Genomic DNA, 114,848 nt, shown 5'->3' with positions numbered 1-114,848 from the left:
TTTCTTGAGATGATGTGCTTAGCGCAGATTGCAGAATAGAGGACTCCACTATGAAATTCTTGAGGAAATTAAACGCAAGTCTGAGCATCATCACCGGGTCGAAAAAAACACCCTGAATCTTGGATGGATGCCAGTAGTTCAGCATAGTAAGTTGGGAACTGAGTCTCCTCCTGAAAGTGAGAATGGAAGATTCCTTGTACCGGAGCTTGTTTCCGTACTAGTGATATCGTTTATCACCTTGTTCATTTCGCTGATAAACCATGACAGAAAATATTGTTGGCTTTATGTCATTGATAAATAGTTAAAATGAAAATATGGTGAATTTCCGAGTAACTGTGAATCGTTTTCACATAGTAAATATCATGACTAACCATTTTCGAACGTTTTCATCCTTGCTCTCAGCAGTCTTGGGCAGTTACTTCCCTCCACTCCATTTTTTTTTTGCCATTCCCAATTCTTGAAGAAGTATTTGAGGAATTGAATTTTGTCATTTGATATTCAGAGCTCACTGCATGCTTTTCATCCCATGGCTTGTGTGCAGTCCCTTGCATCGGTCGCATCTTCCCCTTTTCCACAATTGACTGCCCATCCCATGCAAATTAGAACGCGCACACAAAAAGTGAATAATTTCGAAATTAAAAAGCGTCACCCACACTCACACTCACACTCACACTAGAATATATAGCAGCAGCAAAGTCATCTCGGCATGCATCAAACGGCTGTCGGTTGTCGAGGTCTCAATCCAAACCGAAAAAGATGACGAAAGAGAGGGAACAATATATACTTTGGAGAAATTGGAAGGATCGGAGAAGACACGTCCAGGTAGTAGAGAATAACAGTGAATTAATTGTCGGCTATGGCAATGCATGTCTCTACTACTACTACTACTACTACTACTACTACTACTCTAAAAGCTAGTGCATTTCAAAGCCTAACAAACTCTGATGTTGCAAGGGTCGAAAATGAAGGATGGATCGCGGCCGGTGGATGGTCGTTGGATTATTACATGTCAAGTGTGTGATGGCATGCATGTCCACTATTATTCCCTAGCTGCATCCTTACGAAAACCCAGCAGAGACCACAGCTGAGACAGAATCATGACACTAGTACACTAGCTAGTACTGCAAATGCGGCTAGAGAATAAAATTAAAGGTCACAAGCTAAGTCTCATTATCTGGCAGCCTCTCTGCAATGCACTGCGAAATACTTCCCCGATCCCTAAATAACTATCCACTTTGGGTTCTCATGTGTTGTAAGTTTGACTGAATTTATAGAAAAAAATCCATGCAACATTTGTATCTCGAAATAAAAATAGATTCAACGATCTATCTAATGATATTAATTATATACTATAGATATTAATATTTATATATATAGTCAAAGTTATTTCTTGGAAACAAAAATAGCAGTAACTTAGTGATAGAGGAAGTACATATTAATATTGATTCATGCTGAATTGAACTGATGAAAGAATAAGTGAGCACACTTTATCCATGGAAGCAACTGCTGAAGAGTATTTAATTTATATATGTGTGTATGTGTATGTGAAGGAAACTAATAATAGTATTTATGTATATAATATATAAATATATATAAAACGAATGAGAAAGGGTACTTTAATCCGTCGGTCCACAGTGACATGCGATGGATCGTATCGATCAGCTGCATGTGACGCTCCAGCTAATTGCTTGCTTTGCAGAAGTCCAACTCCACCTAATGACCCACGCAGCTAGCTGATGCAAAAGTTCTTGTTTCACCGACGAAAACTTTAGTTATTTTAATTACTTTACCTCATGGATGCATGTGTGTTGGGTCAAATGAAACATTGCTCATTTTCACATATATTTTCTTCAGCATGTTATTTGGTTTTAATTTTCTAGATACATAACATTTTCATATATACATAGATATACATATGTCTAGCTATATATGTATCTAGAAAAGTCATCAAAACGTCTTATAATTTCAAATAGATGTAGATAGTAAATTAGTAATCCATGCGACCATGCAGTGAACGGTAAATGATTTAGAAGGTACTCATCACACAGCATTTTTATCTATTGGAATATATATATAGCTATCCTATCCCGGGCTCATTTAATTTCACGCTATCATGCACTTGTCATTAACTAAGGAAGCTCGTTAGTGTGAAGTTTTGGTGCCATATATATAAATTTAGACACATACGTGCATGATGTATCACATCTTGCATTGGTACTATATATGTAAGCTATATATGGAAATAAAGGTGATATGGAACCTCCGTTGATGAATACTTTAATCTCTGCAGTAAACCAGCACTGCTTGGAATAATCTAATGAAAAATTACGTATACTACTTGATAATATAAGATATACATATGAAGGACTTCTAATTTTTATCATGCATGTTGCAGGAATTAGACGAGAAACGGACAAAAAACGATGATCGATATTCTTGTTTTTCATCAGGTTAACTAAAAACTAAAGCCATACGTACGGACACCCATATATATGCATGTAAACTAATATATATCGAGAAGAATGCGACATTGAACGACGATGCTTTTGTGCATATATATATATATATATATATATATATATATATATATATATATATATATATATATATATATATATATATATATATATATATATATATATATATATAAGCTGCTAGCGCTAGCAGCACCACTGCATGGGTTCCTTTCATGTCGTTATCTGTCTTGGACGAACATAGCTGTCAACATGGGCCTATGCCTGGCTATCTTAGCTTGTTTCAGGATCAAGCTGCCGTCCATTATTCATATTCAAACTTCTTGTTCCTCTCATTGTCCATAGTAGCTGCTAGGATTTGCACTGATGATATGATCGAGCTAGCAGCAAGCTACTAGAAACATATTGTACTATTAAACCTAGCTCATTGTACTGTGCCCTGCTGGCTAACGTTACACCTAACAACATTCAATTCATTGGAGAATGAAGCCCAAATTACTACTACATCAAAAGAAATGTGTGCCAAAATTAATAAAAGGAATTATTCTTCATTCATTGAACAAGAAATTAAACAGGGTGATCTCTGCACATGTACACACAAACACATATGCGCATAGCATTGTGTGTGTTGGCGATGTGACATGCAGGGGAACATTCTTGGGTGGTGGGTGATGCAACAAGCAAGGCTGGCCACTTGGTTGATCTCCACCATGGATTGACAAATTAATTTCATGCTTGGGTTCTAAGCTATTCAAATGCATGGATAGATGCATAGATGCATGTTGTACTTGTAGCACAGTACCAGCTCATGCATGTGTAACAGTAACAGTTGGAGCGAGAGGTTCGGTTTGGGGGCATCATGGGTCAAAGTGTTGTGCATTGATTAATAATATCGGTGCAGTACTCTTGATTAATATTTAAGGAAGAGTTATCGGTCTAAGCAAGCCAGATACCACCACTATATGTGTTGCCATTTTGCGAAGCCATCTCGTTTAGCGTTAATCAAAGTGTACATATATAGTATCTTCTCTAAGCAAGGTCCCAAACTTCCAATAATGCACCAAAGGTGGATGGGTGTGATAGATGTTAATTAGTTATGTGTTCGTACGTGCACATAATGGTACACGACCGACAGTTACTAGGAGGCAAAGTCACACATATATTACTGTTGGTGGGCTTGGTCACCACCACTGAATGAATAATTTGCCAAAAAAACAAAATACGAGCACACATACCGAGTCGGAAGCTCAAACCAAGTTCCATCAAATCAATAAGATCTTAACTTGAGTTCTTGTGAGTGTTCGTACTTGCATCTTTATATATTCTTCGCAAAATTACATGGGCGACCGTCATATATTTGATATAATGCTCGGACACGAGATCGAGAAGTACAAGGATCAAAATTCACATGGTAACTTTATTTTAGACCCCCTCCTCTATGGCTCTATGTATGAGAGATAGAGAAACACGCCACATGTGCCTCTTCTCAACTCTTACATACACATCTTCACCAGATTGAGAAAACAATCCTCGCTCTTTCCCTAAAACCTACTGTATAGGAGAATGAAGTGAACAAAATAAAACATGTTCCCCATAATCTTTTTTTTCTATTTTTTCCCAGTCTCTCAAGATCTCCACCGATTCCTCAAACAGAGTGTACTCTACTTCACCCCTTTCCCTTTCCCACATCAGTTATTTCCCGCACCACCTCATGTCGTGTTCGCATCCACCACCAGGATCGAGCCATCAGAGCCCTGACAGTGTCTTCCCCGAGCTCATAGGGGTCAGAACTTTTTTCCACTACCCGGACTGCCATCGCACCCGACCACACCCTACCAAAATTAGCCCAAGATGCCCTAATCTGTGGCTGCACCGGGTGCCAGGCCAATGAAGAAGAAGCTGGCCGCTAGTCGAAGCAGCCGTCACACACAGTTGTGTTGAGAAGCCACCACACTAGGTGCCGATGCTGATGAAGAAGAAGCCCGCCACCGTGTGGATCTCGGCCCAAGCTCCCTTTTCCATGTAACCGTGGCCGTGCAAGAACCTCTTCCCTTCTGATGGAGGCCAGCGGTGGTACTAAGAGAAGAGGGAATGGGGGAAAGTGAGATGAGAGTCAAGATGGCAATGGATACATACCCGACGGGTAGCGGCCACCCATACCCGCACCCGTGAGGTCTAAATTTTATCCATCGGGATACCCGTACCCGCACACGGGTATAGAAAATGGTCTCGTATGCATTCCTGCACCCGTGCGAGTAAATTCTACCCGACAGATAACTCGCGCTGACAGCATACCCAAGAATTACATATAAATATCAGACATTCCCATGCAAAAGTAAAATATTTCAAGCCTTACAAACTAACATTCATATAATGGCATTAAATTCATATATATACTAGAAGGGTGTAGTTGGATTTGGGCCAAATTCATAGGCTGTATGGGCTAAAATGTCAAGGGTGGCTGGTTATTTTGGTGGTGTTTTTTACCTACGGGTAGGCGGTATGGGTAGTATACGCCCACACCCGTACCTGCCATATCCGATGGCTATAGGATTTCGCCCAATAACATACCCATTGGTATAAGATTTCGTCCAATAATGTACCCATGGATAGAAACTCATCCCTACCTCTTTATTTGGTAAAACTCGTCGAGTACTCGGGTTTCGGGTACCCGTTGCCATCTTGAGATAAGAGATTGAGATTGGATAGAGGGATCTTTTTTTTACCCATTGGCATGTCAATCTCACATATAAAGAGATGGAGTGTTTTCACAATCTACTATTGCATGCCTCTCCTATAATCTATAATTATGTTTTCCGAATCCCTTTAACCAAACATAGGGAGATTGAGTTTTCTCAATCCGGTGAAGATGCTCTTCCATGCACGTGTGTTTTTCCCAGTTGTAACTATGAACATGCTAATTTCAATATGGACAATATACATACGTGTGACACCATTTTGTTACTATTGATCGATGTTTAAAGCTTGCTGGATTTTCAATATAAATATTTTCGGGAATTAATTTTTATTAATTGTTCTTACATGAAGAAATAAAACAACTAAAAAAAATAAGATAAACATAAATAATTAGACAAGAAAAAAATATAGTTGATTATTTTAGAAAATGGAAAAATATAGCTTCGGTCTTGCATGCATCCTGCATACATCATTGGATGCTTACGGCCAAGAAAGTTGTTGATAACTAGATACATCCATCCACATCGACATCCACATATGCATGCGCAATCTATAGAGCAAACAAACACAAGCACCCAAAGCGGAAAAGGCCATGGCTCCTTTTCTTTACTTCTCTTTTGTGTCATCTTGCTTATTTTAAATTCACTTAGATACATCAATCAAATTACACTCCAAGCGCAAGGCCATGCAACACATGCATGCATGAACATATGCATGGATGATGCATGCAAATCCTCTTTACAAAAACCCAATTAACACACTCATCTCTTTTTAGTCTTCACTCCAAAGTCCAAACCAAAAACAAAAAAAAAGGTTAAATCAAAATGGGAAAAAAAAATGAAATATCCAACAGAATAAATTATGCGCCTTGGAAAACCTCATTATTTCATGTATGGACAGATCAGCAGATTGGGTGAGATCGAGCTAGAAGGTAGATCAGATCAAGAAGCAAGCTAAGAGAGAGATGCATGCATGCACACCAAGCTAGCTTTTCATCATGCATGGTCATTTGGTCCCATAAAAAGGAGGGAGTGAGCTGTACTTTCCATGGCTTCCAGGTTGGACGGTGTTAGTTCTTGGTCATCATCGTCCCACATCAGCAGGTGCTGCGCCGACTCGTCGTCCCACTGGTCCTGCCCTAGCGCCGGCGGCTCCTGCTCCTTGATCTGCCCGTAGCAGCAGCCACCGCCGCCGTTCGCCATGCCGGCCGCCGCTTGGCCATTGTTGTTGCCGGCGGCCTCACGATAATGGCCTCTGCTTTCCTCGCCTAGACCACCGCAGTCCATGGCTGCCATGGCCATTCCCATGCTGTCCACCAAGGGAGGCAGATGGTAGCTTATCGGCGAGTCGTCCATCGCCGCCGCAGTGAAGGTGAGGAACGGGTGGTGCGGCAGCTGGTGTGTCGCCGCCGCCGGCGACGTCAGCGACGATGGTGGGCTGACGCTGACGCTCGTGTCGAACATGAAGAAGGGGCAGTGCGGAGGCAACGGCGCCGCCGGCGGGGACTCTTGGCCGCCGCCGGAGCCGACCTGCATCTTCGGCGGTGGCAAGGCTAGGCTCTGGCTGAGGAAGGCGTCGAGCTGGTGCTCGGCCGCCGCGCTGAACGGCGTCTGCAGGTGACCAACAAGCGCCGCGTCCGACGCCACCGTGCTGCACGGAGGGCTCGCCGTTGTCACCGACGAGCTCGTCGTGCTCATCGCTGGCTTCCGGATCTTCTTCTTGATCCATGAATTCCAGTAGTTCTTGATCTCGTTGTCCGTCCGGCCCGGCAAGTGGCTGGCAATGTGGGCCCACCTGCAGAGAATCGGGACACATATGGCTGTGGTCATGTACACATCTCAAGTAGCTAAGCTAGCTAGCTAGGTGTTGCATTCCTTGGGATTTAGCCTTCATTTTCAAGTAATGCTGCAATCGTCGTCCCTGTCCCTGACATCTAGCTATTACATACGCCTTGCATGATTTGTTATATAGTCGTGTTCAAGTTTAACTAGTAGAAAGCGACACTTCAGAAAATCAAGCACGAGGAGGTTGCCATACATGTATGATGTCAAGATGATGTATCTACACATCATTAGGAACATAATGTTGCATTATTTACTTTCAGACAACAAATTGAAAACCTATTGGGAGAAAACTAAAGTGTGATCGATATATATGTGGTACTTAGCTAAGTACCATCTTAAGACGACACTTCAAATCACAATTAATTTCCTAGACATTTCTGATCAGTTTTGCTGCTGTCTGATGTTACCTACACACATGAATGACAAGTCCATGTCACAAAGAGATCGATGGAAACGAATCAAGGAGAAAATTCTGGAGAAGATGAGGCTATGCATGCAGCATAGTGGCTATTTGCGGCCATGCCAGCATTGCCAGATTAAGAACACAATAATGGAGCATGGGATTTCATCGGATTAATTAACTGCAATGGAACACATCAATGTGGGAGGGTGCAAAATTTCTTGTTGGTAATTGAAAAACTGAATCATGATTCATGATCAGTAATGTATAACCATGTAAGTAGTACCTATAGAAATTAGTTAAGTAGTAGCTTGGGGGGAAATTAAGAAGAGAAGAATTTAATAGACCGATCGAATTAATTCTCCATTTGGTACTAATGGCTGAAAGAACTTGTGCCACCTACCTGTTGCCAACAATGGCGTGGAGGCTGATGATCAGCTTCTCCTCCTCCGCCGTGAACCGCCCTCGCCTGATGTCCGGTCTGAGGTAGTTGATCCACCGCAGCCGGCAGCTCTTCCCACACCGTTGTAGACCTGCAGAACCCTCACATTATTGCACAGACTTAATCAATCGGAAATGAACCAATGCTCATTCATCCAAGAACAAGGATCCAAATTAAATGACCATCAACAACAAACTAATTGATCTATATGTATAGATAGTGGTCATCATCAAGAGAGAATAATAAACCTACCAGCTTTCTCGGGGACCTCGCTCCAGCAGCCATAGCCATGGGTGGTGATGTATCTGATGAGCTTTTCATCTTCCTCAGGGGACCAGAGCCCCCTCTTCACCTTCTGCTGGTTGCAGCAGGAGTGATGCCCCATGCTAGATATGATTCACTAGTTATAGCTATAGTACTAGCTTAATAACGCTATAGCTAGCTATGCACACGCACCAACGCAACGCGGAGGTTATGTGGTTGATGCAAGTTGTATGTGGTTATAACATATGACATATCAAGCTAGCAATCTATGCATATGACATATCATGCTGCGCAGCTGGGTGTGCAAATGGTTGGTTGGTGTTTAGTAGGGCTTTTAACATGAGCTCTCTCCTCCCTCTTCTAGCTCTAGCTTGTGCCTCCTTCACTCTTCTTTGGCGATTATTTAATCGAATCATCATCGATAAATTTTCTCTAATTGCTTAGCTTCTTGAGGGATCCCCCTGATTATTAAGCAAGCAGCATGCAAGGCCTCACCAAGACACTTCCTTTCATTGGGTTTCCATGGTGAGGGCCCCACACCCCGGTTCCACTTTAATTGGTGCTTTCTATCTAACACTACAGCGACATGGCATCAAACATGTAACTAGCTACATACAAGCCAGGAAGGAGGAATGGTTGCTTTGCTTCACTTTTATACGCATAACAACCTGCTGCTAGCTACATATATACACCTCTGCATGCATGGGTACACATCAGTACAAGGCATCAGTATGATAGAGTCATAACTAACCTGAAGATTATATATCTAAATGACGAGATACTGTCGTTGAGTATTTTTGTGTATACTATACAAGCATGTGTGGCATGGCATGCATCAAAGGCGATGTGTATGTGTGTGTGTTTTGTTTTTTTGCGTGAAATGCAGTGTTATTGTCACGGGAAAAGTGCATATCACAGATATGTACCTTTGGGTGCTCCTGTTGGTAGTTAGCAAGCAAATGTGGAGTTTGGTATGTAATCGACGCAATATTATGCGTGACCTTGATGTCAACCTACTAAGCGATGTCCTTTGAAATCAACATCGAGGTATACGTACGTCCAGCTGATTGGGATTCGATGTATGTATGTTTGCTTGGTCCTCAACAGCCATCATTGCTATTAAATTTGTTTTGTTATTTCTAAATATAATGACATATGCACCTTCATCCGTTATAGCCAAATAGTCGCAGCTCTTTTAGGGCAAAGGTGCCTCTAGAAATATTTCTAGAGGTGGCTGGGAACTCTGGGCCGTCTCTGAAAGAAATGGAGGTTATTTTAGAAGCGGCTAGAAATACATTTCCAGATGTGGTTGTTATTACAACTATCTCTACTAATGTGTCTAGTATAAATTACAGCCTCCCCTCTCCTCTTCTTCCTTGAGACAAATACATAGCCTAAGTAGGATGAAAGGAAAGCTTGGCCAACTTTCTAAAAGGTACAAATCTAAGGCATTATGGTAGACAAATACATAGCCTAAGTAGGAAGAAAAAAAAGCGTGGCCAACTTTCTAAAAGGTACAAATCTAAGGCATTATGTTAGTCAACCATGGGCGAGATGGTTTCCTCAGTCCCGGCTCTGGCGGCAATAGGATCCACGCTCTGGCAGGTCCTTGTTGTATAGTGTTATCAAAATGTCACCGAACCAGGGCAGGGACCGCTATCTAAATGGCCACTTGAGGGAGTGGAGAAGGAGATGAGAGAGAAGGACAAGATGTGGTTGAGTTGGTTTTAATAGAAAAATAGGTTAGAACTTAAGGGTTGGATTAGGTTCTTTTTTGAATTCGAATAGATTGAAAATATGAGTTGGTGTTAGGTTTTCTATATATTGTATAAGAAGTATACATGTCTATTGTTTAAAATGGGTCGAATTATCTGATGTGGTATCCACATGTCCAACTAGATGTGCTAATTGACATGATGTAGCTTCTTATTACCTCCAATCATTTACAATAAATTTTAGTTAATTTTGCTAAAACTTTCACGTGGTAATGCGAGTTTTTAGTTTCAAGGTCTGTCTTTTAATGTGGGGCCCATATGTTTTAGCTTACCCCGCAAATTGGCACATAATAGTTTCATATCATTTTGAATCATTTTCAATATACTTTAGTCAGTTTTACTAAAATCTTAAGGTGTGAACATGAGCCATTAGTTCCACGGTTTGACTTTTGATGTGAGACCCAGACATAGATCTTGTTATGCTAAGTGGCACAAAGTAGTCCTAAACATTTATCAAGCTAGACCAAAAGAAAAGCCTAGGGTTTTCAAGCTAGAAAACTGTGTCCACAGAGATCGTGCGGGCTACATCGGGCCATTCTTTTTAGGCTGGGCTCGGGACCGAGCCCAGGCCTATCCACCTACTTATTTTTAGTGTGAAAATAGTTTAATTAAATAAATTAGGTCAAGCTTCACACAATAATTTTTCTAGATTTGTATGTCATTGTCCGGTCCATGTCCACCACTATAGTGACGGGTTGAGCCAAGACTAATGGGCTCGGGCTAGGCTAAAAATGCTCATGCTAGCACAGAGTAGCTTCATGCAATTGAATCATATCCAATCAATTTCAGTCATTTTAATCTAAAAAATCAGTCATTTACGCCAAAAATTTTTAAGGTGCACATGTGATAGGGTCCCACATGTTGATCACGCAATGCCAATTGGCACGAAGAAAGTCCTTGATGTATTAAATCATTTCTAACAAATTTTAGTCAATCTTAGTAAAAATTATACCATGTGAACATGAGGTTTTAGTTCTAGGGTTTGGCTTTTGACATGGTTCCCCATGTTTTATTCAAACTCATATATGCTTTTAGGATAGGTTGAAACACTAAAATTTTAGGATAGATTGAAGTATGCAAAAGAGTTAATTTTTTATGGGTTGGGTTGTGTAAGTAGTGGATAGTAACCCATTACAAACACTAGTGGCTATTTTCGCAAAAAAAAAGAAACACTAGTGGCTGCGTGACTTTTCGTGAGTCAAATTCCTATCTCTTCATATATGAGTTGAGGCTTTTAAGTAGTTTGAGACTAATATATAGATGTAACCATCTCTATGCGAACAACATCTGAGGGAGGAAAGAAATGTTTGTTGATCTATAAGAATATTATTTATCTCCAAGATCACGCAATTTACAAAAACAGAGTAGCTGTGCATTTCGTAGAGATCTAGATTCTCGTAGAAACGTTTTAGATCTAGATTCTCTCAAGAAACATTCTAGATAACGAATCAGAATCACTAAACTTCTTGGTCATACGCTTAATTCAAAAAACTTTTTTTCATAAAAAAACTATAAATGAGACAGTAGAAAAAATGAACTTTTGTAGGCAAAGAACAACATAAATACAACTCATTTTAACTTCTTGAGAATAACTTAAAAATAGATCATGTCCATTTTTTGGTCCCTCAACTATTGTCTTTGTCTAATGTTAACCCTCAACTATAAAACCATCTAACTTTGGCACCTCAACTATTAAAACTATTTCATTTTGACCCTAAAACCATGTGAAAACCAGTCAAAACTGCCTTGGGGTCAAAATTGAATTGTTTTGATAGTTGAGGTGCAAGAGTTAGATAAAAGAAAGAGTTGATAAACCAAAAATAGCTTAATCAAGGGCTTTAGTTTTTTAGATATTTATGATAAGATTTATATATTTATATTTATGTATTGATTAATATTTATATACACATTGTTGGATATTTTATATATTGGATCTTTTGTTTTGAATATGAATTTGAAATTTTCAAAATATAATCTATATGCTTGAATTTCTCATATTTTGAAATTCAAGTTTTTTTAAATATTCAAATGAACTCACATGGTGAAATGATCAAAACCAAATTGTACCGATGACTTCTTCATTTCAAACCATGTATAGTCCTAAAATTTTGTTTGAAGTTCTTATACTTTAAAATTCTAATTATTTGAATTGTTGGAACAAATTCAGGTGAAGAAATTACCAACACTATCAATATCTACAACATTATAGTTGCCAACTATTTTATTTGAAATCATTTATGGTCACAAAATTCTGTTTAAAGTTCTAATATTTTAAAATTCAAAATTTTTGAATTGTTTGAATGAACTAGGATGGATAAATAACCAAAATCAAAAGTTATTGATATTGATGAGATAGATTGTACTTTTAGAAAAAAAATAAGTACCAAAGTTTATTTTATGATTATTTCTAAATTTATTTTTCAGATGAAAATCCAATAATGTGTAGTTAAATATTTTAATACATATAAATATTTATCAATAAGTAAATCTAAGTACATCTAAGAAAATAAAGTACTTGATTAAGTCACTTTTTTGCCCCTTAACTTTTGCTTTGTCTAACTTTGGCACCTCAACTAACAAAATCATTCAATTTTGACTCTTGAGTGGTTTTAAGATGGCTCGACTAAATTGTTTGTTTATTTCCCGATTTAGATGGAGAACCATTGCTTGTTCTGCTATAAAATATATAACAATGGTATTCAACTATACCATCTTGTACAAACTGACTATTGCTAGGCCCTGTTTGATGCAAAGTATTTTGGGGTTTTATACAATACTATGGTTTTGTAAAATACTTTGTTTTAGAGCATGATGAATTAGTGTTTGGATGGAATGAACTTTATAGTTTTGAAAACCATAGCATTACTAAAATTGGTTGTCTTTTTGGAGATTAAGGGTGTGTTTGGCACTGCTCCACGAACTCTGCTCCACAAACTCCACTATGGAGCAGCTCCACAAAAAACTGGAGTTTCGTGGAGTATCTGTTTAGGTGCTTTTACAACTCCACCCTTTTTTCTCGAACTGAGTGCGTGGAGCTGAAACCGTTTGGCTAAAAAACGTGGAGCGGAGCTGAAAAACGTGGAGCAGAGCAGTCCCAAACACCCCCTAAAAAATTTTACTCTAGACCTCTTTTTCTAAACGATGGTTTTACTTGCCTCTTGCTTCTAAAACCAAAGTTTATTGATACGGTAGTTTCTCAAAGATGCAACATCCAAATAGGGCCTAAACTATTTTGTTTTATCATCACATCGCCCTCATACCACCATGTCAAAATGATGTCAAACATTGGTTCCTCAAATTAGAACATCACCAATGAAATATGGGCAGACAAAGCTTGATAACAAACAAATATATACTATTATAAAAAATGTTAGAATGAATTTTCTCTCTCCCATGTAATGCATGGGCAGATATTGTTAGTAGAACTCAAAAAACATATCTATAGACAAAGAAGTAAGTCTTTCTTGTAAAGGTGAGGGCAAATAGCTAGTCCTTTGTCATGCCATATACATGAAAGGAAGAAATCTATCTTTATCCATCGATGGCCAAGTCCGATTTTGGCCATCAAACTAGAAACTGGATATAGTTTGTAGCCATCAAACTACCAAAACACATAATTGTGGCCCATGATTAGTTTCACACGTGGGGACCTACAATCACCTTTGAAACCAATCAAGAGCCAAGCTTGTTCGGTTTTGATAGTTCGATGGCCAAAGAGACATCTGGGTTTTTTTCTCAAATATTAAAAGATTTATGTATTATTGTATTTAAGGTAGAATACATTTTACTATTAGTATGACACGCTTATTCCCAAATGCCCTTGGATGACCAAAGAGAGCAAGATTACAAAGTATGAGCCGCCTAAGGTAAAACGATAGGACAAAGAGAGCAAGATTATAAAACACGGAGCCACCTAAGGTAAAACGACCGGACCAAGAGTCCAAGAGAGCAAGATTGCAAGATATCTGGTTTTTAAGTCCGATGGGCAAAATCAACTTGGAAGATAGCTTAAATGGCCGGAAGACAGATAATTTTTCCTACATAAGAACACATGATAGTAGGTCCCCACGTGTTAGCCCTTGAAGATTTTAGTCATCGGACACAGTGCCCCTAAGCCCCTTTTTGGTAGGCCCAGAGTGGTAGCTGCGTGGAAAATGGCATTGCCGTCGACGACAGATGAAGGACGCAGATAGAGCTTGAGAGTGAAATCTCCCACATATAAACCAATGAAGCAGACCGCGAAATGTGTACGTGAAATCTAAAAAAAAAAGTACGCAGGAGACGTCCCCTTCACATCTCGGCAAACCATAAGCTAGTAAGCTTCAATTGGCAGCATCTCATCATGCAGTACGGCGGATTGGGATTTGAGCAGGAAGCAACAGTGGAGTGGCCCTCCGATCCAAGTCGCAGCGTAAGCTAGCTATAGCTAGACAAAAAGCGAGATTCTCCGGTAACCTCACTGATGTCACAGTGATCTTACAATCTCATCCAATCATCGGTGTGTGTGTCCATGGATTTTCTATCTTTTCTGATGCTGCTAGATCATAGTATATCAGAGTATGTACCTGCAGGCTGCAGCATGTGCAGTGCAGTAGCGTGTTACTATTGAGATTTGCAGATGATAGAGCAGATCATGTGTCATGCTTAGCTTACTGTGTATAATCCTCATCCTGTAGCAAGTACAAAGCAGCACATAAGGTTGTTAAGCATACATGCTCATTGTGTTTAATACAAACAGTAGTATATATAGTATTAGCAGAGTTTTTTTTTCCCCCTAAGAAAACAATAACTATGATGCTTCACAATAGAGGGGGGGAAAACACAGGTGGAGCACCAATTGGGTGCAAGGCTTGAGGCAGAATTTGGCGGAAACAGCTTTGTTCAAATCAGAAATCTATCTACGAGCTAACCAAAAGGGAGAAAACTGCACCCAGTTCTAAGCAACTCCGATTAACTTGTCTATCTCTGTCTGACAAGAAGCATAAGAGACATCTCTAATTGCCATTGCTCAAAGCAAAACAACCATGACACATTAATTCCTTTGAATATAAACTCAAATGCTTATGCAAATTACACTGATCGATTCCAACTTTCTAGACAACACTGGTCACCTTCCAACATTAATCTTCAAACTAAGTAGCAACATTGGTCACTAGTTCTTCAGTTAACAAACACTGAACCCAGTTGCCGGATAGATTATTCATGCAGCACAAGAAGTGCATGCTGTCTGGCCAAGAAATTAAATCCAGGCAATAATTCCAGCATATAAATCTGCAAGATAGCTTGGCATGAAATGAAATTGATCTTGATCGATCGTCTTATTAACAGCGTGCGATCGTTGATCACCAACCACAACGTGATATGTAGGGGCCAGGAGGCCAGAGCAAAGGCAACACATCACATCGTTCCCCTTCGCCTTCGCTCTTTCCTCCTCATCAATCATGTACCCCGGCCTGGCCGCCCCCGAGACGACGTCGCCACCGTCGGCCTGACGCAGATGCACCTCGATCGCCTCCGATCGCCGTCTCGCCTGTCGGCGCTACTGGTCGATCGATCGATCAGTTAGCGCACGCGCCACGCCTCTCGCCACACGATGCATCCATCGACCGGCTGGTTAGCTAGCTTGTTAATTCCTTGCTCGTCACTGTGCATGTTAGTTCAGCAGTGACACTGACGGGATGGAGTGTGGAGACAGACCAGTGTACGCACGCACGTACCACGTTACATTACGTACTGATGACTGAATGGATTGAATCTTCAGTCTTCTTGCTGTCTTCTGCAACTTGCAGCACACACGCGTACACTTTGGGAGAAAGAGATGGTAGTATTAATAGTCCTCAGCGTGTTCATGCAATGCTAGCTAGCTGCATGATGATGCCCAACCCCAACAACGTACGTAGATTGATGCAGATATGTGCATAACTAATTAATCAGGAGCCAATGAGACAAAGAGAGAGAGACATTCAGCAAATTAATGGCACTGAAGAAAATATGCAGGGACATACATCATGGATACATGCACGGTCTATAGGCTTTTTCCTTAACTGAACGATAAGTGCAGGAGCCTTTACATCTTCTTGACTTGCTGTACCTGTACCCATGGCGTGGTGTGTCTTTGAATCCATGTAAGCTTGTACTACTGTGTCTTGTTAAAATTAAAGAAAGATGTTTATTAATTATTAGCTCCAATATGGCTCTGCTTCTCCTGTAAAATCAAGAGGTGAAAAAGTGTCTGAAAAGTTACGTTTACTTACCTCTTGATGGGCTCCCTGATTAACTTTGGTGATCGTAAGAGAAGTTTATTGTACGACTGATTTGGCTGCTGGCTGATATGTCTTGATGAATGAATGTGGTGAGGTGAGCAGAGCTGCTATTTTCTTATGGAGTAAGAGTGAAACAAAAATGTTGTTTTCTGCATCGTTATTTTGGCAATTAAATTAGTTAACCTATGACGGAATCAGACCATCTTTACAGACATTTTGTTTCTAAAAAACAACGCATTTTCCTATAGGTTTGGTGAAGCATCGGAGCCAACGATTGTGTTAGTTTACTAGGTTGGTCTCTAACAAATCAAAGAGTGAGAGATGCAGTAGAAACAAAGCAATTTTCCATAGCAAAACGGTTGTTTTCATCATTGTTATTCCACCAAATAAGTTAGTTAATCGTGAGTAGTAGATTTGAAAAAAAAATAAAAGGACCATGCAACTTTCTGAAATTTCTTCCAATAACCGACAATGAGTTTCTCCGTTTGGTGAAGCATCGGTGCCAAGAATCGTGTTGGTTTACTAGGTTGTTCACTAACAAATTGAAAATAAAATTGAGAGATGAAGTACAAACAAAGCGATTCGTCTTGTCCATATGTAAATCATGGATCACAAGCAACAGTGATTAAAAGTGATGGTCTGGGCAATTTGGGATGCCAGGAATTTGTGAGAAGGGCCTTTGAACAGCCAAAGCCCAGACATGTGGTCCAAAACATTTTTCAAACTGCATGTGTGTTTGCAGTTTGCACGCATCACAGGTAGGCTACACAAGTTGTTGCTTAATAGTGATCAGTTGATTGAGGTGGTCTGGACCTTGGGAGCAGCCTGAAAAAGCTGGCACAAACATGTAGCCCTCTTGATTTCAATTATTTCTAGGGTGGTCTTGCATCAGCAATGTAAGAATTATTTCTTATTTTGCTAGCTAGCTAGATTCAGTTAACAATTAGGTGTTGTGTTCCCAATGTATTTTCAGATGTTCAGCTATTGAAGAACTACTAGCTCACTATAGCAATTCCTTTTGTCTGCCTAGTGGTTCAGAGTCTCTGCTCTATTAAATATATATAAAGCGAGGAAAATTAAAGATGCAATGGCATTAGGAGCACAAATGCTCATGGAAATGTGTGTTAATAGGTCACTATCAAAAAGTACTGGCGTACGTTTGATTGTAATTGCTTAGTGTTAGTTATGGTTGTGGTGTGCCAATAACGTTTTTCTATGGGACACAGCATCAGGACCAGCAGCAGCAGCGGAGTGATGCGTGATTGATTGATTGATTGATTGATTGAGGCATATAACTCACCATCTGCGAGGTGAGCATGTCAAGCTATATAGCTTCCATATCCCATTTCTCTTCTTGTTCTATTTTTGCTTACATGGGTAGCAAGTAATCCCTGGCCATGGGTGAATAAACAAAGTATTCAGAGGAACAGCGTGGAGACTTTTTTGATCCAAAATTCCTATCTCTGCTGTTTTTTAAACTGTAGGGTGCTGTAGTAGTCTCATCTGAAAAAATCACATTTTTGTTCAGTGCCTGCTATACATGATCTTGAGTGCAATAATGCCTGCATCATTATATGAAAAGGTAATAACCATATATCCACCACACATATACTTAAAATGGAATCTCGTGTGAGTTAACCAATGACTGCTTGGAACCTCATGCTTCATGTTGCATGAGTCCATTTTCGGTTGAGGAGGACTTTTGAACTGTAGGAGGAATTAGAATTGATACTTTATGTGGTAGATAGATTTATTGATTGAGTTCTCTTGTAGGCTATTTGTATAGGCGTATGGCTTTGAGGATAAGGAACTCCTCCTAAAGATAAGGAAGGTTATCACATGGTTGTAAATCTAAACTAACCATATCCGGATATACTTAACATACTATGATTTACTTGCAATCACAGATGGGGAGACTAGAGAACAAGCCGATCTAAGGTTGTAAGTCGTTAGGTGAGACTAGAGAACAAGTCAATCTAAGGTTATAGGTCATCGGGCTAACATGCATCATGGATGTTGTGGCCAGAGTGAAGCTAATGAGGTTGCTCAAGTGGGTGTGGTAGCCTTGGTGCCGATATCAAGATACACAAGGGTGTGCTAGCCATGGTTTAGGATGTTGTGCATAGGGTAGTCATGGTCAATGTAGCTTTTGAGGTTGTGAAAGCTAAGGTGCACACATGAGTACCATGGAGATGTGTCAAGGCAATCATCAAATAATATTTTTTGAATGATTCAACAGGGGAGGCTCCTACCTATTTTTAATATAAAATTTTACACAAAGTTACAACAAAGCATAGTTTTCAAGGTGATTAAGCCTAAAAAAGAAAAGGGAAATATACCAACAGTAACTCGCTCACCCACAAACTGATAGGCCCCTCCAAACCTTGCTTGGCTTTGATACAGACCAAACCAAGCTCCTCTTTGAATCTTAGTGTTCCTGCGGTTACCACTACCATTATCAAACATCATACGGTTTCTAGTTGCCAGATGATCCAACAAGAAGTAATAATTATTTCTCTGAAGATAGGGCTGCCAAAAGTTGTTCTAGCCTCGATCATCATATTCAGAGGCTGAAGACTGAAGTCCCAGTGTATGTATAGTGAGTTCCAACATGATTGATTGAAAAGGGAAATCAAAGAAGAGATGGAAACTAGTTTCCTCACAACCACTATTACATAGGACATAGTTATAGGCATCAAGGATTTTGTTCTTCCTCCTTAAAAGATTTCTAGTGTTGAGATGATCTCTAAGTAGAAGCCAAAAGAAGAACCTATGCTTACCAAGATTGCTTGAAGACCATAACCAAGGGATAAGAAGGGTAGCCTCTACGGTTCCTTGCATCTATGAATAAGCTTTCTTGGTGTAATGGGCTGATCCTTAAATATAACTCTAATTGTCTATAGTCTCCACATCCTAAAGTCTCTCCTAAAGAATCAACTGTAACTATATTAATTGATTTAAAGTTTGAGAGGAGATTGGGAGGATGAAATTCCTATTTACTTCATTGTCTAAGAAATGTCTAATCGAGCATTGTAGTTTGTTGTGAAAGAGTAGAGCGGAGGGAAACTACTTTGAATGTGGTTGTCATACAAAGGGTACTCTCAAAACATAGTAGTGTTGCCTTTGCTTGGGTTACAATGCGCCAAAAGTCTAAAATTTCTAGAAAGTTTTAAAATTCCTTTCAATGGAACACTGCATCAGGTGGAATGTGATTATTTCTACAAAGCTTTGTCCAAGTCAAATTTAGCCAGGAGATATCGACATGATTAGAAAACTTATCCATAAACTTAAGGAGGAGTGTTGAATTTTGGGTCGTTAGGTCTATAATTCCTAGACCACCTTCATTCTTTGGGTTGTATGCTAATTCCCAAGCTGCAAGACATGTGCCCTTTGTTGACGTTTGTTAAGTGACACTTTTAACTGCCAACTAAACATGAATAAATACTCATAATGAAATATATGCATAGGATAGGGGTTAAGCTGATAGAGTTCCATGAGTTTTGGTATACCTATGTTTTTCAGGGATTAAACAGGAAAATAGGAGAAGATATAGTGGATGTCGATGTAAAAGGCATATTCCAACCCTGAGAGAAGAACATTCTAGAGAATACCAGGCGAGACCCTGCAAGGTAGGGCCCACCTGGCATAGGGCGAGGTCAGCCGACCCAGAGGCTAGGGCGGCCGACCTAGCCTGACCCCACCTGGCAGCGGCCTTCTCTTACATTCCTCCACCGACCTCAAGAATTGATCTCCACCGTTGTTTAAGTCGGTTTGATCCAGTAGCCCACATTCATTCCATAGGGCTATAAATATAGAGCCCCCCTTAAATGAAAGCATTCTCCTCTAGGCTGAAACCCTAATTCCACTTGTACATCAAGAGTTCCTAGAGAGAATCAAGAGAAGCATCGAGAGAAGATTAGAGATAGAGTGTCGAGAAAGAGTTAGGGGGAAGCTCTGGTCTGTCGGTGGCTCCTCTTTGGCTTGTACCTACGGGATCAAGTTCCACTAACCCTGGAGCTTGCTTCTGACTTTTTGAGAGTCTTTTGGTATTCAACTTTTAATTCAAGTTCATTGTAAGTATTATTCATCCGGTTTACGACTCTCTTCCATGTGCTCTAGTCTTGGTAGCTCCTAGATTAGGGTAGTATACGTGGTGTAAGCGTGGTGCTTAGACTACCGTTGCTCGTAGATGCACCCTATATTCCGGATCGGTGGTAGTTTGCAAGCTAGGGTGACTTTATAGCCTTGTTGATTTTTATATAGTCCACCTCCCGTCTGTAGTGGCACGTAGGATGCGGTTGACAAGTTAAAGTTATCTTATATGGTGCTTTCTCTTGAGTAATGTCCCTAGCCTGAGTAGTAATATACATAGCTTATAATGTTAGAACTAGATAACCTTAGTGACCTCCTTTATTATCCCTATCGTCTTCATCCTTTTTTGCTATCTCAGGGGTTAAGTATAGATTTAGTTAGTACCACACGTCTTCCTTGTGGTAAAACATAAACAATGATACTCTAGAATACTCTCGTGTGAAGTGCTACATTGGTATACTATTTGCGCACTTGTGAATACTTTATTTTCTTGTGTGCATTTAATTTATACCAACAACCTTAGCATTGATATTTCCCCTACTCCATTGGCAATGTATTTTTCATAGGCAACCCATATAAGACGCTCCTCTAAAAATAAATTTGAGAGGTGGACATATTTTTCTAATGTTTGCTAAAATCTAGTCTCTCTTAAAATCATTACAGACGGTTGGATAAAAAGTGTTGTCTCTGAAAATAAAAGCATGCGTCTTCTAAAACTATTTCCATAGTAATGAGGGGCACATGCTAGGGTTTGTAAACAAAGGTCATCATGGGATTATAATTAATCCTAATAATCATTCCGAAGATGTCTATCTAATATACTCCAACATGAACCAATACTCTATGTCTGCATTCCAGAATAAGATCGAGAACCAATCGATGGTGCCTTAGTCATCTAGCTCAAATCAAGCTACCATGACCTCAAAGGCAAAACAAATTAACAAAGGGCACGCATGCAGGTAGATACCAATACCATGAAGAGGCGTGCAGCATGAGGCTAGCTAGCTTGAAAAGCACAGTTAGTGGAGAAATCCAGAGTGGGTTACAATTATGGTTAATGAGGCCCATCTCAGTAGCCTAGTTGTTTGAATTAGAGAGCCACTGTAGCAATCAGGGAGGGGCCTTTTTGTCAATACAGGGATGGTGACGTGTATGATTAGCTGCACATCACAGTATCACATAGCTTGAGGAAGGAGCATCTCAGGCAGCACAAGGGCCTACACGGCTAGCCAGTACTGCTCACATGTCTCCCTAACACTGTAGCAGACCAATTCTCTCATATGGAGCCTAATTTGTGCTCCTCGATCTGAATGCAACACATTCTGCTTACTCTCTGTCACACACACTCTCTAGCAAAGATTCGATATGATCGATCGAGTTGGTTAAGCTAAACCAGTCCGAGATGGTTAAGACGTCGTCCTTTCTTGTAGTGCAGTCCTCTACTCTCTCTCTCTCTCTCCTCTAGAGCTTTCTATGCTGTGCTGTGCGATGAGCATTCATTAGGGGCATGATCTCTCCTATTCATTAGGGGCTCTCTCCTATGGGCACCCCCTTATCAGGGCAATGTGTTGTTCCTCTACAGCATGCTAATAAGCTAACCAGAAACCCTAATCATTCAGATAATTCCTTTCTCGTTTGGAGGACACAAACATCATCATGAAATCAATGATCGATGGATGGACCAATAATCCATCTGTGCCCCAAATTCTAGCTCGTGATGCATGCATGGGCTAGCTACAGCTAGCTTCATCTCCCACGCAAGCAGAGAGAGTGAGGAAGGACACACTCTCGTACAGCGAGGCCCTGTAGGTGAACAGCTTACTGATAATTCCCTGTTTTTGCAAGCAAGAATATCGCTTATTAGTGGGGCTTAATACCGCGACCAGTCGACCACACCATATTCACACTTTTCAGTGGCTACCATGGACCCCGGCAGCTAGCAAGAATCTAATAAGGTCTTTGATGCGCATCATGCATTGGTGATGATATCATGTACTAGTTGTATCACCTTCTAGGCGTATTACGTAGGAGTACATCTCAATCTCTGTCGGAGTTTCAATGCAGTCCAAGAACACGACACAGAGAGAGGGCAGCCAGCGTCTACGCGTATATATAGTCCTTTTCGATTCCATAATAACTCGGTCCTCCGAAAGCAAGTGTCAGTATGGTTTTCTTGCCGGTCAAACTTTCTTAAATTTAATTAAGTTTATAAAAATACTCTAAATAAATTTAAGAAAGTTTGACCGGCAAGAAAACCATACTGACACTTGCTTTGGGAGGACCTTAGAAAGCTTTGTCTGTGGAGAGGATCTGATATAAATGCAAGGCAAAAACCGAAAGCTGCTTGGAAACTAGCATGCAAAGAAAAGGACCAGGGAGGATTGGGAATCCTAAACATTAAAACCCAAAATGAAGCTCTGCTAATCAAGCACCTCCACAAGTTTTTCAATAAAGAAAATATTCCATGGGTGCATCTGGTCTGGGAGAGGTATTACAGTGATGGGAAACTACCTAGCACTCAAAAGAAAGGATCCTTTTGGTGGAGAGGAATTCTAAAGCTGCTGACTAAATTTAAAGGGATGGCAAGAGTGCGTCCAAACTCGGGCAACACTTGCCTACTTTGGGAGGACCTATGGGGAGAAGAAATTATGTCTAACAAATTTCCTGAATTGGCTTCATTTGCAAATAACAAACATCTTACACTGGCAGAGGGGCATGCTTCAGAACCATTTCATTCTTTATTTCAGTTACCTCTATCACAACAAGCACATCAACAGATGATTCAGTTATGGCAAGAGGTTCAGCAGCTACGTTTAAATGGAGAGCCAGACTCTTGGTCATACTTATGGAACAGTAGCAAATTTTCAGTACAACGGGCCTACAGACACCTTAATGGCCATCAGGTGACACATCAGGTATACAAATGGGTTTGGGCTTCTTCATGTCAAAGTAAACATAAAGTTTTCTTCTGGCTGGTGCTTAAGGACAGAATTAGCACAAGAGAGCTTTTGAAAAGAAAGAGAATGCAACTTCCAGATTTCACTTGTGTTCTCTGCAATACCTCAACTGAAGAATCCCTATCACATTTACTGCTAGAATGCCAGTTTGCTCGTCAGTGTTGGGCGACAGTGAACGTGGATGTGGACCTGGAGCTTGATCCGTTTCAAATTCTTCAAAGTTTCAAATCACAACTCGGAGTGCCTTTTTTCATGGAGGTTATCATTCTAATGTCTTGGACAATTTGGAAATCCAGAAATGACTTTATCTTCAGGCAAATCCAACCTTCTATAGCCTTGGCAAAGCTCAACTTCAGGGAGGAGTTTCGTCTTTTGCTTCTAAGGGCGAAACGGGCCTACTCACCTTTGATTGATCAATGGACTACAAACCTTACTTAGCTTCGTTTTGGGCAGTTTCTATACTGCTCTTCTTTGTTTCCTTTTTCGTTTCCTAATTAAGCGCAATACTTGGTGCTTGGTGCTGTCTTGTAAATCTTTCTGTAACCCCTGAACTTTGTCTTGTCTTTCTTTAATAAAGCCTTCCTGCAGGGGTGCAAACCCCTCCAGTCTATTCAAAAAAAATTATATACTATAATTTTTCCTTGTGCATATTTGGTCAAAGTTAACAATATTTGATTCCTCGGGAAACAAGAACGACACTTATTTTAGAACGAAGGAAATACTGCCTAGCTACAGGTGCAGTTGCAGATTTCTAAGAAAGAGAATTGAAAATCGCCAAGCTTTTATATGCGTGATGGAGAGAAAAGGGCGACATTATATAAAGACAATCAAATTACTTAATTGTCTTGTTTAGCTTAGCTTGTGTGCTATATATGTGCCTTCAAGCCTTTGTTCGATTGGGCTATGGCTTTTGAAAAAGTAGCTGTGGGATGTGGCTTTTAGAAAGATAGCTATGGAAAAGTGATTTTGGGCGAAGTAGAAGGCCATTTGGTTAGAGCAGTCGTGGCTTTTCAAAAGGTATTGAGTGGACCCATGGGTCATCACAACCCTCCCTACTCAACTCTCTCCCTCTCTCATTGACAAGCGGACCCGCTCATCAGCCACCTCTTCTTCCTTCTCATGAAGGAGCAGGACCTCCATGCAACCAGACAAGGAGAACGCCCGCTGGAGCCAAACGGGGAGCTCACGCGGTGGTTGGTCGGGAGGGGAGCAATGTCCATGCGAGATGTGACCATGGGGCTCCGCCGATGCCACGCCCGCGCATCCAATGCCGCCAGTTGGCTAGAGGAGGGAGGGGATGGTTCACCTGTGTTGGGGGTCAAGTAGGCAAGAGTGCAACCGGATCTAGGAGATGCAGGCCATCAGGGGTCGCGCTCGCGCGCCACCAATGAAGAGCGCCTTCACTGGACTTGAGGAAGATAGTCGCGCTCGGGAGTCAGCCATCGGGGGTCATGTTTGATGAGTGCGTGTGTAGAGCATCGGCTGGGAGAGGATGAGCCAAACCTCATGCAGCCCACCAAGGCTAGCCATGCCCCCCAACAGGGTTGGCCTAGGTCGCTAGGCGACACGACATCGACAAGGCTGCTGGGAGTCAGTGAGGTCGCTGGGCGCGGCACCGGTGAGGTCATGGAGAGCCAGCAAGGTTACTAGGCACAACATCGGCAAGGTCGCTAGGCGCGTCCCGGATGGTTGGAAATCGTGATTGCAAAGAAGAAGAAGTCACGGACTCGAAAGAATAGGGGAAGAACTAGCCGGTACGTATGTAATCAGTGGAAGATATGTAAACTTTTTGCCCAAAAACAACTGAAAACAGGGTGAGAGGTGCTTTTGGACTTGTATCGTAGTGAAAGCTGTATTTTGACAAAAAGCAATACGACTTTTGGGTCCTTTGGTTGGCTTTTGGCTTTTGCAAAAACAAAAGAGGTTGGAAAAGCCCAACTAAGGGGGGCCTCAGTCTTTCACCTAATGTTTACCTTAGACATACAAACTTCCCTATATTGAGGCAAATTGGAGGGGGTGACGAGAGGTGTGTTTTTGTAAGACAACAAAACCATCTAATAACATTTGTTTTTGAGTGTCATGTAGCACATTTTATTTGGAGATTTTTTAGGTACCATTTGTTAGCTTATTACCACCTCCAAATGAATATGACTAATGTTTTCCACGTGGGGTTACAACAAGTTGAACTAAAATTGTGGTCCCAAATTCTAGTAGGTGCAAGTGCAATATTTTGGTCTATATGATTGACCAAGAAATGGTGTAGTTTTTGAGAAAAAAAAAGTTATTGTTATTTCCGGTGGTAATCTTTTGGACATAGCTCTAGCCCATTCTTCAGAAGGAGGCCGCCAATCCAATTTGAAGTGGGTATGTCGACTGTTGGCTACTGCTAAAATTAAAAGTTACTAGTACAGAAATCATTCTACTAGCGGTAGATTTTTTATCTTTACTGGCGGCTGTTTGATGGAGTGTAACATTTCTTTGCAAAAGTCAAGAATTACCATGCAAACATCTCATGATATCGCTATATAAAAATTTAAGATACTCTCGAAGCTGAGATTTCCATGTGGTAATTGGTAAGGTTCCTTCTTATTTTTTATCGATCATCACATTGAATGTTTGGACATATGCATGGAGTACTAAATATAGGCTATTTATGAAACTAAAAATACAGCTAGAGAATAATTTGTGAGACGAATCTTTTGAGCCCAATTAATTTATGATTGGACACTAATTATCAAATAAAGCAAAAATACTATAATACCTATTAAATTTTAATACCCCAACCAACTGTGTGAATAAGTTACCGCGGAAGGGATAGATGTTTCTTATCTGATGATTCTCCATTTTATCAAGGTCGCAGCAACAACTAGCTAGCTATAAGATCATTTGTTGACTATGTGCACGGTAGCATCTGCCTCCCCCGCAGGTGCGTGCACTGTGGTGTCCTCCTAGGCAACATTGCAAAGGTTTTTAATTAATTCATTAGTTCGTGTTGCATTGGTTGCATGGTGGTTATGGAAGCATCATATCCCCTGGTATTATTATCAGGACATATTCTTCTGTTGACATGAAGCCAGGCTTTCAATCGGGCCAAAGGACTAGAAACAGCGAAGAATGTGTCACACCAACTCACCGGTGACCTATCACGTTCTGCCATGGAATGCCCTAGCTAGGGCGTCAACTATCACACTACTAGAATCCAGCTCTTTGCCGAGTGTTTTTTTGGCACTCGACAAACAAGCTCTTTGCCGAGAGCAAAAAAAACACTCGGCAGAAAAAACACTCGGTGAAGAGGGTTTTTTGTTGAGTGTCAAAAAAAATTCGGCAAAGAAGGTTTTTCACAAATTTTTGCACCAGCTGCATGAGAGGGAGGTCATGGGCTCGAATTTCACCTGCTGCATAATTGCAAATTTTGCGCGAAAAATGCTGCAAAAAAGAAAGGTGGGCGGGCGCTGGCCGATGGTAGCCCTCCTCCCAAAAAAATTTCCCTATTTTTTTGGTTTTTTATTTTTATCTTTGCCGAGTGTCAGGCACTCGGCAAAGCCTTTGCCGAGTCTCTGATAAAAAACACTCAGCAAAGACCCCTTTATCGACTAAAAAATTGTTGTGTGCTCTTTGCCGAGTGTGGCACTTAGCAAAGGTTTTGCCGAGTGTGGCACTGAGCAAAGGTTTTGTCAAGTGTATTTGGACCTTTGCCGAGTGCCAGAGACACTCGGCAAAGCCCCTGTATCCAGTAGTCTTGTAGTAGAGACACTAGATCATGAACAATAATAGAGGTTGCAGAAGTTAGAGCATGGCATAAATAAAAAGTGTACAAGTATTTACTCGGTCGTGATGGACTTCTCCGGTAATATTAGGACTTTATTGTTCCCTTAAAACATATTAGGACTTTATATTGTCATTAACAATACTACAATAATATTTATCAAGGTGGGCAAAAGCTATTAACTGAGACGGTTTTTGCAACTGCCTTGGATCAAAAGTCATGGTAAATGGTATACTTGTCGACGTGGTTTGCTGCCCGCCTCGATTAATCAAATAAAAAATAATAAAAAAGAAAAAAGCCCATGGCCTAGCCCTAACCAGGTCTAGATCTGGGCCTCACGCCGCCACCACCGCCCCGCGTGCTCCCCGACAACCAGGATGTGCCCACATGTAACCAGTTCTGGTTGTGCCCACGCCAGATTTGCTTCATCGGCACCGGAGATGGCCGAATCGACTATGTCCTCACCGGAGATGCAGGTCGGATATCCGATCCGCCAGGGCACACCACCTCCGGTGGAGAGGGAAGAGGGGACCAAGGGCAGCACCACCGTCGAGATCCACTGGAGAGGGACAAGTGCAAGAGCCATGACTACTGCTGCTCCTACTCACCATGACTACTGCTGGAGCACGCTGGAATAGGGGGCCGCTGGTGCTCTTGGTCGCTAGGGGTCGCCGCCTCTTGCTCGCCGAGGGTTGCGGCCTCCGATGTTGCGGCTTTCGGAGCCACCGCTGCCTGCTCCTAGAAGCCATGGTCACGGCCTCCTGCTCGCCGGGGAGTGAGAGAGGCTGGTGAGTGTGAGATAGAGGGGTCGCACGACTCGTGACGTCGCGAGTGGTGCTACCAAGTTTAGTGGTGAGAGAGGAGTTGAGTGGATGGGAGTCCGTCTCCGAAAATGGATATATTTTTTGAGGCGAACCTCCTATATGGCCCACCTTAGTTAATAGATTTAAGGATGTGGTTGCTTTTTAACTACCTCCATAAATCGATTTTGCGAGACGGTTTTTTTTTACCGTGAGTTGAAATTTTTGCCCGCCTTCGAGACCCAATTCAAAATGCCTCAGAAAAGATCTTTTGCAGTAGTGTAAGACCTATAATTATTTCATAATATAGGTCGGTAAAAAAATATTCAAACATGTCAAGTGATTGCATACCATGCATGCCTTAGCAAACGACAAATTTTGGCTGAAATAATCAAATGGTTGTCCGAACAGAACACAACTAAGCGAATCCAGATTAAATTTTACACAGAGGATAATCCAGTGTTTCAACGAAAAGAATTTCATGCAAAACAGCAAAAAAGATTTTTTTTAAGACTAGATTGTACTCCCTTGTACGTACAAATTACTAGAAAGTTGTAAAATCATCTCGCAGTGGGGAGTTCCCGGCCCATTCGTCTCCTCGTCCGGGGCCCATCTAAATTCTTACGGCCCATCCCAGCTTGCAGCCTATTCAGGCCCTTCAATCTCAGCCGTTGGCTCGATCCGACGGCGGCGAAGGCAAAGCATGGCTCCCGCCGGCCGCCGCCGCCGCCGCCGCTGCAGCCATGGCGTCCGCCGCCAAGGTCCAGCGTGTCATGACCCAGCCCATCGTATGCTACCTCTCCGCCGCCTTCCGCTCCGCGCTCGTCTGCTCTTCTGATTTTCGTATCGTCGTGCTGTTCCTAATCGTCGGCGGCAGAACCTCATCTTCAGGTTCCTCCAGAGCGTAAGTGGATTGCAAAATTTCGTTTCTGTTTCTGGGTTATGTGCTCATATCTGCGTATTTTTTGCGGTGCGTCGGTCAGGGTTTGTAAATTGTTTTGGTTTTTGAAATTTGGTTTCTGGCAGAAAGCGTGCATCTAGATTTGGCTGTTCGAGCAGAAGGATCTCCGGATTGAGGCCGCATCGTCGTGTGTTTCTTGGCCTGATTCTTGTTCAAATGGCAAAATTTAAAACGATGAAATGCAAAAATGCCAAAATTTCCAGGCTTGTGTTCAATTCGCAGCATTATGGTCTCTTGAGGCTCTTTTTCTTTTCTTTTTTGCAGACCGAAATCTAAAATGCAGAATACTCACATTTTTACCAAAAAAATTGTATAATGTTTAATTTCATTATGTAAAAATGACAGACCAAAACCTAATTTTTTTTGGATGAAAGGGGACTAAACACCCCCTGACACTCTGCTAGCGACTAGTAACTCTCAGGGTTTACAATTGGCCTTGTTTATCGGTTTGGCTACCGTAGCACTTTCGTTTTTATTTGGCAATTATTGTCCAATCATGGACTAACTAGGCTCAAAAAATTATCTCGCGATTTACAAGTAAACTGTATAATTAGTTTTTGTTTTTGTCTATTAAGGTTTTTGGTTTTTTGGGTGAACTGAACAAGGCCCTGTAGATTAAAATCACATGACATGTGACCTTACTCATTAACCAAATGCTTTGCCACAAGCATCTACTAATATGTTCTGAGGGTGATGCACACTCTTTGTAAGATCGCAATTCTTAAGCTAAGGCACTTGCAATTGTTGGTTTCAAGTAAGTGTCTTCAAAGGGTTACTACCTATTTAGAACAGAATGTTAGAGAGTGATTTTGTTCCAACAAAAGCATGGGTAGGCAACATTGGTTGGTGCCATGTGAATGCTTAGCCGCAATATTTTGCCGATAATCAAGTGCTTATTAACAGTGTTCCAATATTGAGTATTCCTTTTCATGAAGTTGCAATCCTCTAAATGGAATCAATCCTAACCCTTGTTGTGGGAACTGAAGAACTAGCCTATATGAATTATGAAATAGTGTTGAGCTGTGTTGCTTTCTTATGAAGATGGTACCCTTTTGCCCAATCAGTATGCTTATAAACAAATAGTGAGAGGGCTTCAAGAAGATGCTATTTAGAATGTTTTCGTTTAGGGATCCTTGGCTTCACTTTCTGGCTATAGAGCGTTGCACTGCATATGTGTTGTATCTTGTTTTGCCTCATGAACACTAGGAGACAAATGATTGGTGATAAGTGACAATCAGGAATCACTTATGGACATGTTTAGTGCTCCTGGGGTTTCTTAGAGAAATATTTGTATTGTCCTAGGTGATAGGTGTATGGTATGCTAGCATGCGTTTCTTTGTTTATCTCTGTTTCAATAGTCATTTATGTTGTCCTATATGTGTTCGTTGTGTGATTTATTTGGTCTTCTATGTTACTGTCTGGTCTGATTAATGTATGGGTGGCCCCATACAGCTGGGCATGCATATCTTTTTTGCAGGGTTGCACAGATTTCCTTTTTTCATTTGCTATTGCTAACTAGGTCGTGTTATGCCATAAGTAGTGTCTTAAAAACTAAATAGAGTTATAGCACAAATTTAATTCATTTTCTACTGTCGCCCGAAATTCTACGTTTCTGCAATTGCTTAGGCTTAGCCTCTTGTTCATATATTTTCCTTTGGAGTATAATGCTTGATCTTTGAGAGAGCTTGAATTCTAGGCTATAATCTTTGCAGTTATATTGTCTGTTAGGAAAAGGGGTAATCACATACTGTTCGGTAGGGCAACTCATACCTCGATATGATTTTGCTCTCATTAAACCCTGCAGATTGTACTACGTTGAGTGAAACTTAGCTCATAGTTTGTTACTTGCAGGATTCGATGAGTACATGACCTTGGTCCTCGATGATGCTGAGGAAATCAACGTCAAGAACACTAGGAAATCACTGGGCTAGTAAAACATGCATACCTGGAAAATTGTTCCCCCATCACATGCACCAAAGTCCAAAGAACACGTGAGTTGAACAAATCCTACCTTTTATATTCTAGCTAAGAAATCTGAACCTTGTAATTTCAAGTGAGTGGACTTCTAAATCAGCTGTTTTCAACTTTTGCAGTGGCAAGCGAAGATAGTTATGGCAGGAATGATGGTTGGCCCTTGCCTTGAGTATCTGTGACACATTGTACTCCATCCATCCAGACTGAGGCCTTGTTTAGTTCCCCATCCAAAAAGTTTTCACCCATCACATCGAATGTTTGGACACATGCATAGAGTATTAAATATAGATAAAAAAATAAACTAATTACACAGTTTTGTTAGAAATCACGAGACGAATCTTTTAAACCTAGTTAGTTCATGATTAGCCTTAAGTTTACAGTAACCTACATGTGCTAATGATGAATTAATTAGGCTTAATAAATTTGTCTCGCAGTTTTCAGGCGAGTTATGTAATTAGTTTTTTTTATTAGTACATGTAATTAATTAGGCATGTCATTGTGGTTTATTTAGAGTTGTATTGGCATTAACTACCTGAGTGAACTCATGTGTTGGCAATATGCCAGATCCCAGATACTGTGATAATGAGATGCTCACTTGTGCTCCAAATATTAGCCAGACTTGTATGTTGACATCTTTTCCTGTTTTCATACTCAGGTTTACCTAAAGTTTTGCTCTACTTACCCTCTTGGAACACGGGATTGAAAAAAATGCACTAGTAGGAAAAACACAAGAATAACCGAATAGGATATGAATGCATATGCAAGTCTAAAAAATGAAAAAACACGGCTCATTGAGGTTTGAGTGGATTCTTTTTCTTGTGGAATAGAATGCAAGGAAAATTTTCTGTTTTTCTTGTATATGTAAGCAATTCATCCGAACACTAGCAGTAACCAACTACATAAGAATGGGGATACTTTGTTTAACGAATCCTTAATAAAATCCATAAGATCATCCGCAATGGTTATCAAATAGCTAGCTAGGAAGAATTCTATTGGCTCTCAATAACACTTTACAAATAGCTAGCGAGATGACGTATAAAAATAATGAAAAAGTAGCACTCTCATTGGCTATCGAGGAGAGAGATCAAATAGCTAGCGACTCATAAATAGCTAATCGAGCACGATCTTCTAGAAATAACTCTTTCACAATACTCTCCACAATAGCTAGCGACTTTCTAATAGCTAGCGACTTTCTAAGTTAGCTATTTGCAAATTGCCATTAAGAGCCAATAACATTCTTCCTAGAGATCGAATGAGATCGAATAGCTAGCGATTTGAACACCATTGTAGACGCTCTAAGAATAGGGTGTGTTGGGTTCGAGAACAAAGTTGGATGGGATATAGCGATTCATGGATATTGGGACAAGGATGGAATCCTATGTTTACCCAATTCTTAAGACTGGATTTACCTGATCCTTAAATTTTGGGAATCCTATGTTTTCCCCACTATCCAAAGTGGACATATCACATAGGAATGTTTGAATCCTATGTACTTTTCCCCCACGATCCAAAGTGGGCATAGGAATTGGTATGCATTTTTCATCAATATAGAAAAAAGAAAATAAACACGGCTTTCATCGATTCTTCATTTGTAGTACATTGCATTCTATCCTTCATTTGCATATTGCTTTCTCGATCCTTGATTTGCATGTTGCATTCTTGGAAGTGTCGTGTACACATCCAGTTCAGACGAAATATTAGATAGTTGTCTGCTGGGGGAACCGCATATGATAAATCTTTAAATTGAAATAGATATGAAGTTTACAAATGACGATGAGTAGTAGGAAAAATCACAAGAAGAACCACTTGTTCTTGGATTTGGTTTTGGCCATCTCCTTCTTCCTCGCCATCTCCAACCGCAATCTCTCCTCCTCGTCCTCCTCCTCGTCCTCGCTACTCACGCTGCTCTTCTCATCCTTCTCTTCCTCCTCATCGTCAGCGCGCTTCTTCGCCTTGCCGCCGGCGGTGCCCGCCGCAGCGACGTCAAGCCGCGCGGCGTCCATCGCCCAGCGCATCACCTTGTCCACCTCGTCCGCCTCATCCTCCGACGACTCCCCTCCCAGATCCTCCAGCCTCACCCTCGTTTCCTTCTCCGGCCCCGCCGCCGCCCCCTTCAGCGCAGCGAACCGCGCCTCCAGCTCATCCATCCCGCCAACAGCAGCTCCCGCTCCGGCTCCGGCCGGCGTCGGCTTCGGCGCCGCGGCGCGGGACTTGAGCGCGTCGAAGCGCCGGGCGAGATCGCTGTCCAGCGGATCGAGCGCCGCCGCGTCGAGCGAAGGAGGAGTGCTGGAGGCCGACGCGGCGGGGGTCGAGGAGACGAGGTGGGAGTTCGCCTGGAGCTTCAGCAGCACCGCGTCCTGCGCCGCCCGGATCAGCGCCTCCACCTCCGCCTCCTCGCCGCCGGGGGTCGCCGCCTTCCGTCCGCCGCCGCTCATCGTGGTGGATTTTGGACTCCGTGCTGCTGCTCGCTTTGCTCTCTCCTCCCTTCAACTCGGGCCATTTGGCCCATTTCCTACGCTTATTACGTTCCCATTAAAAGGGCCCAGTTATGGCCCATTAAAGCGCAGCCCACGACTAAGGCCTCGTTCAGTTCGCGAAATTTTTTGGTTTTGGCTACCGTAGCACTTTCGTTTTTATTTGACAAACATTATCCAATTATAGAGTAATTAGGCTTAAAAGATTCATCTCGTGATTTACAGACAAACTGTGTAATTAGTTTTTGTTTTCATTTATGGCCCCGTTTGGTTCCTCTTGCTAAATTTTAGCTAGCTAAAATTATTTTAGCTACTCTTGGGTGACTAATGAAACTAAACTATTTTAGCTCCTTTTAGTCAATGTGTTTGGAACTTTAGCTACTAAAGTGACTAAAGTTTAGCTAGCTAAAATTTAGCAAGGGGAACCAAACAGGGCCTATATTTAATACTTCATGCATGTACCGCAAGATTTGATGTGACGGGGAATCTTGAAAAATTTTGGAAACTAAACAAGGCCTAAGCCCATTAAAGCCCAGCCACGACTAAGCCCATTATTTTCTATTAGGGAGCGTGTCGGTGCGTTACTATGTAAAGATATAGATGATGCTGTGCTCCAAACGGGTACCCGCAGTTCTTTTTAGTATGACTTAATAAATTAAATAAAAAATGAGAGAAGAAATTATATATTTAGTTTATTTTGTAGAACCGCGTATATCTATTTGAAGGGCTATCCCCATCCTTAATACTACGGAATAACTAAACTTTTTATATAACAATACATGGAACACACAATAAAATAATAATACTATGAAGGCCTTGTTTAGTTCACCAAAAAACAAAAAACTTTTCAAGATTCTCCATCATATCGAATCTTGCGACAAAAACTAATTGTATATTTTGTCTGTAAATCGCGAGATGAATCTTTTAATTCTAGTTATTTCATAATTAGACAATGTTTGTTAAATGAAAATAAAAGTGCTACAATGTTAAAATTCAAAAAAAAAAATCAAATCTAAACAAGGCCGAAATCAAATATCAAGGTTAAAGTAGTAAAGTTCGTAAAATTAACGTAGTCACAGAGCACGACGTCGCAAGATCACAGATAGATCTTTTCCACTAATCCTCTCAAAAAAAACTTTTATCACTAATCGCTTCCATTCCACTTTGGTTAACCACGCGACTTCCACCAAATAGTCTTCCTTCCATGGCCGCGCAACCCTAACAAGGCCACCTCGCGCCGCGCGGATGGCGGACCCCGGCGGCTGCCTCGAGGTCCGGCTCTTCTACGTGCGCGTCTCCCCACCCGGCGGCGCGACCCCACCCCCGCGCCTCGCGCTCGAGCTCCGCCCCGCGGGCGGCGAGGCCCAGCCCCCCGCCATCCCGCTCCCGCTGCGGCTCGACCGCCACGACGCCGTCTCGGGCGAGGCCACCTACGTCTCCACAGCGGCCGCGCGGCTGCCCCCTCCAGCCGCGGCCTTCGATGTGGCCGACCACCGCGGCGCCGCGCTGCTCCGGGGCTCGCTTCGGCGGTGCCCCGGCGCCGAGGGTGGTTCTCCCGCTTGGGAAATCGATTGCGTACCCGCCGCTGGGGCGGCCGCGTCGGCCTCGGCCTTCGAGGTGTATGTCGCCGGGTGCTGCGCTGGCGAACCTGCGGTGCTCACGCACGCCCTGCGGCTAGCCACCCCTGAGGAAGCTGCCGGTGCGATGGTTCGCCGCCGATCGGGGGCATTGGCGGTGAGTGTTAATTACTTAATTATTATTATTTTCCTCAGCAACATTAGTCCGCTTCATTTTACTGGGTGGTCCGATGTTAAATGGAAACTTTAGTAGCTTTGATATATATAGAAGCAAACACAAGCAACAAAGTGGCTGGCTACCGTTGTAATTTAATAAAACCTGTCCTTAGGTTAGTGTAAGCCTGTAAGGTGGCAACTGGACATATTGGTGTTGCAGAAATGGATAAACCTTTTGTTAATGCCGTGTTACAAGGTACAACTCATGTAGTACCGTCTTCTGATTGTGATTGCTTTGTTTTTGCATAGCGTTTGTGGTTCAAGTTCAATTGGCAGGGCATGTTGTTGTCAATCGCAGTCACTGAGGTAGAAACATATTTGTGCAGTTGTAATCCTTTAAATGGAACAACGTTACTCAGATGCCATGTTTTCGATTTTTTTTCTGTGATAGTGATGGATTTGCTGGTTATAGTGTATTTGTCCCCAGTCTTGGTCTCCTGGATTGATATGCTTGTAAGTGTGTCCAAAAGTAATGTTTGAACTGAAGGGTAATGCACCTCCAGGCTCTGCTTTTTAGTAAATGAAGTACATATATTTCAACTAGTCAGAATTACCATGCTAAATCTTATTGTTAACATCCCTGCAAAGTACAAGCTATATGCATGCTACACCATTAGAAAGGAACAGTGGTTCTGAATTTTGAACTATTTATCATATCTATTTAATTGGAATATATCATGCTAAACAGTCTGCATTGCTAGAAACATTGTACCACATATATTGTCTCATTGATTCCCACATTGGCTTTGTTTCGCCTGGATATCTTGAACTTGTAACGGAATTTTCTATTCACAATCATCTGGTATTCAAAGTCATGCTTTAGGCAACTAAACCTTGAGATAACTATTTCAATTGACATATGTATGGCATCAGACTATTAGTTATATCCTGATGGTATGAGGCTGATACAGTTGTGCAAAATGTGTGGTGCCCTTGTAAATGCTTTGCTCAGTCCAAATTATATTAAGTAGGTTTGTTCTTATATGATGAGATTAACTAATAATCCAAGTGAGATTACCATAGGCTTGAAAGCATCAGGTAATACTGCCTCCATTTGCAGTATAAATATATTTTTCTTGGAAATTATCATTTTGCAATGTTACCCCTTCACTATAGCTGAATAAGGGGATAAGTGTTCATAATGTGTTGTAGAGCTGTGTATGGTCCAATGTATCTTCTCTGATGTTAGTGCTTTGAGAATACATGTTAGTTTTGGTCTAGTTCCTGTTGTCACTTCATGAGTCCTTTCTAGAACTTGAAATTTATGATTTGTATTAAGAATGGACAAATGTAGCGAAAAAGATATTAGTCATAGGCATTAGGTATCAGCTTCTCACGAGATATAACTGTTAGAGCAGTGTGCTCAGAGCGGTCTCCCTCTGCTGGTTGCGTTCGAATCCTGGTACAGCTTCTTAAGGCAAAGCCCAGGGAGCGTCTCCCCCCTTTCTGCGAGTTCTCTTTTAGTCATAGGCATTAGGTATGGGAGTTTGGTTCTGATCTTCCTCTGTACACAATATAGTTTTGCATTTAAAGTGGCTATGTTTGGTTTATCCGTCCACGTGCCTCTGCCTTCAACTGAACTGAATGCTTGGTGAACTAAGTCCTTTTGCATTAATCAACAGATTGTGACCATCTGAAACTCAAGTTTCTGTTGATCAATATCAACTTCTTTGGCAGGCTGCTAGCAATGAAGGTGACAATGATATGAACACTGGTAACATGCAATACCCTGAAGGTTGGTACTCTGACGATGATGACGGGCAACTATCATGGTTCAACGCTGGCGTCAGAGTTGGTGTAGGCATTGGCCTGGGAGTCTGTGTCGGTGTAGGCATAGGCGTCGGGCTCCTAATGCGCTCCTACTAAGCAACAACCAGAAGCTTGAAGAGGCGATTCTTCTGACAATGTTGCAGCTGATGCAGCAACCTATGATGACCAGAGCAGAGTTCTGCCCCACATACTTGTATAGTTCATGTGTTTCTTGTGCAGGAGGGGATTTTTGTTTTCCTAGATTTTTTGTGAATGTGGTACATGGCTCTTGCCGTTTCTTGTATGGTATGCAAACTGTGAAGTTGATCCTCGGACATGTGAAGAAAATGGTTTCTAATTTTAAGAACGGAGCAGCTGCATGGGTTGCAACTTGCAACTTTGTGCTGTGGGTAATTTGTTGATTCCGTCATCAACTTACAACTAATGCTAACTTCGAGCAAACGTTGTCAAAGCTACAGTTATTTTGCTTTATGTTAAGGACTTTTTGGAGATATATGTATGGATTATGATCTGCAATGTAAATATTCTTAAAATATTCTTTGTAATGTGTCTTTTAAAATATTTGTTTTATTTCGTTCTTGCGTGAAACTTCCATTTGTAACTGTTGAGGTCCTAATATTGACATGAGAGAATCAGACAACTACCTTTTTTTTTACCTTTTGGTTATGAGGGCTCACGAAGGAGGCAGAAAATTTTCAACAAAATTCATGCATTTTAAGTGGTTTCTCGTTGAAATCTACTCTTTCCATTTTAAATTTTAGCTGCTCTGGTTTTTAGTTTTTATGTATGTATCTTGTTTTAATAAAGAAAGCTTTTGTTAAATTTTAAGAACTTCACATCAAGATGATACAAAAATTTAAAAGCACTTCCGCCCTTTTGTCCAAGGCCTTGTTTAGTTCCGAATTTTTTTGGAAAATCGACACTGTAGCATTTTTGTTTGTATTTGACAAATATTATCCAATTATGGACTAATTAAGTTCAAAAAATTTGTCTCGTTAATTCTGACCAAACTGTACAATTAGTTTTTATTTTTGTCTATATTTAATACTTCATGCATGCGTCTAAAGTTTCGATGTGATAGAAAATGTGAAAATTTTTGCAAAATTTTCTGGAAACTAAACAAGGCCTAAACAAGCATACAACCAACAAAAAAGAGTAACACAACACATTCTAGACATAGTATATTTTAGGCATAGTATAGATTTAAATACATGTCTTTTTTTTACTATGTATTTTCCAAATTCAAATTATAACTCATCTTAGTTTTTTTATAAAAAAATTACTATATATTCAGACCTGATATAAATTTAAATGCATGTTTTATTATATGTTTACACATGGTGTAAATTTAAAATGTATAATGAAATTTTATATTAAAAAAAATAGAATGACTTGTAATTTGAAACGACCCAAGTAACATTGTAGCAAAGTTTCCTAGTTTCGAATTGATTGATGGGCATCCGGGTTAATTTCTTTTCAAAATCAGAATTTATATATGAACACAAATCTTCCCACCTGCGCGGAAAGGGCACGAAATCCGCCCCATGCCCGCCACGAAATCTCCACTGTATTTTGAAAATTCGTGAAATCGCGCGAAACCAAAGCGGGATTAGCTCTCGTCTTATCTTTTCCCCCCAAATCCAACCACATTTGAGGAGAGGCCAGCCCAGCCACTCCCCGTCGGATGCCGCCGCCGCTGCCATGACCGTCGCCGCCGCCGCCGCATGGCCGGTCTGCACCATCTGCTACGAGGATCTCCGCCCGCTCTCCGACCAGCACCTCCACTGCCTCCCCGCCTGCGGCCACGTCTTCCACGCCCTCTGGTCCGTCTCCTCTCCCCCTCTCCCTCTCCGTTCCATTTCTCTTCAATCTCGCCTGGATCCAGCAATGGCCGGCTAACTCGGGCGCCTTCTTGGTCGGTTGGTCCTTGATGTCCGCAGCCTGGAGCAATGGCTGGAGTACTGCCCCGGCGGCAAGAAGAAGCGCACCTGCCCCATCTGCAAGCAGGCCTGCGGCGCCGCGCACCCGCCGACTCGCCTCTACTTCAGTTCCACCGGCACGTGTCCGACCCAGGCCTGCCCCTCGTCCCCGGGAAACGCCTCCGGGGGCGCCGACCCGGCGGCGCTCGCAGCCGAGGTCGCCCGGCTGGAGCACAAGGCGGCGTCCCTCGGCAAGGTGGTCGAGGAGCAGCGCGAGACCATCGACGATCTCAAGTCCCAGGCTAGCACATCCTCATCTCCTTTCCCGATCTGTGAACTGCATTGAGTGGCGCGCTGATTTCATTTGCTGATGGTTTGTTGGTGGTGGTTTCGGGCCAGGCTGCCTTGTTTAGGGAGCAGATGGAGAGGGGAGGCTTTTTGCTGCAAGCCGCGAAGAAGGAAAAAGAGTCTCTCCAGATGCTGCTCAGTGTGAAAACAGAGGTAATTGGTGCATCTGTGGGTGATTTGGTGCCTCTGGTTGTTTGTCCAGCCATGGATTAGTGGATTACTAGTCTCTTCGTTGTAGGAGTTGTCGAGGAAGACATCAGAGTGTGGGAGGTTGCAGGAGAAGAGCCTTGCATTAGCCAAAGAGCTTGCGGCGCTGAAGCTGTATGGAACTTTTTTTTACCTGAAACTGAAAGATGCAATGACTTGTGTGAGAAATTGCTTCGCTGTTGTTTCTTGTTTATGGGAATTGACTTTTGTTTTGATGTCTTCTTCGGTAGGTCGGCAGACATGAACCTTCAGGAGGAAGAAATCCTTAAGTTGGCTTCACTTGGTAACCATGGAAACCTGCAGAATGCTGTTGATGTTTTAAAGAGATCGCTTGCTATGCGGAACAAGTATGCTAATCTTCTTCATATCCTTATCAGGAAACAATTTGCTCATGTTTAGTCAGCGGTGAGCGTTAGTGAACTGCATTATACTACTTGTTACAGTAGACCCAGCTATAACTGAAAGACACACTTAACTAGGACTCTTAAATAGGTTTACCTGCAAATGTTCACTTGTAAATTGCAAAGTGTAGCCAATTGGATGCATAGTTTCTATCTTTTATGGTGCCATGAGGTTCTCAAACTAGATCATAGTAGTTTCAACTGTCAAATTGAAATGTCTAAGGTACTTAGAAGAATTCTTGTGCAGTTCTGGTCCTGGATAAAATTTCATATCCAATGGTCCAGCTCTATCATTTTTAAATATTGTGAAGAAGCAAAGAACATACTGAACTTCGCTATTTGTTGAGACCACATTTTTAACAGCTGGAAGATGAACCACATTGTTTACTACATGAAGTGGATTCATTGGTCATTGGTACAGCTGAAATATTGCTCAAGATGATGCTAGATAAAGAAAAAAAGAGAACTACCCTTGAACATATTGTAGTAGGCAGTAGCGCAACCTTGGATTGCTTCAGTGACGTATTCTTTCTTTAGGAGCTACAAGGAATTGATGGTCCAATGTAATGTTTTGGGAAGATCGGAGTCTCGCATGCAGCAGAAGCTTGAGAAGGCCAAAGAGCTTATAAAGAAGTTAAGGGTAAGCTCAGCCTCATATATAAACTTATGGTTCAATGTACAAATTCATGTGAGTGATCTTTGTCAGTGTGAACAAATACAGGCAAGGGTACTGGAACTTGAGAAGGAATTAGAAGATAAAGAAAATAGTTTGTTAAGGGACTTGAGATCTTCAAAGAAATTTAAAGCAGACCATATAAAATCTGGGAATGTCACAGCTAATAATGCTTTCACTAGTTCAAGTCCTGGATATGAAAATCAAACAAACAACCTCGATGAAGTGATGCAGGATCCGTGCAACGACAAGACTCTTGACCGGTTAAATCCTGAAGCTAAGAGGGATCTGAATGCCAAAGACAACCTGGTCAACAAGAATGCAGATGTGATAGACCTAGAAGCCAATGCTTCTGTTTTTGGAGGTGAACAGAAGGCTCAATATTCTGCTAAGCCATTTGGGACTGATGATAGAACATTGAATTCTGAAAACAAGTCTAATCTTTGTCAAAATGATGACCAACAGTCCATGGCGTTTGAATGCACAACCACACATGTAGCAGAAGGAGGGCGCTTCCTCAAACACCAAGAAGCAACTGTAAAATCAACCTTTATGGCGAACATTAGGGCCAAACTGCATATTCCTCAGGAGAGTCCTTCCGTGAGAACTAACTTGACAAGTTCAACATGGGAGAGTGAAACACTGACAATTGATGGAATCTCCAAACAAGCAACTAGGCTGGCATCTGGCACTGGACCTCAGCAGATTCACAACATCAATTCTCTTTCTGGTGAGTTATTTTGCTGTTCTGGCAAATATTTTTTGCATTCAAGTTGCATAAAGTGGACCTAGGATTTTACGTACTGTCCCTCCATTCTAATTGCAAAAAAATAACAAACACAAGTTTCTCTAAATCCAACTAAAAACTGACATTGTAATTGGATCCTGATTGTCCACGTGTTTTAGAGTTTAGGGATTACTAAGAAATTGCGGATATCTTCTAAATGCCATCTCTACCTGCTCCTGCCCACTAAAATTATACTACTTACAAAGCAACTGTATTTCATCTATGATCAGATGATTTCCAAGCACCAGGGATTCCTGGCATGGATGGAGCAAGAAAAGGCATTGGCAAATGGTGCAAGGGCTCAACAGCTCCTGGTTCTGCAAGTGGAAACAGAGGCAGTCTGATAGCTGTGGGACCAGATGGTCGAGGAGGGAAGGTCAAAATCCTGAGGGACCTTGGCCGATCTCAGGTTAGTTGAGTGAGGTCTTCCCACGTGTTTTCCTTGTTAGATAAAATCAATTTGATCTCTAACAACTAACCCCTATGCGTGTTATTTTTCTGCAGGATAGCAAGTCTCAAGCGTTGTGGCCCAAGGCACCGAAGGTTGGAAACAAAGGTGGCCAGTCTCAGATCCATCACTTCTTTGGCAAGAGATGATCCTACTACTGAAGTATACATGCCTCTGGTGTGGAAGAGTATCTGTTGTTATGCATGGAGCCTCGGTAGCTGATCCCAAATCTTGCAGGGGTATATAGGCTGACAGCTCTGGGCCTGAGATCATAGAACCTTCCCACAATCTTTCTTGCCAGAAACCTGAATCTATCTTGATCCCATGTGCACTGTGTCGGTATGTAATGCATGCTGTTGAACAACTGAACATGTATCTGTATGTCATGCTTGAGCTGGTCTGCGGCAGCAGAAGAGGAAAACCAGTGTTGGTCACTGAATGAAGGCTAGAAGAGTTTGATGGTAGGTACTGGAAGGTGGTGTGAACTTGGGATCTCTGGAGAACCTACACAGCAGCTGTGTTGGATCTAATTCTCCAATCATAATAGGACACGGAACATCTATGACTCTTCTAGTTTATTTTATATCCGAAACTAGTACAAGTGTTATGCTTCTGGAGTCCCTGAAAATGATGTTTAATGGACAGCTACACCAGCTGCGGTCTTTTTCCTCAAAGATGTGCACTTTCTTTGAGCCATGTTGTACTAGTCAGCTCCTCAAAAATTAATTGAACCCCATGATGGCAGGTGAACCTTGCATAATGCCTATATACACACATGCACTAGGTCTCTTAAACCAGGTGTTAAGCACTGCTAATTTGGTGTTCAGGACCTGATTGGAACACATGGAAATTCATTCAATATTCTGAACAGAGGGGGTTTAAGGTGTAAATTTGTAATTTCTACTTTCTAAGAGGCCTTAAATCGAAAAGAGAAGAAATTGCAAGTGCAGTGCCTCTGCCTCCTTCCTCCCCCCCCCCTCTTCTCTGTTCATCCCCACCTCGCCGCCGGGCCGGGGTGGTCGGTCGTCTTGTCACGTCCGTCCCTTGGCCTCTCGCAGCGGCCAGCGGCCAGCGGCCCTCCGCCCCCTCCAAATCGCAGAGAAATCCCTCGCGTTTAAACAATTCCCTGATCCAACTCCCCCGTCTCCTCCTACTCGCCTGACGACGCCTCCTTCCGTCCGTCCTCTATAAGGGCGCCGCCGAGGAGAGAGAGAGAGCGAGCGATGACTTCAGGTTCTTCCCCCGCGCAGCTTCGTGTAATTGCATTTAGGCCCCTCTGACACTCACTGCCGTCCCCTCGGCGCCGTTTCTTGGAGGTGGCCGCAGCAGCTCTCCGGCAGAAGGCGGCGCAGATGGCTTCCGCGGCGGCTCAGTGCTTCAGCTACTCCTCGTCACCGGCCACGTGGGCTATGCGGCAGCGCGGCGGCGGCGGTGCCGGTGCCGGTGCCGGCGTGCTTCGGCTCTCGTCCCGGCGGACCTTCTCGGTCTCCGCGGCGGCCGGGTTCGACAACCAGAACCGCGAGTGGGTGCCCTGTTTCTCTTCAATCCTCTGAAATAGAAGAGAGCTGTTCAAAAGGTAAAAAGGAATGATCATGGATGGTTTGGTTGGCGGATCGCTGGACTGCAGGTATGTGATCGTCGGCGGAGGGAACGCCGCGGGGTACGCCGCCAGGACGTTCGTCGAGCACGGCATGGCTGATGGCCGCCTCTGCATCGTCTCCAAGGAGGTATTGAGTGCTTGCTCTGTTTCAGTAGATGCTCTTTGCGTGTTACTTTGTACAAATGATTTGGGTCCTTTTCTTCATTGTGCCATGGTGTTGTTTGTTTCTCATTGGTGCAATGCAATCTATTGCAAAGTTCTGTTAACATTTTGATTTGAACTTTCGAAGGCTATCTGGTCATGTTTGATCGTAATGGTGTTTGTTTTCATGCAGCCAGTTCCACCATACGAACGGCCAGCCTTGACCAAAGGCTATCTTTTTCCTCCGGACAAGAAACCGGCCCGCCTACCTGTAAGTACACCAACAAATTTACAATGGCAGGCAAAACTGAATCATGATAGCCAGGTTTAGGACTGCTGAGTTGCTAGTCAATGCAGTATCTTACATTCTTCTCAAAATGTACAAAAGATCAGCTTGTTCATGTTAGTTTATTTGGCCTTTATTACGATCTGCTTCAGTAATTAGAATGTTGAATCAAACTTTTAAGGAAGCGTTTTCATATAGTCTGTTGCTCACTTCATCAATTAGAATTTAGAGCTGTACAAACAGGCTCACAGTCTTAATCTTTTTCTTGTGGTAGGGTTTCCATACATGTGTTGGATCTGGTGGACAGCGACAGACTGCTGAATGGTACAAGGAGAATGGTATAGAGGTAGTGATGATGTTAGCATTTGTGTTTTATGTGCTGTGTTACTGTTGCATTTTTATCTTACGCTATTTGTCCTTTTGCTATAGGTGCTGTATGAGGATCCAGTTGTAGCATTTGATGGCAAAACACAAACCTTAAAAACTTCATCAGGGAAAATTCTGAAATATGGCTCACTTATTATTTCTACTGGATGTGAAGCTTCAAGGTATACAACAACACTTATGTGATTGATGTGCATTTAAATGTCTGGAAAACCAGATTTCTTCTGTCCTTATCATGATGTCCATTTTTATTAAATTTTCTCTCCTGAGATTTAAGACAATCTTATATGCTAATCCAGTGAAATTCCTGTTAGGTTGTGCGTACGAATTGGATGCACAAACTTTGTCCACTCACATTGTTACAATGAATCTCAACATTATGTTCTTCTAATACCAAAAATCCTTTCTTTCAGATTACCTGAGAAAATTGGAGGCACATTACCTGGAGTTCACTACATACGGGATGTTGCTGATGCTGATTCTCTAGTATCCTCATTGGTATGTTCAGTAGATTAATGTAGTAATTATCATCATTCCTCACCCATCAGAGTTAATGTTATATCATTTGACAATCTCGCCTCTTTGATATTTACAAGTGATTCTTTTTTTCCTTTGCTTATTTTTTGTAGGGAAGTGCAAAGAAGGTGGTGGTTATTGGTGGGGGCTATATTGGCATGGAGGTAGCTGCAGCAGCTTGTGGCTGGAATCTTGACACAACTGTAAGGAGATACCTTTGTTCTTGTTCAGTTTGATATGCTGAAGCTTTGACATCTCAATATATGCTAAAAAAGCCACTTCTCTAATTAAGGCTGCTACATGAATAGATTATATTCCCAGAGGACCACATTATGCCAAGATTATTTACACCCTCCCTTGCTAAGAAGTATGAGGAACTGTATCAGCAAAATGGTGTCAAATTCATAAAGGTAATTGTTGCATCAATTATTTGAGTTCATTTATCAGTCTTGTTTCAGTCAATTTGAGTATGAGCATCTTTATTGGTAACCAGGGGGCTCTTATCGACAAACTTGAAGCTGGCTCTGATGGAAGGGTGTCTTCTGCAGTACTTAAGGATGGATCTGTAGTTGAAGCTGATACAGTTATGCTATTTATTTCCTTCTAATGGTTCATGCAGTAGTACTATACAACTCAAATTATTAATTTTCCTGCCAGATAAATTTCAATGTTATATTCATCTTTTTGATCCACCTCTCCGCTATCAAATAGGGAGAACCAATGCTCTTCGTAGACACAAAATCTTCAACAGTTTGTAATACTTATAGACTCAATTTGATAGATTTGTTCACTCAATATTCAATACAAGTGTAGTTCAGTAGTTGATTGATCTACTCATTTACTAGGTTTGACATATGTTTAGTATACACTATGTTTCATTAAACATAAAGCCCATAAAGTCAAAAAGAAGACAAACAAACATATGATATTCTTGTTGTTTTAACAAGATACTATAAGTGCAGGTAATTGTTGGTATAGGAGCAAAACCAGTTGTCAGCCCCTTTGAAGCTGTTGGAGTCAGCGCTGAAGTTGGTGGAATAGAGGTTTGTTTCCATGCTAAAGTTAATTAGGCTTATTAAATCTACTGCTCTGCATACGAAAGTTTCTATGGAACTTTTTCCTTTCCTTTTCTTTTGTTTTCTACCTGAGATACTGATGGGATTAATTTGGATTAGCAGCAAACAACTATAAAACACCTCAAATTGGATCACATTTTTAAGTTACATCTTACCCTTATCAATTTATTGGTTTATAGCTGTCTCATTGTCATCCTTGTTGGATGTGTGCTGCTTCATTGTATGATGAATTTTAATTTCGATAATTACTTGCTCAAGTGTTTGGCATCCTGTAAATCAATTGTGATTTATTCTTGGTCAAGAGAGCTAATTCAGTATATTTTTGTAGGTTGATTCCCTGTTCAGAACTAGTGTACCTGGCATCTTTGCAATTGGAGATGTAGCAGCCTTTCCCCTGAAGGTTGGTATATGTTTTTTTTTATCTTTTGAGGCAAAGTTGGATCCCAGAATATGATATTTTGTCCAAACTCATTGCAGATGTACGATAGAGTTGCTCGAGTGGAACATGTGGATCATGCTCGGAAATCTGCACACCACTGTGTAGAAACTCTCCTAACATCCCAGACAAAAGCGTAAGTTTATGGCTGTCAAGTGTACTCAGTTAGTTTAGCTCCTAGTGCTTCTTTTGATTCACCGTGTTGGATGCAGGTATGACTACCTTCCATATTTCTATTCAAGAGTTTTTGAGTATGAAGGAAGTGCGAGGAAAATTTGGTGGCAGTTTTATGGTGATAACGGTACGAGTACCATGACAGCCATTTTCTACATTACAAGTTGGTCCTTGTGATTCATCATGTGTACTCATGATATTAATGCCTTTAATTTGTGCTCTGAGCAGTTGGCGAAGCAGTTGAAGTAGGGAGCTTTGATCCAAAGATTGCAACTTTCTGGATTGACTCTGGTAATCAGTAGTTTGGAATACATTTTTGATTCTTCTCAGTTGTACTTAAACATAGTATGACTTTTCTGCCTTGACAAAACTGTAGATAGTCGACTGAAGGGTGTTTTCCTTGAGAGTGGAACCTCAGAGGTAAATGCACTTGACACCACCTGTCTTGAACAAGACATTGCAAATCTAGGACAGTTCTGTATCTGTTGAACTTAGTACCAAGTTATACGAAACGTTAAGTATGAGAGCATGTAATGTTCCACATGTTCATGATGAGCTTCCTGCATTCTTTCAGGAATTCTCGCTTCTTCCGCAGCTCGCTAAATCTCAGCCTGTTGTCGACAAGTCTAAGCTCCAGGCCGCAACTTCTGTTGAAAATGCATTAGAGATTGCAAGAAGCTCACTCCAGTCCAGCGCTTCGGTTTAGTTCTCAAAATCTAGTACTTCTTGAACCTGAGACTGTGCGCTGCTCGAACTTTTCAAAGCGTCAAGATCACATCAACAATAAAGCACAATTCCATAGCATTAGTTTCCACTTGAGGCTGTGCACCTGCGTCGGCCATTTCTGGCTTCAAATAAACTTGATTGCCCTTTGAGGGGTTGATGAGGATGATAGGATGAAGACTTTATGCTACTTTTTCTTGATGCTCTACTGATCAATCATACATATATGCTTGCTTCTCGATATATAGTTTGTTTAGTACTCCATCCTTTCCAAATCATAAGACGTTGACACTTCATATTCATTGTTTTTATTGTGTATCTAGACATAATGTATATTTAAGTGCAGTGGCAGACCCAACACTAGGGCCACTAGGGCTATGGCCCTAGTCTTAGCCCTTAATTGCATTAGATAAATTATCATTTTTTCTACAGTCAAGCACAATTAGTGCATATGTCTAATGCAATGGCCCTAGTCGTTAGCCAATCCTGGGTCCGCCCTTGTCCAAGTGCATAACAAGCTATGTATCTAGAAAAGACAAAATATCCTGTAATTTGGAATGCGGGGAGTACGTAGTAAACTGAGAATGAGGTCACTCATCTTATCTATGGATCTTTGGAAGTGTACGCCTCTTATGCCCATGAAGCTTAGGCTACGTTCTTGTCTTGGTAATTGTCTATTTGAGCATTTGTCTTGCCAAAAATTCCTGGGAATATGCATGGCAATGACTTGCATCGTCACACCGTACCTGACGGAGAGCTCTGTCCCAGGGCCAAATGACAAATAAAACAGTCAGTAACTTATCTATGGCTTCTTGCTGATACATACAGTTCACTCTTGCTCTCATCACATATTCCTCGTCATATTCTCCTAAGGGCACAATAACTCCAATGCAACACAACATTCAAATTAATAGATATTCTCCAATTTTTTGGCTTGACATGCTGTGTGCACACTTATATAAGACTAGGAGTAGCTGATAGCTTTGCAATATCACTCAACACATGTGTGTGCATAGATCATAGGAAACTTTGTTTTAGTTACTAAACTATATGCATATATATAGGTTAGTAGAAATTAAGGTATAAAGAGAGATCAGTTATAGTATGTTAGAGAGATGTCTCTGGAGCTGAGGTGAAAACTGAGAAATGGCTGACCAAACCACAGTGAGCGTTGAAGAGCAGAGGCAGGTGGCCATCAGCGTGTTGTGCTCGACGCCAAGTGAGCGGAGCCTCGCCGTCGCCGTCGCCGCCGGCGGCAGCGCCTCGACCCCGAGATCCAACACCAGCAAACAGCTGGTGCCGCTGGACTCCCTGCAGAAACTGATGCTCAAGTCGCCGCCGCAGGCTGACGTGGTGGAAGACGACGAGCAAACGCAGCTGGTGCCGCTGGCGAAGAAGGTGGCGGCGGAGTTCATCGGCACGTTCATCCTCATGTTCGCGGTGGTGTCCACCATCGTGGCGGACGCGCAGCACGGCGGCGGCGCGGAGGGCCTGGTGGGCGTGGCGGCGTCGGCGGGGCTGGCGGTGGTGGCCGTGGTGCTCGCCGTCGTGCACGTCTCCGGGTCGCACCTGAACCCGGCCGTGAGCCTGGCCATGGCCGTGTTCGGCCACCTCCCGCGCGCGCACGTGCTCCCCTACGCCGCCGCGCAGACCATGGGGTCCCTCGCCGCCACGTTCCTCGCCAAGGCCATGTACCGCCCCGCCGACCCCGCCGTCATGGCGACCGTGCCCCGCGCCGGCGTCGGCGCCGCCCAGGCCTTCTTCCTCGAGCTCGTGCTCACCTTCGTGCTCGTGTTCGTCATCACCGCCGTCGCCACCGACCCGACCTCGGCAAGTGCACCGGCCGTGCGCCGCCGCCGTAGGTAGATATTATGGATCTTGTGCCAAAATTTGACGAAAATTGTTTTGTTGATCTTGCACAGAGCAAAGAGCTGGTGGCCATCGCGATCGCGGCGGCGATAATGATGAACGCTCTCATCGGAGGGTAAGTGTAGTGCAGCTGGTAGAGATGGACACACATGAACTGGTGCTCCGATCCGATGAAACGCTGAGCGAGTGTGCATGCTGTGCTGTGCAGGCCGTCGACGGGGCCGTCGATGAACCCGGCGCGGACGATCGCGGCGGCGCTGGCGACGGGGAAGTACAAGGACATCTGGGTCTACCTGCTGGCGCCGCCGCTGGGGGCCATTGCAGGAGCTGCCACCTACACCCTCATCAAGCCCTGATCCATCGCGTCCGGCGTCCGCGTGATGCAAATAGCAAGAACATTATTGGCGCTAATTAAAATGCCAAGGTTTTAAAATTTAATGACGAGGGCAAGGGAGGAGGAGGGATTCATAAGCTAGCTATATATGCATGCCAGAAATGATTACAAAATTTTACACATTTTTTTTGTACAAATACTAATGTTTACGAATGCAAAGGTTTATTGGGACGCACGGATATCCACTTAGTCCACATGTTCTATAGTGAATTTGGATGAATATGAGCGTATTCAAACAAGGCGTAAAGGATGGTAAGACTTTTTATAGGACATCATAATTATGAAACATACTTAGCATATCTTGTGTAATATATGTTTTTTTAGGAAATCTTGTGTAATATATGAGCAATGTATTTTTCACACATGAAGATTTTTTTGATACACTAGCAACAATCACTTTAATCCATGTGTGTTAAAGTGGATTAGATTGGGGTGAAAATTAGTTATTTTTTACATCATAATCCACCTCAGTAAATGTGTTTGAGGTGGATAAATAAGGCCGAACGCAAATTCACCGTGAAAAATCCGGCCTCATTTCATCTGTGCCTTCTCTAATATACTTTTGTCAACTAAAGACAAATGATCTTGGGTGTCTTCCCTAGTTCATCTTTGACCCGCCTCCAAGAATTACATAGCGCTTATAAAAGCTAATAATGAGCTTGGATGAATGACAAGCTAAGGACTGATTTCTCATTTCACCTAATTATTAAGACCATTGATTTGATCTTGAGGACTCTAAATCTAGTGTGCAGTCATACAAATTATAAGCTCTAGCCATATTTCCTTGTAGAGGTGCAACCATGAATACCTAGATCTTGACGTACATCCGTGTGGCAATGGGTAGCATAAAAGTGTGTTTGGTTTTTTTTATATCTGTGGACGGGAGATTGTGATCTATATTTTAAATGTGTTTGGTTCACAGGCAAGCTGGATAGGGTAGCCACTCGAGAGAATATTCCCTTATGCTAGATGAGCTACCACCAAAAAAACGACCGCATGAGCGCATCCAAATTTTTGAAATTTTGGTTATTAGTAAATAAATCATTACTTAGCAAGTATAATGGCAAGATTAGATTTGATAAATAGTGCACGATTTGTATTATAATTCAGCAAACAATCTGCAATAGCTCACGGACACTCTGATGGAAGTTGGGGTATTCTCACAGTTTCCTAAGGGACAAGCTCTATAATTCAGATGCTCTCCGGCGGTGACCATAGACACTCCACCAAATTATAATATGTGAGATACAAAATATAAGCTTACGTGCATAAATGCAATGAGATGATGCACCATAATTACATTTCACAAGTAGGACGTGCTCAAAGGAAGCTAACAAAACAAATTTCATAATTTTTGGACACCTAGAGATTAAGTTATGCATTTTGTAAATTAAAACACATTAATTTAAGTCAAAATTAAAATATATTTTTTGGATTCAAATTTATGTTTAGATAATAGATAATATTCTAAGTAACAAAATAAAACTCGTTTTACAATATTTGGAGTTCAAATGAATTCTATGAATTTTACGTATTTGGGTTGTGCTGCTGTGCGGTTTATTATCGGACACTCCGCCAAATGTGACGGACTATCCGCCAACTCAAGGCTGCTCTCGGACCTCTGCCAAAATGACGAACAGCAGCACTGCAAAGATGTCTAGACTGATTCCTGGGGCTCCCGGACTCCAAATCAAGTGTGGTCTGTTTCTATGGCTTTATAGTGATGTAGAGAAGCTTCTACATGTGATGAATATGTATGCATAGAGTGTGGTGAACTCGAGCTCCTCATCCACCATGGGAGACTATGGAGCTCAATGGGATTGGGGAATAAAGATGGGGAAGATGGATTGCGACGTCGGGGAAGTGCTCCTCAGCTCCCTTCGTCTCTCCCCTCAAGCGGCAGTGATGGGAGCAACTGTGACCGGCGACAGGGGCAGAAACCATGCTTCATTCGGAGAAACAAACAGGCATGCCTTGGAGCTTAGCTGTATGATATATGATCTATTGTCTATTCTATATGCTTTGTCCAATTTTTTGCAATACCTCTAAAGAGCTTAGCTGCTGCTATCTGGCTATAACCTATAGCTGTGCATAGCTGTTGGAGGGTTAATCCTTGAACATTGACTAGGTGGCAATCATTTTTATCCAAAGAAAACAAATCAATGTGTCCCGGATATCGACTATCGACTATGTTACGAGTCAGTTGGTCGCTCAGTCAGACATCCAAAAGAACACAAAAAGTCGTCATCACATCATATTTAAAAGAACAAACCTATACAAGAATTACAGACAACTGACTCAAATCAAGAAAAGGCTGAAAGTTTTGACTGTTCAAACTGCAAAATCAACTATTGAGATCCGAAACAAAATGACCAGATATGGAATGGTACAGGCACGCTGCAGTTAGCGTGTGTGATCGAAAGGAATATACAAACCAAGAAGACATGACATGGCTCTTATGGTGAGACAACAACCTTGATCTCAGGGACTCGTGAAGCTGATGTAGAAGCAGCATCTTCTTCTTGTTCTAGTTGCCCAGTGACTTGAGAACCCAATGGAGTGGTAGCAATCTCTTCGTCCTTTGCTGGAACCATGCCTTGTGGAGTCGACGAGCCAGCAGTAGCTTGGTTGTTTGCAGCTTCTTCTACTCTTTGTTTTGCAATTTTCACTCTCTCCTCATTGGAAAGCCGAAGCTGCACCCTCTGCTGCCTCTCGGCATATGTCTCCAGTCCTGCGTGCGACATCAGAAGCGTTACGTAGGAGAGGTACTCCCCACCAGAGCCTAGGCTCTTGGCATGCAGATAACCCCTGCATCTACCAGCAGAAAAACAGAGCATCTCAATCCATACGCCTTTGATTATTTCCCACATCTTCTTCTCTTCACTTAGCCGCATCAACTGTTGAGCTAGAACCCATGAGTCTCGAATTATTCCTTTTGCTGACTCTGCCTTACCAATTATCTTTTGAGTGAGTTCTTTTTCGTCCAACATCGATACATCATGACCTCGGAGGATGGCCTCAAGTTCATCATAAGCATCTGTGAATAAATTCCTTCTGCTGCCAGGCAACAACATCTCAGGATTAGCAAACAACAGATGGATCATGTAGTTTGAGATTTGTCTACACATCCTGGCACATTCAGAATCATGAGATGTCATGTCCTCACTATAGAAGCAAAAATCTGTAGCCACATGCCAGAGAACAATGCTCTCGTCGAAGGGCTTCTCTATACTCCACCCAAGGATTTCTTCGCTTCCACTACCCTCAAGTGCCCACTGGCCTCTACTGTCAGTGAATCTCCAGTAACTCTCAATATTTGTTATATGATTCACCCATCCAGACTTAGCATGTTCACAAACTAACATTGTAATATCTTTGGACGAGTGACAAGGCTTGAGGCTAAAATATGTGTATAGCAAACCTTTGTATTGAAAGAATTCCGCGATGCCCATTAGTCTTGCATGCTTTCTGTTCCAAGCTAGCAATCCTACAAGACTACGTTGAGCAACCCCATGTGACCATTCTTTGAAATGAATTGCTTGTGTGATGAAAGACAAGAGCTCCAAAAGGTATGTGATGTATAGTAATATAAATGTAACCTTGATGTCGCTTCTCCTATATGCTTGTTTTTGGCTGGCGTGGAAGAAGGCGATGGGCACAATCGGCAACAGTGGATAAAATATGAACATATTCAAGCCAGAACATATATTACTACAATCAGGTGTAGTTCTATTCTTATCATCCCATTGAGATAACTTGCTATAGATAAGATCGAAAGTGTTGGAGAGCCCTTGACTTAGAGCCTTATAAGTGGTTCCACTGTCCAGTAACCAGAAGGATTTCATGCGAGCCAAACGGTCATGATACACATATGCATAGTCGACAAATAGCTTGTCAGGTATAGAGAGTTCCTCCAAGAATTTTTTCTGTTCATCAGACTCCAATCTTGGGGGATCTTGGTTACATTGCACAAAGCTCCTTGCTTCTTGTATGTACTCCTCAAGCTCCAATTCTCTTCTTGTACTTTCTGACCATGGAGCAGGATGGAAAGTGCTGGCTATGGTATTAAAGCTAGCCCTCTTCAGAGCCAAGGGCTTACCAAAGCATTTGAAAACACCAATGACGAAAAGCAGAATTGCTGCAGCTAGTAACCTCTTATCAGCAGAGGATGACCATGACTTGCAAAACACATAGATGGCCACGGTGACCTGAGGAGGATGTTCATCCAAAATAACTAATCAGAGCTACAGGGGCTTTTGTTTGTAGTATCCCAAAGATTGAGTTGTGTAAATTTGGGGGAAAAATGGCATAGGAATTATCTCTGTTTTTTTACTGACCTGAGACACAGTAGTTAGAAGGTGACGGCTCCATAGTTCGTTGTCTTCGATGTTGTAAGCAGATATGTTGATCCGCCCACCAAGGTGCCAGAGCAAGATAGGGGCCCATAACACTTCTAGGACATGGCTGCCATTTGTAGAACTGTACTGCAGCTTTCTTTGTCTATTAAAGAGGATTGCAAGGGCATATATAGCAAGAGCGTCGCCGCCTAGGTAGGCCAGCCAGATGCTGAATCTGAACAAGGGCCTGCTATGCTTCTTACGGGCACTGGCAAATAAGGCGAGGTAGCACTGAACGCCAAGGCTGCCTAAGACAAGGATGCATAGCTGCAACTCTTGCCACCATTGCACCACGCTCGAGAGGACCATTTGCTGCTAGCTCAATCGCTTAATCTTTCAGTTTCACTCTTTTTGGTCTGTGTGTGGTTCGGTACTGTCATCGTCCTAGGCTAAATATCCCAAAGTATGCGTGGAGTTAGCAACTTAGCATCGATCCCAAGTTGAACTTACTGGGACAAGGCAGGCCGCCAGAATAATCCTCTTATTAATTCAAGAACCAAGCAAGGAACAAGGGACCTGAATATCATCACGTTCTCTCAACAAAGAGGTTTCTGGTTGCTGAAGCAACGGACCTCAAAGTCCTAGTTAGTTTATGTTATGTCTGCTGAAAACCTCAATTTAGGCTGAAAACATCAATGTTTGGATCCAAGCATATTCACAACTAGTTAGCTGCTAATAATTACTTGTGAATGGAGCACTTCATTAAAAAAATATTTTGTTCACATAAAAAAAATTACGGTGTGTCTAATACAATTTTACGCTATAAATAAACTTACAAACAACTCTAGAAATTAATAATTTATTTAGAAAACAGGAAGCATATACACTTTATATATACAAAAGGAGTGGTTAGACATATTCATCCCCCACAGGGGCTATGCCTTGGGGAGTCAATGAGCCAACAGTAGCTTGGTTGTTTGCACCTTCTTGTATTCTTTGTTTTGCAATTTTCACTCTCTCCTCTTTGGGAAGACGAAGCTGCACCCTCTGTTGCCTCTCCGCATATGTCTCCAGACCTGCGTGCGACATCAGAAGCGATACGTAGGAGAGGTACTCCCCACCAGAGCCTAGGCTCTTGGCATGCAGGTAACCCCTGCATCTACCAGCAGAAAAGCAGAGCATCTCAATCCAAACGTCTTTGATTACTTCCCACATCTTGTTGATCTCATCACCTAATCGCATCAACTCTTGAGCTAGAACCCATGAGTCTCGAATAAAACCTTCTGGTAACTCTGCCTTGTTAACTATCCTTAGTGTAACTCCTCTTTCGTCCAGCAGTGATAGATCATCACCTTGGAGGATGACCTCGAGTTCATCATAAGCAACTGTGAACAAATTCCTTCTGCTGCCGGGCAACAACATCTCAGGATTAGAAAACAATAGATGCATCATGTAGTTGGAGACTTGTCTACACATCCTGGCACACTCAAAGTCAGGAGATGTGCCCTTCATATGGAAGAAAAATTCTGTAGCCACATGCCAGAGAATGATGCTCTCATCGAAGGGCTTCTCTATACTCCACAGAAGGATTTCTTCACCGCCGTTGCGCTCAAGTGACCACTGGCCTCGGCTGTCGCAGAACCTCCAATAGCTCTCAATATCTGTTATATCACTCATCCATCCAGCCTTAACATGTTCATAAACCAACATTGTAATGTCTTTGGACGACTGACAGCTCCAGCCAAAATATGTGTCAAGCAGACCTTTGCACTGAAAGAATTCTGCGATGCCCATTAGCCTTGCGTGCCTTCTGTTACGAGCTAGCAATCCTATAAGACTATGTTGAGCGATCCCATGTGACCATTCTCTGTAAGAAGCCATCAGTGTGAAGAAAGACACGAGCTCCAAGAAGTATGTGATGTACAGTAATATAAATGTAACCTTGATGTCGCTTCCCCTATAAGCCTTTTTGTGGCTGCTGTGGAAGAGGCCGATGGGCACGATCGGCAACAGTAGATTAAGCAGAACTATAAGGCCAGATAAGGTATTGCCACATCTAGGCGTGATTCTGTTTTTATCATTCCCTTGAATGTCCTTGGTATAAACAAGATTAAAAGTTTCAGATAACCCCATACAGATGGCCTCGTAGGTGGCTTCCTTTCCAATCAACCAAAAGGATTTCAAAGTAGTGAGACGGTCTTCAAAGACATATGCATAGTCTACAAATAATTTGTCTGGCATAGAGAGTTGCTCCAAGTGTGATGATTGGCTATCAGAATCCATTGCTGGGGGATTTTTGTTGATCCCTTGCACAAATCTCCGTGCTTCTTGTATGTACTCTTCAAGCTCAACTTCTCTTTTTGCAGTTTTTGTCCTTGGGGCAGGACGGAAAGTAGTGACTACACTATTAAAGCTAGCCCTCTTGAGAGCCGATGGCTTATTGAAGCATTTGAAAATACCAATGATGAAAAGCAGAATTGCTGCAGCTAGCAACCTCTTGTCAGCAGGGGATGACCATGACTTGCAAAACACGTAGACGACCACAGTGACCTGAGGAGTTTCACCCAAATGATATTAGAGCTGGAGGAGCTTTTGTAGAATCCCTACGAGCAATAAATTTGCAACAAACATTATCCTAATATTACTAATTGGAGGCTTCTCCACAAGACACGCTAGAAAAATATATAAATTCTCACTATAATCAGTAACATAAAGTAAGTGAATGGTCAAATTAAGTGTAATCTAGGAGGGGCCGTGTCATTCTAACTTGTGCCAGATGAAATGGACCATAGGGAGTAAAATCTAACCAAGCGAGAGCACGCGCGGGTCAATGGACTAGTATGTATGACATGAGTATCATCTTTAATTGTGTACTGTTTTCTGACCTGAGACAATGCAGTTAGAATGTGACGCCTCCATAGTTCGTTGTCTTCGATGTTGTAGGCATATATGCTGAACTGTCCACCGAGGTGCATCAGCAAGACAGGGGCCCATAACACCTCTAGGTCACGGCTCTCATTTTTTACATCCCTACTGCTGCAATTTACAGGCTCGTGCTGTGACTTTCTCTGGCGATTGAAGAGCGTGGCGAGGGCATAGATGGCTAGAGCGTCTCCGCCTAGGTACGCTAGCCAGATGAGCAATCTGTGCAAGGGCCAGATCTGCTTCTTACGACAACTGGCAAATAACGCGAGGTAGAACTGAACACCGAGGCTGCCCAAGGCAAGGATGCGCAGCTGCCACTCCTCCCACCATTGCACAGCACTTGACAGGCCCATTGCATGCCAATGCACGCTCTGGCCTCGTTACAGGCAGATTTGTCTGTGCTGTGCACTACAGGAAAGCCGAGCTTTGCCGAGTGTTAAATGCTTTGCCGAGTGCCAAAAGTCGGACACTCGGCAAAGAGCCTCTTTGCCGAGTGCCGCGCTCGGCAAAGCAAGGCTCTCGGCAAAGAGCCTCTTTGCCGAGTGCCAAACACTCGGCAAAGCCCGGCCCTCGGCAAATATGGTCTTTGCCGAGTGTCGGACACTCGGCAAAGCAAGACACTCGGCAAACGGTGACGGTGGTACACACAGTTAGTCTTTGCCGAGTGCCAGAAGTTTGACACTCGGCATAGATGGTCTTTGCCGAGTGCCAGAAGTTTGACACTCGGCAAAGAAATTTTTTTTTTGGTTTTTTGTCTCCAAATTTTTTCTACTAACTTTAAACTTGATTTTGAAGCCTAATTTAAAATTTAGCACAATTCTCAATAAATTTCCTATATATATTTAATTTATATCGCTTAAACGTATTTCTTCCGAAAATGCAATATTGAACTACAAGTGCATCGAATCATAGAATTAGTTGATTGGAAAAATGATATTCACAATACTTATTATAGTTTGAGACCATTTCCAGGAGCACGCTCGAAATTTCGAACGTCTTATACAAGAAATATGACGATAAAATTGCGGCAGAAATGCATTTTAATTATATAAATTACAAATAAAGTCCGAAAATCTTAAAACCTGGCAACATGTCTTTACATCACATGTAGATGCTATGATAAAAATTAGAGAACGTTTCCCAAAAGTTGTCACGTACGTTAGTTATAAACCTACACCTCTCGCATGTGATCATATGTGAAATGAACTAAGAGGTATAGGTTTATAACAATCGTATGTGACAACTTTCGCGAAATGATCTCAAAAATTTATCGTAACATTCTCATGTGATGTCAAGTCGTGTCGCTAGGTTTTATGATTTTTGGACTTCATTTTTAATTTGTATAATTAAAATGCATTTCTCTCATAATTTTCTCGCCATATTTTGTGTATAAGATTTTCGAAATTATGGACGTGCTTCTAGAAATGGCCTCAAACTATAACGAGTATCCTGAATATAATTTTTCCAATTATCGAATCCTATAATTCGATGCATCTGTAGTTCAATATTGTATTTTTAGGAAAAATACATTTAAGCGAAATAAATTAAATATATATAGGAAATTTATTTAGAATCGTGAAAAATTTTAACATACACATCAAAATAAAGTGTAAAGTAAGTACAAAAAGTTTGGAGACAAAAAAAAATAATAAAAAAAAATCTTTGCCGAGTGCCGAATTTGGCTCTCGGCAAAGACTATCTGTGCCCCGAGTGCCATAACTACGGCTCTCCTCGCCCCAGCCCCGCCCCTCCCTGCTGCCAGCCGCACCGTTGGGCCACGGCCGCGCCGTCCCGCAGCCCCGCGCCGTCCCACCCCAGCCCCGCCCCTCCCGGCCGGCAGACTGAGGAGATGAGCAGCGACGCCAGCGCCAGTAGCTTTGGCTGCTCGGATTCGATGGGAAGGAACGGCACGGTGGCGGCTGCTGGGAGCTCCCAGAGCCTGGCGCTCTCGATGAGCACGGGCTCGCACCTGTCGATGGTTGTGGCCGGCGGCGGCGCCAGCGGAGCGGCCTCGGAGAGCACGTAGTCGGAGAACAAGCGACCGAGCGGCGCCATGGATTCGCCCGGCAGCGCGGTAGAAGCCGTCCCGAGGAAGTCCATCGATACGTTGTTGTTCTGGATTCGTTTGTGTCTTCGATACATTTTGTTATTGTTCTGGATTCGTTCGTTTCAAATTGGTCTAGTACTCTAGAGTTATTTATTTAGAGGTAACTATCATCTGAGAACATAGCATTAGCATGACCTTTTTCTAAATTTCTAGTACTACTCTGGCAAAATACAATGGCCTTGTTGAGCGATCAGTCCATCGAGAACATAAAACTATCATCAGAGATATATGCTAATGCAACCTTTGGAAACAGTGGCCATGCTATTTTTCTTTTTAATTTTCTGTAGTAGTTCATATGATACTTAGAAGTAAGGTGACTAATTCTAAATTAAAGTATACCATTTTTGTTTACTAAGAAGTGGGTGCAATATGTACTGATGTATTTTTCATGCGTGCTGTGATGACAGCATCATATGCCACTGATCACATGGGCGATTAATTGAGAACTCAGTATATATGCATGTACAATTCATGGCTAGTTGTGGAATGGTTAAGTATTATATTACTCTTAGTTCTTGAATGCATTTTTTTTGCCAAAATTTTATTGTTGCAGATAAGCAGCTATGAAAAAGAGCTAGAGGAAATGAAACATATGACTAGACAGGAGTATATTGCATACCTAAGAAGGTAGTATTTTGATGCTTTTATCATCATTCTCAATGTTTCACTTTCATAGATGATTTGGCTAACAGTAATATGATCCTATACATTCAGAAATAGCAGTGGATTTTCTCGTGGTGCGTCAAAATATCGTCGAGTAACTAGGTAACTAAACTTCACACAAGTAGTAGGCAATATATGATTTGCGTTCATACAATCAAAATTGTCCATGTTTTTATTTCACATTATCATTAGATGCCTGCTATGTGAAAAGCATAATTACAAGAGATTTATGGAACATGTTTTTATTTTCCTTTTTTTATTATTGAAATAAATGTTGTTTATCGAGCAGACATCATCAGCATGGGAGATGGCAAGCAAGGATAGGGAGAGTTGCAGGAAACAAGGATCTCTACTTGGGCAAATTCAGTAAGCTAGCTGCCTTCTTTTCTTGTTTATTTGTTTGTTTGGAGAACTCAGTGAAGCCTCTAGCACCTATTAAGTGAGTAATGTGACTCATCAAAACCAAATTGCTCGATTAATGGAGATCCTTAAGCTAGTTAATGACTACTCATAGTGTTATATATGTCCCCAAGATCTAGTCATCTCGCTCTGTACTTGTTTAGTCAAATTTCTTGAAATCTTCGTCTCGTAGAACTGAAGATTAGATATTCTATATGTTGCCCTATGGGAGCATAAAATAGTGATCACAGCGGCACCATCTGGCGCGCCGACATGTACGGCAGCGTGATCTCCCAGCTGGCCGAAGCTGGGATGGGCGGCTATGCCTCGTACGGGCACCACGCCTAGCTGACCATCGCGTTCCAGCAGCCGTCGTCGCTCTCTCCACTACCCGTACGGGCAAAGACTTTTTTTTAAAAAAAAATATTTTCTTTGCCGAGTGCATCCAGGCTAGACACTCGGCAAAGAGTGATTCCCAGCTTTGCCGAGTGTCCCCCAGCAGAACACTCGGCAAAGAATTTTTTAAATAAAAAAATTAATTTCTTTGCCGAGTGTCCTGCCTGGAGACACTCGGCAAAGAATTTTTTTAAAAAAATCCCGAATTTCTTTGCCGAGTGCCTCATGGCAGGGCACTCGGCAAAGAATTTTTTAAATAAAAAAATTAATTTCTTTGCCGAGTGTCCTGTCTGGAGACACTCGGCAAAGAATTTTTTAAAAAAATCCCGAATTTCTTTGCCGAGTGCCTCCTGGCTGGGCACTCGGCAAAGAAATTCGGGATTTTTTTTAAAAAAATTCTTTGCCGAGTGCCTTTTTTGGAGACACACGGCAAAGCAACCGTTAGTTTATAATCTGTCATAACGGTAACTTTTCTTTGCCGAATGCCTCCTGGAAGACACTCGGCAAAGCCTTTGCCGAGTGCCCGATAAAAGACACTCGGCAAAGAACCCTTTGCCGACCTAAAATTTGCCGAGAGGCCTTTGCCGAGTGCGGCACTCGGCAAAGCCTTTGCCGAGAGCAATAGTGCCTTTGCCGAGTGCCGCAGGCACTCGGCAAAGCAGCTGTCTCCTGTAGTGGTGCACTGGTTTATGGGCACCATCCAATGACAAATCTATAGTTATATAGTAGTACATGTGAACCCCACGTACATGGACACAGCTTGCTAAAGCAGAATGGTATTACTTGGTGTGGCCACCAAATGGCTCAAGCCAAGTATCAATGCAAAGCTAACCTTTATTGGGACAGGGTCCCCTGCTTGGAATGGATCATCATCACCTTCACTTAATTAAACATATATGCTTCGTTTCTGGAAGGGATCATATAGGGTGACGGCCGGGAATTCTTGAAGGTACATCAAGTAGTCACCATGTCCAGCCTAGCTAGTTACAGGTTCTGATTGAAACGACAAACAAAAAACAGTCCCGACACTTCTCACACCTGTTGTCTTATTAGCTCAAAGATTTGTGTGTCCGTGCATTGCAATGGGAACAACAAATGTTATTCAACTTCTCCCTAAGTGTTGTAGCATGAAAGGATATAATGTTTTGAGTTCAATTACAGTGCACCAATGATGTTATTAAACAAATGTTATTAGGCTCTATTACAGTGCACCAATGATGTCAACAATCATCTAGTGTACTCGTGCCAGCTATTAGAATCAAGTTCGATGGGGTTCTTCACCTCCCCACATGGATAGCCTTTTATTTTTTTCGATTGGCTATTATATAGCCACATTGTGTGGTGTTAGCGAAACTTTGTAATAATTTTGGACTGGAGCCTTTTTCCTTAAAGAGGCCTAAAGCATCAACATCTCTCCATCTACGAGAAAGAATTACTGGCTTCGATTATGGCCATTGACAAATGACGTCCATACCTTCAGAAGCAATCTTTCACAATTAGAACTGGTCACAAATATTTGTGCTTTTTGGAATATTAACACATGTGCTCTGACATGTAGAAATAAGCCATGGCCAAACTAATGGGGTTCTTCACCTCCCACACGGATAGCCTTCTCTTTTTTGATTTGCTATTATATAACCACATTGTATGGAGTTAGCGAAACTTCGTAAAAATTTTGGACTGGAGCCTTGTCCTTAAAGAGGCCTAAAGCATCAACATCTCTCCATCTATGAGAAAGAATTAATGGCTTCGATTATGGCCATTGACAGATGACGTCCATACCTTTAGAAGCAATCTTTCACAATTAGAACCGATCACAAATCTTTGTCCTTTTCGGAATATTGAACATGTGCTCTAACATGTAGAAGAAAGCCATGGCCAAACTAATGGGTCTCCAATTCAGCATCACTTACAAGTACGGCAAAAAAAAATGTGGTGAGTGATGCCCTCTTCTGGGTGGGACACTTTTTTGCTACACATTTGATATCTGAAGTCAAACCTCTCTAGCTCTAAGAAGTTTTGAGTTCATATGCTACTGATCAGGAAGCTCAAAACTTATTGCAGCAGATAGATCTTCATAGTCGCAATGCACAAAACTACTCTCATGCAGCAGGGTCTTAGCAAGCATGGCACCCAAATCTGGACTGGCAACAACTTAGCCTTTCGAACAAAACCCATCCATGCTTTCCATGCCATTAGTGGGTTCCAGGGTTCAACTGACATATTTAAGGCTCAAAAGGTTGTATTCTTGGAAATGGCTCAAACAAGATGTCCACAATTTTGTCAAGTAGTGCCTGATTTGTCAATAGTCTAACCACAAGCATAACCATCCTGCTGGTTTACTTCAACCGATTCCTGTTCCTAAAGAAGCTTGGTAGGAGCTGACTATAGACTTCATTGAAGGTTTGTCATTGGTGGCTTGGCGCCAATACAATTTTGAAAATTCTCGAGCACTTCTCTAAGTACGCCCATTTTCTTTGAAGTGTCCTTTTTCACAGCTCCTTATGTTGTCAAATGAGTATGTGATTCAGTGGTCAAATTCCATGGCCTCCCCAAGATGATTGTTACATACTGTCATCGTAACTTCCTTACTCTGTTCTGGAAGAAATTTTTTGCTTTGATGGGGAAGAAATTGGTTTACAATATGAGATATCAGCCACAAACGGATGGGCAAAATAAGAGGGTCAACAATGCTTTCATGACACCAAATAGAAATACTATAATATGTTCCACGATGAATTTAATTATACTTAGTAATATAAACATCAGTACATTTTAATAGAAAGTTAGTCCAACTGAAGATAGTTTTAACTTAATCAGGACTAGAATATTAAGATTTTTTTTGGGCGAGGGTAGTACATATTTATTAACAACCTAACGCCCCAGTGCAGAAAACAGACTGGTCACGGTCTGTACTACAGTTGGCTTCTTTGCAAAGAAGATAGTCCCCTCTAATCCATAGGTATCCAAAGGGAATGATAAGGAGATCATTTCAATTTTGACTCCAACCCTATTTGGAAGGAATTGTTTTATCGAGACAAATCCATGTATTCATGGATGTCAAAGGGATCTACAACTTTCGGTTGGATCATCCATTATATTACAACTAATCAGTTGGTCAGTCAGCCAGACATTCAAAAGAACACCTAAAACACGTCATCTTGTTACATATTTGAAGGAACATACTTAGAGTAGAGTTACTGTTAGCCAACTAAAATGAAGATAAGTCTGAAACTTTTGGCTGTAAACTCAGCTGTTGAGACATGAAACAAAATGACCGAATATGGAATGTTACACTTACCCGCACGCAGCAGTCAGCGCGTGGGGGAGCCGAGGAACACTGAAACTGAATATACATCACCTTGCTTTTAGTATATCACAAGGGTGTACTGTTTGCTCTTAGGGTGAAACAACAATAATACTCATCGCTGGAACTGGGGCAACGCATTCACCCTGTGAAGCCGATGTAGTAGCTTGTTACTTGCCTCCTTTTTGCGAATTCTTCTCTTTGCAATTTTCACTCTCTTCTCTTTCTTGAGACAATGATGCACTCTCTGCTGCCTCTCTGCATATGTCTCCAGTCCTGCATGTGACATCAGAAGCGAGACAAAGGTGAGGTACTCCCCACCAGAGCCAAGGCTTTTGGCGTGCAGGTAACCCCTGCGCTTACCAGCAGAGAAACACAGCATCTCAATCCAAACGCCTACCATTACTTCCCACATATTCTCATCATCTAATCGCATCAGCGCTTGAGCAATGGCCCTTGAGTCTTGAATAAAACCTTTTATTGCCTACCTTCTCAATTAGCATATGAATGAGTTCCTTTTCATCCAGCATTGATAGATCGGTTGCCTACATCTCAGGATTAACAAATAACAGATGCATCATGTAGTTTGAAATTTCTCTACACATCCTGGGACATTCAGAATCAGGAGATGTGCCCTTACAATAGAAGAAAAAAAATTCTGTAGCCACGTGCCAGAGGATGATGCTCTTGTCAAAGGGCTTCTCTATACTCATCAGAAGGATTCTTCTACTTCCGTTGCACTCAAGTGCCCAGTGGCCTCTAGTATAACGAGCTCATCCACGCAATTTTTGATGGAGGAGATGACTTCACTATTTTTGCTATGGGACGCAATTAACTTTTTTTTTCTCGAACACACAGGAGAGCTGTGTATCATTGTATTAATAGAAGAAAAAATAAATAGAGTCATACATAGACCCCAGGTCCAACCACACACACGCATCCTCACCGGATTTGCTATGCCAACTCCCCACTATTAAGCCGCAGGCTGGCATGCTTTTATTTGGTCGATGTACAAGCGTGAGTGGAGAGAAGAAAGATAGAGGCAGGGAAGGGGAGATAGCATTTTTTTATTCCTAATAATGAGACAATGTGTACACAACTCTAGGATGTAAATAAGCTACCAAGTTGAGATTTGTAAATGATCACAATATTTATTTGGTGGATGTATAATTTTCAAACCATAGATTACTATGAGAATTTAAAAGACGATGTATCGCCGAAATTGTGTGTAATTTAAGATTGGCAATGCATGAAACAACCAATTAGATAACACCAATGTACTTCCCAAATAGAAAAGGTTGTTTACTTTTATTCTGGTCCATTTAACATGACAATGACAAATTAAATAGAAAAGGTTGACTCGGACCGGCCATCCGCGCCCTTGTTGCAATGGAACAGTGATCTCTTGGTCAATCAAGCTTGACCCATTGGTTACCAAACATAAATAATAACATCACATATGCTAGGCAAAATTAATGCGAAGATAAGACGCTTCTTAATTTACAAAACATAAATGACATCACATCTAGTATTAATTTAGAGCCATACCCTTCTCAGCTCAGGACAAGTCCAGTTCCCTGCTACCTACGTTCCACTGAAAAGTGCATCTTTAAAAGCATGTTAAAAATCCAAACTAAATTTCCCAGGCTGCTAAAAAACACTTGCCAAAAGGCTATCACGTTCCTTCCCAGAAGCTAGAAATTTTTGCATTAGTATTGCAAGGTAGTGTGGCCTCTGCCTCCCCAATTGAGTGATAAGTACGAACTCCATCCGAGTTGCTACTGCACATAAACATTTGCCGGCACCTACTCTTGCCATTGTCCACCATGGTCATGTTCCACATGAAGCCTGCTTCCTTGATGATCCTAAAGCTCCTCTTAGTTGGCATTGGCCTTACCATTGCGCCCCTCAGCGCCGAAAATAACGACCACCACCAGTTCGTCTACTCTGGCTTCACCAATGCTAGCCTCACCCTAGACAGCACAGCCTCGATCACACCGAGTGGGTTGCTCGAGCTGACCAATGGCACGGCCATGAGCATGGGCCATGCCTTCTACCCGACTCCATTGCGCCTTCGTGACTCACACAACAGCACGGTGCAGTCATTCTCTGCCTTCTTCGTGTTCGGCATCATCTCCATCTACGACGACTTGAGCAGCCAGGGCCTCACTATGTTGATCGCACCGAGCAAAACTCTCTCCGCACTTCCAGTACAATACCTGGGCCTCCTCAGTGGCTCCAACGATGGCAACAAGAGCAACCATATCTTTGCTGTTGAGCTCGACACCTATCAGAAGACCGAGTTCAAGGACATCAACAGCAACCACATCGGCATCGACATAAACAGCATGACCTCTGTGCAGTCCAACCCGGCTGGTTTCTTCCATGATCAAAATGGAACCTTTGAAAACTTGACACTAAGTAGCAAAGAGGCGATGCAGGTATGGGTGGAGTATGATCAAGAGAAGACACAGATCGACGTCACCATGGCTCCTCTGGCCATGGTCAAGCCTAGGAGACCAACAGTGTTCGCTATCCAAAACCTCTCAGATGTACTCACCGATGTGGCATACATCGGATTTTCATCATCAACAGGCAAGCTCCACACGCAACACTATGTTCTCAGCTGGAGCTTTGCAATGAACAGCCCTGCTCCATCCATTGATCTAACCATGCTTCCAAAGCTTCCACGACTTCATCAAAAGGGGCGACGATCATGGGTGTTAGAGGTAGTTCTTCCTGTAGCAACTGCGGCACTCCTCCTATCTTTGGGCACCATTGCTTTCTTGCTCTTGCGGAGACATTTCAGGTATGCAGAGGTACGAGAAGACTGGGAGTTGGAGTTCGGCCCACACCGATTCTCGTACAAGGATTTGTTCCACGCAACAGGAGGATTTGATCAGAACAAAAACCTTCTTGGGGTTGGAGGATTTGGGAGAGTGTACAAAGGAGTGCTTCCTATATCAAGGTTGAATGTAGCCGTGAAGAGGGTGTCACATGACTCCAAGCAAGGGATTAAGGAGTTCATAGCAGAGATTGTCAGCATAGGACGTCTCCAGAACCGTAATCTTGTCCAGTTGCTTGGCTATTGTCGGCGCGAAGGTGAGCTCCTCTTGGTATATGAGTATATGCCCAATGGAAGTTTGGATAAATACCTGCATAATTCAAAAGAGGACAACTCTGTGTTGAGCTGGACTCAAAGGTTTCATATCATCAAGGGAATTGCATCTGGCCTATTATATCTCCATGAGGAGTGGGAGAAGGTAGTTGTTCACAGAGACATCAAGGCAAGCAATGTGCTCCTTGATAATGAGATGAATGGACGTTTAGGTGATTTCGGCCTTGCAAGGCTGTATGATCATGGTGTCGACCCACAAACTACACATGTGGTTGGCACCATAGGTTACCTTGCTCCAGAGCTAGCACGCAGCGGAAATGCCACTCCCCTTACAGATGTTTTTGCCTTTGGTATGTTCGTCCTTGAGGTCACATGTGGACAAAGGCCTGTCAATCACCAAAATATGCAAGATAGCCAGCTCATGTTGGTTGATTGGGTGCTTGACAAGGTGCGGAAAGGATCATTTTCAGTGATACGGTGGATGCTAGGCTCAAAGGGAAGTATGATATTGGTGAGGCATACTTGGCGCTAAAAATAGGGTTGCTATGTTCACACCCATTTGCCAATGAAAGACCTACCATGCGGCAAGTCATGCAATACTTGGATGGGGAGATTCAGCCTCCAGATTTAAGCTTTGAGGTGCTAGCCTCTATGCAAAGTGAAGGGATCGATCCATACATCATTTCGTATCCATTGTCAACAGGATGCATCAGCACAATGTCAAACGTCGTCTCTGGAGGAAGATGAAAATGTATTTTGTCATGAATGGATCCAAATATGTTTATTACATACCCTAAGAAATAAGTGTGTATTGTAATGTAATGGGGCATATATAGGAAGCCTACATAACTTAAGGATATTGTTATTAATTTTCCTGTAAAACATTATGTGCTTCTTTTTTCTGTTTGCATCCAGATATCTTGTGTTTTTTGTTCAGTTACTTCCTGCAGCACCCTTGTTTTGCACTAGAACCTCCAATCAAATAATTGACAATAGTCACTGGTACCAAAATTCACTAGCTTTCCCTGTAAGATAACTTCTACTCATAAGTAGTCAGTTATATATGCTTGTTTTTTTTTACAACTATTCATATGTGCATCCATGAGAATCATAAGGAAGATGGATGAAAAACCCCACAAGACAACTAAGCTGCTAGATACCAACCTGTTCGTTCATAGGAAAGATTCCTTTTTTGCTTAACACAATTATATTAAAAAAATGTATATGTTGCATCCATCTACCTGAATCCTAGCTAAGTATTGGTAATCTCTATTGTAGTAGTATGACCAGAAGCATATTCCCAAGTCTGCACTGAATGTAAATAAGATATTTTCGGTAAGTAGGATTCTGTAACTAGCATTTTGAAGTCTGAAGTCTTAAATGCAAAGTTCCCTTGATCCTAGACAATCTCTACATCTCACTCAGACAAATAATAATGTGTCTGGAACCTGGACAAATTGTACTCCTACAGCTACAACCATGAGGGTACTCAGAAGTTCATGCTGAATTCATATAAGATATTTTCAGGAAGTAGGATTTGGACCAGGCATTCTGAAGTAGTGAAGTACTGAAGTCTGAATAACCAGATGCCAAGTACCTTTGAAACAAGGTAATCTCCACAATTCACACACTGATAAAGAGTGGACAAATTGTTTTGTACTTTTATGACCATACATATGTTTGCATCAAAGCATAACACATCACATCAAGCTTCCTTTTTTCAGTTATTTCCCATTTTTAAATGCATTAGTTTACTTCTATTTCCTTCAATTTTACATGAAAAATACAAATACTTAAAATGTTCATAGGGATCATATCCCTGTTAGCAACTTTATATCGTCCTTAGTCTATAGTTTTACGAAGCTATGTTCTGGCTCTTGGTTAAGCTTAGTATTTAGAAATTTTAGATCACATTGCATATATAAGAAATTATTTGCAAGTAGGATTAGACCATGTGTCTACAAAACAAAATTTTATGTACAAACGCGCAGATTCAGACCTTTGAACAGAAGCCTGGGATATGACTTAGCAAGTATTCCCTCCAACCTAGGTAACCACAGCAAGTGGCCGTCAGATAGGTACACATCAAAGCTTTATTACACATTTAACAAGCTTCGTTTTGAGTTATTGTCCACCTTTAAATGCAATTTTGTAAGCATTCTGGTCCACAACTTGTTAAAGGACTACGAAAGGTTGATTGGAATCCTCTACCCTTGTTGCAAGGGAGCAGTGATCTTTACTAGCCAGTGTCTCAGTGGACAGACTTGTTTCTTTTGTTAAGATCAAACCAGTGTTCACAAATTCTAGATGAAAGAGGAAACGTATGCTAAAAATGCTTGCCTCAAAATTTAGCCTTCTTGTGCAAACAACAGAAGCTTTCTTTCTGGATTTTAGTTTGGGTTCATAGTTTATGTACAAGTATTAAAGCTTCCCTTATAGAGAAAAAAATTATGTACAAACATGAAAGATGCTACTTGTACAATGCACGGCCGACCATTCATGACAAAAAATTGATCTGATGATATGAAGGTTGAGTGGGATTATCTTTAGCTGACATTGTCTTACTAAATTTTATGTTCACTTATTCTGGAATCCTAAATACTCCCTCCATTCCAAATTGTAAGATGTTTTGTGTTTTCTAGATACATGGCTTTTGCTATACATTTAGATATACAATGCATCTAAAAGTACAAAACGTCTTACCATTTAGAACACATGGAGTACTTGTTAGGCTGTTACTTAAAATCAATTCTAAGATGTGGTAGCAAATAAACCTAACAATATAAGTGTCTACATCACCTATTAAAATTTAGACAATAACAGATGTTGAAAATCCAGAAACTAGACTTGGTATGAAGCGGCAAGTTAAATCTAATATAAACTGCGCCACTGAGTGCAAACAGAAACCAGATAGCATTGGTTGCCCACAAAACACCTACCGCTTGCTATCCTTGTTGACTTGCAGCTTGCAAGCCAGACGCATGCTTGTAATGGCAATGAAGCATACATCCTTCCTTTGGTACCTGCTCCTCCTCACAACCTTGGCCTCCTGCGATGATCAATTTCTTTTCTCTGGCTTCACCCAATCCAGCTTAAACCTCGATGGTTCTGCCATCGTCACAAATGGTGGCCTTCTTGATCTGACCAATGGCACTGCAATTATCAACGGTCACGCATTCTACCCCAGCCCTTTGCACTTCCGCAAATCACCTGATGGTAAAGTTCAATCCTTTTCGGTCAATGTTGTTTTCAGTATCTTCATCACATACCCAGACTTGAGTGCTGATGGCATGGCCTTCTTCATCGCCCCTACCAAGAATTTCTCTGATGCACGGGCAGGCAAGTACTTTGGCCTCCTCAATGAAAACAACAATGGAAACACAAGCAACCACATCTTCATGGTCGAGCTTGATACCTACAAAAATGCCGAGGTCCAAGATATCAATGACAACCATGTCGGAATCAACATCAACAGTGTACGCTCCTTCAAATCCAACACATCTGGGTTCTATGAAGATGACAGTGGTGCCTTCCGGGACCTGACCCTGAATGGAAACAAGGGAACACAACTGTGGATCGACTATGACGATAGTACTACGCAGATCAATGTGACCTTGGCTCCAATCAATGTGGGCAAACCATCAAGGCCACTGATGTCTACAACCTATGATCTCTCAACTGCACTCTCCAACTCAACTTCATACATTGGATTCACATCTGGAGCCTCTCCCGTCAACTCCCGTCAGTATGTAATGGGCTGGAGCTTTGGCATGAATAAACCAGCTCCGCCCCTTGACGTCTCCAAGCTTCCCAAGTTGCCTTTTCATGGTCCCAAGGCCCAGTCCAAGCTCTTGGCAATCGTCCTACCGATAGCCACTGCAACATTGATCCTCTCCATAGGCACTATTGTCATTCTAGTTATCCAAAGACGGCTGAAGTATGCTGAGGTGCGTGAGGACTGGGAGGCTGAGTTTGGTCCACACCGGTTTTCATACAAGGATTTGTTCCATGCTACAGGGGGATTTAAGAATAAACACCTGCTTGGAGAAGGAGGGTTTGGAAAAGTATATAAAGGAGTGCTTCCATTGTCTAATGTAGAGGTTGCTGTGAAGAGGATGTCTCATGAGTCAAGACAGGGAATGAAGGAGTTTGTCACTGAGGTTGTTAGCATTGGTCGACTCCGCCATCGCAACCTTGTGCAGCTACTTGGCTATTGCAGGAGAAAAGGTGAACTGTTTTTGGTTTACAACTACATGCCCAATGGTAGCCTCGATAAATATCTACACTGTGAAGAGCACAAGACTTTTTTGAATTGGGCTCAGAGGTTTCGAGTCATCAAAGGCATTGCTACCGGCTTGCTGTATCTCCATGAGAAGTGGGAGAAAATAGTGATCCATAGAGACATCAAGGCAAGCAATGTACTCCTAGATGGTGAGATGAATGGCCGCCTTGGTGACTTTGGCCTTGCAAGGCATATGATCATGGCACTGACCCACAAACAACACATATGGTTGGCACAAAGGGTTACCTGGCCCCTGAGCTACTGCGCACAGGGAAGGCATCTCCTCATACAGATGTTTTTGCCTTCGGCATGTTCCTTCTTGAGGTTTCATGTGGGCAAAGACCTGTCAAGAAAAATGCAGAGGGAAATGAGTTTTTCTTGGTCGATTGGGTGCTCGAGCACTGGAACAATGGTTTGCTTACAAAGACACTGGATTCTAGGCTTCAGGGTGACTACAACATTGATGAGGCCCATCTTGTGTTGAAGCTAGGACTCTTGTGCTCACACCCTCTTCCTATTTCGAGGCCCAGGATGCGAGAAGTTATGCAATACCTCGATGGCGATATGCCAATACCTGAGCTAAGGCCGACACAACTGAGCTCGAACATGGTTTCCTTGATGAAAAACAGTGGACTAAACTCATCTGTGATGTCATATCCACAAATATCATCAAGCTTCTGCACGATATCTGGCCTCTCAGGTGGGAGATGATATGTGCAGTGTTCTGCTGTAAGTTGGTAATTCCGTTGCATTTGCAAAGTACGTGGCACATATATTGTATGTCGTAGAAATATTCATAACAGTATGATGAGTCTTGCATGTTTAGGCCTTGTTTAGTTCGCAAATTTTTTTGTTTTTGGGTACTATAGTATTTCGTTTTTATTTGACAAACATTGTCCAATCATAAAGTAACTAGGCTCAAAAGATTCATCTCACAAATTACAGGTAAACTGTGCAATTAGTTTTTATTTTCGTCTATATTTAATGCTTCATGCATGCGACCAAAGATTCGATGTGACGGGGAATCTTGAAAATTTTTGCGAACTAAACAAGGCCTTAAAGTCTGTACGTCCCCCTTACTGTAGGTGTTCACAAGTTGTATGTACCAGATGGCTTTATGACTGACTGTCTGCTTGCCTTTTGATGAATCCTTTTGTGCCAATTAATATTTTTAGAAAATAAGGGATCATTTTTCTCCTTTATTTTCATTACAAAGGATTGGCCACACCCTGTTCAATATCTAACACAATAGTGATGGCAAGATACAACATAACTAAAGAACAAGAACGAAATCAGCTTACAAAAAGAATAACGTTATTTCTCCACCACCAAACAAAAGTGTGCCGGGCTCACACGGATCTGACACCCAGAACACAACCTTGGTGGGCTAGGAATGCCAGACCTATCAGTTTGTATGGTAAACTACATGGACCTCATGTAGCTGATGCCAGATTAATCATATTCTGAACCACAGGAAAAAGTGACTAGAAATTCCTCTTTTTGTTTGTGAATCCCTATTTGTATCATTTGAGCGCACACCCATAGGTAGGGATCAAGGAAATCGATCAAAAGATCCCAATACCGTGAAAGAGAAACTCCCCACATCGCAATTGCAAAGGTAATAACTACTATGCCAGACGGAATCATAATCTTCACCAATTTGGATTTGGTGGGTTTTATAGAAAATGTTCAGAAACATCAGGAAAGTAACAAAACTTTCTTGGTTTCAACTAACATGCTATTAGCTCAGTGGTAGAGTGTGTCCCTAATTTCTTCGTGTGACAGTTTTATTAGAATCTGTGGCAAGTTGCTCTTCAAATCGTGCTGCAGGGAGTACACAACAATACACACAGTTCATCTCCAAAAAAAAAAACAATACGTACAGTTTCAGATTTGTTTTGGGGCCAAAATGAAGTGATTCATGGTTCAGTAACGAATCCACCATCTAGACAGGTTCCGAGCAAGCGCTAGTCGCAATTCGTAACAAGCTTTAGGAATCACGATTACCTCGAACTACTGCAGTGTCGTCTCCATGACAGTCCGGCGGCCGCCGCCGCTGCCACCGCCGCGTCTCCTCGGAATGGCCGTAGCCGAAGAGACGCCGTCCCAATCCGAACGCGCTGAGCCCGCCGCCACCTCGGCCGAACCACCTCACCGGCTCACGCCGCAGGGCGTGGCAGAGCCCGAAGCAGAGGGAGCTGCAGAAGAGAAAGGAGATTGTCCAAAAAAAAAAAAAAAACACCATCTCGAAATTGCTGGATGACCAACACGAAAGGCCCAAAGCCGACCATGGCAGGTGCTGCTAAGCGTCAAGCTTAGGCCTACTAGGCCAACGGGCCCATAGTTCGATTTTCGAAGTACCATCAAGATTGTTGGCTACTTCTCCCTCCATCCTAATTTATAAATCATTCCAACAATTTTAAAGAATCAAAACATCTTAAACTTGACCAATATTATAGAAAAAAATAAAAAAAATATGACGTCAAATAGATATTACTATGAAAACATAACTAATGAAGAATCTAATGATACTTAATTGGTATCATAAATTTTAGTATGTTATTATATAAATTTGGTCAAACTTAAGAGGCTTTGACTTTTCAAGATTTTTAGAATGATTTATAATTTGGGATGGAAGGAGTAAAAATTATCATGTCAAAAATATATTGTCAAACGAAAGGTGTTAAAGTTAGATAAAGATATTTGTCATAATTTTGGTAAGTCAAACAAGAGAGATTGGCAAATTTTGATAGCAAATTAAGTGAAAACCATGGATTTTCATGAAGTCTATTAGAAAAAAAAATTGCATCATGTTGTTTTTGAAACATGTTTTTTTTGTGTCAATCTAAGCATTATTTTCACTCAAATTCCGTTTTCAGTTTTTGGAGTAAATTGGTCCTTTGCATTGCTCACGTAACCACATGGGCCAATCACTTGGACTCTGTATTTGTTTTGATTTTGTGTAATTTGTTCTCTCAAATTGCTTGAGTGATCAGAGAGGATAGATCACCTGTTCTAGATAGATAGATCCGATTTCAGGCAACACTCTTATACCACTAACTAATACAAATACTTGATTTCAAAAAAAAAGTTACTTCTATGGTTTGTTATTTGTCTTTGTGTTATAACATATATTTTTTTTGTTTTTGTCTATCTATAGAAATAACTGTAAATTGTAATGGTTTTTGTGCCAACACAAATCAGTTTTTACCAGGTTTGTGGTTTCGTCTAATGCGTTTTTACTTTTGGTACCGGAAATTGCAAATTGCGTCTAGAGAAATCGCAATGAACGAAATCCATAATTTAGTATAAAATATATCCAATAACCGTCATCTAAAAAGAAACTAAAATTTAGACATCTAAATTTTAGCAAGTCCCTATTGAATTTATCTAAGAAAAAATTAAGAAAACTATGATTTGCTACAGCATTGCCATTGATTGACGAGTTGGTTTAATGATGGGGTACCGATATGAATCGGCATGAGGGTGGCCCGATCTTCACGACAGTAGATCAAAAGAACAAGGATAACTTGTTGCGAACAGCGGATAACTAGCTTTATATCTAACAAAGGTTGGATGCGACCAAGCGACGGGGAGAGAGGCACCGAAACAGCGAAGACTTCGACTCGATCTCCGAACGACCGCAGAACCACAATCCGGAACTAATCCACATAATACGGCGCAGCCAAACGGAAGCCGTAGGGCACGAAGTAGGGGAACTCAGAGGATTCACTTCACAAGTCCAAGAAGAACAAGGAAGAACAAAGATTGAGTAAGGCACTTAGCAGCGCGGCTGCAATATCAGGTAGTTTATCAAAATGATCAGAGGTTGCTAATAGCTCAGAGGTAGGGAATATTTATACTAGGAACAACCCTCCTAGATAGGTATGAAAACGAAATAGAGTTTCTAAGGGAAGGCAATATGAAAGGTCTCCTCGGAATGGATTCCCGAACTGGCTTCGCGTGACTGTTAGCCTCCAGAGTAGTTTCCAATAAACTGACCATAAACTTCTTATTGGGAAGTTCAAATGACGAACCGTTTTTTGGGTGTGAAACTAGACTCCAAGAGCTTTCCGGCAATGTATGCCATCCAGCATGAAAATATTGTAGATTGGTACAGTTTTACTTGGCAAGTTGTACCAACATTCTGTCACGACAGACTGTTGACCTTCTGAGCAGTCTGTACTAATTCTGGTCTGCAGGCAATATGGAGTATCCAAACTGGTCGCCACTAGATTCATTGGAAAGTAGACTCGACAAGCTTTCCAACAAATTCTCATGGGCCTTCATAGCTTTTGTGAGTAAAAAGTTATGAAGATTTCTTTACACTGGTCCGTTCTTGACTTTCAGTGGTCCGTTTTTGACTCTCCGGTCCGTTTTGTAGTGTCTTCTGGGACTTGTACTGGTTTGTTCTTTAGGGTCTGATTCATCCTTCTCTTCTTCTATATACCTGAGTACAATCAAGGTAGAACACTTAGGTAGTATATAATTCTCATTAATGTTAAAATGAATCTCACAAAGTAGCGCGTGGACCATTTGTTGTAGCTTCTTTGCACGACTACGTATAATCGGTCCATCGATGATTTGGGCTGGTGTTAGTGTAGATAAAACTTGGAGCTTGTGATACTTTGCTTGCTGGCATGGTCATATCATTTAAGAAAATTGAAATGTTTTCGACTTGATCTGGCTTTGAAATATCCGAAAGTCTCGGCAGTTCACTCACACAGTGATCTAAGACATTATACATGACACGACTACATGACAAAAGTACACGGTTTAGTGAGTAGTAATAATAAACTAGTAATACAATACACCTACACGTACACACGTGGTCGTTGCTAATTAATCTTTGTTTGCTGCTTCTTGGGCAGGAGCTGCTTCCGCCCACGCCTGGCCTCCTGCAGCATGGACACGACGTCCCTCATCGGCGGCCGCTCCTGCGGCCACCGGCTGGTGCACAGCAGCGCCACCCGCAGCACCAGCGCCATCTCGTCCCGCGCCGCCGCCGTCGCCCCGCCGCCGGTCTGCTGCTGGTCCGCCGCCGTCGTCCACGCCGCCGCGTCCATCACGTCGCCGGCTCCACCGGCGGCGACCTTGCGCCTCACCCAGTCCACGATGTTGCTCCCCTCGCCGTACTCCGCCTCCACGGACCTCCGGCCGGTCAGGATCTCCAGCAGCACCACGCCGAAGCTGTACACGTCGCTCTTCTCGTCTACTTTCAGCGTGTACGTGTACTCCGGTGCGATGTAGCCGTAGGAGCCGGCGACGGCGGACATGGGCGCGGCGGCGGCGTGGAGCGCCTTGGCGACGCCGAAGTCGGCCACGCGCGCCTCCATGTCGGCGTCGAGCAGGATGTTGCTGGGCTTCAGGTCGCGGTGCGCCACCGCCGGCACGCAGTCGTGGTGCAGGTAGCTCACGCCCTGCGCCACCCCCACGGCGATCCGGTGCCGCGCGTCCCAGTCCAGCCGCCACGCTTTCGCCTTGCCGCCGGCGGCGCCGCCGTGCAGGAGGTCGTCCAGGCTGCCGTTCGGCATGTACTCGTACAGCAGCAGCGTCGCCTCGCCGTCCGTGCACCACCCCAGCAGCCGGACGATGTTCCGGTGCCGGAGGTGGCCCAGCACCTCCACCTCGGCGAGCTTGCTCCTGTTTCCGCCGCCGTCCGCGTCACCTGGCTCCTTCAGCGGCCCCACCGGAGCTCCTCCTCCTCCTCCCTCCTTGTGCGCCAACGGCTGCCGCCACAGCTTCTTCACCGCGATGACCTCGCCGTTCGGCATCTTGGCGCGGTACACCGTCCCGGACGACCCGGCGCCGATGATGCCGTCGCTCCCCTCGACGCACCGCGCCACGTCGTCGGCGGTGAAGTCCAGCCTCTGGAACGCCGTCATCCTCCACGGCCCGACGACGACGTTGGGTCGGCGTCGTGCACGTGCGCCGCCACCGTTACTACCGCCGCCGCCCGGCGCGGCTGTGCCGTCCTCGCGCCACTGCAGCCAGCGTGCGGTGACGGCGAGCACCACCATCCCAGCGAAGGCCACCGCCACAGCGGACACCCACATCGCCGCGTTGCGCCGAGCGGTGGTCCCCTCGCTGGCGCCTGGTGACGACGACGCCGACGGCGAGCCAGCAGTCACCAGATGGTTGAAGGACACGTCGAAGGTCTCCAGCGTGGTGCAGTTGGCGAAGCCCGGCGGGACGACGCCGGTGAGCTCGTTCCAGGACAGGTCGATCTCGGTGATGGACGGCAAGGCGGCGAGCTCTGCCGGGATCTCGCCGGTGAGCTGATTGTGCTGCAACCTCAAGCTCACCAGCCGCTTGCAGGTGCTGATGTCACTGGGGATTGCACCGGTGAGGTCATTCCCTGCCAGCTCCAGCCGGTACAGGTTCGAACACCCCGCGGCGCCGAACGCCGGGACCACGCCGCCGAGCGCGCACTTGCTCGCCGCGAAGACCTGCAGGTTCGGCGCCTGCCACGACACGTTCGGGAGCGCGCCGCCGACGGGGTTGCCGGAGATGTTGATGTACTCGAGGCTCGGAGACGCCACGAGATCAGCAGGAATGCCGCCGGTGAGCGAGTTGGAGCTGAGGTCCAGGTATGTCAGGTTGCGGATCGCGCCGAACCCAACCGGGATCTCGCCGGACAGGCGGTTGGATTCCAGGCGGACTCGCCAGAGCGACGAGCAGGTGGCGAGGCTCGCCGGGATCGCCGAGTCGAAGCGGTTGTCGAAGAGGATGAGGCGTGCGAGACGGTTGCCGGTGCACATCCCGGGAGGAATCGGGCCGGACAGGGAGTTGGTCGACACGTCCACCCGGACGAGCCGCCCGCTCGCGCCCAGCGACGCCGGCAACCGTCCGGTGAGCGAGTTGTTCCAAAGCTGCAGCACCTCGAGGCTCGGCAGCGCGCCGATCGCCGCCGGGATCGGGCCGGAGAGGAAGTTGCTCATGAGGTTCAGCATGGTGAGGTTGGCGAGATCCCCGAGCCCCGCCGGGATGGCTCCGGCGAGCAGGTTATCCGACAGGTCAAGAGCCTGCAGCGCGCGGAGGCGAGACCACCGCGGCGGTATGGCACCGGCGAGCCGGTTCTTGAACAGGAAGAGCTTCTCGAGCCGCGCGAGGTCGCCGAGCTCCGGCGGCAGCGGACCAGACAGGTTGGCGACGGCGATGTCCAGGTACTGGAGCCGCGTCAGGTTGCCGAGCTCCGCGGGAACGCCGCCGTCGTAGGAGTTGTACCCGATCTCGAGCTGCTCGAGCGACGCGAGGCCGCCGAGCTCCGACGGGAGCCGCCCGGTCAACGCGTTCCCGGCGAGGTTCAGGAACCGTAGAGAACGGAGCTGTCCGATCTCGGCCGGGACGCTCCCGTTGAAGAAGCTGCCGCCGAGGTTGAGCAGCTGGAGCCGCCGGAGCTCGCCGAGGCCGCGCGGCAGCGGGCCGACGAAGCAGTTGCTGTAGGCGTCGAAGGCCGCGAGCGATCCGCCGAGCGCGTCGACGCCGTCGGGGAACGTGCCGTTGAAGAAGTTGTGGCTGACGTCGAGCGACTCAAGCCGCCGGAGCTGGAAGAACACCGCCGCGGCCGGAAACTCCCCGGTGAACGCGTTCCCGCTGAGGTTGAGCGACGTCAGCGTGGGCGCCAGCAGCCTGGCGGCGGTGGCGGAGAATGCGCCGGAGAGGTTGCGGCGGGAGAGGTCGAGCGCCGCGATGTCCCCCGTGGCCGGGTCGCAGGACACGCCCGGCCACGCGCACCACGGCGGGGCCAGAGAACGCGTCGCGCCCGCCGACGCCGCGGCCGCGTACGTCCAGGGCCGCAGCGCGCCGGACGGGTCGTGGAGGGAGGACTTGAGGGAGAGCAGCGCGAGGAGCGGCAGCGGAGCTGAGGACGCGGCGGTGGTGATGGTCAGGATCAGAGGCAGCAGGAGTAGGAGGCCGCCGTGGAGCGGGAGCGGGAGCGGCCGCGGCGGCGAGGAGATGCCCGTGGTGGCCATGCTGTGGTGGCATGAAGGAGAAAGGCGAGGGCGTGGTAAAATGGAGGGAGAAAGGTGGTGGCGCACTGGTGAAGGTCATGATGGAGGAGGAGGAGGGTGGTGGTGGTGGACGACATGAGGAGTGAGCTCTGTGGAGTGGAGAGCGCGCGCGCAGGAGCAGGGCCAGGGGAGGGGAGGGGAGGGAGAGGAAGGAGGTGATGATGGTGGTGGTGGTGTGGTCGGCCCGGGCACTGCAAGTGGCGAGGCTTTGCTGCTTTCTCTTCTCGCCATTGCTGCAGTGCAGACGGCGGCAATGGCGGCTAGGCTCCCTTTTTGGCTGTGCCGTGCATGCACATGCCTATGGCCTCTTGTTTGCTTAGTTAATATGTCGAATCTGTTAGTTATTTAACAATATTTTTTTTCTCACAACAAATTAATAAATAGTGCTTTGAGTTATGACTTTTGATGAATAAAAAAATTAAACCCCATCTGACATTTTCTCCCTCTTTCACTAAACTTTGTTCATCTTTTGCCCCTGCAAGGTTGAATTCGCTGCTGCAATTTGAGCTCAGTTTCGTATTCGCGGCTGCATTTTCAGCATAGGTGTATGTGGGTTAGACGTCCCAGCCCCTTCTTGAAGGGAAAAAAAATGAAACATAGTAAAGTAATGACTTTGAGCACTAACAATCTATCTAGAAAAGAAACAAAACACTGTAAAACGATTAATCTCTAAAAGATCATAAGTAATTTATTTTAAATCAAAAAAGTGTGAAACCAATATTAACTTTTTTTCCTAAAGTGCTATCTATCTGTTGCTCCTTTGTTTAGAGTTATTTAAACCTTATTTGTTAATAATGTTCTTAATGTTTGAATACAAGTAATAAAATAATATAAACAAAAATAAGTAAGTTTCAAATAAATTTAAATATTCAGCAAAAGATATATGGCGTTTAAAATAAATAGTATTAGTTTACTATTATCCAATGTGAAAAAAATAGTTATGATTTTTGGATATTACACTAGATTAAATATTTTTTTTCAAAATTAGAGAATTCCTCCCTCGGTTCCTGAAATATTTTTGGATATTAGAGAATTACCATGTGTGTGTGTGTGAGAGAGAGAGAGATTAATTTAAGACCGATTGAGTCCTCAAAAGCAAGAATGAGCTTTTTTTAAAGAAAAAGGAGCAAGAAGAAACAAACATCTAAAATTGAGCCGAAGGTCTGAGCACGAAAAATAGTAGTAAGAAGAGTGTATATATACCCACATCTCCAAGTATATTTGCAATTTGGAAATGCGAAGCCGCAAGAGACAGGAGTAGTAAGGATGAGGGGATTATATTCATGCATGGCCTTTAGCCTTTTGTGGACTTTTTGTGGCGCCACATGTTCAACAGTGCATGCGTTGGTGTTGCTGTACGCGACAACACGGCAACATACAAATCTCTTTTGCCCCGGCATTGTCTCTTTTCACTTTGCTTGCATATATTCCAGACGATGGATGATCTAGCTCTATACCTCGCTAGGGTTTTGTAACCTTATTTTTCCCCTTTTTCTCCCCTTTTCTCAAAAGAGCTACAACTAATGGACAAACTAAAGGTTCGAAGATATGGCTGGTGAGAAGAAGTGCACTCGATGAGGCTGCTTGCCCCCAGTGCCAAGGCGTTGATATCCTTCGCCTGCTGCCGTGTTCTTTTTGTAACTTTGATGCATACAATGCAAATGGCTGTGATGGACAGTGAGCGTGTCTGCTCATGCTCAATTGCTCCATGGACAGCCCCGGCACTGGTGCCGAGGATTCCCATCCAGGCCAGTGCCTATTGGGGCCGCCGGCAACCTGAGCAAAAGCGAGCGAGTGCGTGCACTCCGTTCACTATTACTCGTTGATTTGTTACGAGATAAAAATATTGTTAAATAGTTGGTAGATTCATAAAATAAGCTCAAGTGAATAAGATATAGACATTTTGTTTGCTGTCCTAGCTTGAAGTTTGAGTTCTGGATCGGCGACTTGTTCTTAGGGGGTTGTAACTTCTTCTTTATCTATCAATAAAAATGGACACTAATTGTCTCGTATCAGTTTGTTAAAAAAATCATTTATGATCCCTTAGTACTCGTGGAATGTAAATATTGACCTCTCTACACCTAATTTCCACCGTACCATCAGGATCAACCTATCTATGACCTGCATGCACCATGTCATACTACTACTATAATAAAGAATGATCATAACCTAGGTTTAAGTAAAAGTTACTCATCTCAATCGCTAGCAGTGCCAGATATGAAGCACTCGAGTGTACCAAAATAACCTGCCACTGCCTCTCCCTCCAAGCGTTCACAGCTGGGTGAAAGCAACAAGGCAAATCATATCTTGCAACTCAGCAGAGATATTCATCATTTCATCGATCCATTTTACCTTCATTTGCTTCAACCAAGTAAATATAAGAAAGTATTGCCACAACTTCCATTATCTAAAAATAAACAAAAATTGATGTGCATGCAGGTTGTCTTGGTGGCGCGCGGCAAAATGAATGCGGCGGCAGAGCAAAGACACAAACCGTGCAAACAAAGTCAGCTCTACAGAAGAGGAGAGCAAACCTTTTCTTATTTTCGTTCATGCAGGTACCAAAGTTCACTGGCTTTTAAACCTGATTAATTGGCAAGTTAGTTAAAGTACAGTAGAAAAAAATGTTAGTTGAAACTTTTGGTCCAAATATGCATTATATATTATCTGTACGTCGCGTTTGTTAATCATTTGATGATTGGGGGATAATTGGGTAATTAATCCATATATTCAAGCTGGTATGCAAGTTCATTTCCTATTATCAATTTGTCATATTGCATCAAAAGCTTGTTTGTTTTATGACACTGAGATTGAGTGCTGGTGTACGTCAGCCATGCATGAATCATGTTCCAATTTTTTTTTTATTGAACTGGAGGGGCTTTTGCCCCTGCAGAATTTTATTCATAAAAGGATGTTCAGAAATTACAAAAGACAAGCCTTACAGGAACAGCGAAGAAGGGTTGTTGAGTTAAGAAACAAAAAAAGAAATGAAGAAAATAAGAGCGATGAGGCAAACTAATGCAGATTTTGACACCATTGATCAAACAAGAGGCTTAGACTTGTCTTGATACGGCAAGAGATGAATCATGTTCCATGAATTATCAAAATTAAACAACTGCAAACCTTGTATACTACTCTGTTTTTAATACTCTGCTGATATTTATAATAGTCTAATTAACGATCCAGTTATTTATCACTCACAATCGGCATTTGTAACAATGAACTGAACTGAGAAGCTGATGCTGATGCTGATTTATTGTGAGAGAAAAACACTGTTCTATAACTGAAAAGTAATGCTAAAATTCAAGCGAACAGGGCTGACACACTTTCTTGGACCAGCGTTTATTTGTTGGTGGAGGTAAGATAGATAGGAGATCCTTATGAAGCAAGCGGCTGCTTGCTCAGAACTTGAAGCGTAACTGCATTTTTTTAGTTGAAACATAGCACCATTATCACATTTCAGGAACGATTTTCAAAGGCACCCTATTTGTTTTCAGGGGCTGTTGCTTGTAATTCGGGATAGGGCCTATCCCTGAAAACTGATTGTTAAGAATCTAGAAGCCTTCCCCCAACATATATACTTGGGCCTTGTTTAGTTCCCACTAAAATCTAAAAAGTTTTCAAGATTCTCTGTCACATCGAATCTTATGTCACATGTATGGAGCACGAAATATAAATAAAAATAATAATTAATTGCACAGTTTACCTGTAAATCGTGATACGAATCTTTTGAGTCTAGTTAGTACATAATTGGATAATATTTGCCAAATACAAACGAAAGTGCTACAGTAGCGAAATCTAAAAAGTTTTCACAGCTAAACAAGGCCTTGTTAGATTAATTATGTGGCTTTTTGCAGAAGCCTTGCCAAAATACTCACATGTAAAAACAGCTTGTGAAACCAAAACCATGTTAAAAATATGGCTTAGAAGCCATTTTGGTCTAGAAACTAAAGCCATAAAAATGTGACTTTTTTCCTTCACCTTTTCTTTTTTGGAGAAACCACAATCCTATCAAAGAGGGCCTAAGCTAGCTGGCCGAAAACCTGAAGTGCAGTTGCATTTTTTCTTTGGTTTGTTGAAATATACTCCCTCCATTCTCTTTTATAAGGCACAACATGACATGACACGATCTCTCAGTTTACACTTTAGCCATCTATTTATTTTATTTTTTATTATTTATGCATATTAACTTATGATAATTGTATAGTAGATTTAATTACAGATTTAACCATATCAAGATTGTGTTATAATAATTAAAATTATTAGTCAAATTATGTATTGGTCAAACATTTTGAAATTTAAATCTTGATATGGGTTTTATAAAAGAGAATGGAGATAGTCGTACGGCTCCGTTCGCTTGTCTTGTAAGCTGTACATTTTCTGCTAGCCAGTAATGTTTTTCTCTCATAATAAATCAGCGAATAGTATTTTCAACCACGTTTTTTCAGACCAGCGAAAGAATCTATCATTGGGATAGTGGTGGTGAGAGCTGGCACAAGGTCATATACCATGGGGGGTTTAAGTACAGGTTACTCACATTAACCTACAGTAGTACCAGGCACAGCTGATGAAGCACTCGAGTGTACGTACAAAAAGTACAAACTGTGTCAACTGTGTCCTGAGCTCTCGATGGAGTCTGGGTGTGGAAATCAAGGCAAATCATGCCTTCAGAGTTCAGACAGACCTCAGCTTATAATTGTGGGGGCACCTCTACTAGATGAATCCAAGAAAACCAACAAGCAAAGCAGAGATCTATTCACTGTAAAAACACTCATCATCTTTGTTTCCTTGATCCCAGTACACAACAACTAAGCTTGATCAACAGCTAGGGCCTTGTTTACTTCTAAATTTTTTTGCAAAATGGGTACTGTAGCACTTTCGTTTGTATTTGACAAATATTGTCCAATCATAGATTAACTAGGATCAAAAGATTTGTCTCGTAAATTACAAATAAATGGTGCAATTAGAGATGTGCCGCAAGATTCGATGTGACGAGGAATCTGAAAAAAATTGTAAATTTCTTTTGGAACTAAACAAGACCTAGCAGTTTTATTTTTGATGCGCGTTGTCTGCATGGTGCGCGGCAAAATGGATGCCGCAGAGAGACATAAAGCCGGACGAGCCAGAGAGCACTGGAGGAAGCTAGAGGCAAGAAAGTCTTCATGGTGGAGATAGACATGCATGGCATGACAAGCAAAGCAAAGCTTTCATGAGCCAGGATCAGTCCATGGCCATGAAACCTCAACAGCCTGCCCGAGCCAGCAGAGAGTTGACCTGACCACTTTTTCAACTGAGTTACTAGTAGGTAGAGGCCGGGTAAAATATAAAATGGAGTGAAAATATGATGGCCGGAAGTTTTGGGCCGAATGTGTGTATTATTGCTACTTTGTGCGATGATTAATTGATCTAGCTTAAACATTGTACAGCTGGTGATTACAGTGAAGAGGTAGATGATATGCTAATCCGACTGTTTGCATTATTTGTGAGGATGACAATGGTCAGTGCTTGTACGACGTACGGCAAGCTAGCTAGCTTTTTCTACTAATGTGTGATTAGTGAAGTATAAGAATATAGCGCGGCCATGCATCCATTTTATATTAGAAGTATACCAATATTAGAAGTATCCTTCACCCAAGGCAGACAGATGCTAATTAATTCTACAAGCTGAAACGTCATACTGTAACTGTACTAGAGATTACATATATCATGCATTGCAGATGCAGGAAAACAAAGAAATTTTTATCCAGGCATATGCACATGGATTTCAGAGACCCAAGCTAGGGTCTCTCTGGTGGCCCAGTGAGAGTGTGTGGGGGCACAGATTATTGTTCCAAAAGAAAAGAGCTCGAAAGCAAGCACATGCATGAATGGTAGTTTGTTCATCAGACTGTGATAGGCCCCCCCTGGGCACTACTACCTCTTTACCCTTTCTTTGTATGTACTACTACCGAAGGCCCATTTGTTATATTCCCTTGACCTTTATTTGTTTGCAACTCTTTTGCCTTTCTGCTGCATTGCATGTGCTCTGCATTAGGGCATTGTATACTAGTATTAGTATACTTGAATCATTTGCTACCTACTTTGTAGAGAAAGCACTAGCTAACTAACTAAGGTAGTTATCTCTGAAAAAGCTAGGGACTAGAAATAATATGGGAGCCAAGGCCTAGGTACGGTAGGTCCTAAGACAAGGTGATGATTAGCAGCTCATGCACCAGCCTTCTTTCTTTTGTTCTCGATCGATCTCTTGGCTTCGATCCCGTGAGCGTCAAGACTAAACAAATCCAAAAGGCAGTCCTAAATGCGCATCATCATTATGTAGTATACTTATATACTACTTCTAGCTAGTGTCTATACATAGGACATAGTAGTAGTCCTCATCATTCCCAATGCGGGCAAAGTGGGCCTTGTTTAGTTCACCCTGAAAACCAAAAAGTTTTCAAGATTCCTCGTCACATCGAATCTTGTGACACATGCATGAAACATTAAATATAGACGAAAACAAAAACTAATTACACAGTTTAGCTGTAAATCACGAGACGAATCTTTTGATACTAGTTAGTCCATGATTGGATAATATTTGTCACAAACAGTACCGAAAACTTTTCACTTTTCGGAACTAAACAAGGCCCAAGATTGATTTTATTTTGCATCGAAAGAGATCGATCGATCGGCGGTCATCATCAGTGAGTAAGCATGATGTAATGCAGTAAGATATGCGCATAATTAACAGCTGCAGGGGAAACTCGATCAGAGAACGTGCCAGAAACAGCATCATCATCATCGATCATCGATCATCTATGCCAAATGCCAGTATGCCACTGATGGCGGCAATTACAGGAGCTGTGTGTGTGCGTGTGTTTCACTCACTACACTACACTACACTGCTGATGAAGAACTGTTCATATATCATCATGCATGATCCTCCTATTATATACTCCTACTTACATGTGTTTCAGAGCCTAACTGCAGGCAGCAGGACACTGAATGATACTACTCCTACTAGTATGTGTGCTAGTGCTAGTAGCTGCAGCTTTTCAACAGGCCCGGCATGGCAATGGCAAATGGAACGGAATGATGGGATTGTGGCAGCCTTTGGCCGCGCGGCCGGTGGAAACCCATCGAGCATGAACGCCGGCGTGGGTTTGAGGAGGAGGCCGGGGTGGTAGGGCAGCCTGCCTGGGGCATCGGCAAAGATGGAGATGGACGCGTGCAGGCGTCCGATCGATGGTTGCTGCATGAGACACGCGCGGGATTGGGTGTGTGCCGGCGGCAGCCCCGGCAGCGGTGGTGGTGCTGGCTGCTTTTCCGTACGTCGCCACTCGCGCAAGGCGATCCATCGATGCTTTAGTTTGCTCGGAAATTTAGGCGCCCAGCGCGCGCGCGACCGAAAGAGAAGCTTCTTTTTTTTTTTCTTTTTTAATTTTTTTTTTGCATTGTATACCTACCCCTGCTCTTTGTCTCTTTGCATTGGCTGCCGCCTGTCTTCAACAAGTGGCACGACACTTCACAGGAAAAAAAAGTGGCATGCACATTATTTGTCCGCCTGATGATTGATGAAAACTTTGGCATATTTTTCTCCTCTAGTTTAGAGCATCAAATCAAATGTTTTCCTTAATGTTGTTCCTGGCAAAGCTACTCAATCCATCTCAAATTATAAGACGTTTGACTTTTTTTTGACACCAAGTTTGACCACTCGTTTTATTTAAAAATCTATACAAAATATCAATTCTTTTGTCATAGCTTGGTTTATTAATAATAAATGTTCTTCAATAACAACTTAATTTTGACTGTATTTGTATAAGTTTTTTTTGAATAAAACAACTGGTCAAACTTGGAGTCAAAAAAGTCAAACGTCTTATAATTTAGAATAGAGGTAGTACTTGATTGCTACAAGTTCTCTTCTAAGGTCTAGGTTCAAAATGGCCAAACCTGCTACTTTTGGCAAGACTTTGGTTACAATATCCTTTTAAAAGATGATGAGTACCCTGAGTTGTACTCTCTCCGTCCTGTAATATAGGACATTCTAGAATTCAAAATTTGTCCTCAAATATAAGGCATTCCAGAAGCTAGAGACCAGTTTTGCATTTAAAACTTTCCATTTATCAACCAATCATCACTAATCTTGTTGATGATAGCGTCTTATTTGGAAACAAAGTGGGGGGGGTATGCGTCTTGTACTCTTGTGTTCTCTCTTAATCTGTCCTAAAAGTTATATAATGCACTATATTATAAGACAGAGGGAGTACGTACTCTTTTGCCATCACAAAGGTAATCTCAGTTCATATTTTTTATGCTCAGGAACCCATCACACGAATGCTCAGTTTACCCCTATCTGTAATAGCACATATGATCAACTTCAAGCAGTTCAATCGTTCAGATAACATTTTCCACTAACAAATCAAAATAACATTTGGTTTTAGAATGGGGGAACCTTCGCGACCACAAAAAGCTTACCTTAGCTTGATCGGCCGAAGTCAAGTGCATCATGCTTTCATTTTGCTCAGGAACTCCTTCTACCATATTCAAATCATAAGATGTTCTTTTGCTTTTTCTGAAAGACAGATTAAGCACCAACAGGAACATTCTCAGAAGAAAGAACATGTTTGTAGAATCTTACAACTGTGTCTTGTGCCAGGCTCACATGGAATAAACCTCTCAACACCTTATTTCTAACATGCCCATTATTGGGAAACTGACCCCAGTAGTTTAAGTATTGGAGGCTCCAGCGTAGGCGAAGGCTAACACGGTAAACAACACAAAGAAAATCTTATCGTTCAATTAGGTTTTCAATGATTCAAACACCTCTCTCTTACTTGGGGTTTGCTTTTCCCTTTTATAGGTCATTGTACAAGCCAGAGTTCTTTTACATCTATGCCCTTGACCGGCAGGGCATATTCTAGGGATATACCCGTACAACCGCAAGTTCCTAGGGGTATCTTAGGCCTTCTCCCTCCTAACCGCCTTGCTTCATGGGCCTTGCTTTGAGCCCACTAGAGGCCTAGCAGGCATGCAGAATGTGCCTCCTCTAGGATCCCTATATTCGGGTGGTGAACTGGTGAAGGCTTGGCCTCCGTCGGTCTTCATCGGCTTCTGAGCTAACTCGTTGTATTTGCCCTCCAATGGTTTTCACTATGCATGGAAGCATGTAAGGGTGACTCTTGCTTGAGATAAGCTAGAAGTTAGCAATCACCCGCTCTACCAAGGTGATGAGCTTTAGTGTGACTTATGGATTCTCGGGTCGTCAGGCAATCCTCTATTCTCTGGCTTGAAATTGCTAGATCAAGAAATATCCCTAAGGAGATTAGTGATCGAGATCTAGTACAGTGGTGCCCTAATAAAATAGAGGGATAGGATGGAGCGATTGTGCTCTCATCGAATGGGTGTGGAAGAAGGAAGCATTCAAGACTGTAGAAGGAATCACTATTTCTAAGGCGGAATGAAAACTAAAGATCTTATATGATTCCTCATGGCCTTCTGTTTACTTATATCCACAGAGCTCTAACAGGTACAATGTGGTGGTGTGTGTGTTGGGGGATGGTGTGGGTGTGCATGGGGCTTGTGCCCCCTGCCTATGGATAGCTTGCGTTTGTTTTTCACTTGATTTTGAAGGAGCTATTTAATTAGTTTTGAATTTGTATAGATTTAACAATTATAAAATCAAAGTTAAAAAGCAATGTGAAACTATGACCTTAAGATTGAACAATGACTTTGAATGGTGGCCAATTTATGAGAAGAGGAGTTTAGAAATGAAACAATAAAATTGAAGTAGTGGCCATGTTTTACTTCTTCCCTCTATAAAAGGAAATATATGGAGAGCTTAGCGTGTTTGGTTAGCGTCATGTCTTGGTTTCGAATCATCCGATCTTATATCCGAAGCTAATATTTTGTTTGGTCGTCGGTCTATGTCGTCCGTCACCAAGTAGTTACTTCCGCAAGCCAATCTTGGGAGTCGATCCATTCCTCGCAATAACACTGGACAACCTGATTCTGCACGAACCCATTTCGGACGGAGTCGATCCACAGACCAAAGACGTTGGGGACATCTTCATATATAGATGTTCATGTACATAAATCACCTACAAATAATAGAGTTGTGTTCCATCTCCCAACTATTGTCCTCTGTGTTCTTATGATTGTGTACCAATCAACATGAAAACTCGACTTCTAACATTAACCATATGTATTTTTTAATTTTTAGAAAAATATATATTGTAGGAAAAGTCACTTTTCAAACCAGTCAAGCGCTAAAGTTGTGCGGTTAGATGGCCAATGATATCTGATTTTGGAGTTTGATGGCCAAAACCATACTTGAATAAAAGTTCGATGACCAAAAAGTAAACTTGTTTCTTGCTTTTATACACATCAATCAAAATAGATTCTTAACAGCTAAGCTTATTATCCCCTTCACCCATTAGCCACATGCATAGTTTTGGTGAACGACACATTAGCCACATTAAAAACTATGTTTTTTCTTGTGACTTAACTAATTTTTTACCTTAAAAAAATGTTCTTTTGAGTAAAACATTTGAAACTATGGGATCATCACACACTTATGACTTACCCAAAAAAGCTCAGCCAACATTGTATTGAATACTTTTTTATTCTTTTTTAGGGGAATTTCTTTTTTAGTTGAAAGATGTGCATGCACCGTCAGCATCAGAAGTCCCTAAGCCCCAAATTAGTAACTCCAGCCGATTGAAGATAAAGGCCGCCCACACTGAATTTCCGGCCCAACAAGCCCACTTCACACAGAGACGCCATTTCGGTTTTTTTTAGTTTTTTTTATCGAAGGAAATAGAAACCGAGTTGATCTCGGTTTGATTGGCGACGCAGCAACCACCTGTCATCACTCCAGCTCCAGTCAAATCATCGCTGTAGGAGGCGGCGGCCGGCGGCGACGAGGGAGATGGCGGTGGCGGAGGTGAGGTACGGGATAGTCGGGGTGGGGATGATGGGGCGGGAGCACCTCCACAACCTCGCCCACCTCGCCGCCGAGGTCGAGCGGGAGCAGGCCGTCCGGGTGCGGGTCACCGGCCTCGCCGACCCACACCAGGAGTCGCTCCGCCTCGGCCTCCAGCTCGCCGCCGAGCTCGGCCTCCCGGCTCCCCAGGTACGTATACCCTCAAAATTATCAGCTACAGCCTGCAGCTAGATTCTGACATCTCAAATGTTTCCTCTTACTATATGCACATAAAAAGAACAGATTTTGAGTAGAATATGAATAAATTATGATTAGACTGTGCAGATGTGCAAGTGCAAAGCAGAACTATGTGCTTTGTTAGTCGGGTACTAATTAGTAATTACTGAATCAGTGAATCTTAGTAACATCGAAAAGGTTTCAAGACCTTTTCAGGTCACCGCGAGCTGCTTGACAGCGGGCTCTGTGACGCCATCATCGTATCGTCCCCAAACATGACCCACTATGAGATACTCATGGACATCATCCGCCACCGCGAACCGCACCACATCCTTGTCGAGAAGCCGCTGTGCACCACTGTGCAGGACTGCAAGAAGGTTAGTTAGTCCGGTACTTTGATCTGTTGCCTGTTGGTAATGTGATTTCGTCATGAGCTGCTAGCTAGCGCATGCTACTCTGTTTCTTTTCTTTGATATCACCTCACTGTTGTCTGCCTGTTCCATTTTCATCCTTCTGGTGAGACCAGCAAATCATGGCGGATCTCCAACTAGGGCCATTAGGGCCTTGGCCCCACTCGTGAAGCAAAACCTCTGAGTACTCATGTTCAAATTTTTTTCCTATAGTCGTCAGCATAGGTAGCCTCAATCATCTTCTCTTGTCTCTTGTTTCAGGTGCCCGCATGTAGTGTGTTGCTCCTTCATGGTTTCCTCAAGTTCCTAATTCCAGCTCGTAGTGTGCTTCAGGGCACCGTAGCCATCTCTGCTGTTGTTTCCCATTTGAGCGTGTCTTCTTTATGGTTGTTCCAATGGTCAGCAAAGACACAATTCTTCGGCTACTGGCATGTGCCCATGTGACTCTTTCCACTGTCCTGCACTCATGCATCCCTTCCAGTCGTGGCTCTCGTTGCTCCAACCAAATACAAGAATAGATCCATTCCATCCCCATAACTAGGGATAGAACAATTCTATTCTTCCATGCTCTCCGACCAAACACACCCTAGATGGTCGAGTGCGAGTGGATTTTTTTTATCCACTTTCATGTTTCCATCTATTATGTTGTGGATTTAAGATTAAAATTGAGATATTCATCTCAACCTTTGTAGGCTACTTTTGTTATCTTGCTTTGGCGCGGACAATATGTATGCTTTGATAGTGGCCCTAGGCGTCAAAATTGACGAGCTCCGCCACTGTCTCTAATAGCATAATATGATTCTACACCACCAAGAAAGAAATCAGTATCGTTGTTCTTCTGATCCAGGAACTTGGGATTCATGTTCTTGAAGAAAACTGTTTTCATTGAGTTTTAGCTTCACTCTACATGCCACAAACATTCAGTTTTTGTGCATTATTATCCATAATAAATGTTGCAAAATACCATGTAACCAGCTTTACATGGGTGTTCTTAGGTTCAAAGACATGCCCAGCTCTTGCTGGTTGCTTTTCAGGATAAAAGTACCCATGTTGCCAACTTTAGATAATGTGACCTGTCCTCTGTTTCATTTTGAAATTGACATTCTTTGCATCTTTATTGGATTTTATTTTTCCAGGTTATCGAAGCTGCAAAACAGAGACCAGAAATACTTGTGCAAGTTGGTTTAGAATACAGGTATATGCCACCAGTTGCTAAGCTGATAGACATAGTTAAGAGTGGTACACTAGGACAAGTCAGAATGGTGGCAATACGAGAACACCGGTTTCCTTTCCTTGTTAAGGTACTAGTAGCTGTTTTTACTTGTAATACATAAAAGTTCACTTCTTATTGTTTATAAGTGCTACAACTTGCAGGTGAACAACTGGAATAGATTCAATTGTAACAGTGGGGGAACTCTAGTAGAGAAGTGTTGCCACTTCTTTGATTTGATGAGACTGTTTGCGGCTGCAAATCCAGTTCGTGTGATGGCTTCTGGAGCCATTGATGTTAACCATAAGAATGAAGTGTATGATGGAAAGGTCTGGTTGTCTCACTGTTTGATTAGAATATTTCATTGGATGCATATTCTGTGCATGCATAGCTCTGTGCTCATGCCCATGCGGCCATGCCATTTTCAATAAAGATGTTCTGTTTCCTCTTCCTCTTCCCAGTGAAAGACTTGCAATCAATGTAACTATGAAAGCCTGAGTTTCATATTTAGATTCACTGCTCTAGCATTTGAGCAATATTGCAGTTGGAACTCCTAAACGATAACAGTACATAGGCACAAGTTGAAGTCAGCCTTTAAACATTCCTAGTAGTGGCTAAAAGTTAATTATCTCCTAATGCAGGTACCAGATATTATTGATAATGCATATGTGATAGTGGAATTTGATAATGGCTCTCGTGGCATGCTTGATCTCTGCATGTTTGCTGAAGGAAGTAGGAACGAGCAAGAAATTTCTGTGGTTGGTGACATTGGGAAGGTACAAATACAGCTATATGTTTCTCTTACAGTAATTTTATTTTCCAAGTGGTGCCATACTAAACTGTAACCTTTTGCAGATGTGACTCTAGGTAACTTAGTTACACTTAATTGGCTCAGTTTACGGTTGATACCCCCAAAATTCTTGTCTGATTACTCTGTTTTACTAGTAGTGTGTAGTTACAGCGTACAGTATGTTATCCTTAGAAGAAAGGCCTGAAACTTGAGGGAAAAAATATCACCACTTGTAGAAGTACATGTTCCCTTCAGTGAAATGTTTCATTCTTTGAAAGTAGTGTTAATTAATGAATATATTGTTACACCAATTGAAGGAAAGCTTGTCTAACATTAGTTGATAATGCTTTGGACATATGAAAAGAATTTAATATGTATATCCATAACAATTGTCCTTAGATAGGGGTTCGTGGAATTTTGAGTCTCTGCTTTCCTGTCTCTGTTTAATATTCAGTTCTAGTGTATGTGATACATTTTCTTTGAAACAGGGTGAAACTTTTGTTCCAGAGAGCATTGTCAGGTTTGGAAAGAGAACAGAAGGCAGAGATGGAGTTGTAACAATAATGGCGGAAGATGAACGGATCAAGTACGCTCTATTTTGCTCTCATATTAGCATTTAGTTCTCATAAGCCCTACAATTTAAGAAATATCTTTACATTCAAATATCAGTCCCAAAAGTAACAATTTTGTTGTTGGCCTTGCCCCAATACCATCTTTGTTTACAGCGCTTGCATATTCGGTGCTTCTTGCACTACCGTAGTCTGATTCTATATGACCAGATAATCAATGCACACTGAACAAAAAAAAAATCTATTTAATTTTGCCTTAGGATTAAAGTTAAGATGCAGAATGCATAGTTTTGCATACTGCAAGTTTTGGCCTGTATCTTAACGAAGTGTGTGAATTATAGGTATCAAGGTCTCCATCATGGATCCAGCTATTTGGAGCACCTCAATTTCTTGTCTGCTATAAGGGCTCAAGGTGCATCTGGACCATCTGTCAACTTAAGTGACGGCCTACTATCTGTTGCCATTGGTGTGGCTGGGCAATTATCAATCGAGCAGGGCCGGTTCGTAACCATGGAAGAGGTCTTAGGTTTGTAGCCTGGTGATAATTCAGGCATGCTACTGTATTGTAAAACCTTTTGTGTATTATTAGGTACATGGACTTAAGAGTGCTCCGGACTGACGAGTTTATGCCAAGTTAGGATAACATTATTACAGGCATTTGAAAATAGAGGAATATGATGATAATCTTCAAGCAAATGTCATGGAGTAGCAGGGTTATATTATCTGCAAGTGATATCTTGGACCTGTTGGTTGTGATTAGCGGATCAATAAATCTAGAATATGTCATATTATTTCTCTTGATTTTTCTCTCTGAGTTTTTGAGAAGTTTAACGACGTATCAACAATATTATTATCTCATATTTTCCTGTAAGGTTTTTAGAGGATTGATGAAGCTATTGATTGATTTCAAGACTGGACTGAATCAAGGCGCAGTGTTGAGAAACAAGTCGACCGGTGAGTGATCTTATCCCCATGGACAACCCATGGATTAGTGACAAAGATTAGGATTAGCCGTCTATGTAATCATGTTTATTTTTCTCTTATCTAAAATATCGACATCCCCTGGACGGGTGTTGTCCATCCCTGGCGACGGTTCACAATGTACTCATTCCATCCTTAAAAGAATAGATTTCTAGTAAGTTTAGGACAGATTAGAAAACAGGAGAAATGACTTTGTTGTCTCTCATTAAGCTTCTAATTAACTTAATTGCACTCACCACTTGCCGAGAAGTTACACATATATCGTTTGGTGTTTCTAATAAGACACTAAGGGGGTGTTTCGAACTGCTCCACAAACTCTGCTCCACAAACTCCATCATGGAGCAGCTCCACAAAAAACTGGAGTTTGTGGAGTACCTCTTTACTCACAACTCCACCCTTTTTTCTCGAAGGGAGTGCGTGGAGCTAAAACCGTTTGGCTAAAAAACGTGGAGTGGACAGTCCCAAACACCCCCTAAATGTTATTGCACCTACTACATCAATCATCAGATAGTGACGTCCAGGAGGAAAATAAGTACGTCACTGCTGGAGAAGATCGTTTGCTTGTCGTATCAGCCGTACTTTTTCTATCAGCTAACAATGTTTTTCTCTCACGATAAATCAGCGAACAATATTTTCAGTTATGACTTTTCAGACCAGCGAACAGACTTGTCTATAGGTTGTTGGGCTCAATTTTAGACTCAATGTTTTCAAGGACAGAGGGAGTATAAAAGCTGATCAATGGAAGCAAGATAGTTCAATTGTTTCTTTCTCTCATTCTCGTTCTTACAACTTCAAACAACAACGACAGCCGACATGCCAGCTGAAACAACAATGATAGCCGAGGGACAATTGAGCCCAACAACCTATAGCTATAGGCAAGTTGGGCATGGTGGTACCTGCAGTAGAGCAGTTTACAAGTACTAATGAAACAACAATGACAGCCGAGAGATAAAGGACAACAAACGCCTATGTATGGGCAAGTTGGGACTGACTGGTCCCTGTGTGGACACAGACTCGTTGACGTTCTTCATTCTTCATCACTGCTCCAATGAGTAGTTGCCACGTTACGGGGGTAGTACTTTCGTGGACGGGAGACACCCTGACCTCGCCTCGCTACAAAGGCAACAAGAAACCACCATAAGTTGACTCCAACAAACAAGACCGGCCGGTGGAAACGAAGAAAAAAAAAATCCCTCCATACTAAAAAATAAAGTCGTTTTAGATATTCATACGATCTTTAAAATATAACTTTGACTTCTTAATTTTATAATAAAAAACATTTATCGAAAAGTGATATATATAATATTTTAAGGGAAGTATTTTTTCAAGACAAATATTTTCATATGGTTTTATCATTTATGATTTATATTCTCAATGTTTAACCAAGCTTTGTCAAAATGACTTTATTTTTTTTTAGTATGGAGGGACTATTCATTTTTTATATTTTTAATTTGTAATCATTCTAGCTATTTTTTAGTTACATAACTTTTACTATATATTTATAAAGAATGTATATCTAGTTGTGTTGCAAAATCTACACATCTAAAAAGACAGAATGACTTAAATTTTAGAACTAAGGAAATACCATTTGTTTTTGTCTGGTTTGCTATTGGAACTCGGATGTATTATTGGATACAGATCTTGAAAAATTGAAGGTCGGAGTCCACTTTTCTAAGCTTTATAAGGCTATATTCTCAGTACATTTGTGTCACACAGTTTCAAATGTTATTATGAAACTTATGATACAACTCACCCAATACATAGTATAATGATATTATTTCTTAGGAGCATCTAAATAATTAATTATATTCCTTTCAAAAAATAAACAATAAATTATTATATATATATATATATATTTTATCTATGACAATGGATCCAAGGATTATGCGGGGTTTCTAATGTCGACTACGATACAACTTTTATCTCTATCTTCATTAAATCCATGCTAGGTCAGCAAAAAAAAAATCCTAAGTGGCATCTAGTTAATTAGTATGTGACTCACTCCGGAGTAGAAAAGGATGCAATTCTCATTTTGAAGGAGGAAAATCCTTTTAAATTTGACCAAAGTTATATGAAAAATACTAACATTTATGATACAAATTAAGTATTATTACATCAATTATGGAATATCTTTTCTTAATAAACCGGTTTGGAGACATAAATATGAGTACTATTATTAACTGTAAATTTGATCAAACTAACTGCTTTGACGGACACACTGATACTATAGTTGTATGTTTTTAAGGACAAAGATAGTACTATCCATTGGCACATACATACCATTCTAGCCTCACTTTCCTAGCTAGGGCCGTGTGGACCTGGAAGTCAATCTCAATTAAAAGCCGGATATCCATTGACTCAGTTTGTCTTATGAGATATGCTCGAGAAGGCCATTCTCAGTGGAGTTTTATGACTTTCAGTTTCTAATATATCCATATTTTTTTAAATAGTGTAGAAGAGTTTTATCCTCCATAAAATTCTCTCTACTCCTATAAAACTCTTATCACTTGTCTCTTTATTAATACAGTGTCACATCAGCATATTTAATGCCCATAAAACTATGTGAAACAACATTGAGACTCGCGAATGACTTAGCAAGGCAAAATAAGTTACATAATCTCCAAAATTAATTGCCATAAAATTCACTTGCTCCGCCCTTTTTAACTATTGTTTCCCTTAAAAAAATAATATATTTTACTTTGACTAAATATATATTTAAGAAAATATTAATATTTATGATATATGCTCCCTCTTCTTCAAATGATAAGTTATTTTATTTTTTATACATCTATTTTGTTATACATCTTGATATAATAATATGTCTAGATACATAGCAAAATAGATGAGCTAAAATAGTCAAAGTGATTTATAATACGGAATGGAGGAAGTAACTAGTAGTGACTTATAAAAAACGGAATGCGGGATATAAGAGAAAGGAAATGACATCCGCGCAGGCTATTTTATGGGGGTACGGATGTGCATGTTTACCAAATGAACGAAAGACAAGACGTGAGCCAGTGCTGCACTGGCTTTCTGATCCTTTTGAATCGCTTTCTCCTGACACTAAAACAAAAATGTACTCCCTCTAGTTTAGAAATTGACTAGGCATATTCTCCAAAACTACAGTTATATTTTACATGCATTTTTTACTAAAAATGTTGGTAGCTTCAAAACTCTAACCATAGAAAGTAAGACACTAAAATATTTTGAAACGAAACTTTTTTTTGAAACGAAAAAATATGAATTTAATCATGTCTTTCAGACTCTAACCATATCACAAAATACATCCTTTAATGAATCGAAATTCTCCAGCGAACCTAACTGCCTCCAATGGTATACCCGTACAAAGTCTCAAGATGCCAAAAAAGTTAAGAAAGAGTCATTCTATAGAATTTGCGAGGGGGCGGATTCGATCATGATACTTGAACCAAACACCCTCTAGGTATGGAGACCACAAATTTGTAAACATGTATTTTAAATAAACCGTAAGGATAACAGAAAAAAACCATAAATTAGCAAACATGCAGATAGCTAAATTTTTTTATGTATCTTGGCATGTTTAATATTGCAAATTATGGTTCAATTCAATATTGTTGAGTTAGGACTTGCCTTCACGGTGATTCCCTGCCGATCGTTCTTCAGGGACGTCTTGTTGCCTTTCGACTGCCTTCTTGAATACTTTTTTCCCACATCCAATAAGTAAACATTGAGAAAACAAATTCAAACACAAATTTAGAAACTGATGAAATTAAGCAATTACTGGTAGTGATGCATAGACAGAAAAAAAAATGAAATGCAGAAAACAAAGAAGAGGATTGTTGCAGAAAAAAAAAAGCAGATATATTTTCGGATTTCATGGCTGGAAACAATATATAGCGTTTTTTTAATAAAAAAGTTAACACAAGGATAAGGTGAGCTTACTGTCGGAATTTTCCAGTATCTCTAGAGCAACTTCAGGACAGGTGGCTTTGAGTTCCTTGTACCCTTCACTTGAGAGTACATCATCCCTTGTTCTCTCAGAAGAGTTGATAAATTTGATGCATGCATCTTTCAACTCCGTGCAATGATGCTTGTGAGCTTGGGCTATAGTGGTTGTCACACTGTCAACAGTTGGCCTCTTGGAAAGGATGTTTCCACAATACAACTTCATCCTTGTCAGGTCATATTTGTCGGCTGCCGCCAATAAGTTTGTCGCCATTTCCTCATTATTTCTGTGTTCTTTCGGCAATGAATCTGTGTAGATGAAGTGAAGCAGAGCCTTGAAATCCTTGGGCTCCATGTCTTGAATAACAACAACTGTGCTGCTGTTATCAGTACCACTAGTAGTCCTCCTGTCCCTCATTATTGTTTGTCCATCGAAATGAGGCTGAGTATGAGTAGCCGCAGTAGTTTTTAAGGCCGGACAGCGAATGTCAAGGATGAGCTTGTGGGCACGGAACTCCTCAGTTTTAACCTTGAACATGATATCCCCATCCTTCCGTTCAGGGGACAACAGCTTTCCAAGATGAGATGACAAGTTTGAGGGCGGCACTTGAACGTCGACGACGGGATTAGAGCTGACAGCAGCCTCCTTCAACTGTGATTCCTTAAAAACAGTGACAAAGCATTGGATCTTAAGGGAATCGTTCCGAAGGTACCTAGGCAGATCGCTCTTCTTCTTGAATTTGTCAGTTCCGCAGGTGGACGAAGTTTCAGCTGTTAACACAGTGGTTGACTTGATGGCGGCTACGTCGTCGTCGTCGTCAGCGAGCCTAAACTCGTACGCCAGCCTCACCTCGGTGAACTCGCTCATGAGCTCCAGTTGTACTCCAACGTAATCTTTGCAATCTTCCCCGTTGCCGATCCCGTCAGGGTAGTAGCGGATGCGCCAGTCATGGCCGCCCACAGTGAACCTGGTGGAGGAGATGTATCCTCCATCGCCGAGGTCGCTGTGCTGGCTGTAGTCGCTTATCTCCAATGTGTGTAACTCACTGTCCGTCACCGAGCTGCATATCGACGCTGATGCCCTTACCCTCGCCTGGGATGCCATTGCTATACCAAGCTTTTCCTCTAGAGTTAGTTGTGGATCGGATCAGAGTATTCAAAGGGGTTGGGTTTCTTCTTCTTTTTCTTCTTCTTCTTCTTCTTGTGTGTGTGTGTGTGGGGGTGGGGGGGGGGGGGGGGTCGGGCGAGTTTTGGGTTGGATTAGCTCAATAGATCAGCTCGGCTGAGGCCAAATAAATCCTATAGATCCTCCCACATATATATAGTCAATAGTAGGTTACTGACATCAGCCATCCAGAAGAGGTACAGCACATAATTATGGTTTTGTACATGGAAGAGAGGAAATATTGGGAATTGCTATAATCTGATTTTTCGTTTTTTTTTCAGGCGACAATCTCAGGCGTTGGATAGAGATCCAACACCCCCTAGTTGATCCACTCGTGATTCATCTTCCTCGCTATTTCTTCCAACCGTGTTCCACCTCCCACCTGGTCCTCTGTCGAAGCTGACCGCCCCGCGCCCCCGCGGCAACATGAAAGGGTCTCGTTGGAGCTCGCTGTCGCGGCCGGCGAGATCATACCGTGCCCATGGTAGCCTCGCTCTCTCTTCTCCCTCTCCCCCTACCGCTTTCTTCTCCAGCTCCGACGAGAACAGCCTTGACGCCCTTGCCCTGATCCACCACCGCCAGGGCCCTGAAGTTGCTTGGCCGTCGTCTGGCCTGCCTACCTCCCTCCAAAACCTCTTCTATACCGCCAGAGTTGGAGAAAAAAGAGAGAGTTTGGAGAGGTACGCCGCCACCGTCGTTGTCTTTGTCTCTGATAAGGTGCGAGCGCGCGGGCGTGGGTGCATGGTGACGGGGGTAGTGCAAACAAGATCTCAGGCAACTTACATCTAGGAAACATGGGAAATGTTAGACAAAGGAAGATGTCGTCTCATAATTAATGGATATCAAGGACCATGAGAAAGATCTTGTATATAGACAATAGTTTCCGATGTATCATCGTCTATATATTATATATATGGCTTTATGTCATTTAAAAATTGAAATGAATAGTATTTATATTAACTGTAGACATTTTATATAATGATTTGTCTATTATATTATTTATGACTGCTATGGAATAATTGTACAGGCAACAATTGTCTAAATCACTACGCATACCCCTCAACAACATTGAGGGTTAGTTTAGATTCAACCATTCACTTTAGGGATTAGAGTGAATTGAGGAGGAACGACCTTCAATCCGCATGGGAATGATTGATCCAAAAAAATTCCGAAGGATTTGGTTCCATCAAAAAAAAGAAAAAAAACACTGACGGATTTGTCACCATTGGTTGTCTGAATCACTCTAAATGCCCGGAACCGCTGACGGGTTCGTCACCTTTGACCAGACCAACGCGGCATCCCGCGCAAAAACCACTCATAGAGTAGACTAGTCAGTCCCACCCGTGATGCATCTATCAATCAGTTCCCATCCCCCATGCCCGAGAAAATTATTATGGTCTTGTTTAGGCCTTATTTAGTTCATCCAAAAATTAAAAAAATTTCAAGATTTCTCGTCGCGTCGAATCTTACGGCACATGCATAAAGCATTAAATATAGATGAAAATTAAAACTAATTATACAGTTTGTCTGTAAATTGCGAGATAAATCTATTAAGCCTAGTTAGTCTATGATTGGACAATAATTGCCAAATAAAAACGAAAGTGCTACAACACCTAAAACAAAAAAAATCGGAACTAAACAAGGCCTTAGTTCCAATTTTTTTTATTTTGACTACTGTAGCATTTTCGTTTGTATTTGATAAATATTGTCCAATTATAGACTAACTAGGCTCAAAAAATTTGTCTCACAAATTATAGACAAAATGTGTAATTAATTTTTATTTTTATTTATAATTAACTTGAAAAATTTTAGGTTTTTGAAAGGAAATGCCTATGTGGCTACCAGTGACAGTTGCGTAACGTAGTAGACGTGTTGCTGACCTAGACCGATGACCGTAAGTAAGGTCTAGCGTCTAGATCATATGAACGCGCCTAATTAGAATAGGCAAACACGTACAATTATCGGGCCTTGTTTAGCTCCTTAGAAATTTTACAAAAATTTTCAGCTCCATCACATCGATTCTTATGACACATGCATAGAACATTAAATATAGGTTAAACATAACTAATTAATTGTACAGTTTGTCTATAATTTGTGAGATGAATTTTTTAAACCTAATCAGTCCATGATCGGACAATATTTGTCAAATACAAATAAAAGTGCTACAATATCTATTTTGCAAAATTTTATCTAACTAAACAAGGCCTGGATATGTAGGGCATCATCTTGTCAAGATCAATATGGGCCTTGTTTAGTTCATAGATTTTTTTGGCTTTGATTACGGTAGCACTTTCGTTTATATTTGATAATTATTATCTAATCATAGACTAACTAGGTTTAAAAGATTCGTCTCGCAAATTACAAACAAACTGTGTAATTAGTTTTTTTGTTTTTATCTATATTTAATGCTCCATACATGTATTTAAAAATTCGATATAATGAGGAATCTTGAAAAATTTAGGAAACTAAACAAGGTCATAGTACTAGTACAATTAAATCATTAGTTCGTCATTGACCGCAGACTAATATAACACCACGTCCTGCGACCACTCATATATAGAGTAGACTAGTCAACCCCACCCATGACCTATCAGTCGGATCCTTGCATCCCTAGAGCTTAAAAAAATTACTAGGTGAGGCTATTAGCTAGGAGCAGTGTTCTGTGTAGACGACGGAAGGGCGACTCTAACTAATCTCTCAAATTTTGCCCCCTGTTCCTTTAAATTACAGTCTCTCATCCATATTCATCCTCTACTTCTCGGGTACTCCAACCGATTTTCTAACTTTTCCCTATTTTTACAATGTATTGTCATGGATCCCATTTATCGGTCCCACTTATCTGCTTTATGAAAGAGAGAAAGGAAGATGAGGGAGAGGATGAGGGACTTCTACATCTGGGGGTTTAGGAGAGAGAAATGAGAGTCCCTTATCCATTGAGGCTTGAATAGAGGTTGAGTTGGAGAGGTTTTGATGTGTTTGAGCTCTTAAATAGGATGAGGGCTCAAGTAGGAGTTTGGTTGGAGTTGCCCTAAGGTCGTCTAGCATCTGAATCATATGATCAACATGCCCACTTAGACTAGGAAATCACATACAATTACAAACCTTGAGTAACAACATAGTCACATAGCCATACGAGATCAGTCCTAGTACAATCCAACATATAGATGCATAACAAGGCAGTGCAGTAGCAGTGTTTTCTTGGACAATCTATAGGTACCAACTACATAATGCAGATGGCAGCAAACATGATCGCTAGACTACGAATTGGGTGCATCATTCATAACAATACATGGAAGTGAACAACACAATAATACTAATATAGCTTCGTTTGGCTGATAACCCATGGCAGAAAGTACTGTTGGCTGATTTGTTGCGAGAGACAAACACTGCTGAATGGCTAGCAGATTCAGCTGATAAGCTCAAACGAACAAGGTGGGGGCGAGTGACAGAAACTACTAGCGCTACGTGTTTCGCCAGCCTTCGATTTGCATTGCGGTCTTCTCGACTCAGTCATCAATCTCAGAGGGTGTCACCGCATTGTCATCTCGTCCTATCTCACCGGATGCCCTTCATCTTGTTCTGATGCCTTGCCTAGTGCCATAGCCCCATCCTATCCAGCTGCTCTTGTAGCTCTCGCTGTTTGTCTCGCGAGGTAGTTTTGGCTGGTAAGGCGATTCTAAGGCCGGTTGGAGCCTCCCAAGCCAATGACAAAGGGCCCATGGATCCATCGTCAACAAATCTTGTCCACCAATTGAAATCAACATATAGGTGAATTGGAGGGCTGGCTGGCCCTTATAGGGTCGGGCACACTGTCAAGTGGGTCCAAGGCTCCCTATCATGTCCACTTGCCTCCATGTGTCCAGATTTGTCACTTTTTTTTCACTAGTACGGAGAGATACTATACTGGCGGTTCGCAACCCCTTTGTACAGGCGGATTGACAAACCGCCAGTGGCTATAGGCCTGTGGAAATAAAAGTTTCCACAGGCGGTTAACCGAGAACCGCCTGTAGAAACATATTTCTACAGGCGGTTCAGTTATGATATCCGCCTGTGGAAATCAATTTCTACAGGCGGTTCTTCTATGTAAACCGCCTGTAGAAATTGGATTCTACAGGCGGTTCTCATAACAGAACCGCCTGTGGTAAGATTTTCCAATTTAACCCTATTTTCCAGCAAACCCTATTTTTAATATATATATATTATATACATTAATATTGAAACTATGTTAGGCTACAAGATTCAACCAACAACATGCAATATATTTATATATACCATTACTATGTACATAAAATTATATTAATTACAAACATCACACATCAAAGTTTTTTGTTTACAGACATATGAGGTTTCACATTTGAAACCTCTGCTCTAATAACCCGATCGAGATAGCTTTAGCCTACTAATATCTCTTAGCGCTATAAACTCAGGCTTTGCTAGGACGCTGGTCGGGTCGTGATATTTTCCTTAGGTGGGAATGGCTTCTCTCAAGAGAAAAGTGCAGAGGTCCTCAACTATGTTATATAGAACAACTTGAGTCACGCTCTTCGCCTTTTCTAACTCATGTTGCTGCATAGGAAGTTAGAAACATCATAAATTTATAGTTCATATAACACATGCTTAGCAACAAAAAATGATACAAATAATATAAACGACTATTAGAGCAATACCTTAGAAGGGTTAGTTACATATCTTCCGGTCTCTCTCATGAACTCGCAGACGTAGAATCCACAGTGGACCGATCCGACTGGTTGCTTATGGCACTATGTATGACAAAAAATTGGATATTTATTAGTTGCAACATCGTCATATGCATATTATATTTATAAAAGACAGCTTGTGATATTTTGGTACGTACCGGCCATTTATAAAATAATCTCAATGGCTGCCCCGGTTCTGATGAATCACACCTTCCACCTTTGATCTTATAATACCTATAGGCCCTATAGTATCGAATACACAATCCTGAAGTTATTCTGAAACTCTTATAAAAGTAGGTATTAATATTTAATGTACTCAGCTTACCGTTCCAAGTGTGTAATGAATTTTGCAAAACTTGAAGGATCATAGTCTGCAGAGTCTAGGACTAGCACACGTCCTAGACTAGGATTAATGAGGAGGCAGATCCAGTGGTCTCTGAGAGAATCGAATTTATGATGCAAGTGCCCATTGAAATTACTAATACGACGATGAATACAAATTGACACTTACCCAAAGTTGTATGGGGCAACAACACATTCTCGATCTTGATACTTGAGCAGTGCCAAGGCTATGTAGAGGTCGTATTTACATTTATAATCTAGTCGACTTTCATCTATTATCTGCTTACGCTCAGCGGGGTCCAAACCTTCTAAGGAGTCGTGTTTGTCTCTGATTCTGAAGTTGTGCTGCTCCTCGCATATCTTCATCGGGCTCAGATACGCAACCCTTTTACTGGCAGACCTATCCGGATCTGAACCGTACCGCATCTCTTGTTGTTCAAAATTCATTCTGCAATGAGCACTTGTATGTTAGATGTTGAAAATTGATGCAACTCATGAATTATTACAAAGAGATGGTACGAGTGACACTTACAATGCAAACACGGTTACCAGCTGCACGTCTAATCTCTGCAGGTTCATCATTAGCCACATGTCCTCGAAGGTAACGATTGCCTTTGTCCGCTCACTGTTGAATGCTGTTGGTGGTATAATCACATTGATCGTGTCAATGCCTACAGAAGCTGCTCTCATATACCAGTCATGCATCCTTTTTATACCAGCTGGGATCTTTTTGAGTTTGTCCCAACTAAGTAGTGGTATGCCTGGCTCATATTTAGTAGGGACATATTTGTAATCATCCTTCGTTGGTGGCCTGATATTGACAATACGTGTTTCAAAGCTTTTCGACCCCTCCTTCTCATGCTCTGCTAAGTCAACAAGTTTCGAAGTGCGGCTCCTTGCAATTCCGGACAGAAATAGGGCCGTACTAGCGGCCTTCTTCTTTGGCTCGAACGGGGAAACCAATTTGGGGACCGAGAATTTTGTTTTCTTTGGTTGCGGTGGTGTCTTATCATCATTTTTTGGTGCCGGTGGTGTGGAAGATTGCAGTGTTGAAGCATGGGGTTTAGGTGATGGTGGTGAAGCCTGGGGTTTAGGTGATGGTGGGGGAGTGGGTTTTGATGGTGGCGGGGATGGTGGTTGAGGCATTATTGGTGATGGTGGTGGTGGGGATTGTGGATGCAAGATTGGAGAGGTTGGTGGAGTGGGAAGAGATGTGGGATGGGACGACTCCTGAGTCTGTGGCACTTCTCGGGGTGATGGTTCTGGTACCTGAGACAGCAGGACGTCCCGTCGAGGCCAAAGAATAAAATTCTTGATAGCTTGTCCCAGTTTCTCAATGCCCTCGGGACTGGGAATGTCTAGCATGTCGTCCTCATATCCTTGGACAACTGTCAACACTTCCACCCTGCAGTAGTCCTCAGGGATCTCACTACCATGGAATTGACGCCCCGGGATCGCAAGTCCTGTGGCTACTTCCCTTGTACGGTTATTGTTAAAACCATACCTTATGACTAGGGAGCAAGGCACAGGACTATCGATCTCATCAACTGGATAGCGGACCTTGTCTCCGGTAGAGGCAATACTACTCGGGACGACCGGAGCTTGTTCTGTTGTTGTCGGGGCGACGACTAGCTGCATTTGAGGAGGCTGCTGGCCACTTAATTGGCTAGACATTGCGGTCGCCAATCGCCGCATCAACTCAGGAGGAGGATTGGAGAGGATTTTAGACATCACCTCTTCGACTTCTCTCTTAGCCTCCTCCTTAAAATAATTAGACATTTCTGCCTTGTAGCGATCCCGTTTCGTATACATTGCTTCCCACTCTGGTCCGAATCCTTATTTCCATCCTTCTTTTGATGAGATGCCTCGTACACGACCAGGATGCTCTGGGTTACCCAGAGCAACAGTAAGGACATCTTTCTCCCTTTGGGGCTTAAATTCGCCCGCTTTCTGCTTAGCTGCCACAGCGAAAATATTCTTCGCTGCCTCTTCGACCATTGGGTCAGAAAATGATAAGCCAGACTTGGCTTCCTTTGCCGGTACACGAGCACAAATCCACCTCGAGCCCCTGCGACCAAGTTGGTCAGGAAGCGCTGGCAGACCCTTAGCCCTCTGCGCTTCATCCTCTTGCTCCCATTGGGCAAGCTTGCGCTGGTAACCACCTGTGCCTAGGTGATGGTGGTACTTGTTCCTTTTTGCGAGCTCGGATTTAGATTCGCTCAAAGCTTTGAACTCCTCGGTACTCCTCTGCTCTAAAAACACCACCCATTGACCAGCAGTGATTTTATACCTTTTTGTCGGGTCCAACCCTTTCTTTGCCCACTTAGAATTCAACTCAGACTTGTAATTCCTAAACATGATTCCCCACTGCTTCAATGTGTACTCCTTTACTAGGTCTTCTGAACCCTGAGGTAAAACAAACCTTGTAAGCAGCTTATCCCACATTCTTGTAATTTCATTTTGGTCCACTTTTGCCCACTCCCTGACTGTGATGTCAAGATGGTCCCTAACTAAGAATCCAAGTGCGTTACGCCACTTAGGTAAGGCCTCTGGAGGAGCTAGAGGTTGTCCTGTCGGGCTCACATCTGTAATTCTAAATGTGACTTTTGGAAACTGATTCAATCCTCTGTCACCTCGTTTCCTTTTCCTATCATCAGTCTTCTCGGTGGTCTTCTCGGTGGTTGTCTCCGTCGTCGGTTCGGGTGCACCTTCATGTATGAATTCTTCCTGGGATAGGATCTCTTTCAGCTCATGAAACTGAGATAACACCTCCTGTTCATGTTAAAAGTTAAACACATAAATCATTCTTGTACATATACTGAGGAAAATAAAAGTTAGAAAGATTTAATTATGGATGAGTAATTCATCACCTCATCTACTTCTGGAATGTAATCAGGGTCACGTTCTAATTCACGACGAGCGTTCCTCTCTATACGAGGATCTGGAATGTCGCTAGGGGAGGTCTCATACGAAGGACTTGATTCACGTTCTTTTGTATTCTCCGTGTGGTCCGACCCTTGCGCTTGCTCGGTGCTGTGTGACACTTGCACCTTCTCTGTGTGGTCCGAACCTTTTGCCGGTGCTTGGTCGATGCGGTCAGACTCTGACGCTTGGTTTGGGGTTGGAGAAGCCATCGTGATAATCTATTCAAATAATTACTTAGCATATGCATCATGCATTATAAATAGTTTCATTATAAAGAAAGAAATAATAATTACTTAGACACTTAAACTAAAAGCAAATATTAATTGTTTATTATTTTTATACGTACATATATATATCATTGCATTGTAAATAATTGCATTATAAAAAATAAATAATAACTACTTAGCATATGCATAATGTATATAAGAAAAATAAGACATCATACACATTTAATAATTATTTAGGACAATTAATAATTATTTAGGACAATTAATAATTAATAATACTTCATATACATTTAATTAGAACAATTAATAATTATTTAGGACAATGAATAATTAATAATTATTTAGGACAATTAATAATTAATAATACATCATATACATTTATTTAGAACAATTAATAATTATTTAGGACAATTAATATTTATAAGAAAAATAAAACATCAAATAGATTTATTTAAGACCATTAATAATTAATAATTATTTAGGACAATGAATAATTAATAATTATTTAGGACAATTAATATTTAATAATACATCATATACATTTACTTAGAATAATTAATAATTATTTAGGACAATTAATAATTAATAATTATTTAGGACAGTTAATAATTATTTAGGACAATTAATAATTAATAATACTTCATATACATTTATTTAGAACAATTAATAATTATTTAGAATAATTAATAATTATAAGAAAAATAAAACATCAAATAGATTTATTTAAGACCATTAATAATTAATAATTATTTAGGATAATTAATAATTATAAGAAAAATAAAACATCATATACATTTATTTAGAACAATTAATAATTATTTAGGACAATTAATAATTATAAGAAAAATAAAACATCATATACATTTATTTAAGACCATTAATAATTAATAATTATTTAAGACAATTAATAATTAATAATACATCATATACATTTACTTAGAACAATTAATAATTATTTAGGACAATTAATAAAAAATAAAACATCATATACATTTATTTAGGACAGTTAATAATTAAAAATATACATCATATACATCATATAAGAAAAATAAAAAATAAGAAAACAAAAATTGGCTGCTGGTGGGCCGGCCCAGTTGCGCAGCCGGCCCACCGGCCCCTGCCCCTGCCCCTCCCTCTCCCCCTCACCCTCTCCACCGGCCGCAGCACGCGCCGCCGCTGCCGCCTCGGTTGAGGAGCCCCGAGACTCCCCCGAGGCGGCTGCGCAGCAGCCCCCGAGCCTTCCCCGCGTGGATCCGCAGCCGCAGGCGCAACCCTGCCTCCGACGACGGCCGTCCAGCCGCCTCGGGCCGCGCCGCCGTCCAGCCACCTCAAGCCGCGTCGCCGGCGGCGAGCAGCGGAGGGCACGCGCGGTGCCTCCCTCTCCCCGACCCCGTGAGCTCCTGCGGCGACCGAGCGAGCTTACCTCGATGGGAACGACGACGGGCGACGGATGCTCGACGGAGAACTCTGGCGCCGTGGAATTTTTTAGCAGCCTGCCGGCGTGGATTCGAACTCTGGCGCGCCTTCGGACTTAGAAAATTTCGGGGTCTGCGCGCGGCCTTTATATGGCCTCACCGCCTGTAGAAATAGCACTATACAGGCGGTGGTCAATACCACCCGCCTGTACAAAACATTTTGTAATATTTTTTATTATTATTATTTTCTATATTTTTGGTAACTATTTTTTATTGCATATTGATATTATAATATAATATTTAAACATTATTGTTTCTATATTCTATATTTGTAACATAATTATATTGTTTATATATTAATTGTATAATGATATTATAATATAATTATATTGTTTCACACCTATATATTAATTTTATATTATTTTAAATTTCAAATGCATATTGCATATTATATGAAAGGTAGAGCTTGATGAGCTCTGACTCCTCTGTATCTAAAACTTTTTCATTTGAGGACTTTTAGTGCCTAGTTTGACCTAGTTTGACCTAGTCAAATTTTGAAATTTCAGATTTCCACAGCTACACACACGTTTTCGTAACCCGGGACGTCCCCAACTCGAAAAGTCATGAATACAAAGTTTGTTCCACTCATTAAGATATACATTTCATACATAGGACATTTTTGCATTTGACAAAGCGTTTCAAAAGTGTAGTTCTAAATCCACAAGTCTCACATATAGTTTCATAAAGTTTGTGTCACATTCAACACTTTGTGACTAGAGTTTACCAATCCTTTTCCATATGCCAAAATATCCTATGTATGGAATGTGTATCTTGAGGAGCTCTAACACCCATGTATTCAAAAGTTTTTCATTTGAGGTCATTTAGTGCCTAGTTTGACCTAGTTTGACCAAGTCAAATCTTGGAATTTTTCTGAAAAGTCACTTTGACCGGACCCTTGGTAGCCTTAGATACAAAAGTCATGAATACAAAGTTTGTCCAGCTCATCAGGATACACATTGTGTGTAAGGGTCAACTTTTCATCTGAGAGAGTTTGGACCACTCAAATTTTGAAATTTCAAATTTCCACAAGTACACACACGTTTTCGAAACCCGAGACGTCCCCAACTCGAAAAGTCATGAATACAAAGTTTGTTCCACTCATCAAGATATACATTTCATAAATAGAACATTTTTGCATTTGACAAAGCGTTTACATGATACAATCTAGGCCGCTACTATTCTTCCTTGTCCATCAGGGCGCACCCATGGCAAAGAACTCTGTGGGATGCTTTGCTCAATATTTTTTATCTTCATAGGATGGTCCACAAAGAGGGACATATCACTGAACTGGTTAAAATCCTCCAGATCTGATACACCGTCAACTCCAACTACTTGTTGCTTTCCTGGAAAAACTACATGCTTCGGTTTGTCGGTACTTTTCTTCTCATTCTTAGAAAGGATCTGCTCAGCATAGAAAACCTATGCAGCATGATTAGCAAGGATCCATGGGTCATCTTTATATCCCACCTTACTTAGATCAAGAACTCTGACCCCATAATTATCCACTGTGACATGTTTATCTTCAACCCATTGACATCGAAACACAGGGATCTGAAATGTACCATAGTCTAGTTCCCATATGTCCTCGATGAAGCCAAAGTATGTAATAATATCACCAGTTTTGTCATCTACGGCCTCGCATCGAACACCACTATTTTGTGTCATGCTCTTTTGGTCCTTAGACTTGGTATGAAATGTGAATCCACTTATGTCATAGGTTTGCCATGTTATGACTTGGCGTGATGGTCCACATGCCAAAGCCTTGATGGTTTGTTTCTCAATTGTTTCCCCATATGGAATGTCCTGCTCCCTTAGCCATGTGTACAACTGTTTCTTGTGTTCCTTCATTACCCAATCCTCTGTTTGCCTAGGATTATGTTCTCGAAGCCCATCCATGTGTTGTTCAATCAAATGCTCCATTATCGAGAGCTGATGTAAGATGCTGTGATGTGCCTCAAGTATTGTATTATAATCTGGTGGGATGAATGATTTTTGTCCAATCCTCCCACATCCATGTAGCCTACCCTCATGTCTTGACGGAGGCAAACCTATTGCAACCTGGTCTTTTAGGACATTATTGCAGAATGGTCCACCGGACTCAATCGCCTCTTCGGTACAATACCCCTCTATCATGGACGCCTCGGGACGAGCACGAGTTGATACATAGCCATTTAGTATTGACATAAAATGCTCGTAAGTCCACATTTCATGCAGGTACATGGGACCCAGTGCCTGTATTTGTGGAACCAAGTGCACCACAAGGTGCACCATGATATCAAAGAATGATGGGGGGAAACACATCTCAAACTGTGACACTGTTTCCACTGCGAATTCCTGAAGGGATTCTAACTCATCACGGTCAATTACCTTTTGTGTGATCTTGTTGAAAAAGTAGCACAATTGTGTGACTGCCATCTTTAAGAATATTGGATTTATAGCCCTTATTGCAATAGGGAGGAAAGTAGTCAACATGACATGACAATCATGTGAGTTGTAGTTGGTGAGTGCTAGGTCTTTCATTGACACAAAACTCCGTATGCTAGAGCAGAATCCAGATGGGACTTTCAATTTCTTCAACCACTCACACATCGCATGTTTCTCATCTATGTTGAGGTTGTAGCTTGCTGCTGGGAGATGGTACTTCCCATTTTCTTGAAGAACAGGATGAAGCTCTTTTTTATGCCTAACTGCACCATGTCAAAGCGTGAATTGAGTCCTTCCTTTGTCTTGGTCTTGATGACTAGCAATGTGCCAATTAGACTTTCGAACACATTCTTCTGGACGTGCATACCATCGATCGCGTGTCGTACATCCAAGTCTTTCCAGTATGGCAAATACTCGAAGAAAATGGACTTCTTCTTGAATGTTGCCCCTGGAGTTGATTTGACATCCTTTCTTAATTTTCCATCCTTTGTCTTCTTTCCAAACACAAATTTAATGTTGTTGACTATTTTGAAAACTCTATGGCCTTTGCTATTACCTAGTGGTGCATCTGAGTTCCTTTCATCATTATTGTCAAAGTACTTATCCATCTTTTTCAGGCGGTACTTGTGTCCTTTCGATAAGAAGCGTCTGTGCCTCATGTACACTATCTTCTTAGATGCATTAAGGGACACGTAATGGGTTCCATCTATGCACACTACGTAACCAACCTTTCCCTTGAATTGCCCTGATAAAATAAAGAGAGCAGGGTAATCGTTGATAGTAACAAAAATAATTGCTCTTAGCGTGAATGAATCTTTGCGATACCCGTCCAACATTTGAACACCTTTTTCCCATAACATTTTCATTTCCTCCATCAATGGCTCCAGGAAAACATCCATGTCAACTCCAGGTTGAACTGGTCCAGAGATAAGTAAGGTTAGCAAAAGGTATTTTCGCTTCTGCATCAACCATGGAGGGAGGTTGTAGATGGTGAGAATCACTGGCCATGTGCTATGCTTGCTGCTCCTCTCAGCAAATGGATTCATTCCATCTATACACAGTGCGAACCTAACATTCCTTGGTTCGCTGACAAAGTCTCGGTGGTTGTCATTGAAATCTTGCCACTGCTTTCCATCGGCTGGATGGCGAAGCTTGCCATCATTTTTGTGCTCACCAGAAGCATGCCAACTCATAAGTTTTGCATCCTCAGGGTTAGCAAACAAACTCCTCAGTCGATCTACCACTGGAAGGTACCACATCACTAAAGCAGGAATCTTTTTCTGCGCATAATAGTCAACCTCTTCTTTATCTTTGCTCATGGGTTTTGAACTCTGTTGGGTGTTCTTTTGGGCCTTCTTTCGCTTCTTCCCTGCTTTACACATGGAGGCAGCACAATCCTCTCGATAGTCTTTGTTTGTCTTGTACCGACTTGCACCACACTTTGGACAACTATCCATGTCCTTGTAATCATCACCTCGGTACAGGATACAATGATTTCTACACGCACGGATCTTCTCGACACCCATAGTCAGCGGACTGATCAGCTTCTTTGCATAGTACGTGTTAGCAGGAACTTTGTTCTCCTTTGGAAGCATATCGCCGATAATACTTAAGAACGCATCGAATCCAGCATCGGACAAACCATACCTGGCTTTTGCCATCAACAGTTTTAGCACAGCTCGTAACGTTGTGTACTCTTTGGTACAACCTTTAGACTCATCATACAAAGGCTCTTCTGCTGCCTTCTTCAAGGCCTCCATCCCTTTCATTAATAACATTGAAGGTTCAGTATGACGACGCAACATTGCCTCCAAGAATTCAGCATCTTCTGCAGCCGTATCATTTGGTAAGACATGAGTTCTTGCACCATCATTTCCCCCAGCAGATCCACCAGCGGTAACATTTGGCACAACATGTTCACTCTGGGGTATGTCGTGGAAAAACTGATCAGCATGCATGCCTGGACCATCGGTGTCGATGTGTGCTGGGTCCCCAACTGTATAAGGCGCTGAGCTACCCTCTCCATGCTTTGTCCAAATCAAGTAATCCTTCATAAATCCTCGACAGACTAGATGAGAAATGATTACTTCAGTATCTTCAAATAGAAGAATATTTCTGCAGTCGTAGCATGGACAATATATATGCTTCGTCTTTGTTCTCAAAGCATGGTTCTTAGCGGCATCAACAAACCTATGCACCTCAGGTATATATGATGGATCTAGTCTTGATAAGTTATACATCCATAAGGACCTCTCCATCATGACCTGTTGAAAAGTTAGTAAATTAATTAAAATATTGTCTACGAATATTTGTTATTAAAAATAAAAGAAGACCTAACAATTAAATCAAATTGAAAAAGGAATCATGGAAATGGTGAGAGGAGAGGCAATATAATTTAAAAAACTAAAAAGAAAACTTACCTTTCTTAGCCACCTCCACCTCCTTCCAATAAATGAAGATCAAAACCTCAAACCTTGTATTTTGACCTGTTGAAAAGTTAGTACATTAATTGAAATATTGTCTACGAATATATGTCATCAAAAATAAAAGAACACCTAACAATTAAATCAAATTGAAAAAGTAAAACAAGTATAAAAAATAAAGACAAAACCATAAATATATATATCTTTATATCACTAAAATAAATTTGACAAGGTACAAAAACACTATTGATTGAAACTAAATATATTATATCACTAAAAAATTTGAGAATGAAAACATGGAAATGGTGAGAGGAGAGGCAACATCTGAAGCAACTTCATATATAAAAAATGCTTATCACGTAATTAAATCAAATTTACATAAAAAATAACATCCTAAACCATATAATTTAAAAAACTAAAAAGAAAACTTATCTTTCTCTCCCAAGCATGGAAACACCATTCATGGAAACTACTACATATATATTTCTTGGTTTCACAAATTAGAGAAGTAAACATAAAAAACAAGATAGGAGAGACATCATATATCCATCATAAGCAACTTTATTTGAGCAAAATAGACCATACCTAGCTATTCTACTCTCTCTCTCTCATGGTGAAACCCTAGATCCAAAAAGTAGCTCAAATTGAGCAAGAGGGCACAAAATGAGGCATTAGAGGCATCAACTAACCTTTCTTAGCCACCTCCTTCCAAGAAATGAAGATCAAAACCTCCCCCCTTGTATTTTGGAAAAACTGGACCTCCAAGATGTGCTCCAATGGAATGTGGCTGCTACCTACAGTTTTGCCCGAGGAGGAAGAAGGGGTTCTCGGGTATTTATAGGAAGATAAATCACAGGCGGTTTGTTATGTGAACCGCCTGTGTAAATCCATTAACATAGGCGGTTCACATAACAAAACCGCCTGTGTAAATGCGTCATTTACACAGGCGGTTCAGTTATGTGAACCGCCTGTGTAAATGATGCATTTACACAGGCGGTTTTCTTATGTGAACCGCTTGTACTGAGCCTTTTATACAGACGGTTTTCAATTCTAGCCGTACAAATTTTCAACACAGGCGCGTTATAACTAAAACCGCCTGTAGAAATGTTTTACCCCCCGCCGGCTTAGAACCTCTGTGTACTAGTGTTTTGCATATATTTTGATATAGTTTCCTACATACAAATAATTCTACAAGCACAAGTAAAACTAGGTGAATTATAAACAAAATTCTTCACATGTGATGATGATTTACCTCACTTTATCATGCTTTTGGGTGGAATGTTGATGGTCAAAACGAGTGTTAGTCAGTTAGTGACCGTCAACAGCAAGAATGTGGTTTGGTTATGGAGACAACACCAGGGTGAGACTCCAGGTGCATTAGGTAAGCCTGTGTCGATTAAGGATCAGTCATTAGTAGCCATCCTGACCAGTTTCAACGTACCAAACACATAACATGGGCTGAGTCATGGTTG

At 42.0% G+C, this 114,848-nt stretch overlaps 12 protein-coding genes and 2 pseudogenes across 16 annotated transcripts; 8 read left to right on the top strand and 6 right to left on the bottom strand.

The window, feature by feature from the left end:
• On the bottom strand, positions 5,750 to 8,724 carry LOC8067828 (transcription factor MYB41). Its single transcript, XM_002443806.2, has 3 exons — positions 8,110 to 8,724; positions 7,819 to 7,948; positions 5,750 to 6,965 (listed from the first exon to the last, which is right to left on the bottom strand). The coding sequence occupies exons 1-3, from the start codon at positions 8,240 to 8,242 to the stop codon at positions 6,167 to 6,169; spliced, it is 1,062 nt and encodes a 353-aa protein (XP_002443851.1). The 5' UTR covers positions 8,243 to 8,724; the 3' UTR covers positions 5,750 to 6,166.
• LOC110436999 lies at positions 27,722 to 31,035 on the top strand. Its single transcript, XM_021464925.1, has 5 exons — positions 27,722 to 27,762; positions 28,412 to 28,678; positions 28,801 to 28,862; positions 30,587 to 30,726; positions 30,829 to 31,035. The coding sequence occupies exons 1-4, from the start codon at positions 27,722 to 27,724 to the stop codon at positions 30,664 to 30,666; spliced, it is 450 nt and encodes a 149-aa protein (XP_021320600.1). The 3' UTR covers positions 30,667 to 30,726; positions 30,829 to 31,035.
• On the bottom strand, positions 32,262 to 33,313 carry LOC8076564 (nucleolin). Its single transcript, XM_002443805.2, has one exon. It carries the CDS (start codon positions 33,142 to 33,144, stop codon positions 32,500 to 32,502), a length of 645 nt encoding a protein of 214 aa, XP_002443850.1. The 5' UTR covers positions 33,145 to 33,313; the 3' UTR covers positions 32,262 to 32,499.
• Positions 34,238 to 37,239, top strand: LOC8076563 (uncharacterized protein At1g01500). The gene is made up of 2 exons (XM_021464315.1): positions 34,238 to 34,917; positions 36,654 to 37,239. The coding sequence occupies exons 1-2, from the start codon at positions 34,429 to 34,431 to the stop codon at positions 36,840 to 36,842; spliced, it is 678 nt and encodes a 225-aa protein (XP_021319990.1). The 5' UTR covers positions 34,238 to 34,428; the 3' UTR covers positions 36,843 to 37,239.
• On the top strand, positions 38,067 to 42,221 carry LOC8076562. The gene is made up of 9 exons (XM_021464782.1): positions 38,067 to 38,569; positions 38,687 to 38,966; positions 39,065 to 39,166; positions 39,252 to 39,334; positions 39,451 to 39,567; positions 40,159 to 40,261; positions 40,343 to 41,024; positions 41,312 to 41,490; positions 41,586 to 42,221. Exons 1-9 carry the CDS (start codon positions 38,199 to 38,201, stop codon positions 41,676 to 41,678), a joined length of 2,010 nt encoding a protein of 669 aa, XP_021320457.1. The 5' UTR covers positions 38,067 to 38,198; the 3' UTR covers positions 41,679 to 42,221.
• LOC110436954 (monodehydroascorbate reductase 5, mitochondrial) lies at positions 42,484 to 47,187 on the top strand. Of its 3 annotated transcripts, none has more exons than XM_021464784.1 (17): positions 42,484 to 42,762; positions 42,859 to 43,051; positions 43,157 to 43,256; positions 43,464 to 43,541; positions 43,831 to 43,902; positions 43,986 to 44,104; positions 44,354 to 44,438; positions 44,570 to 44,659; positions 44,765 to 44,866; positions 44,950 to 45,039; positions 45,419 to 45,499; positions 45,861 to 45,932; positions 46,010 to 46,104; positions 46,181 to 46,269; positions 46,371 to 46,433; positions 46,519 to 46,562; positions 46,717 to 47,187. In XM_021464784.1, exons 1-17 carry the CDS (start codon positions 42,753 to 42,755, stop codon positions 46,846 to 46,848), a joined length of 1,515 nt encoding a protein of 504 aa, XP_021320459.1. In that variant the 5' UTR covers positions 42,484 to 42,752; the 3' UTR covers positions 46,849 to 47,187. The 3 variants fall into 3 exon arrangements, with proteins under 3 accessions (XP_021320459.1, XP_021320460.1, XP_021320458.1); XM_021464785.1 differs by having other exon boundaries at positions 42,495 to 42,762; positions 42,856 to 43,051; positions 46,738 to 47,108; XM_021464783.1 differs by having other exon boundaries at positions 42,497 to 42,762; positions 42,856 to 43,051.
• Positions 47,339 to 49,468, top strand: LOC8067827 (aquaporin NIP3-3). The gene is made up of 3 exons (XM_002444997.2): positions 47,339 to 48,695; positions 48,788 to 48,849; positions 48,943 to 49,468. Exons 1-3 carry the CDS (start codon positions 48,012 to 48,014, stop codon positions 49,088 to 49,090), a joined length of 894 nt encoding a protein of 297 aa, XP_002445042.1. The 5' UTR covers positions 47,339 to 48,011; the 3' UTR covers positions 49,091 to 49,468.
• Positions 51,347 to 53,873, bottom strand: LOC8067826. Its single transcript, XM_002443804.2, has 2 exons — positions 53,466 to 53,873; positions 51,347 to 53,336 (listed from the first exon to the last, which is right to left on the bottom strand). The coding sequence occupies exons 1-2, from the start codon at positions 53,832 to 53,834 to the stop codon at positions 51,585 to 51,587; spliced, it is 2,121 nt and encodes a 706-aa protein (XP_002443849.1). The 5' UTR covers positions 53,835 to 53,873; the 3' UTR covers positions 51,347 to 51,584.
• On the bottom strand, positions 63,004 to 72,940 carry LOC110437102. 2 transcript variants are annotated; one of them, XR_002455210.1, is made up of 3 exons: positions 72,670 to 72,907; positions 63,626 to 63,807; positions 63,004 to 63,538 (listed from the first exon to the last, which is right to left on the bottom strand). XR_002455210.1 is itself a non-coding variant. In XM_021465348.1 (2 exons), exons 1-2 carry the CDS (start codon positions 72,905 to 72,907, stop codon positions 63,378 to 63,380), a joined length of 399 nt encoding a protein of 132 aa, XP_021321023.1. In that variant the 5' UTR covers positions 72,908 to 72,940; the 3' UTR covers positions 63,004 to 63,377. The 2 variants fall into 2 exon arrangements, 1 of the variants encoding a protein (XP_021321023.1); XM_021465348.1 differs by lacking the exon at positions 63,626 to 63,807 and having other exon boundaries at positions 72,670 to 72,940.
• Positions 65,089 to 67,127, top strand: LOC110437101 (annotated as a pseudogene).
• LOC8067823 lies at positions 69,377 to 71,373 on the top strand (annotated as a pseudogene).
• Positions 75,315 to 79,098, bottom strand: LOC8076559 (leucine-rich repeat receptor-like protein kinase TDR). The gene has a single exon (XM_002443800.2). The coding sequence runs from the start codon at positions 78,636 to 78,638 to the stop codon at positions 75,501 to 75,503; it is 3,138 nt and encodes a 1,045-aa protein (XP_002443845.1). The 5' UTR covers positions 78,639 to 79,098; the 3' UTR covers positions 75,315 to 75,500.
• Positions 89,477 to 93,596, top strand: LOC8067822 (inositol 2-dehydrogenase 2). 2 transcript variants are annotated; one of them, XM_002444994.2, is made up of 7 exons: positions 89,477 to 89,787; positions 90,021 to 90,191; positions 91,361 to 91,525; positions 91,599 to 91,763; positions 92,076 to 92,210; positions 92,713 to 92,810; positions 93,135 to 93,596. In XM_002444994.2, exons 1-7 carry the CDS (start codon positions 89,584 to 89,586, stop codon positions 93,325 to 93,327), a joined length of 1,131 nt encoding a protein of 376 aa, XP_002445039.1. In that variant the 5' UTR covers positions 89,477 to 89,583; the 3' UTR covers positions 93,328 to 93,596. The 2 variants fall into 2 exon arrangements, with proteins under 2 accessions (XP_002445039.1, XP_021321567.1); XM_021465892.1 differs by having other exon boundaries at positions 89,655 to 89,787; positions 90,031 to 90,191; positions 93,135 to 93,584.
• Positions 94,510 to 98,887, bottom strand: LOC8067821 (BTB/POZ and MATH domain-containing protein 1). The gene is made up of 3 exons (XM_021465759.1): positions 97,696 to 98,887; positions 97,384 to 97,452; positions 94,510 to 94,887 (listed from the first exon to the last, which is right to left on the bottom strand). Exons 1-3 carry the CDS (start codon positions 98,801 to 98,803, stop codon positions 94,802 to 94,804), a joined length of 1,263 nt encoding a protein of 420 aa, XP_021321434.1. The 5' UTR covers positions 98,804 to 98,887; the 3' UTR covers positions 94,510 to 94,801.

This window comes from Sorghum bicolor, chromosome 7 (genome assembly GCF_000003195.3).
Source record: "Sorghum bicolor cultivar BTx623 chromosome 7, Sorghum_bicolor_NCBIv3, whole genome shotgun sequence".
Lineage (NCBI taxonomy): Eukaryota > Viridiplantae > Streptophyta > Magnoliopsida > Poales > Poaceae > Sorghum > Sorghum bicolor.
This window is presented reverse-complemented; position numbering and strand designations above follow the sequence as displayed.

What these genes read in the sequence shown, in the direction of transcription:
- LOC110436954 (XM_021464783.1), top strand. An exon ending in GCTGGAATCTTGACACAACT is followed by an intron (nt 44,660 to 44,764) that starts GTAAGGAGATAC and finishes CTACATGAATAG; the next exon opens with ATTATATTCCCAGAGGACCA. An exon ending in GCAGTTTTATGGTGATAACG is followed by an intron (nt 46,270 to 46,370) that starts GTACGAGTACCA and finishes TGCTCTGAGCAG; the next exon opens with TTGGCGAAGCAGTTGAAGTA.
- LOC110437102 (XM_021465348.1), bottom strand. Translation starts at nt 72,907, where the DNA reads ATGGTGTTTTTTTTTTTTTTTTGGACAATCTCCTTTCTCTTCTGCAGC. An exon ending in CGACACTGCAGTAGTTCGAG is followed by an intron (nt 63,539 to 72,669) that starts GTAATCGTGATT and finishes TGTCACATGCAG; the next exon opens with GACTGGAGACATATGCAGAG.
- LOC110436999 (XM_021464925.1), top strand. Translation starts at nt 27,722, where the DNA reads ATGGTCACGGCCTCCTGCTCGCCGGGGAGTGAGAGAGGCTG. An exon ending in CCGGGGAGTGAGAGAGGCTG is followed by an intron (nt 27,763 to 28,411) that starts GTGAGTGTGAGA and finishes GGCCCATCCCAG; the next exon opens with CTTGCAGCCTATTCAGGCCC. An exon ending in TCTTCAGGTTCCTCCAGAGC is followed by an intron (nt 28,679 to 28,800) that starts GTAAGTGGATTG and finishes GGTTTCTGGCAG; the next exon opens with AAAGCGTGCATCTAGATTTG.
- LOC8067827 (XM_002444997.2), top strand. Translation starts at nt 48,012, where the DNA reads ATGGCTGACCAAACCACAGTGAGCGTTGAAGAGCAGAGGCAGGTGGCC. An exon ending in TCGCCACCGACCCGACCTCG is followed by an intron (nt 48,696 to 48,787) that starts GCAAGTGCACCG and finishes GATCTTGCACAG; the next exon opens with AGCAAAGAGCTGGTGGCCAT. An exon ending in ATGAACGCTCTCATCGGAGG is followed by an intron (nt 48,850 to 48,942) that starts GTAAGTGTAGTG and finishes TGTGCTGTGCAG; the next exon opens with GCCGTCGACGGGGCCGTCGA.
- LOC8067828 (XM_002443806.2), bottom strand. Translation starts at nt 8,242, where the DNA reads ATGGGGCATCACTCCTGCTGCAACCAGCAGAAGGTGAAGAGGGGGCTC. An exon ending in CGAGGTCCCCGAGAAAGCTG is followed by an intron (nt 7,949 to 8,109) that starts GTAGGTTTATTA and finishes AGGGTTCTGCAG; the next exon opens with GTCTACAACGGTGTGGGAAG. An exon ending in CACGCCATTGTTGGCAACAG is followed by an intron (nt 6,966 to 7,818) that starts GTAGGTGGCACA and finishes GATTCTCTGCAG; the next exon opens with GTGGGCCCACATTGCCAGCC.
- LOC8076559 (XM_002443800.2), bottom strand. Translation starts at nt 78,638, where the DNA reads ATGGCCACCACGGGCATCTCCTCGCCGCCGCGGCCGCTCCCGCTCCCG.
- LOC8076564 (XM_002443805.2), bottom strand. Translation starts at nt 33,144, where the DNA reads ATGAGCGGCGGCGGACGGAAGGCGGCGACCCCCGGCGGCGAGGAGGCG.
- LOC8067822 (XM_002444994.2), top strand. Translation starts at nt 89,584, where the DNA reads ATGGCGGTGGCGGAGGTGAGGTACGGGATAGTCGGGGTGGGGATGATG. An exon ending in TGGTTGGTGACATTGGGAAG is followed by an intron (nt 92,211 to 92,712) that starts GTACAAATACAG and finishes TCTTTGAAACAG; the next exon opens with GGTGAAACTTTTGTTCCAGA. An exon ending in GCGGAAGATGAACGGATCAA is followed by an intron (nt 92,811 to 93,134) that starts GTACGCTCTATT and finishes TGTGAATTATAG; the next exon opens with GTATCAAGGTCTCCATCATG.
- LOC8067821 (XM_021465759.1), bottom strand. Translation starts at nt 98,803, where the DNA reads ATGGCATCCCAGGCGAGGGTAAGGGCATCAGCGTCGATATGCAGCTCG. An exon ending in GATACTGGAAAATTCCGACA is followed by an intron (nt 97,453 to 97,695) that starts GTAAGCTCACCT and finishes GTGGGAAAAAAG; the next exon opens with TATTCAAGAAGGCAGTCGAA. An exon ending in GGCAGGGAATCACCGTGAAG is followed by an intron (nt 94,888 to 97,383) that starts GCAAGTCCTAAC and finishes TTGCCTTTGTAG; the next exon opens with CGAGGCGAGGTCAGGGTGTC.
- LOC8067826 (XM_002443804.2), bottom strand. Translation starts at nt 53,834, where the DNA reads ATGGTCCTCTCGAGCGTGGTGCAATGGTGGCAAGAGTTGCAGCTATGC. An exon ending in TTCTAACTACTGTGTCTCAG is followed by an intron (nt 53,337 to 53,465) that starts GTCAGTAAAAAA and finishes CATCCTCCTCAG; the next exon opens with GTCACCGTGGCCATCTATGT.
- LOC8076562 (XM_021464782.1), top strand. Translation starts at nt 38,199, where the DNA reads ATGGGCATCCGGGTTAATTTCTTTTCAAAATCAGAATTTATATATGAA. An exon ending in GAGCTTGCGGCGCTGAAGCT is followed by an intron (nt 39,335 to 39,450) that starts GTATGGAACTTT and finishes CTTCTTCGGTAG; the next exon opens with GTCGGCAGACATGAACCTTC. An exon ending in GGGACCTTGGCCGATCTCAG is followed by an intron (nt 41,491 to 41,585) that starts GTTAGTTGAGTG and finishes ATTTTTCTGCAG; the next exon opens with GATAGCAAGTCTCAAGCGTT.
- LOC8076563 (XM_021464315.1), top strand. Translation starts at nt 34,429, where the DNA reads ATGGCGGACCCCGGCGGCTGCCTCGAGGTCCGGCTCTTCTACGTGCGC. An exon ending in GCCGATCGGGGGCATTGGCG is followed by an intron (nt 34,918 to 36,653) that starts GTGAGTGTTAAT and finishes CTTCTTTGGCAG; the next exon opens with GCTGCTAGCAATGAAGGTGA.